Here is a 144,179-nt window from a genome sequence, read left to right as displayed (position 1 = left end):
TACTAAGCCGTCCTACCAGATGCGCTATTCTGCTGATCGAACCTATTCATCGAATTTTGAGGTGGAAAGGAACGAGCGTTCTGGGGTAAATTTCCACGTCCTCTACCTCTAGGCGCTTGCTGAACACCTCTACCTCTTGTGTTTGACACACCATTCGCGCGCTGTAACAGGACAGGGCAACTATACTTAAAATGACCCTCTTCCTTGCAATATGAACACTGATTGGGACCTACTGGGACACGTGGCTGACTATACTCGACTCTTTGCGAGTTCCTCTGATACTGTTGAGGCTGCTGATAATTATTCTGATAGTTACTCTGAGCATCACTATTTTGACCACCACGTGGTGGATATGCTTGCTGTAACAAAACCTTCGTTTTCAACTCTTTAGTTTTCTTCTCTGCTCTATCTCTCTCATCTTTGTCTCGATTTTCGTAGTACTGTGCAGTAGCCAATATCTGTGCTGAAGAGGAAACTGCCCAAGAACTCTCTGAATCTTTTAACTTTTTACACAACTCGGGAAGCAGATTGTGCACGAATTTATCGACGAACAATCGCTGACCACCTTCTGTGCTCATATCTTGACCACTGTGGTTCACAAACGTTTCTTCAAACCTGGTGAAGAAATCTGACACCGTTTCATCTTTCTTCTGCTTACACGCAGACAATTTATCCCAGTTTACTCGCATCGCAGGCATTATAGTTTTCATGTAATCAATGATTTTACTAGGAAGTTCTGCTACTAAAGGCTCAGGCTTAGCACCACCAATTTGTAGGGCATCTGCAGCAGCAATATTAGCCCATGAGTCACCTAACTCCTGATCATGATCTGTATGCCGAATCTTTCCCCATAAAGGCTGTGGAACAACGTTCCCAAACAACATGTCTATATCTGCTAAATTCATGATACATGACCCGGCAGTCTGTGACAACTCTTTGTAATACCCTGCGGCATTTTTACAGGGATCAGGCAATGTCTGTTTAAGGGCCAAAACTTTAGCTCGCTTCCATGGGACATGTACCCACACATGCTGAAAGTGTGGCAGAATAGGTGGGACAGCATTCGCGTTCCCTTCCCTCCATTGTGGGGGAACTTCTCTCATGGAATACTGTCTCACCTTCTTTTTAACCTTGAATCAGGCAGTTGACTACGCGATTGCTTGCGCTCTGTGTCAGGAGTCACACTCGTTGCACCAAAGAGAGGATGCAAAAAACTAGCGACAGTACTAGCCACTCTCTGACGAACAGAAGGAGAAGTCGATGAAAAGACAAGAGGGAAAGCAGGGTGAGACGAGGCAGATGCAGAGGCAGTGTCAGGAGAGGTACCAGGAGTGGTAGTCGTTATAGTAGTTAAAGTTGTAGGAAGTATAGGAGGAGCAGATGTTAAAGACGGTGGCCCTTGAGGAGGCTGCACCGGAGGAGCAGGAGCCAACTGAAGAACAGCTGGTGGGTGCTGTAGAGGAGCAGGAGGCAATGCAACCACGGGTTGCGCAGCTAAATGTTGCGGAGGTGCCGTAGCATTTTGCGCATAAGGGGGGGGCGAATTTAACAAATGCGCCCTTAACGGATCTTTTTCAAGCTCTTTTGCTGCATCTTGCTGAAGAGGCGGCAAAGCTGGATAGCATTTATCTATTACCATTTTACGTTGCCTGTGCAACTGCTCACTCATCTGTTCTTCTTCATTGTCTTTAAACTGCATAGCAGCTTGCATTATCGAAATACCCCTTTCTCTCTTATTTTTCTTTGCTAATTTAATTTCCTTCTGTTTGGCTTCCTTACGCCATAGGCGAAAAGAGTCAAACATCGCCGGCCGGGCTTTCTTCTTAAAAAGTTTAACTTCGAGGTTATCTAGGATTTCGGTGTCAAAGCTACCATATTGGGGCCATTTTAAAACACCATCTTTTCTGGTGTATTTGATCCACACTTCATTGCATGTGATGGGGCCTATTCCATGTTTCACATATAATTCATAAGTTGGAGTTCCAATCGGAGAAACCGGACACGAGTCCTCCAATCGGGAATCCCTATTACTACAACCAAGACAAAACAAATTTCCAAGTCTGCTAAGACCAGGCATCTTCGCTCTCTAGTCTAGCTTCAAACTTCAAAGAATTATCGATTACGATATTCTCGTGAATACGCGAGTACTTTGGCTTTGGCACTTGCAAGTTCCAAACAAAGTGATCCCAAGGGGATACCCAAACTAAGACCAACTAAGGACTGGGAGACGCTCCACTTATACTTAACTGAGATATCGATGAAGTCACCAGAAGACTCGTCTATCGTTTCGCTCTACCAAACTTCAAGGGTCCAAATCAGGGCGATAGCAGTCCTTTGTAGCCGTCGGGAAGCGGGGAACCTCGCAGCAAAGACTTTCGGACCACATCGACATGCAGGGGTCGATGAAGTGGTTGGCCTTCCTCCAGAATTTTCTCACGAAGCTCCTCACGAACCTCTGGCTGGACCGGTACCGCTGGTATTGCCCCACGTTGGGCGCCAGCTGAGGTACTGGGTTTTTCAGAACCGGTACCGAACCGGTAACCCAGTGGTGTCATGGTACACACCCAAAGACCTCGAGTACTTTCCTGATTTAGACCACAGAAACTCAGAGTCTTCTAGGTGAAGTCAAGGATCGATTTTATTGGCTGCAACCAAGTAACAGGCGTCCTAGAGGTACAACAACACAGGATGTATATTCTCAGGAGACTGCTCAATCTTACAAAGCCAGGCTTCTCTTTTTATACAAAATATTGTGCTTCAGGCAAACATTCTCCACATTTTAGTATACTATTCACATGTTTCCACTACAAAGAAAAAGCAGAGTCATGATGGCAAGCCCACATTTCAGTTTGTCCAGCCCACAACAAATTACCTGGCAAGGCCCAACATTTTCATCAGATATCGGTTGACCCCCAATAAAAACGGGCACCTCCTCATCATAAAGCAAGTGAGAGAAAAGAGCAGGGACAGGTGTGAGCAAGATTAGGCAGGGTGTGTGTGCGATGAAAAGGGTTTATGGCATGTTGTGCCTTGATGCTATCTCATTCGGCCACTGGGAGAGGAACTGACCAAACAGGTTCGGGCTGGGGCAATGGTTTCAGCTTGCCCAGGTCAGAGAAAAGTCAATTAAGGTGTACGTGTCCTTTGGAATCGAATTTAGCTGTATTATAAGCCTATGTGAGGGCAACCCACAAAATGGCTGCCGTACACAAAATGGAAGCCAGGGTTCAAGACGAAAATAACGATTTCGAGGTGAAATCGTTACTGGAATATGACGAAAATGCTTGTACATAGTGTACTAGCTATTCTCGGTATTTTGATATTAAAATCGTCATGCTATGATGAAGTTTTATTCACGAGTCCAGAATTTTCAGAACTACACTCCTTCTCGTGAGCCCGTACACCCCTCCCACTACACTGATACCTAGCTCGGCTACACTGAACCTCTTCCATCACACAGGACTGGAAGTTACCTGAGCCACTCTTGTTGGAATCACTCCCCAATGCTGCTTCAGACACTCTGGAATCCACCAAAGGGTCAGTCTCCAATGTGAGCTCCCTGGGGTCAGAGAACTCACTCTCAAACAGGTGCTGGCATAGCTCTGGAAAACAGGGACTTAAAATATGCTCTCCCAGAATTGGATCACACAGCTATCTACACGGGTCAACCAAACTATCCTTCACCTCACCATCCAGTGCCTCACACACATACTCCACACCATTCTCCTGAGATTGGCAAGACAGTATCTGACTGTCTCTGTCCCACAACCCACACTCTTCTGTGTGGTCTCCATACTCACATTCCAGGACCTTAACTTTGGGGGATCCCCTCTCCCTGTACCTCTCATCTAGAGTCAGTAGAGTGTCCCTCCCACTACTAGGACCATGAACCCCTACGCCAGCTACCCTATTCCCTTCAGGGACGCTGCGCACTACTGGAGCTACCTCATGTCCTTGAACCTCCTGGTGTATGGTAACCCCCTCCAAGTCAGATGCCACATCTCTGGGTTTGTGTACTACTCTCCCACGACTCCACCTCCAACTCATCAATGCTCAATCTCTGAGATACACACATTTCTGGTTGTTGGGCTGAAGCCCTCCTGGCCTCAAGCCCCTCGAGCTCAAAGTCAAGTTTCTTCATTCTTAAGTCATGTGCAAGCTGCATTTTCATTTCCTCAAGGGCTAACTTCCTAGTTTCTAGCTCCAGTTGCCCATTTATTTCCAGCTCTGCCAACTTCATTTCATGATCTCAGGTTGCCTGTCTGTCTGTCTGCCAGCTCCTCTGGTGACAGACATCGGGCGGAAACACTGCTACCCAACGGGGAGGTTGCACCCCTCCCTCCTGGACCCAGTGGTCCCTCTAGCTGCTGCTCTGCATCCTCAAATTCAATATCCTTTCCAGGGGCATTCCTTGCCTTGACCCAGGCCCTCAGCGCCTTTTGGAACTGCTTCCTTCTGGAGAGTCCGGTCATGGAAATTTTTAAATTTTTGCAGAAGCTCTTGAGCTGTTTCTTGGGGTAGTTTTCTAGTTTCTCCCATTCGCAGTCAATAGAAAAAATGGGTGATGCCTTTTCCATTCTCACTGACACAGGCACGACTTCAAAAACACATGGAGATCTCTTCTAGCAAAGCACAAAATTAAAAAAGAGTGTCTGTGGCTAAGTTACTGGACTGTAATCCCTATGTAACGGTCAACAATCACTTGTGCAGGCACTACAAATGCAAATTCGTGATCCCCACCGCTGCCAACAATGTTAGAATTGGGGGTCTCTGCTTGTCGCAAGTACATACCTGCGCCAATCAGAGACCCCCAATTCTAACAAGGATGAAGGCAAAACGTTGTGGGAAGGCCACCCCAAGGCTGTCAGTTTAACAGTAGGCAGCTCCCTGGAATTTCTTATGTCAAATGCACTCTTTCAGTATATGTGGGAGGCTTAGGTATACCGGACATTCAACTTTACTACTGGAAATCACGAGTGAAGTATATGCTACTTAATCACCATGTAGTATGCGGACTGAGAATGAAAAAGTTAAGACAGCAGTGTCAGGTCATTAAGCTTTGCTAGTTAAGTAGCTCTGGAACCCCAAGTCGATGGCTCTTTTTATCAGCATGAAAGCGTGGAGGGGAGAGAAATCGTTAGCCAATTAAACATTGGAGTTCCAATTGATCATGACTGCTAAGAATCACATACTCCAGATCAAGTTTAGTTAGTTTATTATAAAGCCAAGAACAGTTGGACATAAAGACACCTGAAGATGAGGGTGTAGAAATACATTGGAAATAATAAAAAGCCAAACCTCCGGTTAAACTTACGGCAGTGTAGCATGCACGGGATAATCAGTTGAGTATCAGAATACAAAAGATGACAGCGCAGACATCGAGATTCATCATCATCATCAAAATTACTTTATTCGATTAATGCAAGTTAATCATAAAAGTATGTATACATCACTGTTAAAAATGTTAAAAAGAAGCAATTCATCAGTAACAGTCAATAAATGATTTCCTGGATTTGAGGCACATACATAAAAAAGAGGCAACACTGTAACAGGTTAGCGGATCAGGCAGCATACGTAAAAAATACAGAGCCAAACGGCATTGCCTAAAATTGTGCTTACGTAAAAGTGGAATTAGAAACCTTTTCCGTTGGTTACAATAAAATTTACAAAAAAAAAAGATGTGCAAATCAGACTATTGTGAATTGTCATCACATGGGCAACACGGGAAATTGTTTGAAGAAAAGATACCAGCAGGGTGGCCCAACATGCAAGGGATATAATTGAGCCGAAACCGTAGCAAAATAAACCTATGCTGTGGGATTGTTACAAAAGTCCAGATAGGGGGATATCCCCTCAACCTGCAATGGCCCTTCAATATATTCTCTAACATAGGTTTATTACGCTGTACATTCAATCTCCCTTCTTTAGCAGCGATCATAAAACAGGACTTTAGTACTTGTTTCAAAACAGTGCCACATTTTTCTGGTGATTCAAATAAGCTACCTAAATCAAGAGTGTATAAAGTATCTTTCACATACTTTAGCCATAAAATGTTTTCCTTGTACTCAAGGGATAGACAATCCCGTATTATTTGTTGGGTCAATGACACTGTGTATCTGCACCAAACTGAGTGCCATAAGAGGATGGGAGCAACATTTATCCAATCAGTTATATAAGGTATGCTTAGTTCTTCGTGTAAATTAAATTTGGGACAACCGGTGGGGAGACTCATCATTGATTTCCGAAACAAATCCTCTATTGTTTGGGTCCTCTTTGCGTCAACATGGCCCCACACCCCTGCACCATACGTGGCTACTACTCTTGATTTAGTCCCATAGACTTTTTTTAAAATGTCTTGGTTTCTTGTTCCCAGCTTATTTGAGAATGAGCAAATAGCATTAGTGCTCTTTTCTAACATAATCTCACAGTTCTCTACCATACTCCTCCAAGATGCCTTATAATCGAAAGTGATTCCTAGGTATGGGAAACACTCTGTCTGTGCCACTTTACGATTTGAGATAAAAAAGGATGGTGGTTTACTCAGTTTTTGCCCTGCAATTAAAACAAATGATTTGGATTCATTTGTATGAAGATCCAGACCTTTCATAAAATCCACATAAGTGTTTAACATTGTCTGGAGGGATCTTCCCATTCACCAATTAAAACTGCATCATCTGCATATAATAAAATTGGGATGAGCAACTTCCTTATTCTGAGCACATCTATCGCTGTTTCTAGTAATTTAGACTCCACCGCATTAGTATACAGCGAAAATAAAAAAGGTGGGAGAAAGCACCCTTGGCGAACTCCTCTTGTTACTGGAAACCACCTAGTACATGCTCCCTGTGATCCATACCCAACACATGCTTCAGCCCGTGAGTACAATTGTCTAATAAAGGTAATCACTGCCTGGTCTACCCCCATTTCCCTCATAATTCTCCAAAGCTGTGGGTGAGATACACAACCAAAGGCCGCACTGAGGTCCATAAGGGCCAGGTATAAATTTCCTTGCTTCGCATGAGTATACTTTGCTATAAGCAGCCTCAAATTCAGGCATTGATCTTGTGTGCCTCTCCCTTTTTGAAACCCATATTGTGCACGGATCAGGATATTATTTGTCGATGCCCATGTCTCTAATCTATTTAATAGCACTCTGCCCATTGGTTTTGCCATTCTATCTAGAAGGGAAATAGATCTGTAATTTCTGGGGTCTTGCTTGTCACCTTTTTTAAAAATTGGAACTAAAATGGCTTTACGCCAGGAGGTGGGAGGTCCCTCTCTTGCTATTGCATTAAAGGTGTTAGTGAGCTGTGGACTAAAAGGGTCAAGGAAGTCTGTGAAAAAATCTATTGGATTACCATCAAAGACGGACGTGTTATTGCTGGAACTTAGTTCCAGAGCTATACGTACCTCCCAGTTATCAAATGCGAGGGTATTAATAGAAGATGGGACAGACTCTGCATCCATAGACCCTGGGGTCGCTGGAGGTACCTTAAAGATTCCCCATCATTGGAAGTTCGTAGGTATAAAGCATTAGTCTGTCCCTTCAGTGCAACTAGTGTGACATCTCTACCTAGCATTTCCCAAGGAGCGATCATTAAGGTGTCAGCGTGTGAAGTCTTCCTAAGAAGCCTCTTCACATTTGGATGGGTCAATTCGCATGAAGCTACCGAGTTAGTTCTTTCAAGGCAAGGCAGAAGTCACCAGACACTTTCCCTAACTTCAACACATCAATACCACAGGTAGTATCCCAAGATGCACTGCAGCATCACACTATCCAGTCAAGCCACCTCCTCTTAGGTGATTTTCCATTAGGCAGCGATGCTTCCAGGCCTTGGCGAGATGACCTTGATTCCCAGGCTTGCTCTGATGAGAAAGCATAAAAGTTCCTTATTATCAGTATCAGCGTTCTATATACCCTCTTCTCCTGAAGCCTAACTCCTAAAACAAAGACATTATTCAAACTAACAAAGATGGTTTTTCCACCTGCAACAGAAACGTGAGAAAGAACAAATCGAACATGCACATGAAATTCACTATTAAATCTATTGCAGGAGCTATCAAGGGAAAAATACAATTCAGGTCTACAGAAATCAGCCAACATGAGAGATGGCACAAGGCCTCATGAAATTTAACATATGAAATTAACATTATTTACAGAGCACATCTAAATTAATACGTTACATAAGCACATCAAATACGTGAATAATGGTCAGCAGCATGTACGAATTATGCACATTAATGTTTTCAACTAAACACATCTAATTGCAACGTTAGTTTCTTGACATTCACAGTGAAAATATCCCTAATACATCACCCTTCATGCTGTTACAGTTCAGATTCTAATCTCCTAAATTAATACAACAAAGAATTAGAGGGTGTGGACCACCCATGATTTCAATGCACCTCTACAAATGAAAGAGCAAGATTCGCGCTACATCACTAGCGACAGTTGAAACCTAGTACTATTGTAAATCTATGGGAAATTTGTCACTACAGATTCTATCTGTTCTCTTTTAGGCTAAACACTCTGCATTTTTATTAGCATTCCCTGTCTGTGGCTCCTGATTTCCTCATTTACCGACCTGTCCTGTGATAGTGGCTTTTCACAAAGCACTTTATTTAATTTCCCTTCCTGGTCCTCTCTCGAAATCCCCCCTCACCTGACCTCACCGCTCTTACCTGCAGCGGCGGCGGTTGCACCTATGCTTTTTTGCACATTGTACAGTACCCCACGGAAGCGGCTTCTAGTACTTCTAGATCATGTTTTTAAAATAATACGTCTTAAAATTGCAATGCTAGTAATCCAACAGCTTCACTCTGAATCATTTTGAAATGCCTTGACTCATTTTATTTACTCTGCTGGTAAAATTAGCAATTGTTATGATGAAGGAATTAATATGCTGGAGATGCCTAATTGATGTTTAACCCGTTTACTGTGGCGGCAATTCCGCCATGGTGCTGGCGTTCTAATGGGCAGTTGCATCAGTCTATGATTCCTTAAACATATTTTGAGGGCTGCCATTTTGATTCCACTCCCTGTTAGTAGCTATTTGCCAAGAAAGGAGTTATTTGTCTAAAGTAAATGTTCAAGTATTGCATACAATCCAAAAGATCGCCAAATACTGGATACAGTTTGTTTTGACCTCCCGGAGCCTTACTCCTCATGTACTGCCATATATATTTTAGAATGATATTTGGAAACCATTCTTGTTGCAAAACATGTCTCCAAAATAATTTATGAACATGTTGTTTTTTACAAATACTTTTTTATTTGCAATTTATTTTCATATATAAACCTGAGTTTGCCATAGCTATTTTATTTGCACAGTTCTGGATTAATGAAGGTGGTTGCCAATTAACAGATGTAGAACCAGATGTGCGACCATTTTGCATGTGCAAAATCGGTTGCAAATTGATGTGCGCATGCAAAAATGTCCTAATGCTATGTACGATATGCACTCGCAATTTGAAAAATAGCGTTGCGAGTAAATAGCGAGTTGCAGAAAAACCGAAAGCTATTAGCGGTTCTCAGTTAGCGAGTCGCAAATACCGACTCACAAAACCGAATATACGGAATACTCGCAAATTGTGACAATGCGCAAAATGGATAATTTGCACATGCAATTTACCACTAACCTGAAGCAGGTGGTAAACATTCTCAAACTATAAAAACAGGCCCAGCATGCACCAAAACCTTTCCAAAATGGCGGGTATGTATATGATATGGAGGAGAATGCGTACACGTGCCGCTCTACAGAGGAGGCAGAGACAAGAGAGGATCTTTAGAGTGAGACTGACATTGTTTGAGAAAACTGAGGAACAAATCTATGAACAGTACAGACTGCGTAGCACAGTCATCCTAGACCTCATTGACACCCTGAAGCCACATTTGGAAAGCACAACTCAGTGCAGCAATGCAATACCAACACATATGCAGGTGTTGTGCTCCCTCCACCTATTGGCCACTGGTAGCTTTCAATACGTAATTGCAGTTGCTAGAGGTGTTTCACAGAGTGTGTTTTCACGTTTTTTTCTGCATATTCCTAGATGCCCTGCTACACGACATACATGAATACATCTATATGCCAAGGAATGATCAGGAACTTGAAAATACCAAATTGCAATTCTATGGAATTTAAATATTTCCACAGGTCATAGGGTGCATAGATGGGACCCATGTGCCCATATGTCCACCATATTGTATAGAATACATGTTCCCTAATAGGAAGAGTACACATTCACTCAACATACAAGTGGTCTGTGACGCCAAAAACATAATCAGACATTGTAGCCAAATTTCCAGGTAGCACACATGACTCTTATATCTTCAGGCACAGTGGCATATACCAGAAATTAGAATGGGTGATTTTGATGAATGATACCTACTAGGTAATGAACCCCACACCCACATTAAGATGTTTAAATGTCTGTCTGCATGTTGTCTCAAAATGTAACTCTACATTGCAGGTGAAAGTGCGGCTGCCCTGCGTACATGGATCGTCACACTGTTCCTGTCTCCCTCCAACGCGCATGAAAGGTGAGACAACAGGGCACATAGATGTAGGAGGTCAGTCATTGAGCACAAGTTTGGCATACTAAAATCAATATTCACATGTCTACACAAGAGTGGCGGCGCATTGGAGTACATCCCTGAGGCAGTCTGCAAAATTGTCGCAAGCTGTGCAATACTAAACAATATTTCATGCAGGAGAGGCTACCCATGCAGCTGTCAGATGCAGACTCAGGGGATGAAGAGTCTGGACACCCAGCACACCAACCAAATGAGGGAAGTGCAGCAGCAGAGGGGAGAAGGTGCAGGGACCACATTACCAGAAATTACTTTTAAAGGTAAGTCATTATAATTCACAAATATGCCACAGAAATTACACAAGAAAGAGGCAAACTGTGTTTTTAAATATGCCTTTAATGTAAGGTCATACTGTCTGTGTATATGGGACAACCTGTTCCTTTCAAATAACTGTCACTACCCAAATTATAAATCCAAAGTGGTTACTTCACCACAAATAAAAGTGTAAAGAAAAAAATATCAATTAAATCATCTTTTGCCCCTCTGTCTAGCATATGTTGCTCTTGCACGTTGGTTCAGAGAGTGCCGACTGCTGCTTCTCCGCTGGGTTGGGGCATCAGCAGTAGAAACACTACTGTGGCTGGACACTTCCCTTTCAGCAGTTTCTGTGCCTCCTCCTGTATTTACCAGGCTTTTTTGCAGTGCATCTACAGCAGCTGTGATTTGTTGTAGTCCCCTCGCCACATTGCCTCTGTAGTGGCTCAATTCTCCCTGCAGTGCCAGGGTGCATTTGGTGTGCTGGCTTGTTGTTTTCGCCAGACGTCCAATTGCCCTCGTCATGGAGTGCATGTCATGTGACCTGCTGAGCTACATCCTACAGTTATTTGCCCTGTTCCCTTGAGCTCTGTGCACAGCTGCAAAATAGCATCTGTCATTGCATCCATTTTGTGCTCCATACGCGCCCGATTCCCTGCAATCTGATTTGCGATCCTGTCAAACCCCCTGCTCAACTTAATTTTCTTCTTTCTTATTTGTTTGTATTGCAGCTCATAAGATAAGACAGATTTTATTTGCATAGTTAATTAAAACCGTTGCAGAAAGCATGCATATTCGAAAAACAAAATACATACATGTATTACACATTCCTTCACAGATGCTATGTTAAAAAGTTTCTAAAAAAACTTTATGTTTATTTTTTTATTTTTTGGCTAAACAGCTTTAAACAGCTTTACAGTTAAGAAGTCTGTTTTCCGTCTGCATGCTGCATGCAGCATTCCAGGCTGTCAGCTGATTTCCCTCCCCCTGTTTGTGAGAACCTTCTGACCTTGGCAGTTAACCCCTAAGTTGAAGTACCATTGACTCCGTATGGCGTGTTCTCACTCCTGGGGAGTCCAACCACCTTGTAAATTCGAAATGAAGTTTTTTTTTTTAAAGTGGGGAGAATTTCTTCGTGCACCTTAGGAAGTCGCTCATATATTTGCCACCTGGTTTCCTTAGATCGGCATCTCCGGCATTTTTCTTTCTCACAGTCTCAGGTACTTCACTAAGCAGCAGTTCAGTTGTGGATCGTGTTGCAGTTCATGAATTTGTAGCATGGAATCCTCCAGGCCAGCAGCAGGAAATGGAGTAACTACCATGGTCTTGGCAGGAGCGTGCCTACGGCTTCGGAGTAGCCTTCGGGATCACTGGCTGATACGTGGGACACTTTCCCTTGTGCCCAGAGTGTGACATCTGGTTGTCTGCTGTCTGGGGCTGTTGTATCAAGCCCTTGTGCACAACCCAAGGTAAAAGAAGTACTGGGATCATACAGCCCTTGGTCCATCTGCCCATGCTCCTGCTCAGAGTCAGTATCTTCCTCAATTGTTTCTAATCCCAAGGATGCCCTAATGTTGAAAAAGAGAAAATAAAGGAAATGTTGTGAGTCACTATCTCTGTGGTTGTACTTTGTTCACAACTCATCTCAGTCCCTGACAGCAATGTTTGTGTCACATACTACATTTCGAATGATGCACTAACTGTGAGTTTTTTATCATGCGAAGGTGCATGTACATGCAGTTTTACCTGTGTGTGGTGCATGCATGTGGGGTGCTGGCTTTAGTGTGACATGCATTGTTTTTCATTTCTCACTTACCTGTGGGTGATGGAGATTGGAATGTCCAGACTTCCAGTTCCCACGGCAGGCTCTGGCTCAGTGGTGGCTTCCAACATTGCCTCTGCTGTGGAGTATTCCGGGAAGCTTGATGGGTCAGCTCCTGTTTCTTGCTCGGCTGCAAGGCGTTCTGCCACCCTCTCCTTTGCCCTTGACCTGAGGTCATACCACCTCTTTTTGATGTCATCTATTGTCCTGTTCGCAACACGGAGGGCATTCACACGCTGCTGCATATCACACCATATTTTGCGCTTGTCCGACTATGGCACAGTATGTGAAGTGCGACCAAACAGCTGCTTGTAGTTGTTCTAGCACTCATTGATAATAATGTCAACTTCTTTATCTGAAAATTTCACTTCACGCAGCCTCTTCTTCCCTTCTTTATCAGTAGTCTGGCTGTCCATCTTGCTGTGCTGTTCTCTCTGTGTAGCAGGGTTCAATTGAGCTGGTGCACCTTGCCATGTGCTTATGATTGTGATCAGGAATCTCCATAGACACCACTTCCTGGTTTGGTGTCCTTCAGATTAACCAGGAGGTATTTTTTTAATTGAAACTTGCTATTTGCGTTTGCAAAATGCATGTTTTCTATCGCGTGCGCAATTTGCGCAAGCAAATGCATGCTTTCATTTGCATACGCTATTTGCGAGAGTTTCGCTTATCACAATTTGAGACCAACAATTTTGTGTTGCAATTGGGAGTCACTACTTGTGTGGACGAGGTGTAGGTACATTGTATTTTGCGACTCGGTATTTGCAAATCGCAATTTTGCACAAATTGCGACTCGCAAATTTTTTGGGTCGTACATCTGGCCCCTAATGTCTTATGTACAGTTTGTTAGACTCCCAAAGCATTTTAGCAGTGTCCTTTGCCAAGGAGCCACAATTAAACATCTGTTAGAGCTTTGATACTACAAAACACCAATTGGATGTCAAATTGTTTGAAGGTTTGTATATGTGATTTAATGGACATAATTAAACTAAGAATATGAACAAAACATAAATCTATGAAAATACCTTTGTAAATGATTGGTGTTTCATTACCTGTACTTAAAGAAAACCTTGATGTTGATTGACAATCAACTTGTGAATGTGGAAAGGTTGCTTACCATATTTAATCAATTTCTCAGATTTTTATACTATATTCTAACATGTAACACCACAGTGGATTCACAAAATAACGTTGTAGATCACAGGAAGTCTTACCAATGTATTTGAAAATCTTCAATTTTCCAGTGAATGTGGTCGAGACCCAACCACGATGTTGTCTAGTGGCTAATATGTATTGCTGTTTTTATACGGCAATGTTACTCTTTCATATCCTTTTAGAGTCTGGCTGAGCGTTTCACAATATACATCATAGCCTAAGCAATGTGTGCCATAGAGTTTCATTCATACCTACTATATAGACTGCTGAATATTATTTGTTGTGAATAGTCTGAGTTGAATTTTCTCTTTGACTATAATGCAAAATTGTCTATTGTACATTTTCTAAAAGATTAAATTACTGTGTGTTTCTTCTTCTAGGCGTATTGAATTACCCTTTCACAGTGGCCTTCTGTTGATCCAGTCTTGTCTTTGCTTTTAAAAATCCTCCCAGAGTGGTATCTGACTCCATTCACCATTTTGGATTAGTAGGAAGTGCATGATAAATGATAGACATACCAAAAATAACTACTCACCATTCTGTCATTTAAGAACCCTTTGCCAAAGGCATGTGAGACTTTTTACTCAATATATCTCTATATGGAGAAGTGTTTTGGTGTTGTCCCTGCCATGTTCACTTCATCCTTTTTCCAGAAACTGAAATTCCAGTTAGCTGGCATTATAATTCTGTTCTTTGAAGTATTTTGCTGTTGTGGACCTTTTTCCATCGGTTGCTTCTTTGTTCATTAGGTTGTATTTGCACTTTACATCAGTTTTTCCAATACACATTTCTCCAACTGGGCTTTTTAGAAGTTGCACACAAGTTGAACTACATGTTCTGCTTGATAGTCCATGTTCTGTAGGAACCTATGTGCATGCACACAGGGGCGCACCTGGAGTTGAGGTACAGGGGGGGAGGCCCTGTAGGGCCCCCTTTGTTTCCTCTCAGCCATGGTTTTCCTGGTGATGGATCCACCATGAGAATACTGGCAGGCATATTGCGTCCTCTGACCACCGCTCCTATGCCAGGGATTGGCAGTTCCCTTGAGGAACCGGCGGTCCAACTGCCCAAGTTGTAATCGGACCGGCGGACAACTTGGTGCAGTGGCTGGATACACCACCGCCATGCCACCAGGAGTCTGTTGGACCGCCAGACTTATAATAGGACCCTAAGAGTGTACTGAGGCCTGCTAACCAGACCTCAGTGCCGGTGCCCTTACCTTTAAACAGGTATGTTGAATTGGCTTATCTCCAATTGGCTAAGCTAACTTACCTGTAAGTCCCTGGTAAATGGTACCTAGGGTACACAGGTCATTGAAGTTAGAGGGTCACCCCAGGAATTGCAGCACTGGTTGTGCCACCCTGGGTTTGAAACAAGTAAAATGAGACCCTTCACTTGCCATTTACAGGCCGGAAGAGCAGTTTAAACTACTAGTCCAATTTTGCCACTTAAAGTATTGGCAAAACCAGACTTCCCCCTGGTATAAGTGTAAACCACCCTAATGCAGGCCTACTGAGTAGTAATGCAGGGTGCAACATATCTCACTAGCAGAACATATATTTTACGTGTTCTGATAGTAAAAATGCAAAACTTACATTTTTACAGTGGAAAGGCTTGATTGCCCCATTGGTAAATACTGAGTTACACGCTGACCCTTTAGGTGTGCTAACTTGGGAATGGTGCGATCAAAGTGGGTCCTTCAAGGAATCAAACAACTCATTACCTTAAGCCCAGCTTGATTCTCATGTCAAAATTAATGTAACAAGTTGCCGTCTGCAGCTTTAACGAAGTTGCCATTTTTTTGCCTTTAGTCCCCTGTGCCCATACCACTTGCACATGGGGTCCTATTGCTGAGACAGTTTTCTGCCCTCATGGGGAGACGCGTTACTGACTCCCAGGAAATGGATACTATAGGGCCTGCTGTGGAGTCACATCCCTCCTGCAGTAAGCGACACAGGTGTTGGCCAAAAAGGCGAGCTTCAAAAGAGAAGCTGCCTTTCAAGGGCAAATGGGTAACACATGGGGGGGGGGCTGCTCCATTGTTCAGGCAGGCAGACTGGCACTTGCAACAAGAGAAAGAAATCCAGTTGCCAAACCGTTTTTTCCCGGCGAATGTGGCCCCCTTGGTAGCCAGTTTTCTGGGTTGGGCTAGGTAGCTCCACATGCCAAAGGAGGGTTTGTGACATATTGAAAGTGGCCAGAATGTTGCATCCTGTGATGCCCACATGCCACACTTTGTAGGAAGTGGTCATTAGGTAGGAGGGAACCTAGCAGCCCATTGGCTATCAAATGCATCCTGCCCTGAGGGCATTTTCTAAGGATAAGTAGGGCACCCCTAACACCTTGAATTCAGATTTTGACTGGACTGAAAGAAGGACCGAGGAAGGACAGCCTTGCTGCACCATGGAACTGGCAAAGAGAGGCTGCACTACCATGTACTGCACCTGCTGCACCTAGTGGCCAGCAAATGAGAAGGACTGTGCCTGCTGTGTACTGCTCAAGTGGAAGTCATCTGCAGAGCATTGCCGTAGACTCCAAGGCACAGCTGACTGGCCTCCTGTTTGCAAAACAGAAGAAGAAAAAGAATTTGTACTTGTACAGCGCACTTATACCCTGAGGTGTCTTGGCGCTGTACGCATACCGCTGTGGAACCCTTCCTGGCCTTTCCCTGTGAAGTGTCCACTCTTGGGCACCCCCAAGGTGAAGCCAGGCATCCCAGCGCTGTTGGGGCCGTTGTGGAGATTAAGCACGCTATTGCCCAGAGTTGCAGAGTGGGACCCATGATTAGATTAGGCACGAGGCGAGAATTATCAGGTCCGAGGAAATTGAGCCCAAGACCCGCCGAGGCGGGAATTGAACCCTGGTCCCGGGCCAGACCTCTGCATCAGGGTCTGCCGCTCTAACCATTGAGCCACACTTCTCCACAGGGATACAACGGCTGAAGAAGCCTGCTGGGGCAAGTTGGTAGCCTAACGTCTTCAACCCGCCACCAACCACACCTATGCAGAACCAGTAATCAGGACAAAACACATAAATTTGCACCCAAGTTCACTGAGCCTGGGAGGGCCAATGGAGTGCAGCTGGGACCCCCAGAGGATGAGTCATCATGCCATAAAAGATTGACCGTTGACCAGGATACTGGGCGACTGGTATGCCAGTGGTAACTGGACTTCTGCCAGCACCAAGAGGACTTTGAGTTACATCTACCCTGTGACCAGGATTATCTCACCCCCTTTGTGGACTAAGAAGTAATCTCAGCGGAGCAGCCTCGGACACGAGATGACATAAAAAGGATATCTGCCCAACTAGAAGTCTTAGAGAAGGGTGAGGGACGTACAACTGATTGTGAATAGAAGACGCTCTCCTTCATCTGTATTAATATTATTTGGAGATTTGAAATAAAGCCTAAGAGAACACATACCTTAGTAAATAGTCAGTGGGGCAGTGGCAGGGCCCTTTAACTGCTGGGTGACGCTACAGACTGCCTGAATATTTTTAATATAACGAACGAATCCTGTGAAATTGACTTTTAATCTTTGGCTTTTTAATTGTACATACTGTGTGTGGCGAGTGCTGGGGGCAGTCTTACCTCCTGTGGCTACGGTGACCTGGGCTCAATCCTCACTCTTACCCGCCCCGGTCGGACGCGGTAACCAGAACCGTTGCGCGGAGGGCGGGGTAGGGAGAGCCAGGCACTTCCGGTAGACCGGTTAATGGTCTAGTCGCGGGGAGCAGGCAGGCATAAAGGTGTGTGGTGTAGCGGCCGTGGTGCGGTGAGTGGGGCTGTGGCAGGGCCCTTTAACTGCTGGGTGACGCTACTGGCTCCCTGAATATTTTTAATATAACGAACAAATCCTGTGAAATTGACTTTTAATCTTTGGGTTTTTAATTGTGCATACTGTGTGTGGCGAGTGCTGGGGGCAGTCTTTCCTCCTGTGGCTACGGTGACCTGGGCTCAATCCTCACTCCTACCCGCCCCGGTCCGATGCGGTAACCAGTACCATTGCGCAGAGGGCGGGGTAGGGAGAGCCAGGCACTTCCGGTAGACCAGTTAGCGGTCTAGTTGCGGGGAGCAGGTAGCTATTTAATCAGATGTCCCAGCGACCTCGCAGTGGATGCACGCAGCAAGTGCGCCGCTGGCGTGCCAAAGGCAAGCCCGTCTGCGCCCATCTGCGGCCGGACGGGCCCGGGGCCAGAACCTCTTGTTGTTACATAGTAAAGCGACAGTATAGCTCCCTGGAATTACTTGCTCTCCACCCTCCTATTGCGGATCTGTGTAGACACAGCTTGGCGGGAGGCAGGAAGTGGGGGGACTGCAGGCATTGCTCTTTCAAACTTAGTGTGGGGAGTGAGGTGGAAAGCCAAAAACTCTCACTTGAACTGCTGCCACTTAGGAAACACAGACTGGAGGTCTACGACCAGCTCTTGGATGGTAAGGTAGACGTAATGTTTCTCTCTGAGACGTGGCTGGACGAGGAGTCGGCGCCAGAGATCTTATAGGCACTACCCAGGGCCTATGCGATCACCAGGACAGATAAAGTTTCCAGCAGAGGTGGTGGAGTGGCAATTATTTTGAAACATCACATTCAATGCACCCTCGAGTCCATCGCTATTGTCGATAGTGAGGCAGGGATCTTTACGATTAAGGTGGACCTGAACTATATTGTGAAATGGCTTTTGATCTACAGACCTCCTGGTCTCTCTAATCGCTTTCCCTCTAGTTTGATGGACTACCTTACTCAACTGGCACTACGGTATGATAAACTTTTAGTGCTGGGTGATCTTAATTTGCAGTTTGATGATGTTTGCTGTACGGCGGCGGGTGAACTTTGTCGGGAAATGTCCACTCTACAACTCAGGTTAATATCTGACTCCCCTACCCATCTTAGGGGCCATCTGCTGGACCCTCTTTTTGCGAATTGGGAGGAAATAGTGGTTTATCCCCTCTCCCAGTTGTATGGACAGACCATTTCTTGGTCCCTTTTGCTATGAGACTGCTGGGGCCAAAGTCACGAGAAAAAGAAAAAAGGTGCATAGTGTGTGGGAGATGGGCGATCTTCTCGCAGGGAAAGTTCAGTAGCGCCCTTTCGCTGGGGGGCCTACCTGGCAGCACAGATGCTGAAGGGGCATGCATAAACTTGGACAGGCGGATTACGGAGGCCCTGGACAGTACCACCCCCTGGTAACATAAATTATCGGGTAGAGCACGTAAATTTGCTCCTTGGTTTTCAAACGCCTTAAGAACGGCGAAAGCAGATTGCAAATGCCTGGAAAGGCGGTGGAGGAAATACTTTACTGACCAGGAGTGGATGGAGTATAACGAGGTACTGAAGAACTACCATGGGCTCATTAGAAGAGCAAAGGCAGTACACTATCTGGAGAGAATTGGATTGGCGGGCAACTCTACACGGGAGCTGTTTAGGGTTTGTAAGGAGATATCCTCCTTATCTACGTCAGCTTCTCCGGCTGTGGGCTCAGAAGAGCTATGCAACCGTGTGGCAGATTTTTTCTCTGACAAAGTGGAGAAAATATATTCCACCTTCCCTGACTAGGAGAGGAGGTGGCGGAGGAGATAGAGTATGCCTGGGAGGGTGAAGGGTTGAAGAGTTTTATCATGCCCAACCCAGAAGAGCTAATCAAAATCTGTATTAGTATAAAATCGGGTTCTCCCAGAGAGCCGGCGCCCCCCGAAGTGCTGAGAGGGAGCCTGGATATCCTGGATCCATATATTAGACACCTGGTGGATCCTTCTTGAACAGTACCAGGATGCTGGAAGGAAGCTGTGGTCCTACCGCTCCCCAAGAAACCTCATATGGGCCTAGATCAACTGGATAATCTTCGCCTCATCTCTCTTCTACCGTATTTCGCCAAGGACGCGGATAAAGTGGTACATATGCAGCTGACGGTGCACATTGGGAGATTTAATCTCCTGCATCCCACTCAGTCCAGATTCCGAGCTTGCTACTCTACGGAATCTGCCTTGCTCTTTGCCACTGAAACCATCAGGCAATATGTGGATGCGGGTCAGACGGCGGCCTTGATCCTGTTGGCTTTAAGTGCCGCCTTTGACACTGTTGCCCATCACACTCTGGTGGAGTGTTTGAAGGAAGGAGGTGTGTCAGACAGTGCCCTGAGCTGGATGAAATCCTTTTTGTCTGAGCGTAGCTTCCAGGTGCGGCAGGGCTCCCATTACTCGAAAGGTATCAAATTAAGACAGGGGGTACTGCAGGGTTCAACCCTGACCCCGACCCTGTTCAATCTCTACGTGGCTCCTCTGGCCGAGATTGCTGATGGGTTTGGGATGAGGGTCATGTCCTATGCCGATGACACGCAGCTGGTGGTCTCCCTTACACAGGCACCGGATACGGCAGCCTCCAACTTCGTGGCGTGCCTACAAGAACCGGCCGCATGGATGGCTAACAACTGCCTGAAGTTGAATGGCAATAAGACCAAGGTGCTTGTGGTGGGGCGAGCCCCGTCGGTATGGTCATCTGCCTGGTGGCCCCAGAGTGTGGGTACTACGCCTGTCCCCTGCGCTCAGGCAAAGAATCTGGGGGTGTGGCTGGACACAAGGCTCTCTTTTGAGTACCAAACCAGGCGGGTGGCAGGCGCCTGTTTTAGAGTCCTGAAGGTCCTTCGCAAAACCCTGGATATGCTACTGACTGCAGCCAGAAAGCCCATGGTCCATGCCCTGGTGACATCGCGCCTGGATTATGGTAACATTCTTTAACTGGGTGCTACGACTAAGTGTATGCTTAGACTCCAGGGGTGCAGAACGTAGCAGCGCGTTTGGTTCTGATGCGCCCGAAGAGGGCCTCTGCGAAGGCAGCGCGGGCTGCACTCCACTGATTACCGATAAGGGAGAGAGTCCTGTTTAAGGCACCGTGTGTATGTCACGGTATTATTCAGGGGACTGCCCCCTCCTGTCTGTCGGAGCTACTCACCCCCTATGTCCCTACACATCAGCTAAGATCAGGTGGGGTGGGTCTGATGTGCGTTCCCGCTGTCAAGAGAGCTAGGATGGGCGGACGCTCCTTCCGCCTGTTGGCTGCCCAGCACTGGAACAGACTCCCCTTGTATCTGCGGATGGAGGCCCGGGAGAGCTTTTCCAGGAAAAATTGAAAACGTCTAGTAAGAGAGGTTGCCACGTGTGGAAATCTGTGCCGTTGCACGATAACACGGGGACACACTGTAACCATGCGCTTTATAAATGTGCCTATTATTATTATTGTTATTATACCGAACTATCAGCAATTGCAGTAAACAAATGCTTGAATAAAATATGTCGGGATTAAGGAGAAACACAGCAAGGTTTTTATGAAAATAGAGGTCCTTGTATGGTCCAGGTTGGCCTATGCCATTACGCTCGGTATCGTGACGATTATTGATCCTGATACTCCAAGGCTGACCGCAAGAGCAAAAAATAACAAACAATTAAATATTAGGCTCTGGGTTTAACCATATTTTTAAGGGACACATGATTTCAGTGCCACATCCGACAAAGAGACAATCCTTATAAAGTCCTGATGAAGTGAACAGTGTTTTTCTGTTTTTTAACATAATTTCTTGAACCATTGATCGGCATTAATGTAAAGTCAATAAAAACTGTGAAATTCTTTTAATAATTTGTGTATGTTTATAATTATATGTGGGGTAATCGACAGTATATAATTCAGTGAAGAAGCTTGAATGGCAGATGGTTGAATGCTGATCAGAGTTGGTGAGTCAATCCAAGGGAAAAAACTTTTTTTACTGTTACTATAGTGGGCACCCTGTCCCTTCAATAGTAGGGCCCCTCCCTTTTACTTTACAGTAATTGCAGCAAGACCCGCTGACTGCATTGCACCCACAGCATCCTGGTGCATCTTCATCATCCTTCATCCCTTGCATTAGGACCCGTTCTATAGGAAAGCCCTGCAAAGGATAAAAGTGCCTGAACTCTGAACTGCCTGGAGGCTGCTTCACCTGCTGAGGTAATTGTTTCTGAGGACCTTGCTGGTCCCCCTGACTTGCTCCCTACCAGAGTTGGTTGCTTAAAGTGACTCAAAGTAACTGCATTACAACTAGTCGAAACTTTTTAGTGAAAATGTTTCTAAGTGCCACATTTGTTGAATTTGCCAATTTGTGTTTGAATGAAATGCTTTGATTTAATATACTTTGTAAATTCCATATCTCCAGAACCCTCTGGTGAATCTTTTTTTTTTGGGGTGTCTATAAATAGACGAAAATAAAGTCAATGTTTATACATTGGTGTCTGATTTCTTTAGTATCGTTTAGATTTATACTTCAATTGTTTTGTTGCTGTTTAAATACTTAACACTTGTTCCTTTGTGTATGCTTTGCTGCTTGGAACCACAGCTAGCCTAGGCTGAGCTGAAGTTTTGCCAAATTGAGTCTAAGGGTCCTAATGGAGCTGGTAAGTGTAAGTCTTGGTGTGGTCACACAACCACCACACCATATAATACACCACATTTCCCATTTCCTCACAAGATCTTTTTATATTTGTTAGAAATGTGTACATTCTGCTAAGCCTTAGGGGCACCTGCATCATTGAAAATTGCATTCGCAAATGGTGCGAATTGCAAAAATCGCCCGTTTGCGAATGCAATTTGAACTTTTGGGATGCATCATAATTTATGTACTTTTCGCAATTTAAGAAATCGCAAAATTGCGATTTCTTAAATTGCAATTGCATTTAAGGAATCTCAAATTGAGATTCCTTAAATGCAATGTATCACACTTAAACAATTAGCGATTTCGCTAATAAGGGGTGCAAATTACCATGAAGTTGACCTTCATGTTAATTTGCGAAAACGTAGAAAAATGCACTAAAGTGCATTTTTCAAAGTTCCATTTTACACACACACATGCCCTTGGGGCATGTGTGTGTGCAAGATGTACTTATAGGAAGATTTCAGGGGTGCAACAGGATGTCCTTTCGACACCCTCGCACCCTTGAAATTGCATTCTCAATTTCCGATTCTCTAATTGAGAATCGCAAATTGAGAATGTCTTCCCATTCATTCCTATGGACCTCTAGGCCCATAGGAATGAATGGGGAGGTGTTCCATAATTGCGACTTCAATTTGCGAGTTGCAATTAAGGAATATTAAGAAATCACAATTTTTTTAGCGATTTCTTGATGCATTGCATTTTGCGATTCCTTATTTGCGATTCCTTATTTTTCGCATTTAAGGAATCGCAAAAAGCAATGTTGATGAATGTGCCCCAAAGTGTTTATTTGAATGTTAGACATAAGGAACCTGATTTAGACTTTGGCAGGTGGCATTTACTTTAACAGGGCGACAGAGTAAAGTACTCCGTCACACTGAGGGAGTACCTGCCTGCTAAATTTAGAGATGTCTGCTGGCCCAGTGGCAATCTTGCATTGGCAGGATACGCCGTCATGGCTGTTCTTGTGAATTCATTGAAAGTTTGATGGATGCCCCGTCAACTGGACAGAGCCGTATGGCAACATTTCAATGTTTTTTTTATTTCTGAAAAACAAAATCCCAAAATGGGATTTTCATTTTTGAAAAAAAAAAAACAATGATCCTCCTGCCATGGGAGATTTCTCCCGTGGAGGTCATTTTCCAGTTTTCACTGCACCTGACATGGACATCCACAACTTGCCATTTGTTCACCCACTGTAACTAGGACTAGCTGTGCCGTCGGAGGTGCATGTTAGTGATGGAGACTTAGTAGTCTCCGCTGTCGCCATACTGAAGTTCTGTCCTATTCTAAATGAGGCAGGTGGATCTTCAGTTTGGTGGAGAGGGAAATGCGCTCCTTTGTGAGGACGACCCTCTCTGCCAAACTTTAAATTAGCCCAAAGTCTGTTCTCTTATGATTATTTTGTAGTTTCGATTTCTACTTTGCAGCTGGGTTTTCATTTCTCTCCAAGATGTGACAATGTTATTGATTAATTTATTGTATAAAATAACCCTTTAGTGCACACGTTTAATTTCTTTAGAGTCTCTTTTATCCAAATTTTTCCTGCATGAACAAAGTTATGGGCTGTGCATCAATACTGCTGTACTCGTAATTTTAACTTTGGCTCCTAACCATTTGAACAGAAATCTAAATTCATGACCAATTCAAAATGAGATCTTTATTGTTTTGTGATCACTTTGATTTGAAGTATGTCATTTGAATGAAATAATTTGTAATATTCACTGTGTACCAAATACATCAGCTCCACACTTCCTATCTTTGCTGGCTTGCAAAAGAAGGATAACGTTTAAAAAAAGAAATTAGGACTTGAAGGCTATCCACATACATTGTCATTTGGATGCTTTTAGGAGAGCATTAATGTTTCCGACCTGATAGATGTCTCAGATCACTTGCTGCCCTAAAATTAAAACGTGCAACTACAGAGGGCACAAATCATCCAAAGAAGTTCTTCATTCTCATTGTGCCACCTGTGCTCCCTCCCATACTCCTTTTCACCATAAAACGTTTTGGGGCACGTTTATTAATATTTCACTCAACGAGGCACAGCAATGGAACTTGCTGTTCTGCGTTGCATGAAATTGAGCATTTCTATTCTCTCCTTACACTGGAACACAATGTGCTGCCTAGAGCCAATGCAGGCACCATTGCACCATGGTGCAAGGGAGCCTGTCTTATGGGCAGAGTTGTTTTTGCAGCAAGGCGCACCTTCCTGCATAAAAACAATCCTTAGAGGCATTTTCTAATTTCTATGTACATTGCAGAAGGCAGCACCGATAGAAAGAGGAAGTAACGAGGAGAAAAACAAATATTTCGCCTTGTTACTCCTCTTTAGGGTAGGGGACCATTTTTGATCAAACCCAGGGTTACAAGCCTTTGTAAATCTGGGTTTGTAACAAAATACATCGGTGGATGCGTGGCAATGACCACGCTCCACCCTTGTAATGCCGTCCTGATTCAAATTAACTAAAGGGCGCGCTATGCCATGCCTTGCAGTTCTCTGCATTTTCTAACCCATGCAAAATGGCTTTGTGCTGCTAAGTAAGTGCCAAAAATGATTTCGCATTGGAGCTGTGCCACAAAATTTACACAACCCTGATACAAAGTCATAGTAAATCTGGGCCTTTGAGTTTTCTCTCCCAGCCGCGACCGGTAGTGGGAGTACCTTCCGGGAGGTGACGTGGGGAGGGGGAGGGGCGGGGTGGGGGGTAGTAATGTATGGATTACGGACCTTAACAGTAAGAAAACATAAATAAATACAACTAATTTCGTTGCGTGCACTGCATCACCAAATGTGATGCAGTGCGCGCAACGTTTTTTAAAATTTATTTATATGTTTACTTACCTGTTAAGGTCCGTGATCCATACATTACTACCCCCCACCCGGCACCTCCCCCTCCACATGTCACCGCCCGGCAGGTACTCCTACTACCAGTCGCGGCTGTTCTCTCCTGACCACGGGATTCCCTCAGTAGAGCACAGTGGCTAATTTAAAGCAGGATCTGCTACCCTTGAAACGAGCAATGAAAGCAGTGTATTTCCTTATTGCTGTACATGCTGCCTTGAACTAGGGCCCCGAACCAGTTCTGGATAAACAAAAACAAATCTGATATCCAAATGTGTGATATTGGCGATAAATTGTCGGAGGAACGAAAGCTTAAATTATTAATGAGAAAATCTTCTTCACATAATCTAAGACAGTGGCAGGAGGAGACCAGATCCTTCCATATATTAAAATCTATTATACATATAATATGTGCATGCTGTTAATATGTAATAAACATATACAATAAAGTTACAATTATAATATGAATACGAAATATTATAAACTTGAATACAACCTAATATGCAGATTGCAAAATAGTCTTTTCAAAGTTGTTGCTTTAGAAAGAGGTCTGCAAGACGTGGTATTGTATTTTTTTTACTATTAATGTTAAACTTTGTCAACATTTTTGACTTTACAATACAGTTATAAAATGCTCAAGGAGTGAGACATTTCCTCCTCTCTGAGGAAACACTACTGAAAGCTCTGTAGACAAATTGGTAAAGGTGTGCAATGCCTGGGAAAAGTTTTGGGTTCAGATCCAAGAATAAACTTTGTTATTAAACTTTCGATTAAAACATTTGGTTGAATTTAATATTATTAACATTATTGACTAGTTGCAGTTCCGTCTTTAAAGCGCTTGCACAATAATTAAAAATGTAATTATAAAACCAGTGTATTTCTCAGTTATGCCCTCAAAGTACAATAAAATTGCTTTTTTAAGTTTTTACACTAAAATTAAGAAATATTGGCAGGGCTGGCTTTAGTGCTGGTGACGCCCTGTGCGGCAATGTTTGTTGGCGCCCCCAATAACCACCTGCGTTACAGATTCCCTCAATACCACTGTTAGACCTGTCTGCTTCTGGGAAGACTCTAACCATCGTGATTTATTTTTGTCCCCCTTAGCCTCCCAGAGTTTCTATTTTTATTTTTACATATGTCCATCAGGAATTTTTTAATGCTGTCAGGGGGCTAGGTGTTCCTTGGCGATGACGCCATTTTTCCCTCATAACCTGTGAGGCCTAGTCAGCCCCCTTGAAAATCTAGGAATCTCCAGAGACCTAAGATGGTGTCCACCAACTGCCATAACGGACACCACTGGAGGACAGGTCCATAGGTTAACATTAGGGAACTTTCTAGAATACCCTAGAGAATTCTGCAGGTCTCAGGCCACCCTATATAAGGCCAGTGACCAGCAGCCATTTTGTGCTGACCCCAGAGTAGAGGAGTGAGGCAGTGGTGAGAGGAGGTGGACACACTGAGAGCAGCTAGTTTGTCACTGAGGCTGACAGTTACTTCAGAGGATTGTTCCCCCTTCAGCCTTTGACCGATCCCTCTCTCAAGACAACCCCTACTAACAAAGAAATCGAACTACTGAAAGAAGAAGATCCTTTTATCTCAGCGGCCTCAGCAAAACCACCCAGAACACCCTTAACTGTGGGTATTCCTGACTGACCATATCCAGCGCTGTGCTTACCGGTATTGTGGATCAGCTGTAGGAAAGGTGGGCGTCTGTGGCACCTTAGCGCCTTGAAGAGCGAGGGCGCCGTGTCTGCGCAACCTTCCTGAGAGGCCGGAGCTGTAGGTGACTGAGGAGGAGCAGCGGCGCTGTATTAGCGGATTGCGGGACCCCGGGGGCACCAGCTGCGTCAAGCAGAGCAGGTAGTGCTTCTGCGCATGCTCCCAGCGCGCCCGCTATCGAGAGCAGGAGGGGCCTAGGGTCGGGCAGGCCCAGGAGATCAGCGTCAACGTGAGGAGCAGCGTCCTTCCTATGAGCGAGTGCGGAGGCGGAAGAGGTACGAGAACGTCTGCGCATGCCCGGAGGTTCAGCGCGACTGCCGGCTTAGCTGAGGAGACGCCGGAAGATCTCCAAGGGCGCCGCCTCGTCCACAGTGACCCCCCTGCGTGCGAGCGCTCTCTACGAGGCCAGCGCCACAGCGGACGTCACAGCAAGGAGCCTGGGGGCCAGGGAAGCCTTCCTCAACCTTCCTCGACCGCCGATTGCTGCCAGGTTTCAGCGCGAGCGGGGAGAGCCCTCGCATCACACCCAGAAGCCTACAAGTAAGCTGGTAGTGTGGGAAAGGGAGGCAGCAGCACCAGGGAAAGGAGACAAGACAGTGGGGCTATAACTGAGACTTAGACTGAACTGCACCAGGAAGCCCAAGTGAAGAAAACGGGCTTGTGTTCAGCCTAATCATAACTACAGTGGCCCAAAAGTAATTGGAGCAAAGAGGAGGAAGCGGTGTAGGGAATTACAGGGTTCCTGGGGGAGAAACCCTTGTAGTTTCTTGGTAAATTGGAGGAATAGATCTCCTTTTAGCAAATTGAGCCTTTAAATTAGAGTGTGTGGAACTTGGCTAATATTATTGTGTCTCCCCTTTTTAGTCACATTGCGGGTTGGTTATGCAGTGAAGAACTACATCCAGGTCATTCTGTGAGTTGAGCAGTGCTTTAGAGAGTGGGGTAATGTACCTGCTAATGAGTCTTTAAATACATATTGCACTGTCAGGCTGCATTTTCCTTCTGTAAAGTTCTAGTGAAGTGTATTGTGTCCTGAATAATTCTAAACCTTAAATGTACCTTTGATTCTTAAATTCTGAACAGGAAAAATATTGAAGTGTGATTTGCATTCCATGTAAAAGGTGTAATTTGATTGACTTTCATCCCTGACTAAATAGCATAACAGAAAAACATATTATTTTTATAAAAGGTAACGGTATTTTTCCAAACAGAGGTGTTGTGTCTTTATTTTAGTGGTTCATTACTGAGTTACTGTGAGTGAGACTTGTAAGTACTTAGCCAACGCCTTGAGTTAGCTGTAGACCACTACTGTGCCAAGCTACCATATGTAGGCTTGGGTAATCTAGGTCTAACATAATTGGTGTTTCAGCGGTGGGATCACGGATTTGTACTTACACTCACTTATTAGTAACGCAGTGCTAACCACAAGACCTCACCTGGAGTTTTCTCCCTGCGGCCCTCCTAATTTATATTTTTGATTTTTCTAAATTTACTTCTGGTGGTGGGTGGAGGTTAACCTCAAGTCACTTCGTGGGTTTCTCCTGTGAGTAATTTTATACCATGGCAAAGCTGGAGGTGAATCTTAAAGAGTTGGAAGCCAATACTGTGGCCCAACTCAGGGATTGGTGTCAGCAGAACGGGGTATTTTTCAATAAAGGTGCCAAGAAAGGAGAGTTGCTGACAAGCATAAGGGCATGGTTAGAATCTCGCCTAAGGGAGGAACCAGAAATGGAAGTGGGTGATGGGGACACTGTTACTGAGGCTGCATTGCTGAATCAAATGGGGAGAGGGAATCTTCTGACAGGTCCCAGGCTACCTTCAAGGGCAAGCAGCAGTGTTTCAGACAGGGGCTTAACCGAAGCCGAGCTGGAGGATAGGAGGGAGGAGAGGAGGTTGAAAATAGAACTAGCCAGGATGGACATGGAAAGGGAGGATAGGAGGTTGGCACATGAGCGAACCATCAAAGAGATGGATTTACAAGCCCTAAACCGAGGATCCCCCAAATCAGAGAATGGTGGCAGCGATACCCAGACCAACATCAAAGAACCTAGACCGTACCTACCAAAAGATATTATGGCTTGTTATGTACCCAGTGACGACATTGCTAAGTGGCTAGCCGCCTACGAGGTCTCGCTAAGGGCCCATGGGATTCTGGAAGTCCACTGGGGAGGTGGGTTGTACAAATACATGCCCCCCACTGGCAGGGATACTTTGTTGGCTCTTGACCAGAGTGAACAGACCTACTATCCGGCTATGAAATCAGCGCTGCTCAAGAAGTTTGGGTTGACCCCTGAGAAATATAGGCAAAAGTTCCGGGGTAGCTACAAGCTGGGCACGCAAAACTGGGTAGATTTCTTGGACTACGCCAGGAAGGCCCTGGAGGGTTGGGTAAGAGGCAGCGAAGTAGGAGACTATGAGGGACTATATGACCTCATACTCAAGGAACACCTACTCGAGAAGTGTCTTCCCGAACTAAGACAGCATCTGGTGGACAGCAAGCTGACCAGCCCCAGGAAGCTTGCTGAGGAGGCGGACATCTGGGTTAGTACCCGGGTGTCGACTAAGGGGACTGGAGGGAATTCCCAGAAGCAAGGACAGGGCGCCCCCCAGAGGAAAGAGGGAGGGGAAACTAAGAGGGAGTTCTCAAAAGGGCCACAAAATACTTCGCAAGGAAGGGGCAGAGGATTCATCCCCAAGAGTAACCCCCCTCGCAACCCTACCCCTGGCCAAAGCCAGCAGCCAAGGGTTGTTCATTGTTTTGAGTGTGGTGGTGTGGGACACTATAAAGGAGATGTGAGGTGCCCAAAAAGACCACCCCCTCCCACTGGAGGAAAAGCCCCGGGAATCACTAGTGTAGTGCTCGGGGAGGAGATGCCTTTGGTTAATGGAGGGAAGCGGGCGGGTGTCACCTTAGTGTCCCTAGGAGATAAGGAGATGGTTCCCAAGACCCAGCTGCCCTCTAATACTACTAAGTATGAGCAGTGGGTCACCATCAATGGCCGTAGAGGGGAGGCTCTGAGAGACACAGGAGCCAGCATGACTATGGTAAGGAGTCAGCTGGTGTCTCCAGAGCAGGTCATCCCAGATGTACTCCATCCCGCCGTAATGGCTGACGGCAGAGTGGGCCACTATCCTGTGGCTGAGGTTCCCTTTGAGTGGGGAGGGGTTGCAGGTCCACTTCGAGTTGCCGTAAGCCCTGCCGTGCCTGTTGACTGCCTGTTAGGGAATGATATGGAGCACAATGCTTGGAGGAGGGTGGAGTACCAGACTCACTCTGAGATGCTGGGACCCCCTGACTGGACTTGCGTCAGCACCAGGTCCGCGACTGCCCGAAGGGGGAGTTCATTGAAGCTGGAGCCTGGAACAATGGCCCAGCCGACTGCCAGAGAGGAGAAGGACAGGAGGCCGGAGGACCCGGCCTCGACATCTCCACCTCGTGAGACAACTGGACCACCTGCGGAGGTGGATCTGGAGTCCACCGGGGAGAATGTTGCTTCCCTGGAAAACCTACCCATCCCAACTGAATGGCATGTGGAGGGAGGTCCTTCCCGGGAAGAGTTCTGCAAAGCTCAGAAAGAGTGTCCTACTCTCGAGGGGCTGCGGCAACAGGCCAACGCCCAGGCAGCGGGAAACATTGAAGGGAGCTACCAGATTTACTGGGAGGATGGACTCCTCTACAGTGAGCCCAAGACACCTGGTCACGGTTCAGCCAGAGCCTTGGTGGTCCCTCAATGCTTTAGAGCCTTTCTACTGGAACTGGCTCATGAGATACCATTGGCAGGACACCTGGGACAGGACAAGACCTTTGCCCGGCTTGTCCCCCATTTCTACTGGCCTCGAATGAAAGTGGCGTCGGATACATATTGTCGGACGTGTGTGTCTTGCCAAGCCAGTGGGAAAACTGGGGTGAAGCTAAAAGCTCCCCTGGAACCACTACCCGTCGTTAGCACCCCCTTTGAGAGGGTGGGCATCGACATTGTAGGGCCATTGGATCCACCAACTTCAGCTGGACATCGGTTCATACTGGTTTTGGTGGATCATGCCACCCGGTACCCAGAGGCAATACCTCTGAGGACCATCACTGCACCTGCAGTGGCAAGGGCCCTGATGGGGATTTTCACCAGAGTGGGTTTCCCCAAGGAGGTCATTTCCGACAGGGGGACTAACTTCCTTTCAGCATACATGCGGGCCATGTGGAAGGAGTGCGGCGTTACCTATCGGTTTACTACTCCCTATCACCCACAAACCAATGGTCTTGTGGAAAGGTTTAACAAAACCTTGAAAGGTATGATACGGAGCCTTCCTGAGAGCTTGCGAAAGAAATGGGACATTCTCCTACCCTGTCTCTTGTTTTCCTACAGGGAAGTGCCACAGAAGGGAGTGGGCTTCAGCCCCTTCGAACTTTTGTATGGGCACCCTGTAAGGGGACCTCTCAGCCTGGTGAAAGACGGATGGGAACAGACTCCCAGGAAGCTTCCCCAGGACGTGGTGAGCTACATGCTGGCCTTCCGGAGCCAAATGGCTAAGTTGTGGAAGCAGGCTTCAGACAACTTGGAGGCCAGCCAAGCAGTTATGAAAGAGTGGTATGACCACAACGCTCACCCAGTGGAACTGGAGCCTGGACAGAAAGTGTGGGTAATGGAACCTGGCGAGCTAAATGCCCTCCAGGACCGTTGGACAGGCCCCTTTGAGGTTTTAGAGAAAAAGGGGAAGTCTACCTATTTGGTGGATCTTAAGACCCCGAGGCAGCCCCTCAGGGTGCTGCATGCCAATCGCCTCAAGCCACATCATGAGAGGCCCGAGGTTGTCTTAATGCTGGTGACCGATGGAGCAGAGGAAGAAGAAAGTGAACCTCTCCCTGATCTTCTCTCGTACAAAGAAAAAGATGGATCAGTGGAGGGAGTGATTCTCTCGCCATCCCTGACTTCTGAACAGCAAAGCGATTGCCGCCAGATCCTGGAGCAATTTTCTCCCCTGTTCTCCCTTGTCCCAGGTAGGACCCACCTGTGTACCCATGACGTGGACACAGGAGACAGCCCACCTGTGAAATCTAAAATCTACCGGCTGTCGGACAAGGTGAAGGCCAACATCAAAAGTGAAGTCGCCAAGATGCTGGAGCTAGGGGTGATTGAACCTTCTGGTAGCCCTTGGTCTAGCCCGGTGGTTTTGGTACCAAAAGCTGCCCCACCAGGCACCACACCTGAATTGAGATTCTGTGTGGACTACCGAGGCTTGAACTCCGTGACTAAAACTGATGCACATCCTATCCCACGGGCGGATGAGCTTATTGACCGGCTGGGAGCTGCCCAATACTTAAGTACCTTTGACCTGACTTCAGGGTACTGGCAGATTTCCCTTACTGAGGAGGCGAAGGAAAGATCAGCCTTCTCTACACCTGAGGGACACTACCAATTTCGTGTGATGCCCTTTGGGCTCAAGAATGCCCCTGCCACTTTTCAGAGGCTGGTGAACAGGGTCCTTTCGGGAATGGAAGCTTTTTCTGCTGCATACCTGGACGATATTGCTGTCTTCAGCAGCAGCTGGGAGGACCATTTGCAGCACCTGCAAGCTGTTCTTCATGCCCTGCAACAGGCTGGCTTGACCATCAAGGCCAGCAAGTGTCAGATCGGACAAGGGTCGGTGGTGTACCTAGGTCACTTGGTGGGCAGAGGGACGGTGCAGCCCCTCCAGGCAAAGATTGAGACCATCATCGCCTGGGAGCCCCCCAAGACTCAAACCGAGGTCCGAGCCTTCCTGGGCCTCACTGGATACTACCGTCGCTTCGTGAAGGGGTATGGCACTATCGTGGCCCCCCTCACTGAACTTACTTCCAAGAAGCAACCCCGACGGGTAGTCTGGACAGAGGCTTGCCAGCGAGCCTTCATGACCTTGAAACAAGCATTGTGTTCCGCTCCCATTCTCAAGGCCCCTAATTTTGCTAGAGAATTCATTGTCCAAACAGATGCGTCAGAACATGGCATTGGGGCAGTGTTATCGCAGCTAAATGATGAGGGCTTGGATCAACCCGTGGTCTTCTTGTCCAGAAGGCTACTCCCCAGGGAAAGGAGATGGAGTACAATTGAGAGAGAAGCCTTTGCGGTGGTTTGGGCTCTGAAGAAGCTGCGACCATACCTGTTTGGTTCGCACTTCCTAGTTCAGACTGACCATCGCCCCCTTCGTTGGCTGATGCAAATGAAGGGGGAGAATCCCAAGTTGTTAAGGTGGTCCATCTCCCTACAGGGAATGGACTTTAGGGTGGAACACCGACCTGGGGCAGACCATGCCAACGCAGACGGTCTATCCAGATATTTCCGCCTTAGTGATGAGGACTCCCAAGGGGTTGGGTAGTTCTCCCCACTTTCAGCTGGGGGGGACGCGTGTTAGACCTGTCTGCTTCTGGGAAGACTCTAACCATCGTGATTTATTTTTGTCCCCCTTAGCCTCCCAGAGTTTCTATTTTTATTTTTACATATGTCCATCAGGAATTTTTTAATGCTGTCAGGGGGCTAGGTGTTCCTTGGCGATGACGCCATTTTTCCCTCATAACCTGTGAGGCCTAGTCAGCCCCCTTGAAAATCTAGGAATCTCCAGAGACCTAAGATGGTGTCCACCAACTGCCATAACGGACACCACTGGAGGACAGGTCCATAGGTTAACATTAGGGAACTTTCTAGAATACCCTAGAGAATTCTGCAGGTCTCAGGCCACCCTATATAAGGCCAGTGACCAGCAGCCATTTTGTGCTGACCCCAGAGTAGAGGAGTGAGGCAGTGGTGAGAGGAGGTGGACACACTGAGAGCAGCTAGTTTGTCACTGAGGCTGACAGTTACTTCAGAGGATTGTTCCCCCTTCAGCCTTTGACCGATCCCTCTCTCAAGACAACCCCTACTAACAAAGAAATCGAACTACTGAAAGAAGAAGATCCTTTTATCTCAGCGGCCTCAGCAAAACCACCCAGAACACCCTTAACTGTGGGTATTCCTGACTGACCATATCCAGCGCTGTGCTTACCGGTATTGTGGATCAGCTGTAGGAAAGGTGGGCGTCTGTGGCACCTTAGCGCCTTGAAGAGCGAGGGCGCCGTGTCTGCGCAACCTTCCTGAGAGGCCGGAGCTGTAGGTGACTGAGGAGGAGCAGCGGCGCTGTATTAGCGGATTGCGGGACCCCGGGGGCACCAGCTGCGTCAAGCAGAGCAGGTAGTGCTTCTGCGCATGCTCCCAGCGCGCCCGCTATCGAGAGCAGGAGGGGCCTAGGGTCGGGCAGGCCCAGGAGATCAGCGTCAACGTGAGGAGCAGCGTCCTTCCTATGAGCGAGTGCGGAGGCGGAAGAGGTACGAGAACGTCTGCGCATGCCCGGAGGTTCAGCGCGACTGCCGGCTTAGCTGAGGAGACGCCGGAAGATCTCCAAGGGCGCCGCCTCGTCCACAGTGACCCCCCTGCGTGCGAGCGCTCTCTACGAGGCCAGCGCCACAGCGGACGTCACAGCAAGGAGCCTGGGGGCCAGGGAAGCCTTCCTCAACCTTCCTCGACCGCCGATTGCTGCCAGGTTTCAGCGCGAGCGGGGAGAGCCCTCGCATCACACCCAGAAGCCTACAAGTAAGCTGGTAGTGTGGGAAAGGGAGGCAGCAGCACCAGGGAAAGGAGACAAGACAGTGGGGCTATAACTGAGACTTAGACTGAACTGCACCAGGAAGCCCAAGTGAAGAAAACGGGCTTGTGTTCAGCCTAATCATAACTACAGTGGCCCAAAAGTAATTGGAGCAAAGAGGAGGAAGCGGTGTAGGGAATTACAGGGTTCCTGGGGGAGAAACCCTTGTAGTTTCTTGGTAAATTGGAGGAATAGATCTCCTTTTAGCAAATTGAGCCTTTAAATTAGAGTGTGTGGAACTTGGCTAATATTATTGTGTCTCCCCTTTTTAGTCACATTGCGGGTTGGTTATGCAGTGAAGAACTACATCCAGGTCATTCTGTGAGTTGAGCAGTGCTTTAGAGAGTGGGGTAATGTACCTGCTAATGAGTCTTTAAATACATATTGCACTGTCAGGCTGCATTTTCCTTCTGTAAAGTTCTAGTGAAGTGTATTGTGTCCTGAATAATTCTAAACCTTAAATGTACCTTTGATTCTTAAATTCTGAACAGGAAAAATATTGAAGTGTGATTTGCATTCCATGTAAAAGGTGTAATTTGATTGACTTTCATCCCTGACTAAATAGCATAACAGAAAAACATATTATTTTTATAAAAGGTAACGGTATTTTTCCAAACAGAGGTGTTGTGTCTTTATTTTAGTGGTTCATTACTGAGTTACTGTGAGTGAGACTTGTAAGTACTTAGCCAACGCCTTGAGTTAGCTGTAGACCACTACTGTGCCAAGCTACCATATGTAGGCTTGGGTAATCTAGGTCTAACAACCACCCTTTAACAGTGCCCCACAAGTCACCATAACCACTCTCAGACGTGTTTATTTTGTTTTATAGCGCCGTTGCTACTCGCACTAGTGTAGGGTGTCAGAGAACTTTATATCACACATACTACACAGAAACAATCAATCATAGGTGTGTAGATTAGTGTATAGGAAATGTTACATAAGAAAGAGGTCTACAAGGTACAGGTGTCACGTCATCCATTCTGGTAGACAGTATAGTCTAATGGTGCTTGGTCTGGAGACGCGCAAACTCTGAATTTGAAAATTACCACCATTGATGGGGGCTCTTTTTTATAATCAGAACTGATTTCTATCCAAATAAACTCTTTTTCCAACATTAGGATAGTGAAAGAAGGGAACAAATCATAACGCTCTTATCTATGCCTTGAAGTTTTTATGCAGCTCTTTGGTGACAGTTAATAGCTTACTGTTCATTGTTAGAATTATTATTTATAAACTGCTAGTCACCGGAAGAAAAAAAAACGTAACCCACTGACCTATTTTTTTTTTATGTGCTTTGTGATCTGAATGGTACACGTTCTTTGCAGCAGGCATTTTAACCCTCTGCGCTACCTTACTATGAGTTAAAGCTTCCAGTAGACAAATCTCCGATCTCTCTCTAAGAACATTAATCTCCGGAGTTATATTGACATTTATCTTGTTGCCTGTAAATTTCTGGAGGCCAGGAATGCGGCAGGAGGTGCTTTTAAATCTTCACAATACTTCTAAATATGATGCCCCACCCGTAGACAGCGACTGGTGCGGTCGCACCCATCGCACCACCCTAGAGCCAGCCCTGAATATTGGTATCAAATATTGTCTCTTGCTCAATTGTTTGTTTATTAGAATGAGGTAGCCAGCACAGAACGTCGAACTTAATGCCTCTATTCCACAGTCCTTCAAATTGTAAAAAAGACAAATATAAAGGCTTGAATCTTATCAGAAATATTTTTGTTTAGGAATTTCTTGTGGAGTCCAAGTACAATTGCTTATTCATGGTATATGTTGACTGTAAATAACTGAAGTTTTTATATTTTGATGATTGATCAGTCCAACAAACAATCATCTATCTTAATAGTCGTTTTTATAAATAATGTATGTTCAGACCTGTCCATCTAAGAGAGGGCTCATATCACTGTCAATTTATATTCGATTAGTAAAGAGCTGATTTTACGATTGACTAAGTATTACGAAATTTCAATTGAAGTGCTAACTTCTTTTTAAATTAGATTTTTAATTGGGTCCTCATCCGAGGTCATGCAGTCACAATCTTATTTGATAATATGAATACTATTGAATGCAGTCAGTGAGAGCAGGACCAATTCAAGTTTTAAACGACACTGTGGCACAGAGTATCTTAGGTTTAAGATACTCTGAAGATGTTTTTTAAACAATGTCTCAAGTTTAAGTGCAGTCTGTTGTTTAAAGGCCAGCCTTCCTTATAAAATCAAATTAATTAGCTCTGCTTTTGCAACTGTAATAGTTGGGTCGATGGCCCGAGCGTTTCATGAAGAAACGTTTAATTGCTATTAAAACCTTTTTTCGATTTACTCAGTAAACATGTTATGTGAATATAACATTTCACTTTCTTACCTAATTGTACTCCAAGATAATCATATTGCATACCTTCCTCAGTTATGTTGTTTTCCAATGCCCAACTAAACCTTGAGGTAGTACATCAAAGGAACATTTATTTTTCTGTGGTATATCTTAAACATTACAAATTATTAGAACCTTGTAGCAGATTTAACTGTTGTTGTAAACCAATTTGTGCAGAAGATAGAATAGGGCTTGGAGGTGGGGGGGGGGGGGGGGTTGGCGGCCGACCAGCGGGATGCCTGCCCTCCCTGGGGGGTTTTGGGCCGGGGGCAGCCAGAGCCCATTGGGCAGATCAGGTTCCATTGGGCTGGCGTTGGGCTTGTTGGGCTTGGGGTTGGGCTAGTTTTGGGCTTGGCAGCCAGGGCCCATTGGGCTGGTTGGACTCTGTTGGGCTTGTTGGGCTTGGGTTGGGCTAGTTTTTGGCTTGGGGTTTTTATAACCGGTCATCTTGTGTCACAAGACACCATTTTGGTGTTTCTGACATAATAGCTGGTCAGGGAGGACACTGGGCAGTTTAGCTTTGTTGACTTTAGCTTTGTGGTTGGTGTGGTGGCGTTCTGTTGTGCGATTCACGGTGATAGTGGCAGTGGGAGCCTTTGATCACCAGCTGTGAGGGACGGTGCACGGTGTCAGTGAGGAGATCTGAGGAGTGACTCTGCACGGGGCCCATTGACGGAGAGTGATGGCGCGCTTGGAGGATCCGCATGTCTTAAAGGCCATCCGCCTATTAGAGGATGCGGTCCGCACTGACATGATGTGGCCCAACGTGAAGGTGAGGCCCGCTAGGCATGCAGCGAGTGGCGTCGCAGCTTTGGCAATCGCCTGCGAGTGCAGAAGCGGGTGACAGCGGAGGCGGGGGGCACGGCCGCAAGGTGCACGTGGCTGCGCCTGTCAAACGCCTGAGAGGTGGAAAGCGGGGCGCTGCTTCGCTGCCTACCTTGGTGTTTAGGGAGGGGGCGGCATGGCCCAGGGACCGACAGGGGACGCAGGGTGAAGCGGGCGTGTGGTGATGGCGCCTACAAGCTGAAACAGGGCAATAAGAGAGATGCGGTGGTCCCAGAACAGGGGCGGAGCGGTGGGGGGACGTGCCTGCCCCGGAGAACAGCGGGGGGTCTTACCCCTTGCTTATTGACAGCGCGGAGGAGGGGGAGGGGGCAAGGGGGGACATGGGGCATTAGACAGTTTGAGGGGGGATGCCAGGGGGTGGGGGTACAGGCCAAGCCACGGAGTCCGGGATGTGGGGAAGGGGCCAAGAGGGAGTGAAACGGGGTCTCCCCAAGAATATCGGGGGAGGGAGACATCGGGCGACGGGTGGGGGGAGAGGCAGGGGGGGCTTGCAGGGATTTTCCACCTTGGGGTCCATGCAGGCTTTGGACGTGGGGGAGCGGCGCGGGAGTGTGTCTGAGGACCGGCGCAATCGGTCGCCGGCCGCTAAGGCCTGGGGGGAGCTGATTGTCGAGTGTCGGGGTGCCGGGGTGCCGGAGGGTCTGGGGGGATGCGTGGTCCGCCGGGAGCTGTAGTCCTTGGTATGGAGTGACAGGGAGGAAAGTGCAGGCGGTTGGGTTTGGGGGGACTCCTGGGGGGGTGCTGGTGGATTTGGCGCCTTAGGGGACAGGTTTAACCCCAGCATGTTGGACTCAATACTCTTTGTTTCGGCAGGACAGCATGGTGAGGTGCTTGGGAGAGCAGCATACGGCTCCCATCCACCGAGGATGGGCCGGCTCTCCCTCATGCGGGCAGTCGCGCTCCCACAAGGGACCTGACGGTAGCGTCCTGCAGGAGGCGGAGCAGTAAGTCCCCACCAGCCCCACCCCGACGGGTCGATGTGGCCACCGGGGGACGGGTGCGGAGGTCCATCAGTTCAGATCAGGACCCGGAGGAGTGGTGCACAGGGCAGAGGGGAGAGAGTTTGGATTTTGGTGACCTGCTCTGCTCATTTAGGGAGCAGGCAGGTCTGAGCAGGCTGGAGCCCGCGGAGGGTGGCCTATGGCAAGAACGCATGGGGCTAACAAGGCTGGAGTCCGAGGTGGACGGCCCGTCACAGTTGGATTACATGTAGGGAGCGGGCAGGGCTGAGCAGGCTGGAGCCCGCGGAGGGCTGCCTATGGCAAGAATGCATGGGGCTAACAGGGCTGGAGTCAGAGGTGGACGACCTGTCACAGTTGGATTACGATGAGGAGAGTGTGGAGGAAGGAGAATTATTGTAGCAGGGAAGGGGGAGGGTCAGGATGGGGGATCAGAGTAATGCTGTTCCTGGTTTCTTGCAGGGTGCGTGAAAGAGACCCGAGGCAGAGAGAGTGACGGACCCCCCTGCTCAATTGGTTAGGCGGTGGGATCCAGTGCAGACGCCTACCTTGGTGCCAGGTTTGGCACGCAGTACAAGGTCTTGTCGACACGGATGCAGGGGGGAGGAAGAGGGGGTGCATTTGAATAAAGGAACGTACGTGTGGGACACGGTGCGGGGCCACGGGCTGAAAGGCGGATGGGGGATACCCAAGGAGGGTAAGGAAGGTGAGGAGAGTCATGAGGTCCCGGTGCGCAAGCTGCTGTATATGGGCTTTATGAAGCCCTTGAGGGCACACTTGTCCTTGGCCACCAAAGAGAAAATATGGAAAGGGGAGTATATGTGGATATCTTAAAGCTCCTGCATCATGAGCTGACGGCAAAAGAGGGGTCTAAGGAGGAGGAGCTGGAATTAGCTAAGCGTCCAAGGGTGCCCTTGAACATTGAAAATTGGTCGGCGGGTTTCTTAATTTTTGCCAGTGTGTTCTGCGAAAAGTACCCGGAACGGTCTGTCGCACTCTTTAAATACATGGACGTGATCCGGCGGGCGCAGGTCACGTACGGGGGTTACGCGTGGTCACACTTTGTCAAAGAGTTTAGAGCGAGCTTGGCCTGGTACCCGAAGCAAAATGGGGGGAAATCGATTCAGATCTATACCAGCAGACCATGGGGGGGCAAAGTTCGGCAAACCGATATACACGGCCAGCGGTTTATCGCTCGTACCTCGCTCCTTTCAAACCTGCCCTACCCGCAGTGAGGTGGGGCAGGGAGGGAATACTGTTGGTGCCACAGTGGGAGCGTGTTGGGACTACAACAAGGGCGCTTGTGCTAGACAATATTGCAGGTTCCGGCGCAAATAATCTAAATGCGCAGGGTGGCACCCAGTGGTGCAATGCTGGGGGACGGGAGGCAGCAGTCAGGGTCAGCAGTCCGCGCCATCAGGGCAACAGTTGGGGGTCAGGGAGGTAGGGGAGGACCGGGGTCTCTGGGGACCCCTATTTGGGACCTGACTATCTCCCCTATCGGAGTGGTGCAGAAGAACTATCGGCTGATTTAGCATCTGTCATGGCACGAGGGGGCATCGGTCAATGATTACATAGCAGCCGATCTGTCATCGGTTTCTTACTCCTCCATGGACGTGGCATGGCGGCTGGTCGCAATGGGGGGACGGGCGCCATCATGGCCAAAAGTGGCATCTAGTCAGCTTTTCGCCTGCTCCCTGTAAACCCGGAGGATTTTCAACTATTGGGGATTCAGTTTGAGGGATCCATCTTCGTGGACAAAGCTTTGCCCATGGGGTGTTCCATCTCTTGCGCTTTGTTTGAGCGGTTCAGCACCTTCTTGCAGTGGGTTTTTCGTGGCACACAGGCAAAGAGACGGTGACACACTACCTGGATGACTTTTTACTGGTGACACAAGGTCCCAGCACGCTGCTGTCATTTCTGGGTACAGAACTAGACTCGGTAGCCATGGAGGCCCATTTTCCGGGAGATAAGAAGGTGCACATGCTGCTGTTGATCTGCACAATATTGGCCAAGCAGAAGGTGACGGTACGGGAGGTGCAGGTTCTCTTAGGGCACTTGAACTTGGCGTGCCAGATGGTGCGAGCAGGGCGAACCTTTTGCAGACATCTGGGCGTGTCCCTATTCGATTTGACACTACCGCACCAGCATCTGCGCCTGTCGGCGGGTACGAAGGAACACCTGCGCATGTTATGTTATGTTATGTTTAGGTCTCTTTTATAGCGCACGGCTACCCCGAGGGGTGTCCCGGCGCTTTGGCAAAGAGAAATGCAGACAAGAAAACACAACACAGCAGCTCAAGGAGGTCCCATCACCAAATCATACTGAAAAGAGCCAAGTTTTCAGCTCCTTTCTGAAGGCAAGGTGACTGTTTAACTTTCTTAAGGAAACTGGAAGCTCATTCCAGCAACGCGGAACCAGATATCGGTAGGAACGCCCTCCGATCCGGGCAAGTTTAATCGAGGGAACAACGTCTTTGGCCAACAAGGCAGACCGAAGCGACCTCCTCGGGACATAAAAAGCCAGGCGCTTCTCCATATACTTTGGGCCAATAGAATGGAGGGCCTTAAATGCCAGGGTCAGCACCTTAAAGGTGATTCTTTTGGCAATGGGTAGCCAGTGCAGTCTCCTTAGAAGTTCAGAGGCTTTGGCCCTGCGAGGGAGACCAAAAATGGCTCTAGCAACCGAATTCTGCACAATCTGCAACCGGGCCAGCAGATATTTAGGCAGCCCGATATACAGGGCTTTCGCGTAATCTAAACGCGAGCCAATCAGAGACTGCACAACAATTTTTTTATGCTGAAGAGACAGCAAGGGAAGAAACTTCCAAAGCATTTTCAAAATGCCAAAGCATTTCCCCGATAGACCGATGATTTGGGGTCCAAAAGAAAGGCTGTCGTCACATTGCACCCCAAGGTTTTTTGCCTTCGCAGAGGCCACTTCAGGCGGAAACATATCCTGGGGCCACCAGGTCTTCCAGTTGGGATCCGGCTGACATCCAAAGAAGAGCAGCTCCGACTTGTCGGAGTTGCATTTAAGACTGTACCGCCTGAACCAGTTGAAGACCGCGCCCTAGCACTCCCGGATCAGTCCGCCATCAAAAGCCTCTCCCTTTTTACATGTAAAAAGGAGCTGGGTGTCATCAGCGTAGGATATGATCCGGGCACCGAAGGACTCCGCTACCGCCGCCAGAGGGGCCCTATAGATATTAAAAAGGGTGGGGCTCAGGATAGACCCCTGAGGGACCCCCACCTCGAGCGGCGGCATTTCCGCGGAGAACGGAGGTGCCCAGACCACTTGTCGACGGCCGGTCAGAAAGGATTTAAACCAGTTCCACACCGTCCCACGGAGGCCGATCTCCCAGAGTCTAGAAAGGATACCGGCGTGCGGGACGGTGTCAAACGCCGCCGACAGGTCCAGCATAACCAGAATTGCCTTCCCCCCCAGATCGAGCGTCTCCCTGATGGCATCGGTGATCTCGAGCAAAGCTGTCTCCGTGCTGTAATTAGCACGGAAGCCCGATTGGGAGTCATGTAAGATGTTATTGCACTCTATATAGTTGGAAATAGAGAGCTGTACATGTTTCTCGATCACCTTTGCCAGAGCAGGGAGAAGGGAGATTGGCCTGTAGTTAGCATGGACAGAAGGATCCAGAGTAGGCTTTTTGAGTAGCGGCAAGATCAGAGCATGCTTCCATGCCGACGGAACTTCGCCCATAGTCAAGGAGAGATTAAGCAGCGGATTAATCAGACTGTTAAGTGCAGGCGCAATCTTTCCTAGACATTTCGCTGGGCACGGGTCCAGCGGTGAGCCTGATTAGAGCCGGGAGAGAAGGTCGAGGGAAGAAGTTACGGATAGGGAAGGAAAGTCCAAGAGGACAGTACTCCTATCCTCAAGTGACGGGCAGACGATGGCCCGATGGCTAGCAGAAGGACTGAGGCCGGCGTCTGGGAAGGAGTCCTGAATGGACTTAATTTTGTTAATGAAAAAGTCCCCCAGCTGACTGATCCAAACCTCAGAATGAGAATGGAGGGATGCGCTTGAAGGAGGGGAAATAACCTCCTTTACAATCCTAAAGAGTTCTTTGCTCCTGTTTTCCGCCTCGTCGATTCTCTGCTCCAGGAAAGCTTTTTTACCCTCGAGAATATGCTTAGGGTAGCTCCGAATTTCCTCCCGGTATTTGGATTTGTCATCCGGGTCATACTTACGCCGCCACCTTCTCTCTGCTATCTTGCAATCCTGGCGCATTTTCCCCATAGAAGGAGTAAACCACGGGGCCGAGTGAAATCTGGCCGCTGATTTAGCTGGTTTCCTCGGGCCAGCTCATCAAATCTAGCTACCAGCCACTTCTGGACAGAATCTAACTTGTCCTCCAGACTGCCCGATAGCCGACAGGGATGACAGGACAAAGCCTCGGACAACATTTCCGCAGTGACTAAATGGAAAGACCGCCCCAACCGCTTCCCCTCTTTCTGCACTCTGGAACCAGGCAAAGCGGAAGAAAGAATACAAAAATCAATTAAGAAGTGGTCAGTCCAAAGCACAGGACGTGGCACAGAAACCTCCAACATCTTTGTCGAGAAGATCTGGTCAATGGTATGGCCTTTAATGTGCGTGGGGCTAGTAATATAAGGAATCAGCCCCAGAGGAGCAACAATCTCCTGTAGTTTAATGGAGTCAGGATCAGCTACATTATCCATATGGACGTTCAGATCTCCCAGCAGGATACAGTGATCTGATCTAAGGCAAGGCACCGACAATGCCGCCTGAAGGTCGTCCAGAAAAGAGCCCAACGGCCCAGGAGCTCTGTAGACAAGAATCTCAGTGCACGTTTGATTGGGAGAGAGCCTAAGGGTGAAACCTAAGGCTTCACACCCGGTGATATTCTCAACGGGAAAGATAGAACAGGGGACATTCTTGTCCACAATCAGAGCCACACCCTGCCTCCCACTCTGTCCTTCCTGAAGATATTATAGTTTGAAGGAATAGCCGTCGCTAGGTCCGGACCTGAGCACTCTCCTAGCCAGGTCTCCGTGAGGAACAGGCAAGTTGTTTCAGAGCCATACAGCAGATTCCAAATATCAACAGCATGTCAGCTGAGTGACCTGGGGTTAAGGAGAGAGCATTTACGACGCATAGGAGGGGGCAACGTGGCAGGGACCTTCAAGATTGAGGCCCGCATGCCGCACAGCCCTTCCTAAGAGAGCGACCACACGGTAGAACATAGTGGCAGAAGGTGGACTGACAGCGCAGAGCTAGGAGCTCCGAGGGTAAATAAGTTAGCATACAAGCTAAAAGACGTATCCGGCAATAAAATAACAGTAGGCAGGTCCTGCCTCGTCCTTACCTCGACCGCCTCCGAGACGCTGACGAGCGCAGACGGGCAGGACTCTGGCACGACTCAGGCGCAGGGAAGGCGCCCCCGCTGCGCGTCACCGCTGCGCGTCACCGCTGCGCGCTAAGAGGCGAGCTTTAAATAGCCAGCTCTCAGGGATGCTCCAAGATGGCGACCGCTACTCCCTGCCCAACCCAAGATGTCACTCCCCACCACAAACCTCCCCGGAGCCGGACTTGCAAAACTGCGGTGGGTTTCCAACAATTTTAAGGTGCAGGTAAGGGCCCAGGCAGCGTTTCTAAAAACAAGGTGAAGGAAAAAAAAATTAAAATTACATCCGAAAAAACGGACTGATTTAAAATAATGCGGAGCAGCGCTCTAAGCGCACGAAACCACCAGCAAGGCGCCGCAGCGTCTCTCACCCGCAGGACACCTTTGCAAGACCGCTCCCTTAGACAGCTCGCCCTAAATAGCCAGCTCTCAGCGTGGCCGGACACAGGGACGCTCCAAGATGGCGACCGCTACTCCCTGTCCAACCCAAGATGTCACATGTCGCATGTGGTGGGCGTTCTTGGAATGATTTATTAGTATTCCCATGGCCCCCCTGGAGGATTGGGAATGGGACGCGATCATCTCCTTGGACGTGGCAGGGGTGGGGGGTTTTGGACTGTATTGGCAGGGGAAGTGGCGCGCTGAGGTTCGGCCCCCATAGTGGAAGAACAGGGGAAGGAGCATTGCATTTTTGAAACTGTTTCCCCTTGTGGTGGTGGTGACGGTGTGGGCAGGGGAGCTGGCACACAAAAAGGTGATTTTCAAGGTGGATAACATGTCGGTGGTACATGTTGTGAATAACCAGTTGGCTAGGGACCCACAGGTGCTCAAGTTGTTGAGGGTTTTTGTGCTGCAATGATTGAAACATGACGTTTTATTTCAAGCCCGGCATGTGCCGGGGGTGGACAATGACATTGCGGATGCTTTGTCTCGTTCACAGTGGCAGAGGTTTCATGGGCTAGCCACAGAGGCGGACAAATGCAAGACACCGGTGCCGACAGGGATGTGGTCAGTAGGAGAGAAAGGGTTGTTCAACTGGTAAGAGGGTCAGTGGCAGTTTCCACATGGAGGGTGTATGAGCAGGACAGTCATGGAGTGAGGAGTGAGCAGGTGGTGCACTTCATTTTGGTTAGGAAATTGCAAGTAGTGTTTATAATTGTTACAGGGGGAACATGTTTAGGGGAGGGGGTGGGGGATAAAGTAGGAAGACAATATTTAGTGAGGCTTAGTTTTGTACGACACAGGCCAAGGGAACTTGTATGTAAGGTGCACCTGTTTCCAATAAAGCGGCCTTTTTCACACCAACAAGCCAGTCTGTTATCTGTGCTGTCCCCCTTTTTTGCCAAATTAGCCAGTCAACAAATTTAGAGACATTTACATCCTCATATTTCAATTTATCCAACAAAATATGAAGTTAAAACAACAGATATGCAGTGACAAATCTCCGTTCTAACCTGTTGTTTTTTGGAATGTTTGGTGGTAGTCTACTACTGTCTGAGAGTTTCACCCCAACCCAGGCATCTGTGTAAAGTTCCGATGATAAGTAGAGAGCATGTTCGATTCCCCTTGACAGTAAATTAACCCATAGCTTAGTACTGTCTACTCTATCGGAAGCAGTGGGATAATTTGTGTAACAACAAAAGGGAAGCATCACCAATATGCTGTAGAAGGTTGAGTAATTGCCTCTGAAGCCCGTTTAATGACATTTTAAAATGTTATTGTCCAAGGCCCACTTGACCAAAAACAGTTAAAAGATGTTTGGAAGATATTTTTCCATCAGCATCGAGTAGGGGAATTGGGCGCCAGCTCCTGGGCTTCGATTTAGGTCCTATGCATAATTCGTGTCACCCAGAGAACCTATGTGCATAAACAATATGTTACCCCGAGAAGCTGTGGGTATAACTCATCTCTTACTAATATCCTGTAAGCACAGCAGGCATAATACTCTTTGCCTCAGTCAATAACATAGTTTATGCAAAATTACTGCATTTTTCTTAAAGAGTAATTAATACCCTTTCATCAGCTGATGTTCCTTCCATCTTTTTTAAGACATGATTGTGGAACAGCAATAAAACATTAAAAGGAAGAGAATTCAAATGATTTTTTAGTAGTACAGTGCCAGTTCGAGTGCACACATCCCTGTGACCACATCAATTTCAAAGGGAATATCAAATAAAGAGATGCCAATCACTACTTTATGCCAAACGGAAAGGTGTGAAGAAAGAAAACACTTGAAGGACCGTTGCGCAATCTGTGTGCCAAGAAGTAAGTGTAGAAGGACACTCCTGGTGTGGCTTGGCACTGGCAGAGGAGTCAAGAGGTCTCTTCTGGTATAAATGAGGGTGACCTCCAGGAAGGGTTTCATCAGCACTCGACCGGGGCCTGCAGCTGAAATCTGACAGAGAAGCCTCTCGCAGCCATGAAGTCCTCAGCCGTGTTCCTGCTGGTGGTCCTCGGCGTCGCTGTCGGTGAGTACACCTGCTTGGTCTCCGCAGAGCTCCAGCAATAGAGTGCATTATAATGTGTTTATAACATCTTTGTGCTCCTGCATATTTATGTACTTTGATATCTCGCCGCGTTTTGTAAGACAGGACATCTGAATGTAAGCATGTGTATACAAGGATCCTAGCTAGGAAACAGGAGTGTGGCGCACTGGGCGAGGGCCTAGGGGTAGGATTCAAGTCCTATTGTATGGGGGGATTGTGTTGCTTGAAGAGAGGGGGTTCCGCTTCTTTCTGACGCACATACTTAGTCTGTGCCCAATTACTGTACCTGTTGCATAACTGTATTACTCAAATAACCACACACATTCCACATTCTTGTGTGGGGCCATCTCCGGGTATCTTAGTGGCAGTAAAATACTGTGTAGGGAGACAAATCAAAGGGAGGCACTCTCGAGAAAGATTGTCCAAGGCAGCATATGCCAGAGGATGACCTTCAAGAGTGAATGACTGAGCTGCTAAATGCTCAGCAAGACGGGACTGTGTGCTTAGACTGTCTCATATGATAACAGATTGTTTTAGACATTGAGTGAGTTTACAACCCTTAGATATGATTTAAAAGTTTTTAATCCATAAACTGGCACAACTGGCACCTCACCACAAGGTTCGAAATGTAACTCACATAGGGGATACCCTAATTTAACCTCACTTGCCAGTTTTTGTCACCTTGACTCCAGAAAAACCATGAATATATCCATTGCATGAATGGATTTTTCTGAAGAATGTCTGTACCTATATGATCTTTGAAGCCATGGTCTGTCTGCAGATGTAGCAAGTCAAGTTAGCTTCCTGCCACAGATGAGACTTCTTCGGACAGAGAATAAGAACAACAACGTTGTAGGTTAATGTTCTAATGGCATCCACCCCATTCACATGGCTCAGCGCAAGCATCACATTTCAGTCCAGCAGTTGAAATGGTTAAAAAAATCACTTAGTTTTAGAGTTGCGTACCACATCTGTATGTTGGAAAAACACCGAAACTTCTCTTTTGCTTGCCCACTGCTATTAAAGGGAGTTGCCTTCAGTAGAACTCTCAACACATCCATCCAGTTTGAAAGACTCTTCAGAAAGATCTATAGAATGCAATGGGACGTCAACCCGGTTTAAAAATGTGCATTTCTGTCATGCCTCTAAGAGTGAATCCATTTCCATTCCCTTGATGATTGCTGGACTGGTCCATTACTGGATGTTTCGCACCGTAAGTGCCTCACGAGGCAATCCAATGAGTGGTGAGTGGTCTTTGGAAGCAAACCATGGTCTGTTAACTGCCCACACAACAGGGTCACAGCACTCTACGGATGAACTCACACATGGGTACTGGTGAGCGCTGTTCCATCAATGTTTTTATTGCAGCACACTTTTCTGGTGGAAACACTGCTTGTTTTGGTAACCACATATATTAAAATATGTTCTTTAATCAGTGTGCATGTTTATTTTTCTTCAGCTTCTGCCGCACCTGGCCTCCCTCTTTCTAAGTGTCTCTCTGCGCTTCTGGTAAGTTCATCATTAAGGGGGGAGAAAGCCAGAAACTATTGAAGGGTTTTCTTCCCTGTAGGCCAAACACCCATTTTTATTAAGGCATGTCCTGCACTCTACGGTCCTGATGGTGGTGGACTAGGGTGTGATATTTCCACCAGATTCAGTAAATTACTTCTATTCCATGTTTTCACCCTAGAAATGAAACATTACATGAATGTCTGTGTTTTTTACCACACCAAACGCAATACATTTTGGCTGTGTACCAGATCTTTTAACCTGGTAAATTCCATCAACAGTGGGAACTGATAACTATTGCATACGTTAGAATACCATTACCTGTACTAATTCTGATTTGTGGAATTTAACCAACACTCATAGCCAGGGCCTCTACCTTAAAATTCCAGTCCCGCCCCTACAGTGGAATATCACATCGCACAAGTTTATCGTTTTATAACATTCATGACCAGATTTATTTCATGAGCATTAAGCTTTGAGTTTCCGCTAGTACAGTCTTTTGGTGTAAAGTGGCAACACTGTTGTGTCCTGATTAGTGATGAGGTGTCCAAGCTCCATCCAGCAGTGTCTCCATCACGTCATACTATAGGTCTAAACATATCAAACATGCTTACATACCAAGAATTGAAATAATAAAGCCATTACATTATGGTTTTCATGAACATTCAGAATTGAATCAGCCCTCCAGTTTCCACCATGGACACCCCTCAAAAGGGCATCATAACTACTAGGGGTGTTAGTGGAGACACGCCATGGCCTGTGCAGCTTCGAAAGTATAAACATTAAAATGAATGTAAGGCATCTAGGAGGTGACAACTGAGGGAGCAGCATGTATTGTCCTTTTAAGTTCTCAATATTGCTAGCACAGCATTAACAAACATGGCTCTCTGTCTTTCTTTCTCTCACAGGACAAAGACCTTGGAGAACTTCTGAAAAGCGTGCAAGCTCTTGTCTGCTCATATGACACCTGCCAGGTACTGCCAAAGTATTAGTTGAGCTCTGAGCATTGCGTTGGCTCTAGCTTCAGATGACGTGGTATTGTCAGTCAGCTTACTCTGGTCTTTGTTCAATCCTCACCTCAAGGTATGTGAATGTTGTTTCACCGTCCGCTCCCGGAGTTTCCCTCAGTATCCAGTAAGGGATGTGTCCCTCAGAACCTGTGAGAAATGTTTGGCTCCTCTCTCTCATTTCCCGGGTCCATCTCCCCCTGGCCACCACATTCCATGAACACCACATCCGGGTGCTTCCAAGTGTCCCATCAGTGGCGCTTTCCTGTGCGTCTCTGTGCACACCGTGTCAGCAGGTATCAATGACCCACCGGGCTCTCTCAAGGGGCTGGAGCAGAGAATCTCTGCTGCCTCCTAGAGTGCATGTGCAGTCTCATACAAGATTCCTGCATGAGCACCTGGCTCGCTTTGACAGTATCACAGCATTAGCTGTTACCGTAAAAACCTCATGCAACATCATTTCCTCTGCGACATTCTCCAATTCCTGCCCTCGAGGATTTCAATATTCATAAAGGTCAAACCTTTATGACTGAAGCTAACACCTTCTTAGTAAAAAGAAATACAGTTCTTTACTTCCAAAGACTGTTTATTGTTGTTATACACGTATTGTCTTCTCTGTACCCTATTTATTTGTACCAACAGTTCCATTTAGTTTTTCACCATGAATCTTTTTTTATCTTATCTCAGGATAAGAAGGGAACAAACAATGAATGCAGTTTGGAGGAATGGGAAGTTCTGGCACAGAAAGCAAAAGTAGTGCTGGTAAGTGTGTCCTACCTTGCTTGTCTTCTATGTTTGTCTTCAGCCTGTCCCTTTCCAAGAATCCTAAAATCTCAATGGCGTCCTTCAATGTGCCCCTACCATGTCCGTGGGTTTGCACAATGGAGTACAATGATACTGTTAAATGTTTGCAAATACAGGTTTGGACTTTTTATGGTTAATATTGGGATTATAACATGTGGGTAATTTTTCAAACTATTTTTCTGAACAAATCTTAGTGCTAAACTAGCCTGTAGAAAGCTGTCTCACGTTGTAGTGAGGCAGAAGCAGATATCTAGATTGGGGTACCACCATGCCCACTGGTATCAAAGGCTGGTGCCTGAGTGTCCCCCAGCTGTTACTTGGATTAAATAAAGACTCAATGGAGAATCTGGCGGACAGAGTCCTAGAGTTGCACTCAGCTATCAGTGTATTCTGCGCTCTGTACACTATACATATTCTTATTGATCTGTAATATATGAAGTTAAAAAAAATGGACCTAACAGGGAATCCTCCTCGTAGCCTTTAGCATCTCTAATTATTCAAATTGTCTTGTGTATACTATACTTATATTGTAAGTTTCTCCTTTACCATTTAGGAAAGAGCTGGCTGCGTAGTTGATGATGTTCTGTTTGGTGGGAAAAAAACGCTGGTAAGCAGTAGCAGTTTTTTCCCTCTCTTGCTCTCGGTAAATGTGTGATGCAGAAACTTAAGTGTGGGTCCCCAAAAATGTGTGCCGTCACGTGGAATGGGTGGAAAGACTGACTGTCCAATGGTGAGCTGTGTCTACTGTGGAAACAATCTGCCCCCTTCAGAGCTGTGGCGCTGGAACAATTTTCAGAGTGGGAGTGCTGTCATCAGGGTTACAGCATTGAAATCATAGGGATTGTGAAAAATCCAAGGGGCAGATTTTAAAGCCCCTTGCGCCACGTTTGTGTCACTTTTCCCCTGTTAAAAATGACGCAAAAGTGGCGCAAGGGCCTTGTAAATCTGCCCCCGAGTGTCTTACAAAGAACAAGTGTAGTATATGAGACCACGCCCATTCAGTAGGAGAGTGCGAAGGGTGTGGTACACAGCTGGTACTAAACCATGGTGTTGGAGCGCACTGTCAGTTACCAACAGCACATTTCCATGAAAATGGCCTCTAAACTTTCACAGATTTGCAGTTTTACTGATAAAACTATATAGTGTGCAAATCATAATGTGTGTAAATAGGGTTTCAGAATATATTTATCCTTTGCACATCACCAAGTAAAGTGTCTCGATTTGTTTTAATGCTATTAAAATCTTCCTCATTCCCTTCATCTTAAGTTCATTCACTACTTTGCTGAGTGAACTTAAAATAAATATAAATCTTAACTTTAGTAACAAAACTGCTGTCTTGGTTTTAGCATTATTTCTAATCTAATTCATAATATTTTCCTGCTAATTAAACGCAGTATCATTATTCATAGTATTGAATTGGCCGTACTCTTTTTTAGGTTATTGTCATTATTTAAGTTTAATCGTATTGTTCTGTTTATGTGCAAATGGTGATAATGTTCTTGTGTTTCTTGTTTTGTAAAGTCAAACGGGACATATTAATTCGAAATAGCTTCATTTATTTATCAATATGACTAAGTCATTGACAAATACATGTGTATAAGGGCGGTAGGAAGCTCCTTCGCTGCTATGCGGCATCTACAAGCCGGCTGGTCCAGTTTTGCCTCACTCTACCTTTTCTGTTTCAGTGAGCAGAGTCCAGAGGCCAGAGCTGTTATACCAGCTCCTCCTCATTACACCACATGCTAACATTACCAAGGGCGACTTATTAAATAATCCATAGGTTTGGCCCCACTTTAGGAGAAGGGCAGATGTACAGCAGAGGACGCGAGTTCCACCATTTTGAGATGGATATCCAGTGTCAGAATTTGATGGAAAAAAAGTGAACTCTCAACTGATCAGGCCCTCAGTTGTATTTTTCAGCAATGCCTTTCACTGTCTTGAGTACCCACTGTCCATTTCTATGTCTGCTCTTATCAGTCTTAGTATGAGTGCTCACATTTGCTAGTGCAACTTAAAATATAATATTAAGAGGCCTATTCTCAAGCGCCTATCGGCACAGGAACGTCACTTTTTCTGACGGTCCCGTGGCGACAGGGTCTGCGCCTTTTTCTCAAGGCAGCGTTAACCTACTTAAGGTGGCTTTGAGTCATGTTAAGTGGCTTAACACAGTCTTGAAAATAAGGCCCCTTTCACGCTAAATTTAGCGTGAATGGGGCGTGCTTTGGTTTTTGCGGTGGGCGTTCCACTGCAACATCCATTGTGATCGATGCTGCCACCCATTATCAAGGGCAGCGATAATAGGTGGCAGCAACAAACTTAAGACAAGAAGAATCCTGGTCTTAAGTTGGTGAAACAAGGAGAAATGCTTTACTTCTCTTCGTTTTTGCTTTTTCCATGTGTGTTGCCAAGTGCAGTACATATGGAAAAAGCAAAATGCCATGCTTTTTGTTCATGTACATGAAGGTGTCCCTTCCTGTACATGAACAAACCTTTTCAAAGCAGCGCACATGAAACTAGGGTGGCAGAGTGGGCTAAAGAACGGTGATGGATTAAACCCAGATCTGTTGACAGGGTGTTAGTGTTTGATTGGTTCAGATACTCCGTCCATCACCCCCCCTTTGTGTACCGCTTTGTTTGCCATAAGTTGGCAGGGTATGCTCAGACGTGAGTCCCTTGCTCACTTTGCCACTTGATTCAAGCAAGCCTGGCTGAAGATGGCTGTAATGCCAGAAACCGGTCCTAGGAAGCTTGTTTCCGGTCCAGGGAAGGCATGGCTTGGCAGTTTGGGCTGGACTGTTCCCATGAGGCACAGGGTCAGACTGATTTGCATATGGCCATGTCTGAACAGGGGTGGCAGAGTGGGCTTAAACCCAGATCTGATGACTGGGTGTGAGTGTTTGATTGGTTCAGATGCTCTGTCCATCACCACCCCCTTTTGTACCACCTATTATCAAGGGTGGGCGATAATAGGTGGCAGCAACGAACTTAAGACCAGAAGAATCCTGGTCTTAAGTTGGTGAAACGAGGAGAAATGCTTTACTTCTCGTTTTTGCTTTTTCCATGTGTGCTGCCTAGTGTAGTACACATGGAAAAAGCTAAATGTCATGCTGTTTGTTCATGTACAGGAAGGTGTCCCTTCCTGTACATGAACTCACCTTTTCAAAGCAGCGCACATGAAAGTTACAAAATGGTATTTTAGGATTGTTTATGTGCAGGAAGGTGTATCTTCCTTTACATACACAACCCTCACATGCACACAGACACCATTGCACTCTGGTGCAAGGATATCTGCGTTGGCGCTAAGCCGTGAAACTAAACGCCATCGCAGGGGGAAACGCCATGCTGCACCACATTCTTGAGAATAGGGTGCAGCCTGGTGTTTTAGAAGTGGCGGTGAGAGGCGTTAAACCAAGAAGGCTAACGCCTCTCCCCTCCACTTCCTTGAGAATATCCCCCTAAGATGCTTATGACAAGGTCTCCAGTTAAGAAGCCTTGGTATTAGGGACTTCCTACATTGAGTGCATCTGTGACATTCAATTTTGGCTGAAGCACATACTATGAGTGCAGCCATTGCCTTTCAGTTTGATTTAATATCGTACTGTGACTGGCTCGGGTATGATGCGTGTGGGGGACCATGGAGAGGGCCAGGGTGGCAGACCGCTGGTGTCTGGTGGGCTGGTGGAAGGTCCGGTGGTTGTTCAGGTATTCCGGGCTCGTGTAGGTGTGTGTGAGCAGCTTGACGTGGCATCTCTTCTTGACAGGGAGCCAGTGCAGGTGACCGTTACGGTGTATGCATCCACTTTATGCCATGGCGTCACACCTCATATTGTGTTATGCTAGCCTCATATTTTGACATCTAACAGCGTGCAGCAGGTAAGTAGAGACATTGATGGCAGATCCATACATTTCCTCTGCATGAGCCATGGCCCTGTGTCCAACAGGCCCCAGGTTAGATACATCAATTGTTCTATGTGGTAAGTCGGAAAATATTTCGGTAAGATGTTTTACCAATGCCATGTGCAAGAGAAACATAAACACTTTAATACTATGGTTTTCGCTTTGCAACACAGAACAGATGAATGAACATGATTTTTTTTTATAATGATGGGTGAGAACTGCACATAACATAGGATGGTATATCCTCAACTAAGCAGCAGCCATAGGTGCAAGTAAAGTATTAGTTAATATTTCCATGCGGTTTTGTGTAGATACCTGTTATGGAAAAGCTCTCTTTGTCTAATATATTATAAATTCCCTTTCAGGAAGAAATAACTGCACAAGTTGGAGAACTGGTTAAACAACTGCAGGGCCCTGTCAGAGACCTCCTGGTAAGATCAGCTGTTTAGAATCAGTGACTGCTTTGGAATGTATTTTCTCCTTATCAATACCTAAGACCATATACTGCATCTTATTGTCAACCGGTAAGACAAGGACAGTACCACGAGTAAGTCTGGAAGCCGGGAGTCTTTTATGCGGCTCAATGGACATTCTCCATGAAGTGGCAACAACCTATAATGACTTAATAGCATTCTTTTGATTGAATCGTTATCAGTGCCCCCTCCCCGCTTCACATAATCAGCATCGATATTAAAAAAGTGACATACTGCAGTTTTGTGAGTGTAAAACCAAAGTGCTTCCTACAGAGCATTATGATCCCTGTGCTAGAGGGCTGTCAGGGGCCCAGCCCCACCAGCGCCAGCCAGCATCTGCTACAGGAGGACAGCAGTGCCTGCCAGGCTAGTGGTGGCAGCCAGGGAGCCTGCAGGGAAATTAAAACATGTGTCCCATCCCTTGCACCCAGTGCCCTTGCTTCACAAGAAGAAAACACTTTAGGTCCAAAAGGTGAATTCTATCAGGCACAATGTAGATTCTTGAAGAATCTTCAGCCGAGGTTTAAAAAAAAACATCTGCACATTAGTATTTTACAGTATCTGCTGTGTATATTATGTATAAATATATGTATGTGTGTTGTATTTATATAGCACAAACCATATGTTTGTGGCACACTTATAGCTCATCTCAGTAAAATTCTTATGTCAAGTGCCTAATATTACAGTGATTTAAGAAGTCAAATGATAGTTTAAAGCGTAGTACAACCAACACTGGTCCTTGCACAGAGCTTTTCCTGTGAGTAGAAGTGTTTTATTCCAGGCTTCGGTGTGGCACACACTTCCATTTCCAGCAGTCACACACAGATAAAAACAGTTTGGGTTGTCAGGCCTCTGTTCGTGCTCTGGCAACAAATGAAGGCGTGGACGTGAACTGAAGCAGACAGCAATCTGTTCTATTGTTTCAAGAGGGAAAACACCCTGGGGATAGGCCTCGTCTGGCATCTAGAGTCCCAGGTTCAAACGCAAGAACTCTTTCCAGGAAATGAACTCTTCTGAGACAGTAATGAAGCAGTATTAAGAATTTATACATAATGATCCCTAGAATATTCGGCTGAGTGCACATCTGTAATGCACACATTGTGCAGCACAAATGTTCCCCTGGACTGCAGAAGACGCAGGTTCCACAATGACAAGTGTTGCAGGACGGCAGAGTGGGCAGCACAAGGGCTGCATAGCACTTCCTGCATAAGTAAGTCTCAAAAGTGTACCTGCTGCGGGAAGTTCTTGGGAGAAGACGGTGTTTACCTGTATTAGTCTATCTAAAATGTAGCGTTTATTTCTTTAACAAACGGTTTGGTTTATCATAGGTTACTCCAACACTAACGCAGTGCAAGTGTATTATTACTGTGCATGGCAGTATCAAGGTAGGTAGGATTCATGCGTGAGTCAGAGCTGCCTTAGGCCCTTCAAGGATTCATGCGTGACACAGGTCTGCCTTAGGCTTTTCAAGGAATCATGCATGACACAGGTCTGCCTTAGGCTCTTCAAGGAATCATGCATGACACAGGCCTGCCTTAGGCCCTACAAGGAATCATGCGTGAGCCACATCTGCCGTAGGCCCTTCAAGGATTCATGCGTGACACAGGTCTGCCTTAGACCCCTCAAGGATTCATGCGTGACACAGGTCTGCCTTAGGCTCTTCAAGGATTCATGCGTGACACAGGCCTGCCTTGGGCCCTTCAAGGATTCATGCGTGACAGAGGCCTGCCTTGGGCCCTTCAAGGATTCATGCGTGACACAGGTCTGCCTTAGGTCCTTCAAGGATTCATGCGTGACACAGGCCTGCCTTGGGCCCTTCAAGGATTCATGCGTGGCACAGGTCTGCCTTAGGCCCTTCCCTATGTCTGCTGCTGTCAGGCTCAGGAGTGGGTCCTGCATCAGTGTGAGTCTTGGATATGTTCACACTCCTGGGAGGTATAGTGGCACTTACCTTTCTGCACATGTGCTCTAGATGCGTATTGGAAATTCACAAATAGTTAGTTGCAAAAGCAATAGCAAGAAAAAAAAGAAATGTAAAATGAGGATTATATTTATAACATTCTTGTTAAAGGCTTTGAAATGAAAGGTGTATTAAAATGTCTTTTATCTGTGAGCCTGTAATACTTCTTACCAAGCTAAAATGGCAAAGATAAAGTACAATTTTTTTTCATTTTAGTTTGGTAAACTACTTCTATTACAAGAAGTCACATATGCTAAAATTAACTATTGTAAATTCTAATCGCGCGTGACATTTGTCTGCTGCTTGTTAGTTTTATCCTTGCAGTTTATTATAAAAGTATCATTCACTGATTTCTCAATTGTCTTTTAGATGAAGCTTGGTCTTGAAGAGCCGGCGTTTAAATTAGTTTGCGGTCTTCTGGTAAGGGATTCGTTTTTATGTAGCACAAGGATGCTTGCTGGTATTTCAGAACCTTTTGTATGGTGTGTTATGTTTTTCAGATTTAAATAGCGCACGATTACCCAAACGTGTCCTTGTGCTGTCCTGGCGCTGTCATGGGGCTGGCGCTGTTCTGGCGCTGTTCTTGTTTTCCAAGAGCTGAGTCCCACTATTTCTCTCCTTTGAGCGTGTGGCTTCAGATTTGTGTTCTAGTAGCCTGTAACACAACAGCTTGCACTTAAACTACATTTTGAATCTTAAATTATGTTCATTGCTTGCCAATAAATCTAAAATAGCAAAGCAGCAGTGCACACATTCCTGTGGAAACTGTGCATGATGCACCAAACGCAAAATAGTTTTAGAACATGTAGGCATCATGCACAGTTTTGCTCCACAATAGACAGTTACATGTGCACTGTATACAAATTGTACATTCCAGACCTCAGAATAATGTATAGTGCTCTGATATCATGTTTTTCCCTTGGTGATGTGCAAACTAACATGGTGGAGTGTTCTGCATGCAATTCATGCCAGATTTTACCTGGCACTCATTGTGCTGGCAAACACTAACAGTGTGTGTTAGACCTAACAGCCTTAGAGTGGTCTTCCCCCAACTTTTTACCTACCTCCTCCATTTTTCCGATTTCGTTTTTGCTGGCTTTAGGACTAAGTGCACTTTACCTCTGCTCACCTGTGCTAATGTGCTTGCACACTCTCCCCTAAACATGGCATTATGTGCTTACCCCAATTGACACATTTCATTTACTTATACGTCCCTAGTAAAGTGCACTACATGTGCCCATGACCTCTAAATTAAATGTTACTAGTGGGCCTGCAGCACTCCTTGTGCCACCCACTTAAATACCCCTCTAACCATTGCTCAGGCCTGCCATTGAAGAGCCTGTCTGTGCAGTTTACACTGCCATTGTGATCTGGCAAGATAAACTCTTGCCAGGCCTAAACCTTCCCTTTATACACATATAAGTCACCCCTAAGGTAGGCCATGGACAATCCAGAAGTCAGGGTGCAATGTATTTAAAGCGTAGGGCATGCTCTTTAAAGTCTTACATGCTCGCGTAGTGTAAAACTCCAAAATCCGTTTTTCACTACTGCAAGGCATATCTCTCCCATAGGATAACATTGGGTTTACCCTATCACATTTTTAAGTGTAATTAATAATTGTGGATAGCTAGACTTTTCAAGTTTGTTGTCTCTGGAGTCACAATTTAAAATCAGAATTCCTGGTGAAGGCAGATTTTAAATTGCAAGTCTGAAAATACCACTTTTAGAAAGTTGGCATTTTCTTACTTGAGCCATTCTGTGCCTCCAGCCCCTTTCTCTGAATCCATGTCTAGGGTGGGTGACAGCTGGGCTTTGTGCATTCCCTCTAGACAGCCACATGTAAAGGGAGCCTAGGTGTGACTTGATGGGCCATCACATTCTGATGGGCCATCCTGGGTTGGATGGGAGGAAGGAGCTGGGCACAGCCTCACACTTACACCTGAATAGGCTGTGTCCTGTCCCCACATGAAGGACTGCTCAACCCCCTGTAGTGAATCTGGAGCAAGGGTAGGAAGGGAGGACCTCTGTGAACTTCAAAACCATGTCTTTGAAGTCTCCCCCACTTTAAAGACACTGCATTACTGTTTTAAATGTTGCACAAATACTGTACACATTGTCTCCTAAGCTACCAGAGGTTGATCATAGGATTATTTAGGGTGTTCTTGTGACTTACCCTGACTAAGATTGTGGTTACAGCTTGGACAGGGTGCATACCGTGCCAAACAGAAAACCAATTTCTAATAGCGTTGACCATTAGAGTGATGTTATTATCCTGATTAGGGCATGAATGGGAGTTGTATCCAAATTGGGATTTGCATGGGAGGGGAACGAGCACCCTCTCTTCAATCTCTAATGGCTCATTTCGTTATTTGAATTAACCTTGGTCACTCCACTGATCACAATAATTAGTGGTGCCATCTCTGGAATGTAGTAGTGAGTGTGTGTAGCAATAACTTTGAGCAGATGCATTAGAATGTAGATGATACTGTAGTAGTCATAACTTGTTATCAAGCTCACTGCTACCATTCTACGTGTAGGCTGTAGGTGTTTAAAAATAAGGGCTTTAGGGGCATACGTATCAAACTGTTTTCCCGTTCACAAACGGGGCGATTCTCAGAATTTGCCCGTTTGCGAACGGGAAAAGGACTTTTGAGATGTATCATCCCAAAAGGAAATCACAAAATTTGCGATTCTCTATTTTGCGATTGTGTATTCCTAAATGCAATGTAGGAAGTACAGAAAAATTGCGATTTGGCCCTAAGGAATCGAAAATTACCACCAACTTCAATTTGGTTGTCATTTGCGATTTCTTTGAAAAATGCACTTTTGTGCATTTTTCAAAGTGCCATGTGGCGCTCATACATGCCCTTAGGGCATGTATGTGCGCCACATGTGCTCACATACATATTTCAGGGGTGCAACAGGGTGTCCTTTTGACACCCTGGCACCCTTTAAATTGCTTTCTCAATTTGCGATTCTCTAATTACAAATCTCAAATTGAGAATGTCTTCCCATTCATTCATATGGGCCTCCTAGCCCATAGGAATGAATAGGAAGGTATTCCTTAAATGTGATTCACAATTTGCTAATTTCAATTAAGGAATGCCAAGGAATAGAAAAATATTTGTGAATTTTTCATTACATCCCGTTTTGCGATTCTCATAGCGATTCTCTAAAAATCGCTATTTGAGAATTGCAATACCGTTATTTGATACCTGTGCCCCTTATTACTTAAAATAATTGATAATTCTAGCCCCGTCAGACATTGAACACCAAGCATGCACGTCAACCAGAAAAGTGATGACTCAATAAAATGTTCAGACAGACCATCCTCTCTCAAATCATATTTAATAGCAAATGTCAAAAATCCATGCATTTCAAAACTCTTGGAAACACAAATAATGTAAACCATGATTGCTCTATTAGAGAAGAAAAAAACAGTAAGAGGTGGCAGTAGGTCAAAACACCTTCCACATTGTCTCAGTACAATTTTTACTGTTAAACATTGACTCGATTTAGAAAAAACACACAAAAAACTCCTCATTGATATTTTGAAGATTATACTAGCTTCTCTGTCAGATCTGTCATAGTGTTCATGGCATAGCACACAGAAAATAGTATTAGTTCAACAATTGTCAACTTGAAGTCTTAGGTTCCTTCATTGTATTTTAATCCTTACATAGCATATGTGATTTTACATCTCATTGTTCTATAATAGCACAGAAATACTGTACATTTGAAATGGGTTTACATTAATTTTATGATAATTAAACATTTTATCCTATATGCTTGTACAAGTTTTTTTTCGTAATGTCGTTTTTTGCAAAGATTTTTATTAATCATGCAATAAAGATAATTACTTACTTACATTGTCTCAGTATCACTGACAATCATCTGCTTTGTGTTTTTTAAAGAATGAATTTAAAAAGCCCCCTGGTTGTTGTTCTCTGACCATTTAGAGACCGTTGTTTAGTGTTGACCTCTCTTAGAGATGTATGAAGGTTTTGTAAACAGGGAAAACGCCATTTTGACAATTTATGGAAGCAGCCATGCCACTTTCTGCTACAGTACAGTCCTGTAATAATGACCAACAACAACACATTTGTTGCTAGAGCTTTATGATGTGATTTACTTCCTTAGGGTGGCCATTAGAACCACACTATTTGTTCTTATGCACTGTAGTTGTGGTCACTCCTTGTTTGTTTGTTATTACAGTGTTACACTGAGAAGTAGCACAGTAGTGAGTTTTTCCTTTTCTTTATCGCTCCTCATGCATGAAAAAGCATTTTCTGACAGTTTGGAATAGCATTACCGGTGCTACAGATCCTATTGAGGGAAAAATGGAAAAACAGGTCTGGAGATTTACTCCTTCACCTGAATGCATTTTTCCATTTTTTCCCTGATTCACAAACATTCCAAGAAATACACCAAGCACAGGTTTTCAGGCGCACTTCAGAGAATGCAATGTAACTTTTTTAAAAGACTCCTATTCCCTCTTTGTAGAGGTCTCCATAATTGAGACATCTGCAATGGTTAATATGGTCCTCTGTGCTAATGCACACTTTGATGCGAGTTTCCTGAAATTGATGCAACCCTGACGCAAAAGTCTTTTTGCTATTTACAAATCCACTCCAGTGATGATTTGCGTGGCCTTTTTATGAAGAATGAATGCAACACATTTCACTACCTTGTGTTACTTTGTGTCCGGGAGGTATTCTATAGGCATTCCAGTGTATCCACCTTTGGATTTTGCCGCAAACTCATATTCACAAAGAGAAGTAGACATGAGCTTGCGGCAAAATGGTGCTTATACCTGATGCTGGCTTTACAAGCAGAAATATCTTTATTTCTCTATGTTATTTGTCCTTAACCTGTGTACCCCATTCTACAGGACACATACGAAGTGAAAAATATTTATTTATTTATGTTATAGTTTTATAGAGCGCGAACCAGACCCGTGAGGGTATCAGAGCGCTTTACAGGCTTGAGGGGGAGGAATACAAATCGTGAGGATGGGAGGGATCACATTGGGGGAGCAAAGGAAAATAGCCTCAAAGAATAGTTTTTTGTGTAGGAAGTAACAAGTACAAATACTACCGGACCACAAAGCAGTTACCGTTGCACTATGGCGCATTGGTGCCTGAATTGTCCGTATGCAGCATAAAGTGCCTCAGCACGTGGGGAGAGCAGAAATGCACCATTTCTTTGAAGATTTGGCAAAGTTCTGCTCTCTACAGGTAACACAATGCTGCACACCAAATTTGCTTGCTGCATTGCTCTACTTCTTTGGAAGTATGCTCCCTGGCTTTCTCGATGGGGAAAACATATTTCCATAAGGAGAAGCACTTCCCCAAGACCCTCACCAAATGTAGTGTTGACCTGTTCCGGCTCTAATCCTAGAAGTGGGGTTATGCCAGCCCTGTGATGAAGTAAATCTCTGACCATTTCCGTGATGGAAATTGGTATGACTTCCAAGTCAAAAAACGTAATGCAATGCCCTTTTCCCTTCCATTGAGTGGGAATTACGAGTACAGATAATTTATGCTTGCCAAGCATCGATTTATACATTTCTGGCAGTTTTTATGGTAAATTTACATTCACAACCGAATTTATGTATGAATAAATGTCTCCAATATTTGTTTTAGTACTGTTGATTTTGCTAGTTTTTTCTGTTTTTAAAAGATTTTTACTCTAAAGTCACATCTATGTTTTCTTCCCCTAGGGTGATGCTCTGGTGCAAGTAGCGGTAAGTTCAAACCAACTTTTGTTAGTATCACCCAATGTAAGGTCAGAGACTAAACACGGCTATTTAATAGTGTCATTTCTTTATTTCGGATGTGAGCAGAGCGAGTTACCTGTCGCTCTCAGACCATTATGAGGTGTGTTATGTAAAGCAGAGGGATACCGTCCTGTCTCGGAGATTCATGGTAGTTTGAAAAACCTTCATCATTTTAGTGTTGAGTTCAGTGTGACTTCCACACTTCCCACGGTCAGTCTTATGGCTGCTTGTTGGGTCGGGTTTGTGTCTTTAACAATGGGTTTTTGAGAGCGCCACGGTCTTCACGTGCCCTCACCACTATGCAATGACACTGGTGAAGTAAGACTTTATCATTACTACCTTTAGTAAAATGATCGATGCTGTTTCTGTCCTCGTCACCTTTCTCTGCCCTTGAGGGCAGGTGATGCCGTGAGAAGGAGCCATGTGAAACTACATGGTATATGGCCAGGATATGGAAATGCACATGTGGCAATGTTTTGCAGCCTACCCAAGTCATGCTTGGCTTTGCAATAATTCTAGCATGTTCTCTTGAGAATGCACACGTCATGCACATGCAGTCTATGTTGAACGGTGAGAGCACACTGTCTATCAGCTCAGCTGCCCCTTATTCTGTGAAATAATAGGGTTTGTGAATCCTTGTGTAAGAGGAAGGCATGCCCCCAAATGACAAAAAGCACAGTGTGCCTTATGCACACGGGGCACAGACTTTGTAACATTGACCCTGCCATGCCATGTCTGTGGTGAATGTAGCTAGTGGACATATGGTGGGTAATTATGTCATATGCCAGGTCTGTGGTGGGCAAAGGTGGCCAGTGACTCATGCCTTTGGGAAAAGGTCTGTGCCACAAGGAACGTCATGGGAGAGGTTGGTTAATTCAAAAAATGAAAGTGCCTTCCCGTGGTTCATAGATTCAAACTGTCATTAGATGTCACCACTGCATCTCTGCTTTACATCAGTGTAAGCGAACAGCGGAGACAATGTCCGTTTTAGGGAAGGATGAGTAGGGGACAGGAAGAGGTTAAAGACCGTGCTAGGAAATGTCAAAGTTGTTTATCAGCCTAGGACTATGCTGTATGCCCCACATTTGTCCCTGTCACATGCCTCAATGCACTGACAGAGGGAACCTTAGGGTAAGGTTGGACGAGGTCACCCGATTAGTTTATAAATACACAGAGCTCAAGTAATTCAAAAACAATGGCCCTGGATTCATTTTCAGTGCTGTCGCATGAGAGGTATCTGGGATAATCCAACCATTCTGGAAAAAGCAAATAGCTTTATATATTCTACCAGGATTACATTGTAAACATATTGCACTGGTATTACACTCTGATAACCATTTGAAAGAGGATGTGAAATAGTGGAAAAGTGGAGTCTTTGCAAGAAAGATTATTAGAACTTGTGCTGCTGAGGCAGCAGTTTAGTGAATTCAATTTGTATCACAGTCTTTCTTTGCCTAATACGCCTTTACCTCTTGACTTTGTATTCCAACTTGTTATAATAGCATGGGACTGTGTCTGTCTGTCCATACGAAAACTGATCAGATCCAAACTATCAGCTTTGTAGGGCTCTCTGTTCACATGAATAAACACTCATGACCTGCTTTAAGGCATTCTGCCCGCACTGGGCGCAGACCTGCAAAGAAAGGGTCATCTGGGGGGTGTTGTGTTTATCAATAACTTGTGATTTAACCCCTCCCCTGCTGGTGACGGTACCACTCCGTCATCAGCTGCGGTCGCGCTGTGCTTATGACGGAGCGGTTCCATCACGACCCGCTCGGAGCACCTGCGCGGCGCGGATTCCGCGCCTGCGCTGAGCGTTCCATTGAGCGGGCGGGGCCGTGACGGAACCGCTCCGTCATGAGCACAGCACAACCGCGGCTGGTGACGGAGCGGTTCCGTCACCAGCATGCGGCCGTCGCGCGGCCGCCCCGCCCCGCCCCCTTAGCACTGCGGCGGAATAGCCGCCGCAGTGAAGGGGTTAAATTAAGAATGAGGAATTCCTTCAGCATCCAGCTTACTTTCAGGCAGCAATTAAAATGTCAAGATAACTCTTGTAGTTAATGTTTCTACTAGAGAGAGAGATCAGAGTTTTGTCTAGTGGCAATTTTGACTCATCATACAGTAGCACAGAGGGTTAATATGCCTGCTGCCCGGAACAGATCTGTATTTTATGTGTAGCAGAGTGGTTTAGTAAAGCCAGCCTTGACAGCGCTTAAAAACAAACAAAATGCATGTGAAAGAGGGGCTATGGAGTGATGAGGTTCAGTTTTACTGGGTGGTAGTGAGGGAATCCGAGGAGGAGGTCATGGATGCCCAAAAAGATTGTCGCACCAGGCACCACCAGCACTAAAGTCGTCCCTGTACACACTTAAAGTCCTACAATAGACAGAGCTGTCCCAGGTGCTGGTGGTGTCTGGAGAACAGGCTGTGGTAGGCAGGGTACAGTTCTTGTACTGCAATGAGTGAACTCTCAGGAAGAATCATCTCTATGGTAGAATTCCATGCTACTTCTGACCAGAGCATTGCAGCATCGTTCAGTTGTGAGCGCACTGCCATTCTTATAGGATTCTTCACTCAGCTACATCTATATTTACACCTTTTTAAACTACAGAACCATGTTCATAACGGTTGATACTAAATCGGGGAGTTTTTTTCAGCGAGGGCATCCCTTTTCGCCTATTCAGCATTTACTGTATGTAATGTCCTAATTATTACAGAGTTACTGACAACAAATAGGACAGCTATGAATGACATTATCTTTTTTAATCCTAAAGAAGGTTAGCAATGTGCTTATGAAGGACTATAATAGTTTGGCATTCTTACATTTGGTATCTCAATTTGTTTTAATTACACATTTTTCTTTGAAATATTCATTCCCTATTTCTCTTTACCAGGGTGCCCTTAACAACTTGCCTGGCCTTTTAGGAGGACTTACTGGCGGCGGTGGCGGTGGTTTACTTGGAAAATAAGGTAAATAGATATTTCATATCTAAGCTTCACGACAGATCGCGAATACGTTCGAAACAATATATTTTTGTCTACAAAGAAATCGGTGTTATAGTGAACACAGCATTGACACAGCAGGAGGTGATTCTGGCTCACAGGCCAAATGGATATTAAGCAGTTACTCTACTACTGTAAACGTTCTTTCTTGCAATTTTTTCAGGATTTCGAAATTTTAAATGCAGGGATATATATCAGGAATGCCTGTGAATGTATATGAAAGTGGCGCCTCCCTTCCATTTTAGATTGCAATTCCTGACTCTGGCTTTACTTTCACTTTGTGACACTGGGCGAAATTCATCAATCTCCAGTGACGTCTTTTATACTAGTGAATAGTCTTTCACTTAAACTGGGTCAGATAACACCTTTTTGACATGCAATCAGCATCCTTAGACTGTGTGTAATAGGCTGCTAAGGGGATTTAGCAACCAATTTGTCCCATCAGAAATGTTCTATAAAACTTATTACCTAGAACTGAACGGTCATAGTGAAGACCCCTGTTCATATCTTGGGCCTCTAATGTGCAGCCCTTTCTAAAGAGAAGTGGGCACTGGTGTTACCAACACGAGGCTGCCATATTTAACAGCTCTTCACAGCGATATGAACATTCTGCTATTCTGCTGTGGCACAATGCAGTGCTGCGCATACCTTGAGGGAGCACTAGTTGGCCTCACTGCTCTTTCATGCTGTGCTTGTTGACTCCAACCTTTGGGTAGTTACACTCAATCAACCCACCAGTCTGGGTGATGGTTCATATTGCACTCAAGTTCTATCACCCTGTCAAAGAGGGGTGGTATAGTCAGGTGTTGCAGCGTCAAGTTGCTTGCTTCAAAGGTTCAGCTCAACTAAGGATGGATGCCATAGGTCCATCAATGCGAGGGTATTATTGAACTGCACCACCAGGGGTCTGGGAGAGGGTAGTCTAGACATATCTTGCCTCCTCTCAAACTCCCCACTTGCACAGATCCACAAAATGTAGAACGAATCCTGGGTGGCCATTTTCTAACTCCCTTGATTGGCAGCTTCACTGAACTGAGTTCCATAGTGGGAAGACGAAATATATGCTATACATTAGTTCTGCAAGGCAGAGAATGGTAATAGAAGAGTCTAAAAATTCTCGATGAAGTGCTAAATCCAGAAGATAATACATCAGTGGAAATTCCATGACAATATTAGCTCTAGGTCGAGGAAATGCTATAGTTTAATTCTCCTCTGGATTTAGCACTTCTCACAGAATCTGCAGATGTTCTAACTGCCACTCAGCTCTAAATCAGGCCGTACTTATATCGGGGCCAAGGCTAATTTAGGTAATGAAGGGATTTCATTACCTTTTTATTTTTCAGTTCAGCCGAGTCAAGGTGCAGCACTGGGCGGGGCCATTGCAGCTGATTGGCAGCAGGAAGCAGTGGTAGTTGCTATTCCAGTTTAAAATGCGCATCACTTTGTCCGACTGTCTTGCGACGGCCAGACTGACCTTCGCATTTTAAACTTCTCTAACCTGAGGTGTCTTGGACAGCTGACTGGAGAACAGGCACAGGCACCCAATGCCTCAGGGAGCTTTGAGGCAGTCGCTACAGCCAATCGTGGTGCTTCTTTAATGCTGGGCAATATTAGCAGCATCAGGATTGGAGCCTTTTCACCTCTAGTAACAAGTTATCGTTCCCTCTTGAGTCTTGGCTGCTAATTAGCCAAGCCACAGGCGCTGCTGTTAATGACCTCAAATGCCGCTCTGAGGTCGTGAAGGGAGTGGGAGCAAACGGTTTCTGGCCCATAGCGGAACCCTCTAGGATACTGTCAGGGAAGGAGTCTTTCAAGAAAAATACACGGGTTTGAGTAATTGAGTGTATGTGCACTGTAAGTGGGTCCAACATTTGCACTACCATTTTCGAAAACAAGCAGCCGCTACTGAGAATGTTCCGAATTGTTGGCTAGCTTAAACTTTCCAAGACACGTTCTGAATAGATAAGTGATACTATATGTGATTCAACCAATCACCAGGCATAGTCTTTGATATGGCCGAATTTGGAAAATCAGAAGGCACTCTGAGGGTGCAAATCTCTGGATATGTATGTGCAAACACATGGGCCAATGTCATCTGGTTATAATAATAATAGGAAACCTTTCCTTAACTTTTTCAAATAAGCAAAACGTGATTTATTATATCAGACATTAAAGGGTAACCACAACTAAATGCCAATAGGCAAAAACACTACGAAATCAGCAGGTTCTCCTATCAGGTGTTTGGAATTAAAATGTAACCAAAACTAAAATTCCACAGAAAGTAAATGATTGTATGAGTGAGTTTGGATGAGAAACATATTCAAAAGCAGGAATAACTGTTAGTGGAACAATTTTAAAAGAGTATGAGGTGAGGTAATCATTCAATCAGAGAATTTGTAAAGTGCGCTACTCACCCATGAGGGTCTCAAGGCGCTGGGCGGGCTGCTACTAGGTAACACTTAGTAAATATGACACTAACAGGCAATGTAAAAGAGGGTTGGTTATAATGAGCACCTCACTGAAAGAAATGAAAAGAATAAATAGAAGAATGAGGGCTGCTACACAAGCTAATTAGAAGAGTAGGGAAATTAGGATAGGAGTACATAGGTTGTAAGTAAGGCGACTGCTGAGGTTACATTTGCAATTTGTTCAAAACAAATATAAAAAAAATTATAGGTTAGAGCTAAACGGTTTACTCCAAATATAATTTTAGGGAAAATCGCTGATTTTGCATTTAGAATTAAATGGTTTGAGATATAAAATTGAAGACCGTTTTTTGTTTAAAGTGAAAGTAGCTGTAGTAAAATATATATTTTGCATGAACACTTGGTCATATTTTTATTCTATTTGTAATGTTCTCAGTCATACTGTGAAATATCAATGAAGCTTATCCCTAATTCTCATTAACTGTATCGCAGAGTCCAATTTCAATTTACTAGCACGATTCGTACGCACGCCATGTTGGTACACAACAGGAAATTGAGACCATTGGAAGTTATTTCTCCTCTTTAAAGGTGTTCGAACATTTATTTGAGTGATATTTAATTTTGGAACATTTTCTAAGTTTGATCAAAGTTGCTGCTCAAAAGGATTTTTGTTTAAAATCAACAATGTATATGTTTCCAGAGCATTCACATTAATTTCTTCAAAAAGGCGCTTCATAAACAAACCATTCAACCCTCGGCAGCTAAGTGCTGAAGAAGGCTACAGCTTTACAGTTTGGAATGATCAGTGTTGACATACACTATCAGAATTTATATAATACCTTTGTGCAAAATAACAAGATACAATGAGCTAGATCATTGCTTAACAGATCTCTTCAGGCCATGTTGTTCAGTTTTTTTCCTCAGAGATGTCTTATTAATTATTCACTTTTTGTCTCTCTTTTAGGAGATCACTGGATCTGATCTGGGTTCCTGCAGAATGATTCTTCACACATGCTAATTTCTGGTTCCTCTAAACTCCTATCTTTTCATCTGTTAAAAAGCAATTGATCATCGAAGATGTCAACTCACGGAAAAGATTTTGACAATTCTCCTCTTATACTCTTGTTTCCATTCTATAATTGATTCCAATAAAACAACCAAAAATTGCATAATCTGTACACGTTTTTGTGTGATTGAGATTTACTGTGTACAGTGTGGTTCTCCTTGTATACAATGTTGATGTTTTTAACAAAGGGGAAAAGAGGGGGGAGATGAACAGTGGAAATTAAAAATATCACAAAGCCAAAATCCACTCACGAAAAAGTTATTATTCATAAATTTCAGGGTAAAGGATATTGTTAGAAATGGGGGTCTGTAATTGGCAGAGGTAGGTACCTTTGTCCAAATAGGGACCCTTGCTTCTAGTCAGGGTAAGGGGGATACACTTCTAAAATAACCCCTTCTCACCTCCTTGGTCGCTTGGCACGTGTACATTGGCTTATCTCAGAGGCAGTGTGTAAAGGATTTGAGAACAAATACAGTAATACAGTGAAAACACTACACATGAACACCACACCAGGACCAAAGAACAAACATTTACAGTGCAGTAATAAAAATATGACTTTCAGATGGTTCAAAGCAAATTGCAGATGCAACACTTTTCTCACAAAGCACCTTGGAAGCATCACGCAAGCAAACAAAACGGGCCACAGGGAAGGTGGTGTGTCTGTTCCTTACACTCAGGGAAGGTGATAAGTTGATTCCTTGCTCCAGGGGAGGTGATGCGTCAGTTCCTTACAGCAGTGCAGGGGAGGTGATGCTTTGCTTCCTTAACGGAGAGGAGTGTATGCATCGGTTTCTTACTGCGGTTGGATGTGATGTGTCATTTTTTAACTGCGTTCCCCAAAGATGCAACAAACTTGGAGCCTTGATGCGATGCGACGATCTGGAACAGTGCATGAACTCATGCATCTGCACAGCAGGCCCTGCGTCGAAATCGGTGCGGTGATCTCGGACTTCAGAGATCGGTGCATTCAATGCGGCGTGCACTGATTTCTGGAACTGCTGGCAGGCGAAGCAATGCGTCCAAAATAGGTGTGGCACTAGGCAATACTTAAAAGGGGATTAGATACATGACAGGGCCGATCGGGCCACTGTCAGAACCATTAGAACAGGTAAGTAATGACACAACCAGTGACTACTGGTAAAGTATTGTACTTAGCGGAACATATCATGCATAAACTCATTAGGCATAAGTCACATTTAGAAAGGTACTGTGGTAACATTCCCTAGGTGCATACATCACCTCAGGCATGAGCACATTATGCACACTCTCAGGGCCTTGTGCCCTCCCAGCACCTCAGGGGCTCACAGGCCCACTGGCCTTCCTCTGGGGGCCCATTTAGGCAGTCCCCAAATGCTTTCTGTCCCAAAAGTCAGGGCTCGATAATCGTAGGGCCTTCCACCAGGCTCTCTGGCTGCCAATGCAGCAGAGAAATGTGTGCGATGGACAAGGGGGCGGGGGATGCATCTTCCCCCTTCCTTATTTTCAAAATAAGAATGCCCTGGTCATTGCAGCTGCCCACTTTCTTGCGGTGTAGCTGGTAAAGTCAGCCTTGGCACCACAGTGCCTCTCAAGTCTCACTCCTGGACTCTAAAACAAGGTGCGCCGTCATTGCAGCTACCTGCGCTCTGGCGGTGCAGCTGTGCTCCTCAAGAGTGGCACCCACGTGCCTCCACAATGCCCCTCACAGGGGCTTCTAGAATGGGCCCAAAAAGGAATTGGTGCTGGCACCTGCAGTGCCTGAGGAGCCCCGTTCACTGGGCTCGTCCTGGTCTAACCAATTGGCCCCCTCTGGGGTTCTTCTCCTCTAGCTGCAGTCTGGCCAACTCACTGCCAGTCAGAGCTCCCCGCTCCTTCTAGCAGCCTCCGATAGGCATCCACAGTGCCCGGCACAGGCCCCACTCACCTGGGCCATCTTAGCCTCCTTCTTGGACACTGCAGAACTTCATCATGGAGCCCGCAAGGCTCCGGGCCTCCTTCGACCTGCTGCGATCGCACTCACCACCCGCGGTGCTCTCCTTGATCACACGAGAGTCCAGCCCCCAAACAGGCTGACTTCCTCTCTGGCCGCGCTTCTTCCGGCCTTGCAAGTTCGAGTTGGTGGCTTCTCAGTGCCACGGAAATGTAGAGTAGGCTCCCACTCCACTTTCCTTTAGCACGGGGGAATCCCTTCACTGGTATTCCCTGGGAATACTTATGCAGCACAGCTCTGCCGGCCTCAAGATCCCTGGGGCACTCCTCACGTCTTCTCCGGTCTTGGCAGTACCCTCCGAGTGCCGAGTGCCAATATTTATACTGGGTTTTTCTTTGTTTTGACCAGGCACAGGACTTGGGAAACCAGTCGAAACTGGTTCTGGGGGTACTGAAGCACTTTGTTTACAGGGCTTCCACCCTCCTTTTTCAGGTTGGGCTCTGTCCTCAGACACACCACAGGGGGGCAGAGCCAACATTGTACCAGGCAGGCACAGACCCATTCAGCGTCATGGGCTACTCCTCCCATTACTCCAAATGTAGATCTGCCTATTCAGCCTAGCGCTGTCTCACTCTGCCCGATTGGAGCCACACTTTATCCCACTCCCTGTCACTCCAGAGCCAGAGATGCAATACACATCAGGCAGGCAAAGACACATAGCACAGAGAAATGCCAACTTCTAAAAGTGGCATTTCTAAAATAGTCTTCATAAATCTGTGCACACCAATATGCAGCATTTGTTTTCACTATTCCAAACATACAAAACTTGACCATGCTGCTCCTCTCATTACAGGATTTACCACTGAAACACTTATCAGGGAATGCCAATGCATTCCTATGAGAGGGCAGCCTAACCGCAGTGAGAAATCAAAATGACTGTTTGTCACTAACAGGACATGTCACACACTTAAGGTACATGTCCTACCTTTTACCTACAATGCACCCTGCCCATAGGGCTATCTAGGGCCTACCTTAGGGGCGACTGACATGCAGTTAAAGGGGGGTCACAGACGTGGCATCCACTTTGTGACCACGTCACAGCTGCAGTTGCCCTGCAATGGAAGAGGCCTGGGACAGGTTTGAAAGGCTACCTTGGGGGGTGGCGCAAGCAGCGCTGCAAGCCCACCAGTAGCATATAATTTACTGGTCCCATGCGTTAGACCTGGCATTTCTTGGTGTGATTACCCTTACTTTTTGCCACTACCTCCTCTATTTTTGGTGCTGTGATGGATTTTGTTTTGCCAACTCTGATGCTTTGGACACTTTGCCAATGCTAATCAGTGTCAAAGTGCAAGTGCTCCCTGTGTAAATTGTAATGGAACTTGGTTGTCCCTGATTGTTATGTTTGCCTTACTAGTAAAGTGCCTTGTAAAGTGCACAATGTGTGCCAGGGCTTGTAATGCCACACCCGCAGCAGTGCGGCCGCACTCATCTAGAAGCCGTTGTGCTCCTGCGCCATTGAAGCAACTGAGTCCCGGCTAACTACTTTATCGCTGGAACCACCGGACCGATTAGATCACTCGATCTTTCAATTTCGGAGATGAATTCCCCACGGCCAGCATCATCATATGACGAATAAATATGTTTGTAAAAGTAAATGTAACTTAAAGGCATTATATATTGCTTTTGTTCAAGACAACAATAATGTCTATTCCTGTCCTGATGATGATGCCTCCACTTTTATAGGCATCGAAACGTCGTCGATTTTTAAACCCCATATGCGAACTATTTATGTACAATTTGCAATGGAGTGTTTTCTTTATATTTTGTGCCTGCTTTACTGAAGTACAAGTACGCAGACCTATTTTCTTGCCTTGTTCACATTGCGTCTTTGTTGTTTTTGTCTTGTATGTTGAGGGTCACGGCTGTGCCCGCTTGACATTCTTCCAAAAAACCTTATTCCTGCACTCATTGTTAAATAAATCCTGTCCGGACGGGCAGAGGACATATTACTTATCAAGTATATGACTATTTTTCAGTGTGTATTAATTTCATATAGGGACTACTGTTCTTTATAATATGCAATGCCCAAGGTCCCTATAAATATACCTTAAGGGTTCCCTTGTTTTGTTGAAACACTAGTGGGCCTGCAGCACTAATTGTGCCACCCACACAAGTAGCCTTAAAAAGGGAATTCAGGCCTGCCTCTGCAGTGTCTGCGCACAGTTTGGTAAACTGCCATGTTGTTCTGACAGGAACACTTGCCAGACCTTACCCTTCCCTTTCTATGCACCTCAGATACCCCTCTGATAGGTCCAAGGTAACCCCTGGGCAGGGTGCAGTGCATAAGAAAGTCCTCACAGTGAAATAATCTCAATTTCATTTTTCACTGTGGAAAGGCCATCTTGACCATAGGATAGAATGGGGAGGCTGTGTAAAATGTTTTCCAACCTATCTTCCCAAAGGCTTAAGATGGAGAGGTGAAGTTTAGTGTGCCTGAGCTCACAATGTAATAACACATCTCTTTATGAAGTGGTTTTTGCATTGTGTGTATAGAAGCCTCTCTTTTAGAAGTGGCTGGATTTTTGTGCTCTAACATTTCTGTGTGTCTCTGCCTGGTTGTGGATTGACTGACTGGATTTGTAAGTAATAGCATATGGGGAATTTCTTGACCCACGGAAGGAGGTGAGACAGCAAAAGGCTGACCTGCAACTGGAGTGTAGGGGGGAGGAGTAGCCCTAGAGGTGAAGAGGCCTGGGTTGCTGCCCTAAAACAATGGTCCTGTCTCCTGCTGAGTGATTGAGAATCCAGACCCCCATTAATCAAAGTAAGCAGGTGTCACTGGCAGGGAGGCACCCAGAATTGGTTTGCACAGGGGTAGTGCTCCCTGAACACAAAGGCTTCAAAGACATTTAGGGGTATAACTATGAGAGCTGAAGCCCCTAACCTTTGGAGAGATGGCTTGATCAAGAGTGAACAAGACTGAACTTACTTCGTGGTCAAGAGGAACCTTTGCCAAGGAAGAAACAGCTGAAGAGACTGAAGGAAAGGACTGACCCTTGCTGTGTTTTCTGGGGCGGTGTGCGTGTGCTTATTGCAACCTGAGAACCTCGTATGAAGTGCCCTGTGATCATGGGCACCTGGAGTCCAAGCGAGTCTCAGCAACGCTGTATTCGTGTGCTTTTTGCAGCCTGAGCTCTTCGTGAGGATTATCCTGTGATCATGTGCACCGGGGTCCAAGTGAGTCTCAGCGACTATGTGTGTGTGTACTTTGTGCAGCCTGACACCTTGGCGAGGATTGCCTTGTTATTGTGCACACCGGAGTCAAAGTGAGTCTCAGCGACACTGTGTGTGTGTGCTTTGTGCAGCCTGAGACCTTCATGAGGATTGCCTTGTTATTGTGCACCTGAGTTCAAGTGAGTCTCACTGACACTGTGTGTGTGTGCTTCGTGCAGCCTGAGACCTTCATGAGGAGTCGCCTGTGATCATGCACTCGAAGCTAAAGGGAGTCTCAGCGACGCTGTGCACGTATACCCTGTGGCAACCTGAGATCTTCTTAGCGTCAGCAGCCCCGGAGGAGTTGAGCCGCCGGCTGGAGCCCGCCACTGTCATAGCGGGACCTCGAATCCCACTGCCCAAAATTCACAAAGTTTGCATCGGAGGCCCAAGTCACAGGAGGAGAAGAGGAGAGCGAGGTCACGCTCTGAGGTAACATGTGGACCCTGGGGTCGCCCTCGGCCTCTCCCATTCCTGCAGTGCGAGCCTCTGCTTCGGCTCGTATCACTGCCCATACTTGCCAAAGGTGTGGCAGTACCGGGGCCTGAGTGGGGAGCTGCACATTTTCTTCACATCCTACCCGTGTGGAGGGGAACTGCTGACAAAGGCTGATGGAGAGTGGCGGAGAGACCGCCTGAGGCACTGTGATCGGTGCTGGAGTGTATTACGCAATGCATTATTTCTGCATAACGAACTACCTGATTGTTGTATTACACATTGCATTATTTCTGCATAATGAACAACCTGATTGTCTTATTACGCATTGCAGCCTTTGGAAGCAGTGGCAAAAAGCAGAGGGCTCACAGCAGTGTCTTATGTGGATGACACACAGTTGGTAGTGGCACTCTCAGATGACTCGGGATAAGGCGCTAGTAAGTTCCAGAGAGATCTAGAGATCATATCTGAGTGGATGACTGCCAACTATCTTCAGTTAAATGCCAACAAGTCCAAGGCCCTGCTGGTCTGGAGAAACACTGAGCTGTGGGGCGAGCACTGGTGGCCTGCTAAGCTGGGCTGTGCACCCGTCCCCAGACATGTGGTAAAAAATCTGGGTGTGTGGGTAGATTCTGCCCTTAACTTTCAGACACAAACAAAGAAAGTAGCTGGAACCTGCTTTTGGCATTTTACAGGGGCTCAAACCAGTGCTGGGTTCTTTGACCCGGTCATGAGGCAGGTGATTGTCCAGGCATCCATTCTGTCTAGATTGGACTACACCAACTCACTCTACCTGACTAAAAAGGGTCCAGAACTCTGCGGCTAGAGCCTTGTTATGTCTGCCCAGGACATGCCCTACTTCCAATGATATCGGTCGGCTACATTGGTTGTCTGTGGCAAAATGCATAGAGTTTAAGACTCTTTGCATACCTTTTAAAATCTTAAATCTTTCCTCTACAGTCATCTTGGCCAAACTGCTTACACCTTACACCCCTTCCCGCCAACTCCGGTCTATGGGCCAGCATTTGGCGAATGTTCCACGGGCGAGGAGGGCTTGTGCTGGTGGACGCTCCTTTGGTGTACCGGCAGCCAGACTTTGGAATGGGCCCCTCACTGCCATTCGTAGTATGGAAAACAACCTGGCCTTTCGCAAGGCTATCAAAACTCACTTCTTTCCCCCACTATAAACTGTTGTATGTTGTCTATTGTTCTGCTGTTTTCTGTTCAGCACTGGGACGCCCCGGGGCAGCTGTGTGCTATAAAAAAAACGCATAGCATAGCATAGTATAGCATAGCAATGTTTCTGCATAACAAACTACCTGATTAGCGTATTACGCATTGCATTGCTTCTGCATAACGAACCACCTGATTAGTGTATTACGCATTGCATTATTCCTGCATACCGAACTACCTGATTAGTTTATTACACATTGCATTATTTTTGCATTGCAATGTGCCTGATTCTAGCATTACAAGTTGCATTAGTGAAACATTGCAAAGTGCCTGATTCTAGCATTATGAGTTACATTATTTTTACATTGCAAAGTGCCTGATACTAGCATTATGAACTGCATAGCATAGGACTGCAGTGGAACGTTTAGAAGTGTTCATTATTATCGCCAGAACTTACAGGGGCTGGCTGGCCTAACAACCGGCCAGGAGGAATATTAAAAATATGCATATGTTGGATTTATATTGTGTGCTTTAATCGTATATCTTTTTATATAAATTGATACTTGTTTTTTATTAAACTTGTGTGGAGCCCATTTGTGGAGTCATCATTTTGTTTATGTGAGTGTGGTTGCAAATACTTTACACATTTGCCTTGAAGATAAGCCTGGCTGCTCGTGCCAAGCTACCAAGGGGGTGAGCAGGGCTATCTGAGAAACTGGGTGTCTGAGATAACACTTTACAAGGGACTGACAGGTAAATTAAATATGCTAAACAGATGTAGACCAATCTGACCATGTTTACCACAGAGAACAAACTCACTTTACACTGGACAGCAGTGCTAAAGTGCCCAGAGTCTTAAAACCAACAACCAACATCAGACTATCTGACCAACACCAGGTCAGAAAAAAGACTAGGAGGAAGGCAAAAAGGTCAGGAATGACCCTGCAAAAAAGGGCCAATTCCAACAGCACCTCTTTGCAGGTCACAACTCCCAGCAAGGTAGTTCAGGGGAGCTGGGTGCAGTTGTTGTATCCTTGAGACTTCAGAACAGGAGACAAGCTCAATTCATGCCCTTGGAGTTCTTCTTTCAAGCAGAGGACACAGCAAACAGGAAAGTAATTTTCTCCTTTCCTTGGCAGCAATTAGCCACTGCAGGCCAACCCCAGACAGCAAAAAGCACAGAGACAGTATTCATCCTCAGCTTCTCTGCTCCTCCTCAGTCCCTGTCATCCAAAAGCCAGACATGCAATACACAAACCTAGCAGAGGCACACTGAATGGCTAAGCAAGAAAACACTTAGTTTCTCAAAGGGGTATTTTCAAACACGGAACATAGAATTCACCCTCACTAAAAGATGCATTTTAACATTCTGAGTTCAGGCATACTAAATTTTATTTTCTTACCTTATTCCCAGGGATAGTTATATTCATAAGATGTTATAAGCAAACTCCTCATTCTGTCCTATGGGAACAGGTAGCCTTGCAATAGTACAAAACGAAATAGGCAGTAATTCACTATCAGGACATGCCACACACATCAGGGCATGCCCAATCTCCCACGTACACTGCACCCTGCCCACAGGAGTTCCTTGGACCTAGCTTGTGGGTGACTGACATGTAAGAAAAGGGAAGGTTAGGGCCTGGCTAGTGGGTGCACTTGCCAGGTCGACATGGTAGTACCAGACTGCACACAGGCTCTGCAATGGCAGACCAAAGTTACATTTACAGGCTGCTTATGTGGGTGGCACAATCAGTACTGCAGACCACCAGCTGCATTTGATTTTCAGGCCCGAGCACACAGGGTGCACTGTGCTAGGGACTGACTAGTATATCAAAAAGCCAATTATTTAAACCCTAAACCATAACAATAATTTACAAAGGGAGCACTCGCACTTTGGCACTGAACAGCAGTGGCAAAGTGCCCGAAGCATCTAGACCAGCAATGGTGCCAGGTTTAACACCCATTATGTAATTGAGGTATTTTCTTTCGCCTGAAGTTTGAAATACATTTTCTTTCAGTAGGCCTGTGAATTAATTTAATTGAGCCAGTAGTTGATCTGATTGGTGTCTTTATCATTTAGCTTTGCATCTGTTAAGTCATTCAGGATCAAACAACTTGTGACCCAGCATAGTTGTCTTTAATACATTAATTCTATTCTGGCTTGTGTTTCACTCCAACAAACGCTCATCATTGGACTTTGAGCCAACATGTCTCAACAGATATGTGATCCCACTTACAGTGTTTGGTATATTCGCCCCTGCTTCAGAACTTGACAGCCTTCGGATTAGACTTTGTGTGAGGAGGCAATGACTGCAGGCAATTATCATTTTCCCCCACACACACCCCACCCAGCTACCAACTGGATGGTGCCAAGGCTGCATGCTCAAAGCCGCATTGAAGCAGAAGGATATGCATACCTCTCTTCGTGGCCTTGGAAACTCTCACTTCATTCCTTCTCTGTTTCTAGGCTGTGATTGCTGTTGCTCTAACTGTTTGCACGGTTCTTGCCTGCTACCACCCTTCTCAGTGCCATATCACGCCTCGTTTGCAGTGTGGGTCATAACCTTAGCCGTCATTTGTATTAGGAGAACACCGTTTTTTGTGATTTTTGTGGGTTACTGTTATGGACAGACCGAGTGGATAAGTGTATATATTTGCCACCACCAGGGATATACTAAAATATTTGCTAATTGTTTATAGAGATTATCTGATATATTGAGCACTTTCTCCTGTGTATCACATATTCTGGCAGACTTAGCAGCAAAGGAACATTAAGGGAAATTATGACTTTACAATGGAAAAACACAAACTGGAGGGGCTTGGGGGCTAATGGACGATATTTCTCTGCTAAGAAGGCCAAATACTAGCTATACAGATTTTACCAATTAAAACTGTCCGAAAAAGCCAGTCAAAAGACTGAGTTTGTTACACATGCTCACAGAGATGAAGTGAGATAAAAATATATCACCTTACTGGCTGCTTCCCTTTCTAATTGAAAATAACCTAGATAGTCCATCAAATTCGACAAGCTACGTGTCTTTTCTGTACCTGACTGGACAGTCCAATGTCCCTCTGCAAGGCTCCACACCAACCACTGACCATCCAGGGGCGGTGGGTGACATTTGAAAGTGGTGGGGCGCAAAGTGATTTGCATACAGCACCGTAGTGAGCGAGCGCAGCGAGCGATCCCGAACCCCAAAAGGGGGGTTTTGGGGGGTTACATCCTCCCCAAGAAAATTTTGAAAAATCGTGCATTTTCAAGCAAATTTAAGAAAGCAGGAAGGTTAATACAGCAATTGTGAAAGTGCAGTTATTACATTAATAGATGCCATAACATAGGTAGCTGCTTATAATTGATGGCATAACATAGGTAGCTGCTTATTCAGTATAACCACAGAGCTTCTTACATTCCGTCCTATTACGCTCAGGTGCTGAATTCAGTACAGTGCAATAATATCAAATTTCATTATAAATACAGTATAAATACATATAAATACATATAAATACATATATCTTGTGCAGTATTGTAATACATCTCCAACATTCTCTTTTACCAGACCTCACATCATTACCAGACCTCACATCATTCTCTTTTTCTCTCTCTCATTTTTAAAAGTTTACAACGCATCAACTCAAATCACAAGCCACATATTCACATAATATTCACTTATTCACTTATTAGGTTTAAGGATCATCTTGTATTTCTGTAGAAACTACTCTTAACTCTCCCAATTATTTAGTTGCTGTAATAAAGCTGTAAACGGTAATAGGAACTGCACCTCACTTCCGTGGACTGAAGATAAATGCATCGCCACAAGTCCAGACAACAACAGCTTACTGGCTCTATAAAGCCAGGCCCGGATTCTCAAAGCAAATCTTACACTTTTGTGTAAGTTTACTACTTTTAGGTGTTCACAAGCTACATCAGAAGTTTTACGTCTCTGCTACTAAGTATGTGGATAGAAAGATCTGCCTTAAGAGCTCATCCGGACAGAGATATCATTTCTCTTGCTCACCAGCAAAATCAAACAACCACAGACCCCAACATGGGTATTGGACATCAACTTTGAGAGCTTTCCTGCCAAGCTAACACTCAATGTAAAATCACTTAGATTGATACACTCTCTAGAAAGAACTCCTTTAAAAAGCACATCATCTAGAAAATGCATGGCATCAGTTTTCACTACTGAAAAAAACATGAAACTCTACCTCGCCAGAACAGGCTTTAGGGCATCAGTGCAAGTCTTAATACTCACCTGGATGCAGGCTATGAGCTACTCAACGGTTCCCCTGAATCAGGGGAACCGTTGAGTAGATCATAGCCTGCAGGGTCATTTTGCAGAACTAATAACTACTAAAATTCGCCAAAACCAGGTAAATTAAACCACAGAAATAATTCTGGTGCTCATTTACAAGCTCCTTGTACCTCACTTTTTCCTAGTTTAAAAGTGACTCCCCAGCGGCTCAAGGGACTTGTAAATAAGCCCCTCTGTGTCGCTCAAAAATCGTGCTATTTGTTTTGACATGTTAGTGTATTTTACAACTAAAGATACATAATATGAGAGTATTGCTAAAAATATTAGTTGAAAAACGTAGGATTTTGGATTACTCAAACACAATTTAAGATTTGTGCTGTGAATTGCTGCACTAAAAGAGTCAAACACTTGGGTTCAAACTAGATAAATACATTCATAAGCTCAATTAAGAAGGAAAGTCCAATGGATCAAAGCAGGGTAGACAAGGTAATATAATTAATTATTGATAACAAAAACCGTGCCTTTAATTTGCCAGAGTCTCTTGTGCAAACGTCTTCCATTGTTTAAACCTTGTAAAAACAACCAACTGTTAAACCAAAGGTAGCGTGACAGGCTCATGGTTGGGTTTTCTATCGTAAATAGCTTCTTAAATAATGCAAATGCTAATATTCAAAGGACGATTCCATAATGAAAAACAATTAACTGAGCACGGCGTCACACAGCCTAGGCCTGATCCAGCCCCTAGGCTTGTCCAATCACTCCCGCCCAAACTAGGGGCCCAACAAAGATTGTGGCAAGAGGGTCGCTGCCACCCCCCCCGGCCTGCGCGTCACATGGGCTAGGCCCAAGCTGACCTCTGGGCCCTCACAACTGCGGACGCACAGGGAAAGCTCTCCAGTCAGCGCTCTGGTTCAGGAGGTATGTGGGCGGCACTCACCCTAGAGTACTTGTCCACTCTCCAACCGCAGTGCAGCTCACCTCACACACCAGGTCCACGAGGCGACTAGAACCGGATCCTGCAGCCTGCCTGCCATCCGACGTCAGCAGCCTGAGCAGCGCCGTGCACCGCGAAATGGCCAATCACTGTATGACTACATTCAAGTCAAACTCAGTGATTGGCCATTATGTAGTGCAGCTGAGCTGCAGTGCACCACCCACGCTGGGCATCCAATAATGGATTGCCCTGCCCTGTTGCCCCGTGACCGGCCAATCCTGGCACTGCAGCAGCGCCAGGATTGGCTCGGGGGGCACACTCACTGCTCGCCCTCTCGCCCTTCCTAACGCTGGGGGCTGCTGCCCGGCTAAACCAGCACCCCCCTGGTCACTCTCTATGGGGGTGGGACCTAACTGTGCATGCTCAGGCTAGTTTCAGCTCTAAGCTTCACTTGCGCGCTAGTGGTACCTGTCTCTGCTGCTGCAGCCCAGACTGTCACTCAAGCTGTGCAGAACAGCCCCCCTGCGCACAGCGCACTCCCAGAAAACTCGGAAGCTGCCCGGATTCCAGGCGGGGCTCGGCGGCGGTGCTTAATAAAATACTCAGGTGGCGATTATTTTTTTTAAGAAAAGTACAACATTTCCTTTGCAGCCGCGGGTCCATGTGGGCTAGTGGGGCTACGCCCCTACGACCCAATGGACGCACCGCAGCTGTGACCATCTCCACTAGAGAGTCCACTTGTTACATAAGAATATCACTCATGAGGACTCTAGTCTGTTCAGTAGAAGTCGTAAAATAACGTTTATTTCGGCCATAGTCTATTAAACAACAGAAACACATATTTCAATAAACCCAGTTTAAAAATGGGTAAAAACCATACCGTTAAAAATAGTTACAATCAATACATAATTTGTTTAATCAAATTCCACTGTATATTGGTTTTTAAAGTCTTGCAATGTCTAGAATACGTTTAAGATTCAGATACAAGAACAAACTTTGTTATAAAACTTTCTTTTGAAACATGTCGTTAAATTTAACATTATTCACATTATTGACTAATTGCAATTCCGTATTTTAAAGCGCTTGTAATATAGCTTAAATGTGATTATTAAACAGGTGTATTTTTCAGTTATGCCCTTAAAATACATTGAAATTGCTTTTTGAAATGTTTTTACACTAGAATTAAGAAATATTGGTATAAAATATTGTCTTTTGTTCAATTGTTTATTCATTAGAATGAGGTACCCAGCAAAGAACGTCGTACTTAAGGGCTCTATTCCATGGTCCTTCTAATTGTAAATATAAAAGCTGGAACCTTAAAAGAAATATTTTTCTTTAGGAATTTCCTGTGGAGTCCAGGCACAATTGGCTATTCATGGTATATGTTTACTGTAAATAACTTAAGTTTTTAGATTATGATGATTGATCAAGGTGCAACGAACAAATACCTATCTTAATAGTCGTTTTTTATAAATAATTAATGTTCGAACCTGTCCATGTAAGAGATGGCACATATCGCTGGCAATTTATAATCAATTACTAAAGAGCTAGTTTTTTGATTAACTAAATATTGCAAGGTTTCAATTGAAGTGCTAACTTCTTTTTAACTTAGATTTTTAATTGGGTCCTCATCAGAGGTCAGGCTGTCACAATCATATTTGATATTATCAATACTATTGAATGCAGTCAGTGAGAGCAGGACCAATTCAAGTCTTGAATGACACTGTGGCGCAGAATATCTTAGGTTTAAGATACTCTGAGGACGCTTTTTAAAACAATATCTCAAGTTTAAGTGCAGTCTGTTGTTTAAAGGCCAGCCTTCCTTATAAAATCAAATTAATTAGGTCTGCTTTTGCAACTGTAATAGTTGGGTCGATGACTCCCGCCATATTTCTTGAAGAATCGTTCAATTGCTATAAAAACCTTTGTAGATTTACTCAGTAAACATGTTATGTGAAGATTACAATTCAATTTCTTGCCTAATTGTACTCCATGATAAGCACATTGCATACCTTGCTCAATGATGGGTTCTTTTTAATGCCCAACAAAACCTTGAGGTAGTACATCGAAAGTACATTTATTTTTCTGTGGTATATCTTAAACATTTACATATTATTAAAACCTTTTAGCAAATGTAAATGTTGTTGTAAACCAATTTGTGTGGAAGCTAGAATTACCCAGTCATCAGCATATGCTAGATGACTGGCATGTGTACTTGCAAATTTGGAGGCATTGATGTGGGTATATTACAATGTATCCAACAAAATATGAAGTGAAAACAAAAGATATGCAGGGTCAAACCCCTGTTCTAAACTGTTGCCTTTTGAATATGTGGTGGTAGTTTGCTACTGTCTGACAGTTTCACCTCAACCCAGGCATCTGTGTAAAGTTCCGATGATAAGAAGAGACCATGTTCGATTCCCCCTGACAGTAAATTAACCCATAGCTTATTACTGTCCACTCTATCGGAAGCAGTGGAAAAATGTTTGTAACACACGAACAGCCTCCTGTCTTTTACTATTAGAGCCTATTAGAATAAGTGAATATCACCAATATACCGTGGAAGGTTGAGCAATTGCCTCTGAAGCACGTTTAATGACATTTTAATTTGTTATTGTCCACGGCCCACTTGGCCAAAAACAGTTAAAAGAGATTTGGAAAATATGTTTCCATCAGCATCGAGTAGGGGAATTGGGCGCCAGCTCCTGAGCTTCGATGTTGGTTGGCCCTGTGTATAATTCTTGTCAGCCAGAGAACCTATGTACATAAACCATCTGTTTCCCCGAGAAGCTGTGTAAGCACAGCAGGCATAATTCACTGCGCCTCAGTCAATAACATAGTTTATGCAAAATTACTGCATTTTTCTTTACAGAGTAATTAATACCCTTTCATCAGCTGATGTTCCCTCCATCTTTTTTAAGACATGATTGTGGAACAGCAATAACATTAAAAGGAAGAGAATTCAAATGATTTTTTAGTAGTACAGTGCCAGTTCGAGTGCACACATCCCTGTGACCACATCAATTTCAAAGGGAATATCAAATAAAGAGATGCCAATCACTACTTTATGCCAAACGGAAAGGTGTGAAGAAAGAAAACACTTGAAGGACCGTTGCGCAATCTGTGTGCCAAGAAGTAAGTGTAGAAGGACACTCCTGGTGTGGCTTGGCACTGGCAGAGGAGTCAAGAGGTCTCTTCTGGTATAAATGAGGGTGACCTCCAGGAAGGGTTTCATCAGCACTCGACCGAGGCCTGCAGCTGAAATCTGACAGAGAAGCCTCTCGCAGCCATGAAGTCCTCAGCCGTGTTCCTGCTGGTGGTCCTCGGCGTCGCTGTCGGTGAGTACACCTGCTTGGTCTCCGCAGAGCTCCAGCAATAGAGTGCATTATAATGTGTTTATAACATCTTTGTGCTCCTGCATATTTATGTACTTTGATATCTCGCCGCGTTTTGTAAGACAGGACATCTGAATGTAAGCATGTGTATACAAGGATCCTAGCTAGGAAACAGGAGTGTGGCGCACTGGGCGAGGGCCTATGGGTAGGATTCAAGTCCTATTGTATGGGGGATTGTGTTGCTTGAAGAGAGGGGGGTTCAGCTTCTTTCTGACGCACATGCTTAGTCTGTGCCCAGGTACTGTACATGTTGCATAACTGTATTACTCAAATAACCACATACATTCCACATTCTTGTGTGGGGCCGCCTCCGGGCATCTTATTTGCAGTGAAATACTGTGTAGGGAGACAAATCCAAGGGAGGTACTCTCAAGAAAGTGTCCAAGGCAGAATATGCCAGAGGATGACCTTCAAGAGTGAATGACTGAGCTGCTAAATGCTCAGCAACACGGGACTGTGTGCTATGACTGTCTCATATGATACCAGATTGTTTTAGACATTGAGTGAGTTTGCAACGCTTAGATATGATTATAAAGTTTTTAATCCATAAACTGGTACAACTGGCACCTCACCACAAGGTTCGAAATGTAACTCACATAGGGGATACCCTAATTTAACCTCACTTGCCAGTTTTTGGCACCTTGACTCCAGAAAAACCATGAATATATCCATTGCATGAAAGGATTTTTCTGAAGGATGTCTGTACATATATGATCTTTGAAGCCATGGTCTGTCTGCAGATGTAGCAAGTCAAGTTAGCTTCCTGCCACAGATGAGACTTCTTCGGACAGAGAATAAGAACAACAAAGTTGTAGGTTAATGTTCTAATGGCATCCACCCCATTCACATGGCTCAGCGCAAGCATCACATTTCAGTCCAGCAGTTGAAATGGTTAAAAAAATCACTTAGTTTTAGAGTTGCGCACCACATCTATATGTTGGAAAAACACCGAAACTTCTCTTTTGCTTGCCCACTGCTATTAGAGGGAGTTGCCTTCAGTAGAACTCTCAACACATCCATCCAGTTTGAAAGACTCTTCAGAAAGATCTATAGAATGCAATGGGACGTCAACCCGGTTTAAAAATGTGCATTTCTGTCATGCCTCTAAGAGTGAATCCATTTCCATTCCCTTGATGATTGCTGGACTGGTCCATTACTGGATGTTTCGCACCGTAAGTGCCTCACGAGGCAATCCATTGAGTGGTGAGTGGTCTTTGAAAGCAAACCATGGTCTGTTAACTGCCCACAAACAGGGTCACAGCACTCTACGGATGAACTCACACATGGGTACTGGTGAGCAAACCATGGTCTGTTAACTGCCCACACAACAGGGTCACAGCACTCTACGGATGAACTCACACATGGGTACTGGTGAGCAAACCATGGTCTGTTAACTGCCCACACAACAGGGTCACAGCACTCTACGGATGAACTCACACATGGGTACTGGTGAGCAAACCATGGTCTGTTACCTGCCCACAGAACAGGGCCACAGCACTCTACGGATGAACTCATACATGGGTACTGGTGAGCAAACCATGGTCTGTTAACTGCCCACACAACAGGGTCACAGCACTCTACGGATGAACTCACACATGGGTACTGGTGAGCGCTGTTCGATCAATGTTTTTATTGTAGCCCATTTTTCTGGTGGAAACACTGCTTGTTTTGGTAACCACATATATTAAAATATGTTCTTTAATCAGTGTGCATGTTTATTTTTCTTCAGCTTCTGCCGCACCTGGCCTCCCTCTTTCTAAGTGTCTCAATGCGCTTCTGGTAAGTTCATCATTAAGGGGGGAGAAAGCCGGAAACTATTGAAGGGTTTTCTTCCCTGTAGGCCAAACACCCATTTTATTAAGGCATGTCCTGCACTCTACGGTCCTGATGGTGGTGGACTAGGGTGTGATATTTCCACCAGATTCAGTAAATTACTTCTCTTCCATGTGGTCACCCTAGAAATGAAACATTACATGAATGTCTGTGTTTTTTACCACACCAAACGCAATACATTTTGGCTGTGTACCACATCTTTTAACCTGGTAAATTCCATCAACAGTGAGAACTGATAACTATTGCATACGTTAGAATACCATTGCCTGTACTAATTCTGATTTGTGGAATTTAACCAACACTCATGGCCAGGGCCTCTGCCTTAAAATTCCAGTCCCGCCCCTACAGTGGAATATCATATCGCACAAGTTTATCGTTTTATATCATTCATGACCAGATTTATTTTATGAGCATTAAGCTGTGATTTTCCGCTAGTACAGTCTTTTGGTGTAAAGTGGCAACACTGTTGTGTCCTGATTAGTGATCAGGTGTCCAAGCTCCATCCAGCAGTGTCTCCCTCACGTCATACGATAGGTCTAAACATATCAAACATGCTTACATACAAAGAATGTAAATAATAAAGCCATTACATTATGGTTTTCATGAACATTCTGAATTGAATCAGCCCTCCAGTTTCCACTATGGACACCGCTCAAAAGGGCATCATAACTACTAGGGGTGTTAGTGGAGCCACACCATGGCCTGTGCAGCTTCGAAAGCCCATTCCTTACACTGACAAGTATTAGATACCCTATTGAACTCAGTGTCAGAGGGACTCTCCTGCTGGTACCATAGACCCGCAGGTGGAGAGCAAACAGATGTCCCCTTGGATAGAGTTCACTGTCCATTGAGAAGGTGCAGCGACCTCTGAGAACATTGGTAATGATTCTCAGTTCACTGCATCACCTTCCCTAGGCAGGCAGGAAGTCCTGGAGAAAGCAGGTCAGTCTGTGACAGGTGAGTTAGTGCAGCTGATCATAAAACAGAGATCCAAGAACCGAGTAGGTAAGTCAACTTTGATGATTAGTGCCTCTAGCCTACTCATGCCAAAGTATTTCTCATCAGGAGGGCTTTAGTCAGAATTATCTGTAAGTATAAACATTAAAACGAATGGATGGCATCTAGGAGGTGAAGACTGAGGGAGCAGCATGTATTGTCCCTTTAAGTTCTCAATATTGCTAGCACAGCATTAACAAACATGGCTCTCTGTCTTTCTTTCTCTTACAGGACAAAGACCTTGGAGAACTTCTGAAAAGCGTGCAAGCTCTTGTCTGCTCATATGACACCTGCCAGGTACTGCCAAAGTATTAGTCGAGCTCTGAGCATTGCGTTGGCTCTAGCTTCGGATGACGTGATATTGTCAGTCAGACCACTCTGGTCTTTGTTCAATCCTCACCTCAAGGTTTGTGAATGTTGTTTCACCGTCCGCTCCCGGAGTTTCCCTCAGTATCCAGTAAGGGATGTGTCCCTCAGAACCTGTGAGAGATGTTTGTCTCCTCTCTCTCATTTCCCGGGTCCATCTCCCCCTGGCCACCACATTCCATGAACACCACATCCGGGTGCAATGAGGGCTTCCAAGTGTCCCATCAGTGGCGCTTTCCTGTGCGTCTCTGTGCTCACCGGTGTCAGCAGGTATCAATGACCCACCGGGCTCTCTCAAGGGGCTGGAGCAGTGAATCTCTGCTGCCTCCTTGAGTGCATGTGCAGTCTCATACAAGATTCCTGCATGAGCACCTGGCTCGCTTTGACAGTATTTCACCATTAGCTGTTACCGTAAAAACCTCATGCAAGCATCATTTCCTCTGCGACATTCTCCAATTCCTGCCCTCAAGGATTTCATTATTCAAAAAGGTCAAACCTTTATGACTGAAGCTAACACCTTCTTAGTAAAAAGAAATACAGGTCTTTACTTCCAAAGACTGTTTTTTGTTGTTACACGCGTATTGTCTTCTCTGTACCCTATTTATTTGTACCAACAGTTCCATTTAGTTTTTCACCATGAATCTTTTTTATCTTATCTCAGGATAAGAAGGGAACAAACAATGAATGCAGTTTGGAGGAATGGGAAGATCTGGCACAGAAAGCAAAAGTAGTGCTGGTAAGTGTGTCCTACCTTGCTTGTCTTCTATGTTTGTCTTCAGCCTGTCCCTTTCCAAGAATCCGAAAATCTCAATGGCGTACTTCAATGTGCCCCCACTATGTCCGTGGGTTTGCACAATGGAGTACAATGATACTGTTAAATGTTTGCAAATACAGGTTTGGACTTTTTATGGTTAATCTTGAGATTATAACATGTGGGTAATTTTTCAAACTGTTTTTCTGAACAAATCTTAGTGCTAAACTAGCCTGTAGAAAGCTGTCTCACGTTGTGGTGAGGCAGAAGCAGATGTCTAGATTAGGGTACCACCATGCACACTGGTATCAGGGGCTGGTGCCTGAGTGTCCCCCAGCTGTTACTTGGATTAAATAAAGACTCAATGGAGAATCTGGCGGACAGAGTCCTAGAGTTGCACTCAGCTATCAGTGTATTCTGCGCTCTGTACACTATACATATTCTTATTGATCTGTAATATATGAAGTTAAAAAAAATGGACCTAACAGGGAATCCTCGTAGCCTTTAGCATCTCTAATTATTTAAATTGTCTTGTGTATACTATACTTATATTGTAAGTTTTTCTTTTACCATTTAGGAAAGAGCTGGCTGCGTAGTTGATGATGTTCTGTTTGGTGGAAAAAAAACGCTGGTAAGCAGTAGCAGTTTTTTTCCCTCTCTTGCTCTCGGTAAATGTGTGATGCAGAAACTTAAGTGTGGGTCCCCAAAAATGTGTGCCGTCACGTGGAATGGGTGGAAAGACTGACTGTCCAATGGTGAGCTGTGTCTACTGTGGAAAAACTCTGCCCCCTTTAGAGCTGTGGTGCTGGAACAATTTTCAGAGTGGGAGTGCTGTCATCAGGGTTACAGCATTGAAATCATAGGGATTGTGAAAAATCCAAGGGGCAGATTTAAAAGCCCCTTGCGCCACGTTTGTGTCACTTTTCCCCTGTTAAAAATGACGCAAAAGTGCCGCAAGGCCCCTTGTAAATCTGCCCTCAAGTGTCTTACAAAGAACAAGTGTAGTATATGAGGCCACACACATTAAGTAGGAGAGTGGGAAGGGTGTGGTACACAGCTGGTATTAAACCATGGTGTTGGAGCGCACTGTCAGTTACCAACAGCACATTTCCTTGAAAATGGCCTCTAAACCTTCACGGATTTGCAGTTTTACTGATAAAACTATATAGTGTGCAAATCATAATGTGTGTAAATTGGGTTTCAGAAAATATTTATCCTTTGCACATCACCAAGTAAAGTGTCTCGATTTGTTTTAATGCTATTAAAATCTTCCTCATTCCCTTCATCTTAAATTCATTCACTACATTGCTGAGTGAACTTAAAATAAATATAAATCTTAACTTTAGTAACAAAACTGCTGTCTTGGTTTTAGGATTATTTCTAATCTAATTCTTATTATTTTCCTGCTTATTAAACGCAGTATCATTATTCATAGTATTGAATTAGCCGTACTGTTTTTTAGGTTATTGTCATTATTTAAGTTTAATCGTATTGTTCTGTTTATGTGCAAATGGTGATAATGTTCTTGTGTTTCTTGTTTTGTAAAGTCAAACGGGACATATTAATTCGACATAGCTTCATTTATTTATCAATATGACTAAGTCATTGACAAATAAATGTGTATAAGGGCGGTAGGAAGCTCCTTCGCTGCGATGCGGCATCTACAAGCCGGCTGGTCCAGTTTTGCCTCACTCTACCTTTTCTGTTTCAGTGAGCAGAGTCCAGAGGCCAGAGCTGTTATACCAGCTCCTCCTCATTCCACCACATGCTAACATTACCAAGGGCGACTTATTAAATAATCCATAGGTTTGGCTCCACTTTAGGAGACGGGCAGATGTACAGCATAGGACGCGAGTTCCACCATTTTGAGATGGATATCCAGTGTCAGAATTTGATGGAACAAAAGTGAACTCTCAACTAATCAGGCCCTCAGTTGTATTTTTCAGCAATGCCTTTCACTGTCTTGAGTACCCACTGCCCATTTCTATGTCTGCTCTTATCAGTCTTAGTATGAGCGCTCACATTTGCTAGTGCAACTTAAAATAAAATATTAAGAGGCATATTCTCAAGCGCCTATCGGCACAGGAACGTCACTTTTTCTGACGTTCCCGTGGCGATAGGGTCTGCGCCTTTTTCTCAAGGCACTTAAGGTGGCTTTGAGTCATGTTAAGTGGCTTAACACAGTCTTGAGAATAAGGCTCCTTTCACGCTATATTTAGCGTGAAAGGGGCGTGCTGTGGTTGTTGCGGTGGGCGTTCCACTGCAACATCCATTGTGATCGATGCTGCCACCCATTATCAAGGGCAGCGATAATAGGTGGCAGCAACAAACTTAAGACCAGAAGCATCCTGGTCTTAAGTTGGTGAAACAAGGAGAAATGCTTTACTTCTCTTCGCTTTTGCTTTTTCCATGTGTGTTGCCAAGTGCAGCACATATGGAAAAAGCAAAATGCCATGCTTTTTTTTCATGTACATGAAGGTGTCCCTTCCTGTACATGAACAAACCTTTTCAAAGCAGCGCATATGAAACTAGGGTGGCAGAGTGGGCTAAAGAACGGTGATGGATTAAACCCAGATCTGTTGACAGGGTGTTAGTGTTTGATTGGTTCAGATGCTCCTTCCATCACCACCCCCTTGTGTACCGCTTTGTACGCCATAAGTTGGCAGGGTATGCTCAGACGTGAGTCCCTTGCTCACTTTGCCACTGGATTCAAGCAAGCCTGGCTGAAGATGGCTGTAATGCCAGAAACCGGTCCTAGGAAGCTTGTTTCGGGTCCAGGGAAGGCATGGCTTGGCAGTTTGGGCTGGACTGTTCCCATGAGGCACAGGGTCAGACTGATTTGCATATGGCCATGTCTGAACAGGGGTGGCAGAGTGGGCTAAAGAACGGTGATGGATTAAAGCCAGATCTGTTGACTGGTTGTGAGTGTTTGATTGGTTCAGATGCTCCGTCCATCACCACCCCCTTTTGTACCACCTATTATCAAGGGTGGGTGATAATAGGTGGCAGCAACGAACTTAAGACCAGAAGAATCCTGGTCTTAAGTTGGTGAAACAAGGAGAAATGCTTTACTTCTCGTTTTTGCTTTTTCCATGTGTGCTGCCTAGTGCAGCACACATGGAAAAAGCAAAATGTCATGCTTTTTGTTCATGTACAGGAAGGTGTCCCTTCCTGTACATGAACACACCTTTTCAAAGCAGCGCACATGAAAGTTACAAAATGGTATTTTAGGATTGTTTATGTGCAGGAAGGTGTATCTTCCTTTACATACACAACCCTCACCTGCACACAGACACCATTGCACTCTGGTGCAAGGATATCGGCGTTGGCGCTAAGCCGTGAAACTTAGCGCCATCGCAGGGGGAAACGCCATGCTGCACCACATTCTTGAGAATAGGGTGCAGCCTCGTGTTTTAGAAGTGGCGGTGAGAGGCGTTAAACCAAGAAGGCTAACGGCTCTCCCCTCCACTTCCTTGAGAATATCCCCCTAAGATGCTTATGACAAGGTCTCCAGTTAAGAGGCCTTGGTATTAGGGACTTCCTACATTGAGTGCATCTGTGACATTCAATTTTGGCTGAAGCACACACTATGAGTGCAGCCATTGCCTTTCAGTTTGATTTAATATCGCACTGTGACTGGCTCGGGTATGATGGGTGTGGGGGACAGTGGAGAGGGCCAGGGTGGCAGACCGCTGGTGTCTGGTGGGCTGGTAGAAGGTCCGGTGGTTGTTCAGGTATTCCGGGCTCGTGTAGGTGTGTGAGCAGCTTGACGTGGCATCTCTTCGTGACAGGGAGCCAGTGCAGGTGACCGTTACGGTGTATGCATCCACTTTATGCCATGGCGTCACACCTCATATGGTGTTATGCTAGCCTCATATCTTGACATCCCACAGTGTGCAGCAGGTAAGTAGAGACATTGATAGCAGATCCATACATTGCCTCTGCATGAGCCAGGGCCCTGTGTCCAACAGGCCCTAGGTTAGGTACATCAATTGTTCTATGTGGTAAGTCGGCAAACATTTCTGTAAGATGTTTAACCAATGCCATGTGTAAGAGAAACATAAACACTTTAATACTATGGTTTTCGCTTTGCAACACAGAACAGATGAATGAACAGGATTTTTTTTTATAATAATGGGTGAGAACTGCACATCATATAGGATCGTATATCCTCAACTAAGCAGCAGCCATAGGTGCAAGTAAAGTATTAGTTAATATTTCCATGCGGTTTTGTGTAGGTACTTGTTATGTAAAAGCTCTCTTTGTCTAATATATTATAAATTCCCTTTCAGGAAGAAATAACTGCACAAGTTGGAGAACTGGTTAAACAACTGCAGGGTCCTGTCAGAGACCTCCTGGTAAGATCAGCTGTTTAGAATCAGTGACTGCTTTGGAATGTATTTTCTCCTTATCAATACCTAAGACCATATACTGCATCTTATTGTCAACCAGTAAGACAAGGACAGTACCACGAGTAAGTCTGGAATCTGGGAGTCTTTTATGCGGCTCAATGGACATTCTCCATGAAGTGGCAACAACCTATAATGACTTAATAGCGTTCTTTGGTTAGATCGTTATCAGTGCCCCCTCCCCACTTTACATAATCAGCATCGATATTAAAAATGTGACATACAGCAGTTTTGTGAGTGTAAAACCAAAGTGCTTCCTACAGAGCATTATGATCCCTGTGCTAGAGGGCTGTCAGGGACCCAGCCCCACCAGGGCCAGCCAGCATCTGCTACAGGAGGACAGCAGTGCCTGCCAGGCTAGTGGTGGCAGCCAGGGAGCCTGCAGGGAAATTAAAACATGTGTCCCATCCCTTGCACCCAGTGCCCTTGCTTCATATGAAGAAAACACTTTAGGTCCAAAAGGTGAATTCTATCAGGCACAATGTAGATTCTTGAAGAATCTTCAGCCGAGGTTTAAAAATAACATCTGCACATTAGTATTTTACAGTATCTGCTGTGAATATTATGTATAAATATATGTATGTGTGTTGTATTTATATAGCACACACCATATGTTTGTGGCACACTTATAGCTCATCTCAGTAAAATTCTTATGTCAAGTGCCTAATATTACAGTGATTTAAGAAGTCAAATGATAGTTTAAAGCGTAGTACAACCAACACTGGTCCTTGCACAGAGCTTTTCCTGTGAGTAGAAGTGTTTTATTCCAGGCTTCGGTGTGGCACACACTTCCATTTCCAGCAGTAACACACAGATAAAAACAGTTTGGGTTGTCAGGCCTCTGTTCGTGCTCTGGCAACAAATGAAGGCTTGGACGTGAACTGAAGCAGACAGCAATCTCTTCTAAAGTTTCAAGAGGGAGAACACCCTGGTATAGGCCTCGTTTGGCTTCTAGAGTCCCAGGTTCAAACGCAAGAACTCTTTCCAGGAAATGAACTCTTCTGAGACAGTAATGAAACAGTATTAAGAACTTATATGTAATGATCCCTAGAATATTCGGCTGAGTGCACATCTGTAATGCACACATTGTGCAGCACAAATGTTCCCCTGGACTGCAGAAGACGCAGGTTCCACAATGACAAGTGTTGCAGGACGGCAGAGTGGGCAGCACAAGGGCTGCATAGCACTTCCTGCATAAGTAAGTCTCAAACGTGCACCTGCTGCGGGAAGTTCTTGGGAGAAGACGGTGTTTACCTGTATTAGTCTATCTAAAATGTAGCGTTTATTTCTTTAACAAACGGTTTGGTTTATCATAGGAAACTCCAACACTAATGCAGTGCAAGTGTATTATTACTGTGCATGGCAGTATCAAGGTAGGAAGGATTCATGCGTGAGTCAGAGCTGCCTTAGGCCCTTCAAGGATTCATGCGTAACACAGGTCTGCCTTAGGCTTTTCAAGGAATCATGCTTGACACTGGTCACCCTTAGGCCCTTCAAGGATTCATGCGTGACACAGGCCTGCCTTAGTCTCTTCAAGGATTCATGCGTGACACAGGCCTGCCTTAGGCCGTCCAAGGATTCATGAGTGACACTGGTCTGCCTTGGGCTCTTCAAGGACTCATGCGTGGCACAGGTCTGCCTTGGGCTCTTCAAGGATTCATGCGTGGCACAGGTCTGCCTTAGGCCCCTCAAGGATTCATGCGTGACACAGGCCTGCCTTAGGCCCCTCAAGGATTCATGCGTGACACAGGTCTGCCTTAGGCTCTTCAAGGAATCATGCATGACACAGGCCTGCAGTAGGCCCTACAAGGAATCATGCGTGAGCCAGATCTGCCGTAGGCCCTTCAAGGATTCATGCATGACACAGGTCACCCTTAGGCCCTTCAAGGATTCATGCGTGACACAGGTCTGCCTTAGGCCCTTCAAGGATTCATGCGTAACACAGGTCTGCCTTAGGCTCTTCAAGGATTCATGAGTGACACTGGTCTGCCTTAGGCTCTTCAAGGATTCATGAGTGACACTGGTCTGCCTTGGGCTCTTCAAGGATTCATGCGTGGCACAGGTCTGCCTTAGGCTTTTCAAGGAATCATGCTTGACACAGGTCTGCCTTAGGCCCTTCAAGGATTCATGCGTAACACAGGTCTGCCTTAGGCTTTTCAAGGAATCATGCTTGACACAGGTCTGCCTTAGGCTTTTCAAGGAATCATGCTTGACACAGGTCTGCCTTAGGCCCTTCAAGGAATCATGCGTGACACAGGTCTGCCCTGGACCCTTCAAGGATTCATGTGTGACACAGGTCTGCCTTAGGCCCTTCAAGGAATCATGCGTGACACAGGTCTGCTTAGACCCTTCAAGGAATCATGCGTGACACAGGTCTGCCTTAGGCTCTTCAAGGAATCATGCGTGACACAGGTCTGCCTTAGGCCCTTCAAGGAATCATGCGTGACACAGGTCTGCCTTAGGCCGTCCAAGGATTCATGCGTGACACAGGTCTGCCTTAGGCCGTCCAAGGATTCATGCGTGACACAGGTCTGCCTTAGGCTCTTCAAGGAATCATGCATGACACAGGCCTGCCTTAGGCCCTACAAGGACTCATGCGTGAGCCAGATCTGCCATAGGCCCTTCAAGGATTCATGCATGACACAGGTCTGCCTTAGGCCCTTCAAGAATTCATGCGTGACACAGGTCTGCCTTAGGCCCTTCAAGGAATCATGCGTGACACAGGTCTGCCCTGGACCCTTCAAGGATTCATGTGTGACACAGGTCTGCCTTAGGCTCTTCAAGGAATCATGCGTGACACAGGTCTGCCTTAGGCCCTTCAAGGATTCATGCGTGACACAGGTCTGCCTTAGGCCGTCCAAGGATTCATGCGTGACACAGGTCTGCCTTAGGCCGTCCAAGGATTCATGCGTGACACAGGTCTGCCTTAGGCCGTCCAAGGATTCATGCGTGACACAGGTCTGCCTTAGGCCCTTCAAGGATTCATGCGTGAGCCAGATCTGCCATAGGCCCTTCAAGGATTCATGCATGACACAGGTCTGCCTTAGGCCCTTCAAGAATTCATGCGTGGCACAGGTCTGCCTTAGGCCCTTTCCTATGTCTGCTGCTGTCAGGCTCAGGAGTGGGTCCTGCCTCTGTGTGACTCTTGGATATGTTCACACTCCTGGGAGGTATAGTGGCACTTACCTTTCTGCACATGTGCTCTAGATGCGTATTGGAAATTCACAAATAGTTAGTTGCAAATGCAATAACAAGAAAAAAAAGAAATGTAAAATGAGGATTATATTTATAACATTCTTGTTAAAGGCTTTGAAATGAAAGGTGTATTAAAATGTCTTTTATCTGTGCGCCAGTAATATTTCTTACCAAGCTAAAATGGCAAAGATAAAGTACACTTTTTTTTCATTTTAGTTTGGTAATCTACTTCTATTACAAGAAGTCACATATGCTAAACTTAACTATTGTAAATTCTAATCACGCGTGACATTTGTCTGCTGCTTGTTAGTTTTATCCTTGCAGTTTATTATAAAAGTATCATTCACTAATTTCTCAATTGTCTTTTAGATGAAGCTTGGTCTTGAAGAGCCGGCGTTTAAATTAGTGTGCGGTCTTCTGGTAAGGGATTCGTTTTTATGTAGCACAAGGATGCTTGCTGGTATTTCAGAGCGTTTTGATATGTTGTGTTATGTTATTCAGATTTAAATAGCGCACGATTACCCAAACGTGTCCTTGTGCTGTCCTGGCGCTGTCCCTGCGCTGGCGGTGTCCTGACGCTGGCGCTGTTCTGGCTTGTTCAACCTCTTTCCAAGAGCTGAGTCCCACTATTTCTCTCCTTTGAGCATGTGGCTTCAGAGTTGTGTTCTAGTAGCCTGTAACACAACAGCTTGCACTTAAACTACATTTTGAATCTTAAATTATGTTCATTGCTTGCCAATAAATCTAAAATAGCAAAGCAGCAGTGCTCACATTCCTGTGGAAACTGTGCATGATGCACCAAACGCAAAATAGTTTTAGAACATGTAGGCATCATGCACAGTTTTGCTCCACAATAGACAGTTACATGTGCACTGTATACAAATTGTACATTCCAGACCTCAGAATAATGTATAGTGCTCTGATATCATGTTTTTCCCTTGATGATGTGCAAACTAACATGGTGGAGTGTTCTGCATGCAATTCATGCCAGATTTTACCTGGCACTCATTGTGCTGGCAAACACTAACAGTGTGTGTTAGACCTGACAGCCTTAGAGTGGTCTTCCCCCAACTTTTTACCTACCTCCTCCATTTTTCCGATTTCGTTTTTGCTGGCTTTAGGACTAAGTGCACTTTACCTCTGCTCACCTGTGCTAATGTGCTTGCGCACTCTCACCTAAACATGGCATTACTTGCTTACCCCAATTGACATATTTAATTTACTTATAAGTCCCTAGTAAAGTGCACTACATGTGCCCATGACCTCTAAATTAAATGTTACTAGTGGGCCTGCAGCACTCCTTGTGCCACCCACTTAAATACCCCTCTAACCATTGCCCAGGCCTGCCATTGCAGAGCCTGTCTGTGCAGTTTACACTGCCATTGTGATCTGGCAAGATAAACTCTTGCCAGGCCTAAACCTTCCCTTTTTACACATATAAGTCACCCCTAAGGTAGGCCATGGACAATCCAGAGGTCAGGTTGCAATGTATTTAAAGCGTAGGGCATGCTCTTTAAAGTCTTACATGCTCTGGTAGTGTAAAACTCCAAAATCCGTTTTTCACTACTGCAAGGCATATCTCTCCCATAGGATAACATTGGGTTTACCCTATTACATTTTTTAAGTGTAATTAATAATTGTGGATAGATAGACTTTTCAAGTTTGGTGTCTCTGGAGTCACAATTTAAAATCAGAATTCCTGGTGAAGTCAGATTTTAAATTGGAAGTCTGAAAATACCACTTTTAGAAAGTTGGTATTTTCTTACTTGAGCCATTCTGTGCCTCCTGCCCCTTTCTCTGAATCCATGTCTAGGGTGGGTGACAGCTGGGCTTTGTGCATTCCCTCTAGACAGCCACATGTAAAGGGAGCCTAGGTGTGACTTGATGGGCCATCACATTCTGATGGGCCATCCTGGGCTGGATGGGAGGGAGGAGCTGGGCACAGCCTCACACTTACACCTGAATAGGCTGTGTCCTGTCCCCACATGAAGGACTGCTCAACTCCCTGTAGTGAATCTGGAGCAAGGGTAGGAAGGGAGGACCTCTGTGAACTTCAAAACCATGTCTTTGAAGTCTCCCCCACTTTAAATACACTGCATTACTGTTTTAAATGTTGCACAAATACTGTACACATTGTCTCCTAAGCTACCAGAGGTTGATCATAGGATTATTTAGGGTGTTCTTGTGACTTACCCTGACTAAGATTGTGGTTACAGCTTGGACAGGGTGCATACCGTGCCAAACAGAAAACCAATTTCTAATAGCGTTGACCATTAGAGTGATGTTATTATCCTGATTAGGGCATGAATGGGAGTTGTATCCAAATTGGGATTTGCATGGGAGGGGAACGAGCACCCTCTCTACAATCTCTAATGGCTCATTTCGTTATTTGAATTAACCTTGGTCACTCAACTGATCACAATAATTAGTGGCTGCCATCTCTGGAATGTAGTAGTGAGTGTGTGTAGCAATAACTTTGAGCAGATGCATTAGAATGTAGATGATACTGTAGTAGTCATAACTTGTTATCAAGCTCACTGCTACCATTCTACGTGTAGGCTGTAGGTGTTTAAAAATAAGGGCTTTAGGGGCATACGTATCAAGCTGTTTTCCTGTTCACAAACAGGGTGATTCTCAGAATTGGCCTGTTTGCGAACGGGAAAAGGACTTTTGAGATGTATCATCCCAAAGGGAAATCACAAAATTAGCGATTCTCTATTTTGCGATTGTGTAGTCCTAAATGCAATGTAGGAAGTACAGAAAAATTGCGATTTGGCCCTAAGGAATCGAAAATTACCACCAACTTCAATTTGGTTGTCATTTGCGATTTCTTTGAAAAATGCACTTTTGTGCATTTTTCAAAGTGCCATGTGGCGCACATACATGCCCTTAGGGCATGTATGTGCGCCACATGTGCTCACATACATATTTCAGGGGTGCAACAGGGTGTCCTTTTGACACCCTGACACCCTTTAAATTGCTTTCTCAATTTGCGATTCTCTAATTACGAATCGCAAATTGAGAATGTTTTCCCATTCATTCATATGGGCCTCCTAGCCCATAGGAATGAATAGGAAGGTATTCCTTAAATGTGATTCACAATTTGCTAATTTCAATTACGGAATGCCAAGGAATAGCAAAATATTTGTGAATTTTTCATTACATCCCGTTTTGCGATTCTCATAGCGATTCTCTAAAAATCGCTATTTGAGAATTGCAATACCGTTATTTGATACCTATGCCCCTTATTACTTAAATTAATTGATAATTCTAGCCCCGTCAGACATTGAACACCAAGCATGCACGTCAACCAGAAAAGTGATGACTCAATAAAATGTTCAGACAGACCATCCTCTCTCAAATCATATTTAATAGCAAATGTCAAAAATCCATGCATTTCAAAACTCTTGGAGAAACAAATAATGTAAACCATGATTGCTCCATTAGAGAAGAAAAAAACAGTAAGAGGTGGCAGTAGGTCAAAACACCTTCCACATTGTCTCAGTACAATTTTTACTGTTAAACATTGACTCGATTTAGAAAAAACATACAAAAAAACTCCTCATTGATATTTTGAAGATTATACTAGCTTCTCTGTCAGATCTGTCATAGTGTTCATGGTATAGCACACAGAAAATAATATTAGTTCAACAATTGTCAACTTGAAGTCTTAGGTTCCTTCATTGTATTTTAATCCTTACATAGCATATGTGATTTTACATCTCATTGTTCTATAATAGCACAGAAATACTGTACATTTGAAATGGGTTTAAATTAATTTTATGATAATTAAACATTTTATCCTATATGCTTGTACAAGTTTTTTTTCGTAATGTCGTTTTTTGCAAAGATTTTTATGAATCATGCAATAAAGATAATTACTTACTTACATTGTCTCAGTATCACTGACCATCATCTGCTTTGTGTTTTTTAAAGAATGAATTTAAAAAGCCTCCTGGTTGTTGTTCTCTGACCATTTAGAGACCGTGTTTAGTGTTGACCTCTCTTAGAGATGTATGAAGGTTTTCTAAACAGGGAAAACGCCATTTTGACAATTTATGGAAGCAGCCATGCCACTTTCTGCTACAGTGCAGTCCTGTAATAATGACCAACAACAACACATTTGTTGCTAGAGCTTTATGATGTGATTTACTTCCTTAGGGTGGCCATTAGAACCAAACTATTTGTTCTTATGAACTGTAGTTGTGGTCACTCCTTGCTTGCTTGTTATTACAGTGGTACATTGGGAAGTATCACAGTAGTGAGTTTTTCCTTTTCTTTATCGCTCCTCATGCATGAAAAAGCATTTTCTGACAGTTTGGAATAGCATTACCGGTGCTACAGATCCTATTGAGGGAAAAATGGAAAAACAGGTCTGGAGATTTACTCCTTCACCTGAATGCATTTTTCCATTTTTTCCCTGATTCACAAACATTCCAAGAAATACACCAAGCACAGGTTTTCAGGCGCACTTCAGAGAATGCAATGTAACTTTTTTAAAAGACTCCTATTCCCTCTTTGTAGAGGTCTCCATAATGGAGACATCTGCAATGGTTAATATGGTCCTCTGTGCTAATGCACACTTTGATGCGAGTTTCCTAAAATTGATGCAACCCTGACGCAAAAGTCTTTTTGGTATTTACAAATCCACACTAGTGATGATTTGCGTGGCCTTTTTATGAAGAATGAATGCAACACATTTCACTACCTTGTGTTACTTTGTGTCAGGGAGGTATTCTATAGGCATTCCAGTGTATCCACCTTTGGATTTTGCCGCAAACTCATATTCACAAAGAGAAGTAGACATGAGCTTGCGTCAAAATGGTGCTTATACCTGATGCTGATATCTTTATTTCTCTGTTATTTGTCCTTAACCTGTGTACCCCATTCTACAGGACACATACGAAGTGAAAAATATTTATTTATTTATTTTATAGTTTTATAGAGCGCGAACCAGACCCGTGAGGGTATCAGAGCGCTTTACAGGCTTGAGGGGGAGGAATACAAATCGTGAGGATGAGAGGGATCACATTGGGGGAGCAAAGGAAAATAGCCTCAAAGAATAGTTTTTTTGTGTCGGAAGTAACAAGTACAAATACTACCGGACCACAAAGCAGTTACCGTTGCACTATGGCGCCTTGGTGCCTGAATTGTCCGTATGCAGCATAAAGTGCCTCAGCACGTGGGGAGAGCAGAAATGCACCATTCCTTTGAAGATTTGGTAACGTTCTGCTCTCTACAGGTAACACAATACTGCACACCAAATTTGCTTGCTGCATTGCTCTACTTCTTTGGAAGTATGCTCCCTGGCTTTCTCGATGGGGAAAACATATTTCCATAAGGAGAAGCACTTCCCCAAGTGTAGCATCCTGCTACCAATAACCACAGACACCATTGCTTAGGATCACTGGAGCTTTATTCTATTACATCTAGCCTGTACCCTGTCCCTACTCTAACTGCCCTCATCCTGTATTGACCCCTCCTCTTCCCCTCAGCCCACCTAGCTCCGCCCACCCCAGCTACTAGACTCTCAACTATATTACATCTCCCCCTTTCTTAACAAAATGAGCTTAATGTCTTCAGTGTTCGCAATTCTTCAATCCACCACACTGGTCGGCGGACAGTCGGTTCTTCAAACCTCAGTAGTGTCGAATCAGTGGTGGGCTTGGCTTTGGTCAGTCTTTCTGTTGTCTGGATCAGGGTATTCCTGACCACGTTGCGTTTGAACTGTTTACTCTCACACTCCGCAGTCATCATGTTTCCTTCCTGCGGTGTAACGGTTGGTTCAGATGCTCGATCGTTTTCATGAGTGGATAATGTTCGGGTCCTCTTCTGAGCACCAGCATCTACTTTTACTTCCTTTCGTCTTGTCCAGTCGAGGGCAACACTGCTCTCCAATCCAGGGTCATACATACCAGACAGTACGGTGTGGCTCGATAACTTGTTCACGGCCTCAGGTTGTCTGGCGAGCTCGTGGGCTATCTGTGCATGGGCATGTTTCTCTCTTATCTGATGATCTCTCTCTGCCGACATGTCCGGTTTTCTTTGCGGAGTGGATGGCTGGTCCCTTCCCATCTGGTGACTAAGGTCCAGTGTCTCTGTTTTCTTTTTGTAGGTCCTTTGGGTCAGCCTCGCGGACCCCTTCAAGGGTGACGGTGTCTGATCTATGTCCAGATGTACTTGTGACTGACATGACAGATTGTCTTGTGACATGACAGAGTATTCAGAGTCCTTAGTGTGTGACGTGTTGCTCTTGACGTGAAGGATGTCCTTTGGTTCCATGGAGCGTTTGGGTGGTTGACGCCATGACTGTTGTCGGGACCATGACTCGGTCAACTCACGGGATTGAACAGACGAACCCTCTGGGTCAGAGAAGTCTCTTGTCGACTTCCAGGATCGGACAGACGTGCTCTCTGAACCAGAGGAGTTCCTGGCCATAAACGTGTTTTCTAGGTCAGAGAAGTCTTTTGTCGACTTCCAGGATCGAGCGGACGCGCTCTCTGAATCAGAGGGGTTCCTGGCCATACTCCTTTTGAAGCATTCCTTTGAGGGTGTATCGGGTGCTGGATGTCTGAAATAAGTGAGCCGTGACGCGTTGTTCAGTGACTCAGGGTTGTCTTTAAAACGATTCTCCGGGCGCCTTCGTCGACTTGTCTTTGGCATTGTTTCATCCGAGAAGTTGTTCAGCAACCACGTGCTTGTTCTTTGTGTTTGCTCTTGAGATTTTCCATCTTTGTCTTTCTCACATGTCAACGACGTCTTCTCAGTTTCTTCGTTGTCCCCGGTGTCATTGATGCGTTGGTCTTTTCCTGTTCGTTGTTGGGGAGGGTCGGTTCGTCTTATGCGACCTATTTCTTCTTCCCACTTGTTTGGTGCTCGGATACCCATGATGTGGGTGTGATGTGTTCTCCTGCTGGATGATGTTCCTTCAGACTCATCTTCACAACTTGACGAAGAGTGTTCCTGCGTCGACTTCCAGTTTTGTCCATTTGGAGCTCTCCTTCTATAGTTCGTCTTCCTTACTCTCTTGTTGTGTAATTTGCCATCTTGTCCAGGGGTGCTATCTGTCCCACTGAACGCTCCCCCCTCGTCAGACTTTGAATGACGTCCTGAGGGTGAAGAACTCCTTGAGGTTGTCCTTTGACTGATTGACTCGGAGTATTTCTTGTCACTGTGTCTCTCCCGTTGGCCAGACTTTGGACGATACCCTGAGAGTGAAGAACTCCTTGAGGTTGTCCTTTGACTGATTGACTTAGAGTACTCCTTGTCATTGTGTCTTTCCCGTTGTCTTTTCATTGGTCTGCCTTCCCTCTCTCTATTTTTTGTTTTGTCTGTTTTCCGAGTTTCATCTGTCCGGGCGACTTGATAATTTGCCTTCAGATTCGGGTCCCTTGATTTGTCTCTTGCCTTGACGTGCATTCCAATTTCAGCCTTCCTGATTATTTCTTCTAGCGACCACTTTCCTCGCAAGATCTTGAGCTTTGTGTCGGGGTTTGTGCAGCCTTCAATTATCCGGAGTCGAACTGCGTCCTCGTTCGTGAAGGTGTCGAAGTGGCAGCCTTGCACCAGGTTTTTCAACCGAGTGATGAAAGTTGGCAATGGTTCACCTGGTTCCTGCCGAGCTGTGTTGAAAGCGATGCGCTCTTGATCCACTTCCGCTTGTGCGGAGAGACGGGCACATAGCTTGTCTTGGAGTCTTTTATAGATTTCTGTGTCTTCTTTGGAAAATGTTTCGATTGGGCATCGGCCCTCTGGACCCACCAAATGGAGGAGCAACATTAGACATTTCCTCTCTCTTTGTTCACCATTGGCGTCCAGGAAGTCACCCAATGTCGCCAGCCATCGGTTCTGTTCAAGACACAGACTCCAGGTATCATACTGCATTCCTGGGGGTGGTGCTCTGATGCAAGGGTTGCGTCGTTGTGCTACATCTTCCTTCGCCATGAGAAGAGGATTCTGATTGATTGTATTCAGGCGGGTTGCTCACTCGGCTTCTCGTAGATTTCTAGTTAATCCTCTTTGGTCAAGGCCTTGGGTCTGGTCATCTGCTGGGGCGTTACTAATCCTTGCAACCACCACCGTATGCGCCAGTGACTAGAACTTGGATTTCCTGCGTTCCGAGATGTCCACTACCCAGCCGCACTGTGCCAGTCGCAGGGCTCCTTCTCCGCGGTGAGGCTAGTGCAAGTCCTTCAGTCACCTCCGTGTATGTTGTGCTTGTTTCCGGGACCGTCCTTCGCAGTCTTGCCTTCCTCTGAACCTCGTGCGGTTCTGTCCGGCAGCTCCTCCCCTTTACGCTCTTCGGTATGTGTTCACCATCACCTTTGGAGGTGCTCGTGCCGGTTCGCTGTTTTCTCGCTAATGTGTGTTTATTTGCTTTTCCAGTGCTTGTTGGTTTCTACTTGCCACTGCTTGTTTGTTGGTTCTTGACAGTGCTTGTTTCCCTTCTATTGGCCACTGCTTGTTTATATGTTCTTATCAAGGCTTGGTTGTTCTTCGCCAATGCTTGTTTTGGTCTTCCGGTGTCAATGTTTGTTTGTTTGCCAGTGCTTGTTTTATTTCTATCGCCAATGCTTGTTTTATTTCTATCGCCAATGCTTGTTTTATTTCTATCGCCAAGGCTTGTTTGTTACCAATGCTTGTTTCCTTCTGCTGCACTTCTATCGCCAATGCTTGTTTTATTTCTATCGCCAATGCTTGTTTTATTTCTATCGCCAATGTTTGTTTGTTACCAATGCTTGTTTCCTTCTGCTGCCAGTGCTGGTTCACTTTGCTTAATGCCTGACTTCAAAATGGCCGCCTATAGTTTGCACAGGGAGGATGTCCCAGAAGTCGCCTGACTCAAAGATGGCCGCCGTGGATGTCTGCAGGCACTACTTTCTCTCTCAGCATTCAGCTCCTCTCTTCACTCGGGACTCACCGGCCATCGTCTCTAGGAGCAGCATCTTCCTAATTCGGCTCCCCCAGGTCGCCACTGCAGTCAGGTGAGGTTGGGGTGGGCTCCCGCCTTCCTTTGCAGAGTCCTCGGCGGCGGCAGGCCAATCCTCACGCATCCAGCGTGAGATTCTCCGACGTCGGAGTCCAGGCTCCAATTACTGCGCGCTCAGCAGCGCGCGACAGCAGGCCTTCGTGGGGCGATCTACCCCAGGGTTTACTCGTCTCTTGGCCACCACAGTCACCAGATCGGGTTGGGGTGAGCTCCCAACTCGATTCCTGAATTCCCGCTCTCTTATTCCGACAGCATGCCAAACCTCACGCATCGGGCGTGAGGTTTTCCGACGGCACCCAGGCTCCGGTTCCAGCACGTTCAGCCGCGCTTGGCAGAAGGCTCTCGGGGACAGCGTCCTCTTCGCCAGGGCACCTCTTCTGCACTTTGGGGGCACTGGACAGGTCGGAGTGGGCTCCCGACTCCTGTTTCCTTTGGGATGCTAGGCACCACGTATCCGGCGGGACTCGCGCTTTCGGCGCGAAATGCTTTCATGCACCGAGCGTTTCTGCGCTCACGGTCGTGACTCTCTCGGGGCTCCCCAGCGTCTTTGGGGTCAGGGTCACTCGCTGCCGACTTCCTCTTCTCGGCGCCAATTTCATTTAGCAGCGGAGCTCGTTTCTCGACGCTGCGGGGACAGGGTGGTTTCTCGAGGTGCTGTGGCTTGTGGGTTTTACTCTATCCCACCCTCGTCGCCAGTTGTAGCATCCTGCTACCAATAACCACAGACACCATTGCTTAGGATCACTGGAGCTTTATTCTATTACATCTAGCCTGTACCCTGTCCCTACTCTAACTGCCCTCATCCTGTATTGACCCCTCCTCTTCCCCTCAGCCCACCTAGCTCCGCCCACCCCAGCTACTAGACTGTCAACTATATTACACCAAGACCCACGCCAAATGTAGTGTTGACCTGTTCCGCTTCTAATCCTAGAAGTGGGGCAATGCCAGCCCTTTGATTAAGTAAATCTCTGACCATTTCCGTGATGGAAATTGGTCGGATTTCCAAGTCAAATAATGTATTGGAATGCCATTTCCCCTTCCATTGCGTGGGAATTACGAGTACAGATAATTTATGCATGCCAAGCATCGATTTATACATTTCTGGCAGTTTTTTTGGTAAATTTACATTCACAACCGAATTTATGTATGAATAAATGTCTCCAATATTTGTTTTAGTACTGTTGATTTTGCTAGTTTTTTCTGTTTTTAAAAGAATTTTACTCTAAAGTCACATCTATGTTTTCTTCCCCCAGGGTGATGCTCTGGTGCAAGTAGCGGTAAGTTCAAACCAACTTTTGTTAGTATCACCCAATGTAAGGTCAGAGACTAAACACGGCTATTTAATAGTGTCATTTCTTTATTTCGGATGTGAGCAGAGCGAGTTACCTGTCGCTCTCAGACCATTATGAGGTGTGTTATGTAAAGCAGAGGGATACCGTCCTGTCTCGGAGATTCATGGTAGTTTGAAAAACCTTCATCATTTTAGTGTTGAGTTCAGTGTGACTGCCACACTTCCCACGGTCAGTCTTATGGCTGCTTGTTGGGTCGGGTTTGTGTCTTTAACAATGGGTTTTTGAGAGCGCCACGGTCTTCACGTGCCCTCACCACTATGCAATGACACTGGTGAAGTAAGACTTTATCATTACTACCTTTAGTAAAATGATCGATGCTGTTTCTGTCCTCGTCACCTTTCTCTGCCCTTGAGGGCAGGTGATGCCGTGAGAAGGAGCCATGTGAAACTACATGGTATATGGCCAGGATATGGAAATGCACATGTGGCAATGTTTTGCAGCCTACCCAAGTCATGCTTGGCTTTGCAATAATTCTAGCATGTTCTCTTGAGAATGCACACGTCATGCACATGCAGTCTATGTTGAACGGTGAGAGCACACTGTCTGTCTATCAGCTCAGCTGCCCCTTATTCTGTGAAATAATAGGGTTTGTGAATCCTTGTGTAAGAGGAAGGCATGCCCCCAAATGACAAAAAGCACAGTGTGCCTTATGCACACGGGGCACAGACTTTGTAACATTGACCCTGCCATGCCATGTCTGTGGTGAATGTAGCTAGTGGACATATGGTGGGTAATTATGTCATATGCCAGGTCTGTGGTGGGCAAAGGTGGCCAGTGACTCATGCCTTTGGGAAAAGGTCTGTGCCACAAGGAACGTCATGGGAGAGGTTGGTTAATTCAAAAAATGAAAGTGCCTTCCCGTGGTTCATAGATTCAAACTGTCATTAGATGTCACCACTGCATCTCTGCTTTACATCAGTGTAAGCGAACAGCGGAGACAATGTCCGTTTTAGGGAAGGATGAGTAGGGGACAGGAAGAGGTTAAAGACCGTGCTAGGAAATGTCAAAGTTGTTTATCAGCCTAGGACTATGCTGTATGCCCCACACTTTTCCCTGTCACATGCCTCAATGCACTGACAGAGGGAACCTTAGGGTAAGGTTGGACGAGGTCACCCGATTAGTTTATAAATACACAGAGCTCAAGTAATTCAAAAACAATGGCCCTGGATTCATTTTCAGTGCTGTCGCATGAGAGGTATCTGGGATAATCCAACCATTCTGGAAAAAGCAAATAGCTTTATATATTCTACCAGGATTACATTGTAAACATATTGCACTGGTATTACACTCTGATAACCATTTGAAAGAGGATGTGAAATAGTGGAAAAGTGGAGTCTTTGCAAGAAAGATTATTAGAACTTGTGCTGCTGAGGCAGCAGTTTAGTGAATTCAATTTGTATCACAGTCTTTCTTTGCCTAATACGCCTTTACCTCTTGACTTTGTATTCCAACTTGTTATAATAGCATGGGACTGTGTCTGTCTGTCCATACGAAAACTGATCAGATCCAAACTATCAGCTTTGTAGGGCTCTCTGTTCACATGAATAAACACTCATGACCTGCTTTAAGGCATTCTGCCCGCACTGGGCGCAGACCTGCAAAGAAAGGGTCATCTGGGGGGTGTTGTGTTTATCAATAACTTGTGATTTAACCCCTCCCCTGCTGGTGACGGTACCACTCCGTCATCAGCTGCGGTCGCGCTGTGCTGATGACGGAGCGGTTCCATCACGACCCGCTCGGAGCACCTGCGCGGCGCGGATTCCGCGCCTGCGCTGAGCGTTCCATTGAGCGGGCGGGGCCGTGACGGAACCGCTCCGTCATGAGCACAGCACAACCGCGGCTGGTGACGGAGCGGTTCCGTCACCAGCATGCGGCCGTCGCGCGGCCGCCCCGCCCCGCCCCCTTAGCACTGCGGCGGAATAGCCGCCGCAGTGAAGGGGTTAAATTAAGAATGAGGAATTCCTTCAGCATCCAGCTTACTTTCAGGCAGCAATTAAAATGTCAAGATAACTCTTGTAGTTAATGTTTCTACTAGAGAGAGAGATCAGAGTTTTGTCTAGTGGCAATTTTGACTCATCATACAGTAGCACAGAGGGTTAATATGCCTGCTGCCCGGAACAGATCTGTATTTTATGTGTAGCAGAGTGGTTTAGTAAAGCCAGCCTTGACAGCGCTTAAAAACAAACAAAATGCATGTGAAAGAGGGGCTATGGAGTGATGAGGTTCAGTTTTACTGGGTGGTAGTGAGGGAATCCGAGGAGGAGGTCATGGATGCCCAAAAAGATTGTCGCACCAGGCACCACCAGCACTAAAGTCGTCCCTGTACACACTTAAAGTCCTACAATAGACAGAGCTGTCCCAGGTGCTGGTGGTGTCTGGAGAACAGGCTGTGGTAGGCAGGGTACAGTTCTTGTACTGCAATGAGTGAACTCTCAGGAAGAATCATCTCTATGGTAGAATTCCATGCTACTTCTGACCAGAGCATTGCAGCATCGTTCAGTTGTGAGCGCACTGCCATTCTTATAGGATTCTTCACTCAGCTACATCTATATTTACACCTTTTTAAACTACAGAACCATGTTCATAACGGTTGATACTAAATCGGGGAGTTTTTTTCAGCGAGGGCATCCCTTTTCGCCTATTCAGCATTTACTGTATGTAATGTCCTAATTATTACAGAGTTACTGACAACAAATAGGACAGCTATGAATGACATTATCTTTTTTAATCCTAAAGAAGGTTAGCAATGTGCTTATGAAGGACTATAATAGTTTGGCATTCTTACATTTGGTATCTCAATTTGTTTTAATTACACATTTTTCTTTGAAATATTCATTCCCTATTTCTCTTTACCAGGGTGCCCTTAACAACTTGCCTGGCCTTTTAGGAGGACTTACTGGCGGCGGTGGCGGTGGTTTACTTGGAAAATAAGGTAAATAGATATTTCATATCTAAGCTTCACGACAGATCGCGAATACGTTCGAAACAATATATTTTTGTCTACAAAGAAATCGGTGTTATAGTGAACACAGCATTGACACAGCAGGAGGTGATTCTGGCTCACAGGCCAAATGGATATTAAGCAGTTACTCTACTACTGTAAACGTTCTTTCTTGCAATTTTTTCAGGATTTCGAAATTTTAAATGCAGGGATATATATCAGGAATGCCTGTGAATGTATATGAAAGTGGCGCCTCCCTTCCATTTTAGATTGCAATTCCTGACTCTGGCTTTACTTTCACTTTGTGACACTGGGCGAAATTCATCAATCTCCAGTGACGTCTTTTATACTAGTGAATAGTCTTTCACTTAAACTGGGTCAGATAACACCTTTTTGACATGCAATCAGCATCCTTAGACTGTGTGTAATAGGCTGCTAAGGGGATTTAGCAACCAATTTGTCCCATCAGAAATGTTCTATAAAACTTATTACCTAGAACTGAACGGTCATAGTGAAGACCCCTGTTCATATCTTGGGCCTCTAATGTGCAGCCCTTTCTAAAGAGAAGTGGGCACTGGTGTTACCAACACGAGGCTGCCATATTTAACAGCTCTTCACAGCGATATGAACATTCTGCTATTCTGCTGTGGCACAATGCAGTGCTGCGCATACCTTGAGGGAGCACTAGTTGGCCTCACTGCTCTTTCATGCTGTGCTTGTTGACTCCAACCTTTGGGTAGTTACACTCAATCAACCCACCAGTCTGGGTGATGGTTCATATTGCGCTCAAGTTCTATCACCCTGTCAAAGAGGGGTGGTATAGTCAGGTGTTGCAGCGTCAAGTTGCTTGCTTCAAAGGTTCAGCTCAACTAAGGATGGATGCCATAGGTCCATCAATGCGAGGGTATTATTGAACTGCACCACCAGGGGTCTGGGAGAGGGTAGTCTAGACATATCTTGCCTCCTCTCAAACTCCCCACTTGCACAGATCCACAAAATGTAGAACGAATCCCGGGTGGCCATTTTCTATCTCTCTTGATTGGCAGCTTCACTGAACTGAGTTCCATAGTGGGAAGACGAAATATATGCTATACATTAGTTCTGCAAGGCAGAGAATGGTAATAGAAGAGTCTAAAAATTCTCGATGAAGTGCTAAATCCAGAAGATAATACATCAGTGGAAATTCCATGACAATATTAGCTCTAGGTTGAGGAAATGCTATAGTTTAATTCTCCTCTGGATTTAGCACTTCTCACAGAATCTGCAGATGTTCTAACTGCCACTCAGCTCTAAATCAGGCCGTACTTATATCGGGGCCAAGGCTAATTTAGGTAATGAAGGGATTTCATTACCTTTTTATTTTTCAGTTCAGCCGAGTCAAGGTGCAGCACTGGGCGGGGCCATTGCAGCTGATTGGCAGCAGGAAGCAGTGGTAGTTGCTATTCTAGTTTAAAATGCGCATCACTTTGTCCGACTGTCTTGCGACGGCCAGACTGACCTTCGCATTTTAAACTTCTCTAACCTGAGGTGTCTTGGACAGCTGACTGGAGAACAGGCACAGGCACCCAATGCCTCAGGGAGCTTTGAGGCAGTCGCTACAGCCAATCGTGGTGCTTCTTTAATGCTGGGCAATATTAGCAGCATCAGGATTGGAGCCTTTTCACCTCTAGTAACAAGTTATCGTTCCCTCTTGAGTCTTGGCTGCTAATTAGCCAAGCCACAGGCGCTGCTGTTAATGACCTCAAATGCCGCTCTGAGGTCGTGAAGGGAGTGGGAGCAAACGGTTTCTGGCCCATAGCGGAACCCTCTAGGATACTGTCAGGGAAGGAGTCTTTCAAGAAAAATACACGGGTTTGAGTAATTGAGTGTATGTGCACTGTAAGTGGGTCCAACATTTGCACCACCTTTTTCGAAAACAAGCAGCCGCTACTGAGAATGTTCCGAATTGTTGGCTAGCTTAAACTTTCCAAGACACGTTCTGAATAGATAAGTGATACTATATGTGATTCAACCAATCACCAGGCATAGTCTTTGATATGGCCGAATTTGGAAAATCAGAAGGCACTCTGAGGGTGCAAATCTCTGGATATGTATGTGCAAACACATGGGCCAATGTCATCTGGTTATAATAATAATAGGAAACCTTTCCTTAACTTTTTCAAATAAGCAAAACGTGATTTATTATATCAGACATTAAAGGGTAACCACAACTAAATGCCAATAGGCAAAAACACTACGAAATCAGCAGGTTCTCCTATCAGGTGTTTGGAATTAAAATGTAACCAAAACTAAAATTCCACAGAAAGTAAATGATTGTATGAGTGAGTTTGGATGAGAAACATATTCAAAAGCAGGAATAACTGTTAGTGGAACAATTTTAAAAGAGTATGAGGTGAGGTAATCAATCAATCAGAGAATTTGTAAAGTGCGCTACTCACCCATGAGGGTCTCAAGGCGCTGGGCGGGATGCTACTAGGTAACACTTAGTAAATATGACACTGGACAGGCAATGTAAAAGAGGGTTGGTTATAATGAGCACCTCACTGAAAGAAATGAAAAGAATAATTAGAAGAATGAGGGCTGCTACACAAGCTAATTAGAAGAGTAGGGAAATTAGGATAGGAGTACATAGGTTGTAAGTAAGGCGACTGCTGAGGTTACATTTGCAATTTGTTCAAAACAAATATAAAAAAAATTATAGGTTAGAGCTAAACGGTTTACTCCAAATATAATTTTAGGGAAAATCGCTGATTTTGCATTTAAAATTAAATGGTTTGAGATATAAAATTGAAGACCGTTTTTTGTTTAAAGTGAAAGTAGCTGTAGTAAAATATATATTTTGCATGAACACTTGGTCATATTTTTATTCTATTTGTAATGTTCTCAGTCATACTGTGAAATATCAATGAAGCTTATCCCTAATTCTCATTAACTGGATCGCAGAGTCCAATTTCAATTTACTAGCACGATTCGTACGCACGCCATGTTGGTACACAACAGGAAATTGAGACCATTGGAAGTTATTTCTCCTCTTTAAAGGTGTTCGAACATTTATTTGAGTGATATTTAATTTTGGAACATTTTCTAAGTTTGATCAAAGTTGCTGCTCAAAAGGATTTTTGTTTAAAATCAACAATGTATATGTTTCCAGAGCATTCACATTAATTTCTTCAAAAAGGCACTTCATAAACAAACCATTCAACCCTCGGCAGCTAAGTGCTGAAGAAGGCTACAGCTTTACAGTTTGGGATGATCAGTGTTGACATACACTATCAGAATTTATATAATACCTTTGTGCAAAATAACAAGATACAATGAGCTAGATCATTGCTTAACAGATCTCTTCAGGCCATGTTGTTCAGTTTTTTTCCTCAGAGATGTCTTAATAATTATTCACTTTTTGTCTCTCTTTTAGGAGATCACTGGATCTGATCTGGGTCCTGCAGAATGATTCTTCACACATGCTAATTTCTGGTTCCTCTAAACTCCTATCTTTTCATCTGTTAAAAAGCAATTGATCATCGAAGATGTCAACTCACGGAAAAGATTTTGACAATTCTCCTCTTATACTCTTGTTTCCATTCTATAATTGATTCCAATAAAACAACCAAAAATTGCATAATCTGTACACGTTTTTGTGTGGTTGAGATTTACTGTGTACAGTGTGGTTCTCCTTGTATACAATGTTGATGTTTTTAACAAAGGGGAAAAGAGGGGGGAGATGAACAGTGGAAATTAAAAATATCACAAAGCCAAAATCCACTCACGAAAAAGTTATTATTCATAAATTTCAGGGTAAAGGCCATTGTTAGAAATGGGGGTCTGTAATTGGCAGAGGTAGGTACCTTTGTCCAAATAGGGACCCTTGCTTCTAGTCAGGGTAAGGGTGATACACTTCTAAAATAACCCCTTCTCACCTCCTTGGTCGCTTGGCACGTGTACATTGGCTTATCTCAGAGGCAGTGTGTAAAGGATTTGAGAACAAATACAGTAATACAGTGAAAACACTACACATGAACACCACACCAGGACCAAAGAACAAACATTTACAGTGCAGTAATAAAAATATGACTTTCAGATAGTTCAAAGCAAATTGCAGATGCAACACTTTTCTCACAAAGCACCTTGGAAGCATCACGCAAGCAAACAAAACGGGCCACAGGGAAGGTGGTGTGTCTGTTCCTTACACTCAGGGAAGGTGATAAGTTGATTCCTTGCTCCAGGGGAGGTGATGCGTCAGTTCCTTACAGCAGTGCAGGGGAGGTGATGCTTTGCTTCCTTAACGGAGAGGAGTGTATGCATCGGTTTCTTACTGCGGTTGGATGTGATGTGTCATTTTTTAACTGCGTTCCCCAAAGATGCAACAAACTTGGAGCCTTGATGCGATGCGACGATCTGGAACAGTGCATGAACTCATGCATCTGCACAGCAGGCCCTGCGTCGAAATCGGTGCGGTGATCTCGGACTTCAGAGATCGGTGCATTCAATGCGGCGTGCACTGATTTCTGGAACTGCTGGCAGGCGAAGCAATGCGTCCAAAATAGGTGTGGATTCTCGAAGTTGCGTTACTTTTCCAGCTCTCAGCAGACAACAGTCTCTGGATGTCAAGAACAACAGCGGGCACCTGTTAGAAATGGGATTTCTTGTTGGATAAGGCATGCGCCTAAACCAGGCAGAAATCACCACTCTAGTCAGGGCAAGGAAGTTACACGCTCAAGATAACCCCTGCTCATCTCCTTGGTAGCTTGGCACAAGCAGTCAGGCTTATCCCAGAGGCAATGTGTAAAGCATTTGTGTAACACACACACACAGCGACGACACACTAGGCACACTACAAAAGAACTCCACACAAGGTTATATAACAATACCCTTGGTATCACATTAGATCATAAATCATAATCAAATCATAATCACACATATACATTGTGCCACCTGGCACTAGGCAATACTTAAAAGGGGATTAGATACATGACAGGGCCGATCGGGCCACTGTCAGAACCATTAGAACAGGTAAGTAATGACACAACCAGTGACTACTGGTAAAGTATTGTACTTAGCGGAACATATCATGCATAAACTCATTAGGCATAAGTCACATTTAGAAAGGTACTGTGGTAACATTCCCTAGGTACATACATCACCTCAGGCATGAGCACATTATGCACACTCTCAGGGCCTTGTGCCCTCCCAGCACCTCAGGGGCTCACAGGCCCACTGGCCTTCCTCTGGGGGCCCATCTAGGCAGTCCCCAAATGCTTTATGTCCCAAAAGTCAGGGCTCGATAATCGTAGGGCCTTCCACCAGGCTCTCTGGCTGCCAATGCAGCAGAGAAATGTGTGCGATGGACAAGGGGGCGGGGGATGCATCTTCCCCCTTCCTTATTTTCAAAATAAGAATGCCCTGGTCATTGCAGCTGCCCACTTTCTTGCGGTGTAGCTGGTAAAGTCAGCCTTGGCACCACAGTGCCTCTCAAGTCTCACTCCTGGACTCTAAAACAAGGTGCGCCATCATTGCAGCTACCTGCGCTCTGGCGGTGCAGCTGTGCTCCTCAAGAGTGGCACCCACGTGCCTCCACAATGCCCCTCACAGGGGCTTCTAGAATGGGCCCAAAAAGGAATTGGTGCTGGCACCTGCAGTGCCTGAGGAGCCCCGTTCACTGGGCTCGTCCTGGTCTAACCAATTGGCCCCCTCTGGGGTTCTTCTCCTCTAGCTGCAGTCTGGCCAACTCACTGCCAGTCAGAGCTCCCCGCTCCTTCTAGCAGCCTCCGATAGGCATCCACAGTGCCCGGCACAGGCCCCACTCACCTGGGCCATCTTAGCCTCCTTCTTGGACACTGCAGAACTTCATCATGGAGCCCGCAAGGCTCCGGTCCTCCTTCGACCTGCTGCGATCGCACTCACCACCCGCGGTGCTCTCCTTGATCACACGAGAGTCCAGCCCCCAAACAGGCTGACCGCTGCCTGACTTCCTCTCTGGCCGCGCTTCTTCCGGCCTTGCAAGTTCGAGTTGGTGGCTTCTCAGTGCCACGGAAATGTAGGGTAGGCTCCCACTCCACTTTCCTTTAGCACGGGGGAATCCCTTCACTGGTATTCCCTGGGAATACTTATGCAGCACAGCTCTGCCGGCCTCAAGATCCCTGGGGCACTCCTCACGTCTTCTCCGGTCTTGGCAGTACCCTCCGAGTGCCGAGTGCCAATATTTATACTGGGTTTTTCTTTGTTTTGACCAGGCACAGGACTTGGGAAACCAGTCGAAACTGGTTCTGGGGGTACTGAAGCACTTTGTTTACAGGGCTTCCACCCTCCTTTTTCAGGTTGGGCTCTGTCCTCAGACACACCACAGGGGGGCAGAGCCAACATTGTACCAGGCAGGCACAGACCCATTCAGCGTCATGGGCTACTCCTCCCATTACTCCAAATGTAGATCTGCCTATTCAGCCTAGCGCTGTCTCACTCTGCCCGATTGGAGCCACACTTTATCCCACTCCCTGTCACTCCAGAGCCAGAGATGCAATACACATCAGGCAGGCAAAGACACATAGCACAGAGAAATGCCAACTTCTAAAAGTGGCATTTCTAAAATAGTCTTCATAAATCTGTGCACACCAATATGCAGCATTTGTTTTCACTATTCCAAACATACAAAACTTGACCATGCTGCTCCTCTCATTACAGGATTTACCACTGAAACACTTATCAGGGAATGCCAATGCATTCCTTTGAGAGGGCAGCCTAACCACAGTGAGAAATCAAAATGACTGTTTGTCACTAACAGGACATGTCACACACTTAAGGTACATGTCCTACCTTTTACCTACAATGCACCCTGCCCATAGGGCTAGCTAGGGCCTACCTTAGGGGCGACTGACATGCAGTTAAAGGGGGGTCACAGACGTGGCATCCACTTTGTGACCACGTCACAGCTGCAGTTGCCCTGCAATGGAAGAGGCCTGGGACAGGTTTGAAAGGCTACATTGGGGGGTGGCGCAAGCAGCGCTGCAAGCCCACCAGTAGCATATAATTTACTGGTCCCAGGCGTTAGACCTGGCATTTCTTGGTGTGATTACCCTTACTTTTTGCCACTACCTCCTCTATTTTTGGTGCTGTGATGGATTTTGTTTTGCCAACTCTGATGCTTTGGACACTTTGCCAATGCTAATCAGTGTCAAAGTGCAAGTGCTCCCTGTGTAAATTGTAATGAACCTTGGTTGTCCCTGATTGTTATGTTTGCCTTACTAGTAAAGTGCCTTGTAAAGTGCACAATGTGTGCCAGGGCTTGTAATGCCACACCCGCAGCAGTGCCGCCGCACTCATCTAGAAGCCGTTGTGCTCCTGCGCCATTGAAGCAACTGAGTCCCGGCTAACTACTTTATCGCTGGAACCACCGGACTGATTAGATCACTCGATCTTTCAATTTCGGAGATGAATTCCCCACGGCCAGCATCATCATATGACGAATAAATATGTTTGTAAAAGTAAATGTAACTTAAAGGCATTATATATTGCTTTTGTTCAAGACAACAATAATGTCTATTCCTGTCCTGATGATGATGCCTCCACTTTTATAGGCATCGAAACGTCGTCGATTTTTAAACCCCATATGCGAACTATTTATGTACAATTTGCAATGGAGTGTTTTCTTTATATTTTGTTCCTGCTTTACTGAAGTACAAGTACGCAGACCTATTTTCTTGCCTTGTTCACATTGCGTCTTTGTTGTTTTTGTCTTGTATGTTGAGGGTCACGGCTGTGCCCGCTTGACATTCTTCCAAAAAACCTTATTCCTGCACTCATTGTTAAATAAATCCTGTCCAGACGGGCAGAGGACATATTACTTATCAAGTATATGATTATTTTTCAGTGTGTATTAATTTCATATAGGGACTACTGTTCTTTATAATATGCAATGCCCAAGGTCCCTATAAATATACCTTAAGGGTTCCCTTGTTTTGTTGAAACACTAGTGGGCCTGCAGCACTAATTGTGCCACCCACACAAGTAGCCTTAAAAAGGGAATTCAGGCCTGCCTCTGCAGTGTCTGCGCACAGTTTGGTAAACTGCCATGTTGTTCTGACAGGAACACTTGCCAGACCTTACCCTTCCCTTTCTATGCACCTCAGATACCCCTCTGATAGGTCCAAGGTAACCCCTGGGCAGGGTGCAGTGCATAAGAAAGTCCTCACAGTGAAATAATCTCAATTTCATTTTTCACTGTGGAAAGGCCATCTTGACCATAGGATAGAATGGGGAGGCTGTGTAAAATGTTTTCCAACCTATCTTCCCAAAGGCTTAAGATGGAGAGGTGAAGTTTAGTGTGCCTGAGCTCACAATGTAATAACACATCTCTTTATGAAGTGGTTTTTGCATTGTGTGTATAGAAGCCTCTCTTTTAGAAGTGGCTGGATTTTTGTGCTCTAACATTTCTGTGTGTCTCTGCCTGGTTGTGGATTGACTGACTGGATTTGTAAGTAATAGCATATGGGGAATTTCTTGACCCACGGAAGGAGGTGAGACAGCAAACGGCTGACCTGCATCTGGAGTGTAGGGGGGAGGAGTAGCCCTAGAGGTGAAGAGGCCTGGGTTGCTGCCCTAAAACAATGGTCCTGTCTCCTGCTGAGTGATTGAGAATCCAGACCCCCATTAATCAAAGTAAGCAGGTGTCACTGGCAGGGAGGCACCCAGAATTGGTTTGCACAGGGGTAGTGCCCCCTGAACACAAAGGCTTCAAAGACATTTAGGGGTATAACTATGAGAGCTGAAGCCCCTAACCTTTGGAGAGATGGCTTGATCAAGAGTGAACAAGACTGCACTTACTTCGTGGTCAAGAGGAACCTTTGCCAAGGAAGAAACAGCTGAAGAGACTGAAGGAAAGGACTGACCCTTGCTGTGTTTTCTGGGGCTGTGTGCGTGTGCTTATTGCAACCTGAGAACCTCGTATGAAGTGCCCTGTGATCATGGGCACCTGGAGTCCAAGCGAGTCTCAGCAACGCTGTATTCGTGTGCTTTTTGCAGCCTGAGCTCTTCGTGAGGATTATCCTGTGATCATGTGCACCGGGGTCCAAGTGAGTCTCAGCGACTATGTGTGCGTGTACTTTGTGCAGCCTGACACCTTGGCGAGGATTGCCTTGTTATTGTGCACACCGGAGTCAAAGTGAGTCTCAGCGACACTGTGTGTGTGTGCTTTGTGCAGCCTGAGACCTTCATGAGGATTGCCTTGTTATTGTGCACCTGAGTTCAAGTGAGTCTCACTGACACTGTGTGTGTGTGTGCTTCGTGCAGCCTGAGACCTTCATGAGGAGTCGCCTGTGATCATGCACTCGAAGCTAAAGGGAGTCTCAGCGACGCTGTGCACGTGTACCCTGTGGCAACCTGAGATCTTCTTAGCGTCAGCGGCCCGGACCAGCAGCCCAGGAGGAGTTGAGCCGCCGGCTGGAGCCCGCCACTGTCATAGCGGGACCTCGAATCCCACTGCCCAAAATTCACAAAGTTTGCATCGGAGGCCCAAGTCACAGGAGGAGAAGAGGAGAGCGAGGTCACGCTCTGAGGTAACATGTGGACCCTGGGGTCGCCCTCGGCCTCTCCCATTCCTGCAGTGCGAGCCTCTGCTTCGGCTCGTATCACTGCCCATACTTGCCAAAGGTGTGGCAGTACCGGGGCCTGAGTGGGGAGCTGCACATTTTCTTCACATCCTACCCGTGTGGAGGGGAACTGCTGACAAAGGCTGATGGAGAGTGGCGGAGAGACCGCCTGAGGCACTGTGATCGGTGCTGGAGTGTATTACGCAATGCATTATTTCTGCATAACGAACTACCTGATTGTTGTATTACACATTGCATTATTTCTGCATAATGAACAACCTGATTGTCTTATTACGCATTGCAGCCTTTGGAAGCAGTGGCAAAAAGCAGAGGGCTCACAGCAGTGTCTTATGTGGATGACACACAGTTGGTAGTGGCACTCTCAGATGACTCGGGATAAGGCCCAGAGAGATCTAGAGATCATATCTGAGTGGATGACTGCCAACTATCTTCAGTTAAATGCCAACAAGTCCAAGGCCCTGCTGGTCTGGAGAAACACTGAGCTGTGGGGCGAGCACTGGTGGCCTGCTAAGCTGGGCTGTGCACCCGTCCCCAGACATGTGGTAAAAAATCTGGGTGTGTGGGTAGATTCTGGCCTTAACCTTCGGACACAAACAAAGAAAGTAGCTGGAACCTGCTTTTGGCATTTTACAGGGGCTCAAACCAGTGCTGGGGTTCTTTGACCCGGTCATGAGGCAGGTGATTGTCCAGGCATCCATTCTGTCTAGATTGGACTACACCAACTCACTCTACCTGGGAGTCAATAAGGCTGAAATTACAAGACTAAAAAGGGTCCAGAACTCTGCGGCTAGAGCCTTGTTATGTCTGCCCAGGACATGCCCTACTTCCAATGATATCGGTCGGCTACATTGGTTGTCTGTGGCAAAATGCATAGAGTTTAAGACTCTTTGCATACCTTTTAAAATCTTAAATCTTTCCTCTACAGTCATCTTGGCCAAACTGCTTACACCTTACACCCCTTCCCGCCAACTCCGGTCTATGGGCCAGCATTTGGCGAATGTTCCACGGGCGAGGAGGGCTTGTGCTGGTGGACGCTCCTTTGGTGTACCGGCAGCCAGACTTTGGAATGGGCCCCTCACTGCCATTCGTAGTATGGAAAACAACCTGGCCTTTCGCAAGGCTATCAAAACTCACTTCTTTCCCCCACTATAAACTGTTGTATGTTGTCTATTGTTCTGCTGTTTTCTGTTCAGCACTGGGACGCCCCGGGGCAGCTGTGTGCTATAAAAAACCGCATAGCATAGCATAGTATAGCATAGCAATGTTTCTGCATAACAAACTACCTGATTAGCGTATTACGCATTGCATTGCTTCTGCATAACGAACCACCTGATTAGTGTATTACGCATTGCATTATTCCTGCATACCGAACTACCTGATTAGTTTATTACACATTGCATTATTTTTGCATTGCAATGTGCCTGATTCTAGCATTGCAAGTTGCATTAGTGTAACATTGCAAAGTGCCTGATTCTAGCATTACGAGTTACATTATTTTTACATTGCAAAGTGCCTGATACTAGCATTATGAACTGCATAGCATAGGACTGCAGTGGAACGTTTAGAAGTGTTCATTATTATCGCCAGAACATACAGGGGCTGGCTGGCCTAACAACCGGCCAGGAGGAATATTAAAAATATTTATATGTTGGATTTATATTGTGTGCTTTAATCGTATATCTTTTTATATAAATTGATACTTGTTTTTTATTAAACTTGTGTGGAGCCCATTTGTGGAGTCATCATTTTGTTTATGTGAGTGTGGTTGCAAATACTTTACACATTTGCCTTGAAGATAAGCCTGGCTGCTCGTGCCAAGCTACCAAGGGGGTGAGCAGGGCTATCTGAGAAACTGGGTGTCTGAGATAACACTTTACAAGGGACTGACAGGTAAATTAAATATGCTAAACAGATGTAGACCAATCTGACCATGTTTACCACAGAGAACAAACTCACTTTACACTGGACAGCAGTGCTAAAGTGCCCAGAGTCTTAAAACCAACAACCAACATCAGACTATCTGACCAACACCAGGTCAGAAAAAAGACTAGGAGGAAGGCAAAAAGGTCAGGAATGACCCTGCAAAAAAGGGACAATTCCAACAGCACCTCTTTGCAGGTCACAACTCCCAGCAAGGTAGTTCAGGGGAGCTGGGTGCAGTCGTTGTATCCTTGAGACTTCAGAACAGGAGACAAGCTCAATTCATGCCCTTGGAGTTCTTCTTTCAAGCAGAGGACACAGCAAACAGGAAAGTAATTTTCTCCTTTCCTTGGCAGCAATTAGCCACTTCAGGCCAACCCCAGACAGCAAAAAGCACAGAGACAGTATTCATCCTCAGCTTCTCTGCTCCTCCTCAGTTCCTGTCATCCAAAAGCCAGACATGCAATACACAAACCTAGCAGAGGCACACTGAATGGCTAAGCAAGAAAACACTTAGTTTCTCAAAGGGGTATTTTCAAACACGGAACATAGAATTCACCCTCACTAAAAGATGCATTTTAACATTCTGAGTTCAGGCATACTAAATTTTATTTTCTTACCTTATTCCCAGGGATAGTTATATTCATAAGATGTTATAAGCAAACTCCTCATTCTGTCCTATGGGAACAGGTAGCCTTGCAATAGTACAAAACGAAATAGGCAGTAATTCACTATCAGGACATGCCACACACATCAGGGCATGCCCAATCTCCCACGTACACTGCACCCTGCCCACAGGAGTTCCTTGGACCTAGCTTGTGGGTGACTGACATGTAAGAAAAGGGAAGGTTAGGGCCTGGCTAGTGGGTGCACTTGCCAGGTCGACATGGTAGTACCAGACTGCACACAGGCTCTGCAATGACAGACCAAAGTTACATTTACAGGCTGCTTATGTGGGTGGCACAATCAGTACTGCAGACCACCAGCTGCATTTGATTTTCAGGCCCGAGCACACAGGGTGCACTGTGCTAGGGACTGACTAGTATATCAAAAAGCCAATTATTTAAACCCTAAACCATAACAATAATTTACAAAGGGAGCACTCGCACTTTGGCACTGAACAGCAGTGGCAAAGTGCCCGAAGCATCTAGACCAGCAATGGTGCCAGGTTTAACACCCATTATGTAATTGAGGTATTTTCTTTCGCCTGAAGTTTGAAATACATTTTCTTTCAGTAGGCCTGTGAATTAATTTAATTGAGCCAGTAGTTGATCTGATTGGTGTCTTTATCATTTAGCTTTGCATCTGTTAAGTAATTCAGGATCAAACAACTTGTGACCCAGCATAGTTGTCTTTAATACATTAATTCTATTCTGGCTTGTGTTTCACTCCAACAAACGCTCATCATTGGACTTTGAGCCAACATGTCTCAACAGATATGTGATCCCACTTACAGTGTTTGGTATATTCGCCCCTGCTTCAGAACTTGACAGCCTTCGGATTAGACTTTGTGTGAGGAGGCAATGACTGCAGGCAATTATCATTTTCCCCCACACACACCCCACCCAGCTACCAACTGGATGGTGCCAAGGCTGCATGCTCAAAGCCGCATTGAAGCAGAAGGATATGCATACCTCTCTTCGGGGCCTTGGAAACTCTCACTTCATTCCTTCTCTGTTTCTAGGCTGTGATTGCTGTTGCTCTAACTGTTTGCACGGTTCTTGCCTGCTACCACCCCTCTCAGTGCCATATCACGCCTCGTTTGCAGTGTGGGTCATAACCTTAGCCGTCATTTGTATTAGGAGAACACCGTTTTTTGTGATTTTTGTGGGTTACTGTTATGGACAGACCGAGTGGATAAGTGTATATATTTGCCACCACCAGGGATATACTAAAATATTTGCTAATTGTTTATAGAGATTATCTGATATATTGAGCACTTTCTCCTGTGTATCACATATTCTGGCAGACTTAGCAGCAAAGGAACATTAAGGGAAATTATGACTTTACAATGGAAAAACACAAACTGGAGGGGCTTGGGGGCTAATGGACGATATTTCTCTGCTAAGAAGGCCAAATACTAGCTATACAGATTTTACCAATTAAAACTGTCCGAAAAAGCCAGTCAAAAGACTGAGTTTGTTACACATGCTCACAGAGATGAAGTGAGATAAAAATATATCACCTTACTGGCTGCTTCCCTTTCTAATTGAAAATAACCTAGATAGTCCATCAAATTCGACAAGCTACGTGTCTTTTCTGTACCTGACTGGACAGTCCAATGTCCCTCTGCAAGGCTCCACACCAACCACTGACCATCCAGGGGCGGTGGGTGACATTTGAAAGTGGTGGGGCGCAAAGTGATTTGCATACAGCACCGTAGTGAGCGAGCGCAGCGAGCGATCCCTAACCCCAAAAGGGGGGTTTTGGGGGGTTACATCCTCCCCAAGAAAATTTTGAAAAATCGTGCATTTTCAAGCAAATTTAAGAAAGCAGGAAGGTTAATACAGCAATTGTGAAAGTGCAGTTATTACATTAATAGATGCCATAACATAGGTAGCTGCTTATAATAGATGGCATAACATAGGTAGCTGCTTATTCAGTATAACCACAGAGCTTCTTACATTCCGTTCTATTACGCTCAGGTGCTGAATTCAGTACAGTGCAATAATATCAAATTTCATTATAAATACAGTATAAATACATATAAATACATATAAATACATATATCTTGTGCAGTATTGTAATACATCTCCAACATTCTCTTTTACCAGACCTCACATCATTACCAGACCTCACATCATTCTCTTTTTCTCTCTCTCATTTTTAAAAGTTTACAACGCATCAACTCAAATCACAAGCCACATATTCACATAATATTCACTTATTCACTTATTAGGTTTAAGGATCATCTTGTATTTCTGTAGAAACTACTCTTAACTCTCCCAATTATTTAGTTGCTGTAATAAAGCTGTAAACGGTAATAGGAACTGCACCTCACTTCCGTGGACTGAAGATAAATGCATCGCCACAAGTCCAGACAACAACAGCTTACTGGCTCTATAAAGCCAGGCCCGGATTCTCAAAGCAAATCTTACACTTTTGTGTAAGTTTACTACTTTTAGGTGTTCACAAGCTACATCAGAAGTTTTACGTCTCTGCTACTAAGTATGTGGATAGAAAGATCTGCCTTAAGAGCTCATCCGGACAGAGATATAATTTCTCTTGCTCACCAGCAAAATCAAACAACCACAGACCCCAACATGGGTATTGGACATCAACTTTGAGAGCTTTCCTGCCAAGCTAACACTCAATGTAAAATCACTTAGATTGATACACTCTCTAGAAAGAACTCCTTTAAAAAGCACATCATCTAGAAAATGCATGGCATCAGTTTTCACTACTGAAAAAAACATGAAACTCTACCTCGCCAGAACAGGCTTTAGGGCATCAGTGCAAGTCTTAATACTCACCTGGATGCAGGCTATGAGCTACTCAACGGTTCCCCTGAATCAGGGGAACCGTTGAGTAGATCATAGCCTGCAGGGTCATTTTGCAGAACTAATAACTACTAAAATTCGCCAAAACCAGGTAATTAAACCACAGAAATAATTCTGGTGCTCATTTACAAGCTCCTTGTACCTCACTTTTTCCCAGTTTAAAAGTGACTCCCCAGCGGCTCAAAGGACTTGTAAATAAGCCCCTCTGTGTCGCTCAAAAATCGTGCTATTTGTTTTGACATGTTAGTGTATTTTACAACTAAAGATACATAATATGAGAGTATTGCTAAAAATATTAGTTGAAAAACGTAGGATTTTGGATTACTCAAACACAATTTAAGATTTGTGCTGTGAATTGCTGCACTAAAAGAGTCAAACATTTGGGTTCAAACTAGATAAATACATTCATAAGCTCAATTAAGAAGGAAAGTCCAATGGATCAAAGCAGGGTAGACAATGTAATATAATTAATTATTGATAACAAAAACCGTGCCTTTAATTTGCCAGAGTCTCTTGTGCAAACGTCTTCCATTGTTTAAACCTTGTAAAAACAACCAACTGTTAAACCAAAGGTAGCGTGACAGGCTCATGGTTGGGTTTTCTATCGTAAATAGCTTCTTAAATAATGCAAATGCTAATATTCAAAGGACGATTCCATAATGAAAAACAATTAACTGAGCACGGCGTCACACAGCCTAGGCCTGATCCAGCCCCTAAGCTTGTCCAATCACTCCCGCCCAAACTAGGGGCCCAACAAAGATTGTGGCAAGAGGGTCGCTGCCACCCCCCCGGCCTGCGCGTCACATGGGCTAGGCCCAAGCTGACCTCTGGGCCCTCACAACTGCGGACGCACAGGGAAAGCTCTCCAGTCAGCGCTCTGGTTCAGGAGGTATGCGGGCGGCACTCACCCTAGAGTACTTGTCCACTCTCCAACCGCAGTGCAGCTCACCTCACACACCAGGTCCACGAGGCGACTAGAACCGGATCCTGCAGCCTGCCTGCCATCCGACGTCAGCAGCCTGAGCAGCGCCGTGCACCGCGAAATGGCCAATCACTGTATGACTACATTCAAGTCAAACTCAGTGATTGGCCATTATGTAGTGCAGCTGAGCAGCAGTGCACCACCCACGCTGGGCATCCAATAATGGATTGCCCTGCCCTGTTGCCCCGTGACCGGCCAATCCTGGCACTGCAGCAGCGCCAGGATTGGCTGGGGGGGCACACTCACTGCTCGCCCTCTCGCCCTTCCTAACGCTGGGGGCTGCTGCCCGGCTAAACCAGCACCCCCTGGTCACTCTCTATGGGGGTGGGACCTAACTGAGCATGCTCAGGCTAGTTTCAGCTCTAAGCTTCACTTGCGCGCTAGTGGTACCTGTCTCTGCTGCTGCAGCCCAGCCTGTCACTCAAGCTGTGCAGAACAGCCCCCCTGCGCACAGCGCACTCCCAGAAAACTCGGAAGCTGCCCGGATTCCAGGCGGGGCTCGGCGGCGGTGCTTAATAAAATACTCAGGTGGCGATTATTTTTTTTAAGAAAAGTACAACATTTCCTTTGCAGCCGCGGGTCCATGTGGGCTAGTGGGGCTACGCCCCTACGACCCAATGGGCGTACCGCGGCTGTGACCATCTCCACTAGAGAGTCCACTTGTTACATAAGAATATCACTCATGAGGACTCTAGTCTGTTCAGTAGAAGTCGTAAAATAACGTTTATTTCGGCCATAGTCTATTAAACAACAGAAACACATATTTCAATAAACCCAGTTTAAAAATGGGTAAAAACCATACCGTTAAAAATAGTTACAATCAATACATAATTTGTTTAATCAAATTCCACTGTATATTGGTTTTTAAAGTCTTGCAATGTCTAGAATACGTTTAAGATTCAGATACAAGAACAAACTTTGTTATAAAACTTTCTTTTGAAACATGTCGTTAAATTTAACATTATTCACATTATTGACTAATTGCAATTCCGTATTTTAAAGCGCTTGTAATATAGCTTAAATGTAATTATTAAACAGGTGTATTTTTCAGTTATGCCCTTAAAATACATTGAAATTGCTTTTTGAAATGTTTTTACACTAGAATTAAGAAATATTGGTATAAAATATTGTCTTTTGTTCAATTGTTTATTCATTAGAATGAGGTACCCAGCAAAGAACGTCGTACTTAAGGGCTCTATTCCATGGTCCTTCTAATTGTAAATATAAAAGCTGGAACCTTAAAAGAAATATTTTTCTTTAGGAATTTCCTGTGGAGTCCAGGCACAATTGGCTATTCATGGTATATGTTTACTGTAAATAACTTAAGTTTTTAGATTATGATGATTGATCAAGGTGCAACGTACAAATACCTATCTTAATAGTCGTTTTTTATAAATAATTAATGTTCGAACCTGTCCATGTAAGAGATGGCACATATCGCTGGCAATTTATAATCAATTACTAAAGAGCTAGTTTTTTGATTAACTAAATATTGCAAGGTTTCAATTGAAGTGCTAACTTCTTTTTAACTTAGATTTTTAATTGGGTCCTCATCAGAGGTCAGGCTGTCACAATCATATTTGATATTATCAATACTATTGAATGCAGTCAGTGAGAGCAGGACCAATTCAAGTCTTGAATGACACTGTGGCGCAGAATATCTTAGGTTTAAGATACTCTGAGGACGCTTTTTAAAACAATATCTCAAGTTTAAGTGCAGTCTGTTGTTTAAAGGCCAGCCTTCCTTATAAAATCAAATTAATTAGGTCTGCTTTTGCAACTGTAATAGTTGGGTCGATGACTCCCGCCATATTTCTTGAAGAATCGTTCAATTGCTATAAAAACCTTTGTAGATTTACTCAGTAAACATGTTATGTGAAGATTACAATTCAATTTCTTGCCTAATTGTACTCCATGATAAGCACATTGCATACCTTGCTCAATGATGGGTTCTTTTTAATGCCCAACAAAACCTTGAGGTAGTACATCGAAAGTACATTTATTTTTCTGTGGTATATCTTAAACATTTACATATTATTAAAACCTTTTAGCAAATGTAAATGTTGTTGTAAACCAATTTGTGTGGAAGCTAGAATTACCCAGTCATCAGCATATGCTAGATGACTGGCATGTGTACTTGCAAATTTGGAGGCATTGATGTGGGTATATTACAATGTATCCAACAAAATATGAAGTGAAAACAAAAGATATGCAGGGTCAAACCCCTGTTCTAAACTGTTGCCTTTTGAATATGTGGTGGTAGTTTGCTACTGTCTGACAGTTTCACCTCAACCCAGGCATCTGTGTAAAGTTCCGATGATAAGAAGAGACCATGTTCGATTCCCCCTGACAGTAAATTAACCCATAGCTTATTACTGTCCACTCTATCGGAAGCAGTGGAAAAATGTTTGTAACACACGAACAGCCTCCTGTCTTTTACTATTAGAGCCTTATTAGAATAAGTGAATATCACCAATATACCGTGGAAGGTTGAGCAATTGCCTCTGAAGCACGTTTAATGACATTTTAATTTGTTATTGTCCACGGCCCACTTGGCCAAAAACAGTTAAAAGAGATTTGGAAAATATGTTTCCATCAGCATCGAGTAGGGGAATTGGGCGCCAGCTCCTGAGCTTCGATGTTGGTTGGCCCTGTGTATAATTCTTGTCAGCCAGAGAACCTATGTACATAAACTATCTGTTTCCCCGAGAAGCTGTGTAAGCACAGCAGGCATAATACTCTTTGCCTCAGTCAATAACATAGTTTATGCAAAATTACTGCATTTTTCTTTACAGAGTAATTAATACCCTTTCATCAGCTGATGTTCCCTCCATCTTTTTGAAGACATGATTGTGGGACAGCAATAAAACATTAAAAGGAAGAGAATTCAAATGATTTTTTAATAGTACAGTGCCAGTTCGAGTGCACACATCCCTGTGACCACATCGATTTCAAAGGGAATATCAAACAAAGAGATGCCAATCACTACTTTATGCCAAACGGAAAGGTGTGAAGAAAGAAAACACTTGAAGGACCGTTGCGCAATCTGTGTGCCAAGAAGTAAGTGTAGAAGGACACTCCTGGTGTGGCTTGGCACTGGCAGAGGAGTCAAGAGGTCTCTTCTGGTATAAATGAGGGTGACCTCCAGGAAGGGTTTCATCAGCACTCGACCGAGGCCTGCAGCTGAAATCTGACAGAGAAGCCTCTCGCAGCCATGAAGTCCTCAGCCGTGTTCCTGCTGGTGGTCCTCGGCGTTGCTGTCGGTGAGTACACCTGCTTGGTCTCCGCAGAGCTCCAGCAATAGAGTGCATTATAATGTGTTTATAACATCTTTGTGCTCCTGCATATTTATGTACTTTGACATCTCGGCGCGTTTTGTAAGACAGGACATCTGAATGTAAGCATGTGTATAGAAGGATCCTAGCTAGGAAACAGGAGTGTGGCGCACTGGGCGAGGGCCTAGGGGTAGGATTCAAGTCCTATTGTATGGGGGAATTGTGTTGCTTGAAGAGAGGGGGTTCAGCTTCTTTCTGACACACATACTTAGTCTGTGCCCAATTACTGTACCTGTTGCGTAACTGTATTACTAAAATAACCATACACATTCCCCATTCTGTGTGGGGCCATCTCCGGGTATCTTAGTGGCAGTGACCTACTGTGTAGGGAGACAAATCCAAGGGAGGTACTCTCAAGAAAGTGTCCAAGGCAGCATATGCCAGAGGATGACCTTCAAGAGTGAATGACTGAGCTGCTAAATGCTCAGCAACACGGGACTGTGTGCTATAACTGTCTCATATGATACCAGATTGTTTTAGACATTGAGTGAGTTTGCAACGCTTAGATATGATTATAAAGTTTTTAATCCATAAACTGGTACAACTGGCACCTCACCACAAGGTTCGAAATGTAACTCACATAGGGGATACCCTAATTTAACCTCACTTGCCAGTTTTTGGCACCTTGACTCCAGAAAAACCATGAATATATCCATTGCATGAAAGGATTTTTCTGAAGGATGTCTGTACATATATGATCTTTGAAGCCATGGTCTGTCTGCAGATGTAGCAAGTCAAGTTAGCTTCCTGCCACAGATGAGACTTCTTCGGACAGAGAATAAGAACAACAAAGTTGTAGGTTAATGTTCTAATGGCATCCACCCCATTCACATGGCTCAGCGCAAGCATCACATTTCAGTCCAGCAGTTGAGATGGTTAGTAAAATCACTTAGTTTTAGAGTTGCGTACCACATCTGTATGTTGGAAAAACACAGAAAGTTCTCTTTTGCTTGCCCACTGCTATTAAAGGGAGTTGCCTTCAGTAGAACTCTCAACACATCCATCCAGTTTGAAAGACTCTTGAGAAAGATCTATAGAATGCAATGGGACGTCAACCCGGTTTAAAAATGTGCATTTCTGTCATGCCTCTAAGAGGGAATCCATTTCCACTCCCATGATGACTACTGGACTGGTCCATTACTGGATGCTTTGCACCGCAAGCGCCTCACGAGGCAATCCAATGAGTGGTGAGTGGTCTTTGGAAGCAAACCATGGTCTGTTAACTGCCCACACAACAGGGTCACAGCACTCTACGGATGAACTCACACATGGGTACTGGTGAGCGCTGTTCGATCAATGTTTTTATTGTAGCCCATTTTTCTGGTGGAAACACTGCTTGTTTTGGTAACCACATATATTAAAATATGTTCTTTAATCAGTGTGCATGTTTATTTTTCTTCAGCTTCTGCCGCACCTGGCCTCCCTCTTTCTAAGTGTCTCTCTGCGCTTCTGGTAAGTTCATCATTAAGGGGGGAGAAAGCCAGAAACTATTGAAGGGTTTTCTTCCCTGTAGGCCAAACACCCATTTGTGTTAAGGCATGTCCTGCACTCTACGGTCCTGATGGTGGTGGACTAGGGTGTGATATTTCCACCAGATTCAGTAAATTACTTCTACTCCATGTTTTCACCCTAGAAATGAAACATTACATGAATGTCTGTGTTTTTTACCACACCAAACGCAATACATTTTGGCTGTGTACCACATCTTTTAACCTGGTAAATTCCATCAACAGTGGGAACTGATAACTATTGCATACGTTAGAATACCATTACCTGTACTAATTCCGATTTGTGGAATTTAACCAACACTCATAGCCAGGGCCTCTACCTTAAAATTCCAGTCCCGCCCCTACAGTGGAATATCACATCGCACAAGTTTATCCTTTTATATCATTCATGACCAGATTTATTTCATGAGCATTAAGCTGTGATTTTCCACTAGTACAGTCTTTTGGTGTAAAGTGGCAACACTGTTGTGTCCTGATTAGTGATGAGGTGTCCAAGCTCCATCCAGCAGTGTCTCCCTCACGTCATACGATAGGTCTAAACATATCAAACATGCTTACATACAAAGAATGTAAATAATAAAGCCATTACATTATGGTTTTCATGAAAATTCTGAATTGAATCAGCCCTCCAGTTTCCTCTATGGACACCCTTCAAAAGGGCATCATAACTACTAGGGGTGTTAGTGGAGACACACCATGGCCTGTGCAGCTTCGAAAGCCCATTCCTTACACTGACAAGTATTAGATACCCTATTGAACTCAGTGTCAGAGGGACTCTCCTGGTGGTACCATAGACCCGCAGGCGGAGAGCAAACAGATGTCCCCTTGGATAGAGTTCACTGTCCATTGAGAAGGTGCAGCGACCTCTGAGAACATTGGTAATGATTCTCAGTTCACTGCATCACCTTCCCTAGGCAGGCAGGAGGAAGTCCTGGAGAATGCAGGTCAGTCTGTGACAGGTGAGTTAGTGCAGCTGATAATAAAACAGAGATCCAAGAACCGAGTATGTCAGTCAGCTTTGATGATTAAGTGCCTCTAACCTACTCATGCCAAAGTATTTCTCATCAGGAGGGCTTTAGTCAGAATTATCTGTAAGTATAAACATTAAAATGAATGGATGGCATCTAGGAGGTGAAGACTGAGGGAGCAGCATGTATTGTCCTTTTAAGTTCTCAATATTGCTAGCACAGCATTAACAAACATTGCTCACTGTCTTTCTTCCTCTCACAGGACAAAGACCTTGGAGAACTTCTGAAAAGCGTGCAAGCTCTTGTCTGCTCATATGACACCTGCCAGGTACTGCCAAAGTATTAGTCGAGCTCTGAGCATTGCGTTGGCTCTAGCTTCGGATGACGTGGTATTGCCAGTCAGCTTACTCTGGTCTTTGTTCAATCCTCACCGCAAGGTATGTGAATTTTGTTTCACCGTCCACTCCCGGAGTTTCCCTCAGTATCCAGTAAGGGATGTGAACCTCAGAACCTTAGAGAGATGTTTGTCCCCTCTCTCTCATTTCCCGGGTCCATCTCCCCCTGGCCACCACATTCCATGAACACCACATCCGGGTGCTTCCAAGTGTCCCATCAGTGGCGCTTTCCTGTGCGTCTCTGTGCACACCGTGTCAGCAGGTATCAATGATCCACAGGGATCTCTCAAGGGGCTGGAGCAGTGAATCTCTGCTGCCTCCTTGAGTGCATGTGCAGTCTCATACAAGATTCCTGCATGAGCACCTGGATTGCTTTGACAGTATCACAGCATTAGCCATAACCGTAACACCTCATGCAAGCATAATTTCCTCTGCGAAATTCTCCAATTTCTGCCCTCAAGGATTTAATTATTCAAAAAGTTCAAACCTTTATGACTGAAGCTAACACATTCTTAGTAAAAAGAAATGCAGTTCTTTACTTCCAAAGAATGTTTTTTGTAGTTATACACGTATTGTCTTCTCTGTACCCTATTCATTTGTACCAACAGTTCCATTTAGTTTTTCACCATTCATATTTTTTATTTTATCTCAGGAAAAGAAGGGAACAGATGACGGAGCTCCACGCCTCCGTGTAGCACCTGGTATACCGGCTCCTCCCCCCACGAGGCTGATGGCGGCAGGTAGCTGGCGTTTCTGCTGCCTCCTGCTTCCGTACTAACTCAGCGTGTTTCTTCGGCGCTTCTGAGCACCCTTCGGTGTTTCTGAACCCTTCTGAGCGGCGCCAGTATTCCTCTCGAAGCGCACCACAAATGTTTCAAAAAACGAGAGGAAACCGAGCTGAGCTCCCTCCCAACCTAAGATCCCAGTTGAAGGTCTGAAGTCCCAGCATTAACTGCGCGGGCTCGGGGACTTGCGAACTTGCACCCTACCGACGGTCTTTACATCTTTACTCACAGCAGCGGCAGCAGTGGGTGAGTTCTTTCAGCGGACTCCAAAACTCAGGGGGTGGACATTGTGAGGTGCTTCGATTTCCCCCCCAAAAAAGGATAAAAGAATAGCAGTTACAGCGCTGTGCGTTAAAGAAAAAACTGAGATTGAGACAGCATAGCAAGCTTGTTTTTCAAACTTATCCCCCCTTTCCTGCAGACTCGATCTTGTCCTCTGCTTCCTGGTAACAGATCGTTTGTGGTGTTTAGTAATTATTCTACAACAGTGGTGCAGGTGAGCTCCTTCCTGTTGTGAAGAGCAGGTTCATTTTGTATTTGCTGGCTACCGGCCTCACAGGCTTTAGAGGTTCGGAATTTTCAATATGGGGAAACGACTTAACACACGGAAGGCAAAAGCTCTCCGCCGGCAAGCTAAGGAAGCGGAGAATGCCGCTAAACGACTGGACAGAAGCGATAAAAACGAATGTAAGGAATATGATTCCTCTGAAAGCTCAGATGAGGGGTCTTTCACGGAACAACCTAACCAAACTGACCCGGAAGAAGGGACAAGAAAGGCCAATGTAGACTTGGCGGTCTCCCAGATCACTATAACTGCTCAATCCACTCAAGAAGGTTTTAATACAGAGAAGATTGCAGAGAAGAAGGTTGAGTCACCGGCTAAGACATCCGCCGCGCTGAAGGGTCCAAAGCCATTTCCTCTCTTTGATAAAAAATCAACCATGTTTCCCATCGCTAACTTTATTCAACCTGCTGCCTTTTCTGCAACAAATACTTCTCCAGAGGCAACCTTGTTTACAGGGAACTTATGCCCTGCAATCAATACTATTCCCAATATCTCCATACCCGTCACGACCTTATCTCAAGGGAATAAAGTATTGGCATCTTCAGTTCAACAAGGACACGATGTGGCGATTGCAGTTATGCCACAAAAATTCGATCTACGTTTCCTCCTGATCCATTTAGCCCCATCTTAGATTTAAACACCGAGACTGTGGGGGAAAACCAGATGTCCGTGAAAGATATGTTGAATTTAAAAAAGATGTTAAATTGATCTCCAAGACCACACGGACACTGGAAACGAAATTGGACGACTTGGAAAATTATAATCGAAGATCTAACCTTCGAATAGTGGGGGTTCTGGAAGGAATAGAGGGGTCCAATACAGTGCAATGGGTCACCTCTTTTTTTAAACAAAAAGTGATTCCTAAGTATGAGGGCGACTTAACAAAAACTAGAGCACATCGTGTACCGGCCCAGCCCTTCCCAAATTCCACGCTCCCTCGTACAATTTTGTTACATTTCGCAGATGTTCAGATCAAAGAGACTATTCTCTCCAAGGCTATTCAGCAAAGACAATTTGCAGTCACTGAGACAGTTAAATGCCGAATCTTTTCTGACATGTCAAAATTCTACATTTATTCAAATCTAAGGGGGCCCAAGCTATGATTGCTCAGCAGTCCAAGCTGAAAGTATTGGTTAAGGGCAGATTTTATATGCTGTCAGATATAGATGAAGCACAGGACCTGCTTAAGGAGATCTCACATGGTCATAAGAGTTAGAAATCGCTGGGTCGAATATTTCTTCTGATTTGATTATTGCTATTATGGTTAAGTGTTCTTGAACTCGGGGGAGGAAATGGGGTGGTGTGGGGCAAGGGGTCCTGAGGGTTAAGGGTTAAGGGGTGTAATAACAGGACACCCTAATGTCAGGGGGTAGGTTCCCGTGGCCAGCGTGGGGGAAGGGAGATGGGCCATTGGTTGCAGGGGTGGGTGGGGCTGAGTTTATGGGTGGGGGGAAAAATGAATAGAAAAATGAAGTTCTTGGTGTCAGTTTGTTTAGCTTGCTTATGGATAAATCTCTGGCTGTTTATTATATACAAAAAGAGAGGGTTGAATGGACGGATAATGTCCAAATGTGGTTTAACTTTGAAGTCTACTAGGGCGGGCCTGAAAATAATTTCTTTCAATGTAAATGGCTTAAATAATAATAAGCAAAGGCTTGCAGTAGAAATCTGGATTAAGGCAGAAAACCCTTCTGTAATACTTTTACAGGAGACACATAACTCCTCTTCTACGATCGAAGGGTTTTTAATGTTGAAATCCTGGCTTCTTATCGAGGTTTTTCCTCGTTTACTGAATCCCAGCGTGGGGTGGCGATATTCTTAAATAAGAACATACACGCTGAGGTTATCCAATCAGAAGAGGGTGGCTCAGGACGTTGGTGCTCGGCCAGATGTAAAATACAATACAGACAGAGACCTATCGCCTTCCTTAGTTTTTATGCACCGTTAGATGATAATTTCAGGGTGTATGAAGACCTGTTTCAATCTTTACTGATGGTGGTAGGAGATATTGATATCGGAGGCGACTTTAATGTCATCATGAATTCCAAGTTGGATTCAACTACATATTCGAGAAAGCAGCTTAAACCCAAAGCATTGAAAACTATCCTTAACTATAAAGTCACACTTGATCTCTGCGACCCCTGGCGCACACAAAATCCACTTAAAAAAGAATATACTTGTTGGTCAGGGAGATTTAAGTCTTCCTCACGGATCGATTTTTTTTCTCGCCTCTAGAAACTTGAGTCTGTGTCACCAAAGGACTGTTCATAATGGGTTTTCTGATCACGCCTTGCTCGTCATTGAATTTGTTTTAGGGGAAAATTTAAGAACTCCCAAACGCTGGGTGTTTGCTAAAACATATTTGAATGACAAGATATGGGTCGCATCATTAAAATCTGAGATTAGAGAATTTATTTCCCGCAATATAGAAACAGCCCCACTTAACATCGTGTGGGATGCTATAAAGGCTTTCATCCGCGGTATAGTTATAGGGAAAGATGCAGCTGCTCTGACTACTGCTAGGTTTATTAAAAACTCATTGGAACAACGTATACAGGCTTTAAGCATCCTAAGGCAGCAGAATCCCTCCCGTAGTGTTCAAGAACAATTAAACGAAGCCAAACGGGAATTTAGTGCACATTTATATGCTCAGAGTGAGAACATCTTTCGTAGACAATCTAAAAAAATATATGAAGAGAGTAACTTTACGGGGACGTTTTTAGCCTGGCAGGTTAGAGAACAAGCCACTTCAAATTTAATCTGAGGTTTAAATTGCCCAGTGACACATTTGCATATAGTAGATTCGGCGGGGATAGGGAAGATAATGCTTACTCACTACAATAATATTTATAGTCAGTATCATAAAATAGATCAGCAAAAGTTAAATGATTTTTTAGGAAAATATGCAGTGCCTTCTCTTCCCCCAACCGAACAATCGGTAATGGCGAGTCCATTCTCTGTGGAAGAAATGGAGCTGGTTGTGAAAGACCTCTTGAACGTCAAGGCCTGTGGCCCAGATGGGCTACCTGCCGAGTTTTTTAAAAGTTTTTTGTAGTGCCTTTTCCGATTTTTTTTTGCCATTACTCAATTCTATGTTGGAAGGAGGTCCAATTCCAGGATCTTTTCGGGAGGGCACGGTGGTTAGCTTTTTGAAGAAGGGGAAAGAAGCCAAAGATCCCAATTCATATCGGCCAATCACTATTAAATTCTGATTACAAAATAGCTACAAAATTACTGTCAATTCGCTTTAATCAAATATCATCCAATCTGATACACCCTGATCAAAATGGATTCATTGCAGGTAGACAATTGATAACGAACACGCATTATGTGATTGAAGCCTTAGATTATTTTGAGACGCGGGGGATTTCAGCATTAATTTTGTTATTAGATGCAGAAAAAGCTTTTGATTTGGTGGTTTGGGAGACACTTTTTATCATTTTGCAATATTTCAGCATTCCGGAAAAAATTATGAATTTAATTCGTAATCTTTACACCGGTGAAAAAGCTAATGTCATTAGAAATACGGCAATGGTAGGGTCAGTTTTAGTTAAGAGGGGCACGAGGCAAGGTTGCCCATTATCACCTGTTATTTTTGCATTCTATATTGAGCCCCTAGCAGTTGCAATTCGGAATAATGCTGATATTCTCCCTCCCGTCCCATTAATGGCCAAGATCAAGCTTTATGCTTACGATATTATGCTGTTAATCAAACCCAATTTACAATCACAAGCACGTGTCCTCCAGCTCTTTGAAGAATTTGAGACTTTGGGGGGATATCGGATCAATAAAAAGACAACAGAAATCTTGGTCTGTGGTGGTAGAGATCCAGAATTGTATCCTGACATAAGTTGCTGTATTAATGATATACCGAAAAGATATCTTGGTTATTTTTTCTCAGCTTCAGTTAAAGATTTGTTTAGTCTTCATTTCGATCCCCTTCTTCAAAAGATTTGTATAATGTTCTCTCGGTGGAATACATTGCCATTGTCGATCCTTGGTAGGGTTGCTTTGATAAAAATGTCCATTCTCCCTTTATTTAATTTTCTGTTATCCACCATCCCTTGTTCTCTACCAGGCGTATTTTTCTCTAAAGTTGAATCTATGTTCTCAAGCTTTGTTTGGGCAAAAAAAACACCTCAAATTGCAATAAGCACTCTGTATCAGGATTTGGATCAAGGAGGCCTCTCTCTACCGAATCTCAGGGATTATTATAATGCCTACTTTTCTCAGTATTTGTCAAGATTTAAAAACCAAACCCTCAATCAAGATGTATTTATTAATTTTTTCTTTGATCTAATTTGCCTCGAAATTCAGATACCCTCCCCGCTGCAGGTTTTTAAATCTCCGAAACTAGTCCGCTATAGGACACTAGTATGGTTCCTCAAGACACGTACCGCCATACTTAAAAGCTACTCTCTGCCCCCCTTTAATTCAACAACTTTGTTGTCTAATTTACTTTTGTTTATAGGGATTAGGGTAGGATCAGAGATGGTTGAAAATTGGGTCGGGGCAGGGTTCATCAAAGCGAATCGATTTTCTAAAAAATGGAGTGTGGATATCCCCAATAGAGATGGTACGCTTAGTCCATGGGAATTTTCTGCTGGTTGGGTCTTATAATATGTTATATAACGTTTTGGAGCATTTGGATCCCATACAGTTTATCCAGTCATCCCCATTGATTAACTACCTTTTTGTCAATGCAGTGTTAAGGAAACCGGGGGATTGAAAACGTTGCTTAGCACAGAGTATTGAGGTGGACTTAGGCCTTAAAGCAGTAAAAAAAATGGCGGGAACAAGAAAACCATGTATTGTCCTTGAATACCCGGAGCACTATTAATAAACTCAATTTCAGTATGTTAAGGTGGGCCAACTGGCGAAGAATGGCATTTTTTAGCAAAGGGTTACTGTATCGTACACCTGCAGCGATTTCTAAAATGTATAGTAATCATACATCTGATTGCTTCAGATGTTTAAATTATGCTTCAGCCAATTGGTCCCATGTAATGGTCCACTGTACTAAGATTACATTATTCTGGGATGACATTTTTGCTTTTTTAAGAACCTATTTTCAGATTATGATTCCCTTAAATGTAAAATTGATGCTGTATGGTTTTGATCCGGATCTCAAGCTTTCTGACCCGCTGATCAAATTAGTATATATTGCAATGGCAGTTGCTAGATCTTTGTTACTTCAGAACTCGCGGTCTCAACAGACTCCATCCATGCAGGAATGGTTACAAAAAATGCGGAGAGTCAGGAAAAGTGAGCAAGGGTATGCTTTGAGCGTTGGAGGGGTTAGAACATTTGATTTAATTTGGGGCTTTTATTTCGATTAATTAGCATAAAGTACATTGTAGATGAAAGGTAAATTTCAATTGGTATCGGTTTTTGATCTTTGGTTATATGATATGATGAATTTTGCTTTTTTTATGATTAATCTGTAACGACACTAAAGGACTTCAATAAAAAAAATAAAAAAAAAGGAAAAGAAAAGAAGGGAACAAACAATGAATGCAGTTTGGAGGAATGGGAAGATCTGGCACAGAAAGCAAAAGTAGTGCTGGTAAGTGTGTCCTACCTTGCTTGTCTTCTATGTTTGTCTTCAGCCTGTCCCTTTCCAAGAATCCGAAAATCTCAATGGCGTCCTTCAATGTGCCCCTACCATGTCCGTGGGTTTGCACAATGGTGCACAATGATGCTGTTAAATGTTTGCACATACATGTTTGGACTTTTTAGGGTTAATATTGTGATTACAACACGTGGTTAATTTTTCAAACTGTTTTTCTGAACAAATCTTAGTGCTAAGCTAGCCTGTAGAAAGCTGTCCCACGTTGTGGTGAGGCAGAAGCAGATGTCTAGATTGGGGTATCACCATGCCCACTGGTATCATAGGCTGGAGTCTGAGTGTCCCCCAGCTGTTACTGGGATAAAATAAAGACTCAATGGAGAATCTGGCGGACGGACATAGTCCTAGAGTTGCACTCAGCTATCAGTATATTCTGTGCTCTGTACACTATACATATCCTTATTGATCTGTAATATATGATATTTTGTTTTTTTAATGAGACGGAGTGTCCAATGGCGAGCGGTGCCTGCCTTTTGCCGCCGCACGCCGTGCTGAAGAGCAGGGGGGGTGCTGGCGAAGATTTTTGCCGCTGCCCCCAAAACTCATACCCTCCGCCCCACTCTTGCTACACCACTGGAGCGGTGTCTATTGTGGATAGTCATTGCCCCCTTCAGAGCTGTGGCTCTGGAACAGTTTTCTGCGTGGGCAATGCTGTCATCAGAGTTACAGCATTGAAATCATAGGGATTGTGAAAAATCCAAGTGTCACACTAAGAACAAGTGTAGCATATGAGCAACGCCCATTCAGTAGGAGAGTGGGAAGGGTGTGGTACACAGCTGGTACTAAACCATGGTGTGGGAGCGCACTGTCATTTACCAACAGAATATTTTCCATGAAAATGGCCTCTAAACTTTCACAGATTTGCAGTTTTACTGATAAAACTATATCGTGTGCAAATCATAGTGTGTGTAAATCGGGTTTCAGAAAATATTTATCCTTTGCACATCACCAAGTAAAGTGTCTCGATTTATTTTGATGCATTTAAAATCTTCCTCGTTCACTTCTTCTTAAGCTCATTTGCTACATTACTGAGTGAAATTAAAGTAACTATGATTCTCAACGTCAGTATCAAAATTGCTGTATTAGTTTCAGCATTATTTCTAATCTAATTCGTATTTCTATTTTCCTGCTTATTAAACATAGTATAATTATTCATATTATTGAATTAGCCGTACTCTTTTTTAGGTCATTGTCATTATTAAATTTTAATCTTATTATTCTATTTATGTACCAATGGTGATAATGTTCTTGTGTTTCTTGTTTTGTTTTGTAAATTCAAACAGGAAATATTAATTAGAAATAGCTTCATTTATTTTTCAATGTGACTAAGGGCCATATGTATCATCAAACTATTTTGCATTTCCTAAATAGCGAATTTTAAGGAATCGCTATTTAGGAAATGCAAAATGGTATGTATGTACAAAATCCCTTTTCAATAGCGAATCCTTAGCATTCCTAATTTGCGATTAGCAAATTGCTAATTGCAAATTACCCATTCATTTCCATGGGCCAGGAGGCCCATAGGAATGAAAGTGCAATTTGCGATTAGCAATTTGCTAATCGCAAATTAGGAATTTTTCCAAGGGTGCAGGGGTGTCTCAAGAACACCCTGCTGCACCCCTGAAAAAGACATTTGGGGGCATATGGCGCACATACATGCCCTATGGGCATGTATGGGCGTCATATGCACCTTTTGTTTTTTGGAAAAAAGCTTTTTGAAAAGAATTCGCAAATTACCACCAACTAGAAGTTGGTGGTAATTTGCGAATCCTTAATGGCATTTTTTGCATATTTTTTGTTTGATACATTGCATTTAAGGAATCGCAAAATTTGCGATTCCTTAAGTGCAATCGCTATTCCTTATTTTGCATCAAACATGTTTGATACATACCATTTGTCTAATTAGCATTCGCAAAGGCCGAAATTCGCAGAATTTCGGCCTTTGCAAATGCTAATTAGCTTGATACATATGGCCCTAAGTCATTGACAGATATATGTGTATAAGGGAGGTAGGATGCTTTTTCACTGTTGGCCGCATCTACAAGCCGACTGGTCCAGTTTTGCCTCACTCTACCTTTTCTGGTTCAGTGAGCAGAGTCCAGAGGCCAGAGCTGTTATACTAGCTCCTCCTCATTCCATCACATGGTAACATTCCCAAGGGTGAATTATTAAGTAATCCATTGGTTTGGCTCCACTTTAGGAGAAGGGCAGATTTACAGCGGAGGACGCGAGTTTCACCATTTTGAGATGGATATCCAGTGTCAGAATTTGATGGAACAAAAGTGAACTCTAAACTGATCAGTCCCTCGGTTGTATTTTTCAGCAACGCCTTTTACTGTCTTGAGTACCCACTGTCCACTTCTATGTGGTAAACAACCTTTACAACAAAACTTTTACAACGAACTACCATTACAACGCAACTTTTACAACGCAAACGATTACAACGCATTGCTCTGGGGGACGCTATTGGATAGGGAATAGGTTAATTTACTATCCAATAACCTTCCCTACTTTCCACGGGGACTGGAGTTGGAATAGTAAATTAAACTATTCACTATCCAGCGCCTAAAAGCATTATGCGTTGTAATGGTATGAGTTGTAAAAACCGCGTTGTAAAGGTAGGCGTTGTAAAAGTATGCGTTGTAACGTCATACATCCCTTCTATGTCTGCTCTTATCAGTCTTAGTATGAGCGTTCACATTTGCTAGTGCCACTTACAATAAAATGTTAAAATGCTTATGACAAGGTCTCTAGCTAAGAAGCCTCGGTTTTTGGGACTGATTACATTTATGATATTCAATTATGGCTGAAGCGCACACTTTGAGTGCAGCCATTGCATTGCAGTTTGATTAAGCGCCACACTGTGACTGCAACTGTTGTGTTAAAGTCTAGCTGAGGCATGCACTCTGCATGCAAGTGTCATGGTAATGTCCGAGCGAGGCACGCTCTTTCACCACATGAATGATGTTAGTGCCTGGGTAACTCTGTGTAACTGTGAGGACACTTGTGACAGGTAGTTTCTCTAAGTTGATTCAAACTAAACACCTTCCAAACCAAGCTTTCTTAATCAATAGTTATACGCATGTGAAGCAGTGCTTAATTTGTAAAAAAAGAAGTGCAGGTGCTGAAAATCTTGCCACGAAGTCTATCCTCCTACCGCTCTAATTGTTTTCTATCACCTTTGTCACACCCTGTATTTCTGATTTTCCCTCTATTCATTTTAACCCTGACCTTTTTTCTGTTCACTTTTATCCATGCTCTGCTCTCTCTCCCCTCGATCTTGGCTCTTTACTATCACTCTCTAGCAGTGATTAGCTGTGTCTCCATTTTATCATTTGTCTGCTTTTTTACCTCTGTCCTGTCCTTCACATTCTTTCATTCTATCTTCTCTCTTCTTAATGCTCTCTTCTTCATATAATGGCTGCTTTCTCTTTGTATCTGATTTGCTCTCCTCCTTTTCTTCTACTTTGCTCCTTTTTATCTCTCTCCTCTGTACTCTTGCTGTCTCATCACTAACACTGCTGCTGCCTGTGACCCCTGTTGTCAGCCTGTCCATGTCTCTGCTATTTTGAACTCTGCGTTTTCTTGTTGTCTTTCCTAAAGAAGCGGAAGATGATGTGTTTTACTTTCTTACCTACACCGAGTGCAAAAAAAATGTACACCAAATGAAAATGCTTTTTTGCATATATTAATTAGTGTGGTATGACTGGGTTTATTGCAGAACAGGCGGTTTCTTGAGCACAGCAGGTCATGTCACTGCTAGTGCTGCCTGTAATTAGTAGGTCCAGGGATGGCGATGGCTACAGAACAGGCATTGTCCCCAGCAGTAATGCTGCAATGCCGGTAAGTATGGCTGTGGAGCCTACTGGACTCACTCACGCTCAGCAATTACCATGCTGGGGTGCAGCGCACAGATTCTACTGGTGGCGCACAAAAGTTGTGTTGGGCCACAGCCACATTGTGGATGGGGAGGTCGTTCTAGGTTTTAGCTGCGAGGTGGGAGAAGGAGTGTCGTCTGGCTGGGGTATTATGGATGAGGTGGATGCTGGAGAGGGCCAGGGTGGCAGACTGCAGGTGTCTGATAGGCTGGTGGAACATCAGGTGGTCGATCAGGTATTCTGGTCTCGTGTTCTGGAGGGCATGTAAGCGTATGGGAGCAGCTGGAAGTGGCATCTCTTCTTGACAGGGAGCCAGTGCAGGTGACCGTTACGGGGTCTGCATCCACTTTATGCCATGGCGTCACACCCCATATGGGGTTATGCTGTCCGCATACCTTGACATCTAACAGCGTACAGCAGGTAAGTAGAAACAATTATAGCAGATCCATACATTGCCTCTGCATGAGCCACGGGCCTATGTCCAACAGGCCCCAGGTTAGATACATCAATTGTTCTATGTGGTAAGCCAGCAAACATTTCTATAAGATGTTTAACCAATGCCATGTGCAAGAGAAACATAAACACTTTAATACTACGGTTTTCGCTTTGCAACAAAGAACAGATGAATAAAAAGGATTTTTTTTAAATAATGGGTGAGAACTGCACATCATATAGGATCGTATATCCTCAACTAAGCAGCAGCATTAGGTGCAAGTAATGCATTAGTTAATATTTCCATGCGGTTTTGTGTAGGTACTTGTTATGTAAAAGCTCTCTTTGTCTAATATATTATAAATTCCCTTTCAGGAAGAAATAACTGCACAAGTTGGAGAACTGGTTAAACAACTGCAGGGTCCTGTCAGAGACCTCCTGGTAAGATCAGCTGTTTAGAATCAGTGACTGCTTTGGAATGTATTTTCTCCTTATCAATACCTAAGACCATATACTGCATCTTATTGTCAACCGGTAAGACAAGGACAGTACCACGAGTAAGTCTGGAAGCCGGGAGTCTTTTATGCGGCTCAATGGACATTCTCCATGAAGTGGCAACAACCTATAATGACTTAATAGCGTTCTTTGGTTAGATCGTTATCAGTGCCCCCTCCCCGCTTTACATAATCAGCATCGATATTAAACATGTGACATACAGCAGTTTTGTGAGTGTAAAACTAAAGTGCTTCCTACAGAGCATTATGATCCCTGTGCTAGAGGGCTGTCAGGGGCCCAGCCCCACCAGCGCCAGCCAGCATCTGCTACAGGAGGACAGCAGTGCCTGCCAGGCTAGTGGTGGCAGCCAGGGAGCCTGCAGGGAAATTAAATCACCCAGTGCCCCTGCTTCACAAGAAGAAAACACTTTAGGTCCAAAAGGTGAATTCTATCAGGCACAATGTAGATTCTTGAAGAATCTTCAGCCGAGGTTTAAAACATCTGCACATTAGTATTTTACAGTATCTGCTGTGAATATTATGTATACATATATGTATGTGTGTTGTATTTATATAGCACAAACCATATGTTTGTGGCACACTTATAGCTCATCTCAGTAAAATTCTTATGTCAAGTGCCTAATATTACAGTGATATAAGAAGTCAAATGATAGTTTAAAGCGTAGTACAACCAACACTGGTCCTTGCACAGAGCTTTTCCTGTGAGTAGAAGTGTTTTATTCCAGGCTTCGGTGTGGCACACACTTCCATTTCCAGCAGTCACGCACAGATTAAAACAGTTTGGGGTGTCAGGCCTCTGTTCGTGCTCTGGCAACAAATGAAGGGGACGTGAACTGAAGCAGACAGCAATCTCTTCTAAAGTTTCAAGAGGGAGAACACCCTGGTATAGGCCTCGTTTGGCTTCTAGAGTCCCAGGTTCAAACGCAAGAACTCTTTCCAGGAAATGAACTCTTCTGAGACAGTAATGAAACAGTATTAAGAACTTATACATAATGATCCCTAGAATAATCGGCTGAGTGCACTACTGTAATGCACACATTGTGCAGCACAAATGTTCCCCTGGACTGCAGAAGACGCAGGTTCCACAATGACAAGTGTTGCAGGACGGCAGAGTGGGCTGCACAAGGGCTGCATAGCACTTCCTACATAAGTAAGTCTCAAAAGTGCACCTGCTGCGGGAAGTTCTTGGGAGAAGACGGTGTTTACCTGTATTAGTCTACCTAAAATGAAGCGTTTATTTCTTTAACAAATGGTTTGGAATATCATAGGTTAATCCAACACTAAGGCTGTGTAGAACTGGGCATGGCAGTAACAAGGTAGGAAGGATTCAACAATGAGTGACATAGGTCTGCCTTAGGCCCTTCAAGGATTCATGCGTGACACAGGTCTGCCTTAGGCCGTCCAAGGATTCATGCGTGACACAGGTCTGCCTTAGGCCCTTCAAGGATTCATGCGTGACACAGGTCTGCCTTAGGCCGTCCAAGGATTCATGCGTG

The 144,179-nt window shown here is 44.8% G+C and overlaps 2 protein-coding genes and 1 long non-coding RNA gene across 3 annotated transcripts; all 3 read left to right on the top strand.

Moving 5' to 3' along the window:
• The first annotated feature begins 46,414 nt into the window (after positions 1–46,414).
• LOC144821720 (ranaspumin-like) lies at positions 46,415–68,568 on the top strand. Its single transcript, XM_078678934.1, has 10 exons — positions 46,415–46,520; positions 47,998–48,047; positions 48,956–49,021; positions 49,742–49,816; positions 50,412–50,465; positions 54,121–54,186; positions 56,558–56,608; positions 61,911–61,934; positions 64,862–64,937; positions 68,361–68,568. Exons 1-9 carry the CDS (start codon positions 46,472–46,474, stop codon positions 64,934–64,936), a joined length of 510 nt encoding a protein of 169 aa, XP_078535060.1. The 5' UTR covers positions 46,415–46,471; the 3' UTR covers position 64,937; positions 68,361–68,568.
• A 15,097-nt stretch (positions 68,569–83,665) lies between these two features.
• LOC144821709 (ranaspumin-like) lies at positions 83,666–112,294 on the top strand. Its single transcript, XM_078678927.1, has 10 exons — positions 83,666–83,783; positions 85,570–85,619; positions 86,901–86,966; positions 87,697–87,771; positions 88,364–88,417; positions 92,079–92,144; positions 95,760–95,810; positions 105,633–105,656; positions 108,588–108,663; positions 112,088–112,294. Exons 1-9 carry the CDS (start codon positions 83,735–83,737, stop codon positions 108,660–108,662), a joined length of 510 nt encoding a protein of 169 aa, XP_078535053.1. The 5' UTR covers positions 83,666–83,734; the 3' UTR covers position 108,663; positions 112,088–112,294.
• A 15,485-nt stretch (positions 112,295–127,779) lies between these two features.
• Positions 127,780–132,242, top strand: LOC144772360 (uncharacterized). The gene is made up of 4 exons (XR_013599729.1): positions 127,780–127,936; positions 129,411–129,460; positions 130,747–130,812; positions 131,532–132,242. It is a non-coding gene; the product is annotated as an uncharacterized LOC144772360 (long non-coding RNA).
• Positions 132,243–144,179: the final 11,937 nt, after the last annotated feature.

Source organism: Lissotriton helveticus, chromosome 1_1 (genome assembly GCF_964261635.1).
Source record: "Lissotriton helveticus chromosome 1_1, aLisHel1.1, whole genome shotgun sequence".
NCBI classification, from domain to species: Eukaryota; Metazoa; Chordata; class Amphibia; order Caudata; family Salamandridae; genus Lissotriton; species Lissotriton helveticus.
The sequence above is the reverse complement of the archived record's forward strand: the minus strand, read 5'-3'. Positions and strand labels throughout refer to the sequence as shown.

Coding starts and splice junctions, on each gene's coding strand:
- LOC144821720 (XM_078678934.1), top strand. CDS start 46,472: ATGAAGTCCTCAGCCGTGTTCCTGCTGGTGGTCCTCGGCGTCGCTGTC. Junction 50,466..54,120: donor TTGGTGGGAAAAAAACGCTG/GTAAGCAGTAGC, acceptor ATTCCCTTTCAG/GAAGAAATAACTGCACAAGT. Junction 56,609..61,910: donor AATTAGTTTGCGGTCTTCTG/GTAAGGGATTCG, acceptor TTCTTCCCCTAG/GGTGATGCTCTGGTGCAAGT.
- LOC144821709 (XM_078678927.1), top strand. CDS start 83,735: ATGAAGTCCTCAGCCGTGTTCCTGCTGGTGGTCCTCGGCGTCGCTGTC. Junction 92,145..95,759: donor GTCCTGTCAGAGACCTCCTG/GTAAGATCAGCT, acceptor ATTGTCTTTTAG/ATGAAGCTTGGTCTTGAAGA. Junction 95,811..105,632: donor AATTAGTGTGCGGTCTTCTG/GTAAGGGATTCG, acceptor TTCTTCCCCCAG/GGTGATGCTCTGGTGCAAGT.